This window comes from Centruroides vittatus, unplaced genomic scaffold, assembly GCF_030686945.1.
Source record: "Centruroides vittatus isolate TY-2023 unplaced genomic scaffold, ASM3068694v2 contig_1159, whole genome shotgun sequence".
NCBI classification, from domain to species: Eukaryota; Metazoa; Arthropoda; class Arachnida; order Scorpiones; family Buthidae; genus Centruroides; species Centruroides vittatus.
The window spans coordinates 477,812-581,569 of NW_027120745.1; the positions used below are offsets into that span (position 1 = coordinate 477,812).

Consider the following 103,758-nt stretch of genomic DNA (forward strand, 5'->3'; position numbering starts at 1 on the left):
ACAGTATGAACATATAATGATTGAAGAACTTGGATATGTTATTTGTCATAAAAAATTAGAAAAAGTGCAATTTTGAAGTTTTAAAACAAACATTATAATCAAATATCAAACACTAATTTTAACAATAGCTTTCTTTTCCTATTATGACCCAAACAAACAACCGTAACCATCCTCGTTAGTCGAACACGTGAAATGGGTCGAGAGGCAATTGTTACCTCGTGACAATAAAAACTTATTCATCATTTATTTCGGTTGATTCTTGCAAAGTGCAAGTCCTATTTTCTTCTTCCACACTCTCTTCGGTCACGTTTTGTTTTTTCTTTCCTTTATTTCCGCTGCTTTCTTTTTTCGATTTTTCTAATTGGTAAGTCTTCAGACAGTCTTTTAAAGGCTCGATAAATCTATCGAACTCCATGTCTTCCATCGCAGACAGAACATCGTTTCCCAGCAAGGTCTTCCTTTTAGCTTTCATTGCGAAGTTATTGGCACAAGATGTCGTATATAATACGAAAACGCTGGCAGCTTTCGATAAGGCCGCTCTAGCTTCCTTAGACACGTTTACTCCATCGGGTAAAGCTTCTTTTACTATCCTCGTGACCACGGCGTTCGGTAAATTAAAATCTTCCGGTCTTTCCGCCATTTCTTCCTTTAGAAAACCGTCGCTCGCAACGACGCACAGCGGATAAAAATTTTTATAAAAGCCCCAGCGTGTATTTGAGATAAATTGTCTTCAACGATATTCGTTTACTGTTTTAAATTTGTTAAATCTCGGATATTTATTAATATCGAGTAATTATTAAATTTACATGTTTTAAATAAATACTAGAACTTCGTCCCTAATTGAAACGCAGCGATGGCGTCAAACTCGCATTATATTATTCCTAGATTATATTATATTCTAGGACCTTGGGATTATTCGGAGTTGCCAAATTTGGCTACCCATTTTTAGATTGGCGTAAAAATATCATATCGCGCGTTGGCTACTTTTTGGGCTACATAAATTTGACTTGACTAAGACTTTGTAGATTTCTAACCTTTCAACTTGTTTCGGCCGAGACACTATTAGCGAGGTTGAGGCCGAAGTTTTAAACGCGAAAACGTGTACGTCGGACGTTCAGCACCGCTTTCCTAGAAGTTTGACAATGGCGTTTGGAAAGTCAGTGGAATCACGCTCGACATTCCAAACGCCATTGTCAAACTTCTAGGCTTACAGGAAAGCGGCGCTGAACGTCCGACGTACACGTTTTCGCGTTTAAAACTTTGGCCTCTACCTCGCTATTTTCTCTCGATGACGTCTTTTTCATTTCTAAGTAATGAGAAAATTCTACGGTTCTTCAAAAACCCTCCAACAATTTTCTCACTCCTTAGAATTCCGTGCTTAATACATCGGACTATCTCCTTATAGATATGGAACAGAGGGCCTTGTCATATGTGACTACCACACCGTGTGATAGAATTGCCCCGGCTGAAACATTCGGAAAGGATACATATCTATAAACTGTTCGGGATAAGGACGGCCATGAATATAGATAGTCATCTTATATGTTACCGTAGGCCTATAATCATACAATTTAGCAAAATCGCTGTAGAAAAAATTGCCGTAAACTTTGATGTTAGAAACAATAATGGAACGATATGATAACGTCATATCAAAGTATATTTTATACTGTCATCACTGAACGCCGTTTAGTAAAATCGCTATAAAAAGTTTTAATTGGCATATATTTGCACTTTTGTAATTTTGTATAACATTTTCAATAAAATTCATTTGTTTCCATGCAATTTTCTTCTAAGCATAAAATGAAGCCGTAAAACTAAATTAGCTCTATGGGAATCTCTCGTAAACTTTGACCTAGCGACCCGGAAGTTGCGCCAGCACCCCACGGATAATAACGTGAAAGGCTTAAGTTTGAAATTTGAGATTTCTGGACTCGGTAGTTTTTTCTCTACGAGTGTCTGCAGTATGGGATGTAGAAAAATGAAAAGTAAATTCCGCTTTTTTAGAAATTTTTGAACTTTTCAATTGCTTATTTTTCGGCAACCCGTTTATACAAAATCTTGAAATTTTGCATACTACCTGTGAAAACAAGTTTTTTTCTAACGAGACGAAATATTCGAAATTTCTATAATCTAATAATCTTAATCTTCGCTACAGTTACTTTCTGCCCGAGCAACACCGGGCTCATCTGCTAGTTGTCATATAAAACACGATCTTGTCAAATCAAACTGTATATTGATTGATTAATGTTTCATTTTATAGCATAAAATTATATGGTGAAATATCTGTGAAAGTTGGTCATCGAATGGTTTTATCTAGAATTCGGTCAAGCTCGGGTCATCTCGGCTACTCGGAAATAACGAGCTGAAGTGAGGTTTTGACAGGCGAGCTTTGAGGTGAATTTATGAATTTGAAGTCGGGCTAATAGCTGAGCTGAACTGGAGTGTTGCAGTAAAGTCCTTTATTGAAATTAAACTGCAACCGTAATAATAACGGATAGACATGTGTTGAATATGTTTCATTTATCTGTTATTAAAATGAAAGAATTCATATAAAAATCTACTTCAGCATTAAGCTGTTAAACTATAAGCAATTTTAAGAATATTTAATAAATATAAAAAATATAAATACGACGTTACAAAGTTGACACTTTGTCTTTTGTCTTTCCTTCCGCCGTTCACAACCATCGGCAATCCTTAAGGCTTCACAGTCCCTCGGAGACGATCTTTCTTTTGAGGCTACTGCCTCCGTAAAAGAATGCAAAGAATATTAAGAATATTATTAAAAGTAATAAAGGGTAACAATTTAAAGTGATACAAATAACGACAATCACTTCTAGCAAACATGTTCAGTACAGTACTGTCCCTATAATTCAAAGTGGACGGAATCGAGACTATCTGAGCTGAGCTGTGAACCAATCTGGGATTCAGGACTCCAGCCGCGAGCTGAGCTGACCGTCAAAATTCTGAGTTTATTTGGTAGAATTCTAATTGTAACCACAGAAAAAGTTACGAGCGGCATAGACACTCAAGGGAGAGCATGCTCCTTGAGTCCGCTCTCAATAATTTATATATTATATATCATGAAAGTAACACGAGAAACATTTTCTTTTCCTTCAGAAATACATTTTTGTATGTTTTTAAATTTATCTCAAAAGTTTTGCGCAAATCTATTCTCTAAGCCCTGGTACGAATCAAGATCCAGAAAAAATTCAACATAGAACGACTTACAAATATGTTTTACACTCTATTAAGTTAAAATACAACGAAAATGTTTACGTATTTTGTCAAAATAAACTTGAAAATATATTGGCATTTAAAAGATTTTCATAAGATCTTTCATTGAAAAGCAGTTTTTTTATTGTTTACGAGCGTTCAACAACTAGAAATAGAAGTCGGACGGAGGGGACGAGATTACATGACGTAATCTCGTCGCCAAGTGCGAGTTTTCGGTTGTGAAAAGCGGTATTCCATCGACATTCGAGATGTATCCCTCCCATTATTCTTCTGTAAAGGAATAATTCTTAACAACCGCACCATGAACAATTCTCGAGAGCTAAATTTTTTGCAGAAGTTGCATGTATTGCAAGTAGGTGCTATATTTTATTTCCTACCAATTGATAAGGATATTTTTGTTTGTGCATGGATGTTGGATCCAGTATATTTCTACTGTTTTGCCTTTGTACTGTACATAAAGTAAAGGCTTTTAGGATTTCTGCCAGACGAAGCATTTTCAATGGGATTGTAATCGTAAATTTCTTAAATGAATCTTGTTAAGTTGCGAATAACACTATTCATTAGTTATTTGCCTATCGAACCGTGTAGATGGTACGGTGCTTCACTCGCTCCCGTGTCACATTCACTCCCCTCTGTCAATGGCCCTGAACTTGAGAAAGTGCATTCTCTTTATACCGGTCCTAGTTTAATAATTTGCTACATAAACAATTATCTCATCTGGTAAACAGTATATTTAAAAGGAAGACGAGCTGGTCTTCCGTTTAAATATACTTGTCTTCGTCTTTTACGGAAGACAAGTGACATTGACGATTATTACAAGACATTGTATACAAAAATTCATTTCTTATTGCCATTTTACTTATGTAATATGATTGATATTTCAAAATAATTTGAAGAAGTTAAGTTTACTTATCAGAAATCCGTTCGGTAATAAATCAGAAGTAAGCATTATAGATAATCAATAAAGTATTCTAAGGCAATTTTTACAATTAACTTACGTAACAGGAGTTAGTATTATTTATGCCCTTTAAAACTTCGTAACGTGCTTCCTAGACCGGTTTTTGTAATATCTTGAAAACGATATATAAATAATAAACATTAATGAAATTTCTTGTGCTGATAGATTACTTACTTTTTTAACATTTAATGAAAGTCTTTTATTTGTTGAAATTTATTTCATTAAAATAAACATTTTAAATATACAAAACTGTCTAAATATCAAATATGTAAATATAAAAAGTAATATATTAATGAAACCGAAACGATCGGTTGAGCATTTTTTTTTTTTACTTTGGCTTTACTTATAAATGTAACGTTTATACTTAATCTAGATATTTCCGGTGCTATAGTTGCAAAATTAAAATTATTGAAAATAAATTGTTTGTTTGCAAGAGATGACTGCGTATTGTAGTAGTATTATAGTAATAACGTGTAAATAAATCGATTGCGTAATCTATTAATTAGAGCTGTTTGAAAAACTACATTGTGAAAATTGGCTTCTAGTTTGCAGTTTTATGGTAAAAGTTAGTATATTATATAGTTGATTTGTATTATAATTCATTTATTGTTGATATTATTCTCAAAAACACTACAGGAATCATCAGAAAATATATACTGTAGGAATGCTTATGTTGAAATTGATGAAGTTTGTGCTTTGGTTTTTAATTTGAAAGAAGCTGTCTTACAAGTAGGACATTAGGCAAATGTAATAGTACCTGGGCAAAGTGGAATTTCATGATGATTTTTTTTTTGTAAAAAATTATATTATTGATATTAAGTTACATATATATAAATTTGTAAGTATATATGTATGCATATATGTTATATATATATATAAATAATATAAAACATACATGTTAAATATACCAAAACCTTATATTTGTGTGCATGCATATTTTTATTATGTCGGGATATTTGTATTTGATGAAATTTCAATACTTTTGGAAGTGATATACTCGTAAAGCTAAATAAGGAACTAGATATACACCCAACATTGAATAATACCAGTGAAGATGTAACTGATGAGAATTCTGGTATAAAGTCAAGAGAAAACAATCTGCCAGAATCACAGCTCTTAGCTTCTGCTGATTTTTTTTACAATTTACACTTTCAAAAAGAAATTTTCAATGAGAATTTGCAGCCAGCTAAGAAAAAAATATAGTATATTTTTCAGCTTATATTATAAGTGGATATATGGAGCTTATGGTGGAAAAATAGATCTCTTAACTTTCCAAAGGAAAGTTGCATGTAATTTATTAGAAACTTTCAGTAAAGTGGGTTCTACAAAAGCTGGACATCCAGCAAAACTTGTGAAAATAGATTCACAATATGATTGAATAATGTAGATAATTTTGTTGCTTCTCAAGAAAAACCGCGTGTAGTCAATGTAATGCAAAATGTAATGCAAAACAGTGTGTAGTCAATGTAATGCAAAATGCACAAGATGTGTGAAATAGGACTTTCGATTATGTATAAAGTTCTTCGTTACGAACACGAAGCACACCGATTACTGGTTTGTAACGAAGTGATGATTTCTTCCCGGTGTTTGGAGGATGGTGAGCTTTATATTTAAAGTTTATTATTATTTATCATTAACACTTGTCAAAAGCATTAAGGCATTTTTCTTTTTTTTGATAGCAATGGTCCTAAAATTTTACTATTTATAGTAATACAATCAAAATAACTGTCTTGTAAAAAACAAAGCATAAAAAGGATTTTTTTTTAATTAAGGAAAATGACAAATTTTTTTTGATTTAAGTAGTAAATCTTGTATTATGTATGACCATTACATATGTATAGCTTTAATTAGTGCTAAACTAAACTGAAACAAAAACTTCTGGTTTACCAGAATAAGCTGAAACAAATTGCAAATTTTAGTTAGATTGCTTCTTATCATGCCTAAAAGCAGTCTATTTCCCCATGACCAATTATACAGATTTTTGATTGAAGGTTTGGTGGTTCAAAATTCAAAACTTTGATGTATATTGTTCTACTTGTGTATCATTTGAGAAGAAATCCATTGTGAAACAACATATTTCTTCTATAAAGCATATTTAAGCTAAAAGGGAAGGGAGAAAACAGCCTTTATAACAGCCTTAAATGCAAAAAGTGGTTGAGAAGAAAATAATAAGTAAATGACTTTTGACTGTGTATATTAAAATATTAGTTACACTTAGGTAACACAAAGTAGTATAAAATAAATGGGAAATCTTAGCTAAAGCATAGTGTGAAACAGGAATTCTATTTAATGCTTTAAATAATCCAGCATTACATAAATGGGTGAAGAAGTTTATGTAGTTGAAATATGGAGACACAATATCAAGTGAATCAACATTTCAGCACTACTTGTCAGATCTTGGCATTTCTGATTTATAAGAGACCATGAACTTGTTTAATGGTTGTGATGTATGTTTAATAATGGATGAATTATTTGATTTAAAAAATTTAAGGTTCTCAACATCTTGGTTGTAGAGTCATTATGCACAAGCATTTTGGAGAAATGCACTGCTGATGTCATTGTGGAAGAACTTTTAACCACATTGCAAATTCTCAAGCTGTCAAGAAAACTAGCTTTTCTCTTTTATAGTAAAAAAGTTGAAGGGTGTTTGTCCAAGATTACTATGCAACTTGTTGGATTTTCATCCTTCATTATATTGGACTAGTTCATTGCTAGTGTAAAAACAGCAACTGTGGAAATGCTGAGAAGAAAATACTTTACCATCTATCCTCGTTACAGCAAGATTGTGTACATATGGCTAAAAGCTGCACATTGTCATTTGCAAAATGTACAAGCTTTAATTTAAAGGATTGGATAGTTTAAGGAAGATTGCAGCATATGATGTGTATTTTTGGATTGTTAAAAAATGAATTTGAAATGCAGTTAAAAGTTATTGGGAAGATATCTCCAGATATTTGCAAACTAATTTATAAGCTTGAAGCATAAACCAGCTCATGGATTCTTACAAGCAATGTGGCATAATCTCAGATCTCTGCATACATTACTTGAAATAAAGAATTTTCCCAGCCAAAATTAGCTACTTATGAGTAGATTCCTTCTGTTACTTTTTGGAAAGAAGTTTAGCAATTGGATCCAGCCCACTTTAGCAAATTGATGTCAGAGCTCCAGTTGTTTTAAGAAGAAAATGTAGATGATGATGACTAACAGATGAAATTGCTTGTTATCAAAGATTAGTTTCTGATTCAGCAAAATAATCTCAGGATACAGTGAAGTTTTGGGAAAAGCACAAACATTATGATGCCAATATTTAGCAAACTTGCTTTGTATGCTTTGTTTTTTTTTATGCAGTTCAGTTGAAGTTGAACAAAGTTTTTCTATAGTTAATAAATTCTTAATGCCACACCAAAACCGATAGAAGAAAATTTAGATATTCATATGAAGTAAAGTATTCTTGACAAGCCTTACTTATAAAATAAAAATTTTATAAAATTACATTTTTTATCTTAATTGAACTTTGAATTGATAGTAATACATTCTTTCTTTACAATGAATAAAATTATAATTTTTTAAGATTTGTTGAAGTTTCATATGAGATCTCTATATATAATGTATTTTCCAAGTGTCATATATATATGATGCCCATTTTTAAAAATAAACTCTATTTTAAAACTTTTAATGCATTCATGGTGTACTTAACTGCGCAACACACCAGGATGTATATAAATGTGCGACTCACATCTATCAATTATCTGGTGTGAATACGAATAACATTTAAGTGACAAAGTGTTTCTGTCACTTAAATGTTCATGGTGTTTACAGATATATTATGAGCTATTATAACAAAATATTTTTTTTTTAATTTGAAAAAATTAATTCATGTAAATTTAATTAATTTACATATCATAATCATAACATATCATATAATCATGGGTTAATTTACATATGAAGAGTCAGTACAAGAGAGATATAAGACCACAAATTGCTGGTTTTGAGTTATCCGTGGTTTTTCCCTTTGTGCATGTGTCTCCCATATGTCCATATAATATAAATATATATCTTACTTAATTGTGGACTGTCACAAACATTTGAAGTTCACAAATATGGAATAAGGATATATGCCCAAATACATTTCTTAAATGCTTGTAGGAAAGTGGCAGATAAGAAGTTATAAGTTACAAGTTCTCAGGTATATACTATTCTGTTGCATATATGATACCATTGCAGATCTTCAAGTAGGAAAATCATTCTACTCAATGCACTCTTATTATCTTCCATTTTATCTTTTCTTTCTTTTTATTGCAATTTAACTGATAAAAAACTCCCTGGAAATACTTTCTAACTTATTACAGTTATCAAATAAATAACTAAGGGCACTAAAGATGGCTTATTTATGTTCAGTATATTATTATTGAGGTTTTCTTACAATTCTTTTCTATATAGTCTGAATTAAATAACTCATCATAATGTTTGTTTGATGCAAATGGCATAGTGTTGTGTTGGAAGCAATGTTAAACTGAAACTTGCAGATTTCATTGATTTGCTAGTTCTTTGGAAGAATAAATAACACATTTTGGGAAATAATAACTCAAATAAAAGTTTGTAATGCCAAATCAAAAGTGTATTAATATTGACTGAAACTCTTGCATGCAATATAAGAATACATGACCAGAGACTTTGCACAGTCATAACTGTCTTGTCATTTGACCTATTGGGTAGATTTTGACACAGAAATCCTCTACATGAGCTCTAATTGTGGGTCATCAGGAAAAATTCGATGTCAAATACTTTGGATGTAGCACAGTTTTTTGTATATATCAAAGCATGGGTCTATGGACTTAGTGGATTTTCTTTAATAACAGGTCAATTCAAGAAGAATCTAACAAGTTGCTTAACTTTCCCAGCAACATTTAAATTTTGGTGACACCATCTGTTATGATATTTTATTTAAAAAATTTTTTATATTTGTAATTATCATAAAATGGTAATAAACTTAATTTTGAGGGTAGGGATGGGTTTTGTAAAACATTGTAAATGCTAATAATGAGTAAAATCATCATTAAGTCTGACCCCACTTGAGATACGACACAAACCCCCTTTCTCTTCTCCATCAAGTTTTAACCACCAAACACCAAAATTTAATAGCATCAATTTCCCTAATACGCAAACCTCCCTGGAAAATTTCAGAAATTTTCAACAAAAGCACAGGAATTATTAAGCTTCAAAGAGGGTGCACAGAATCACATCGTGTGTGCGTGCACACACAAACATCCACACATCAAATATAGTTTATATTTATCAAATTTTCATTTACGTTAAATATCTTTCAATTTATTTAATGAGTTAAGCTTATTAAAATAAATGATGACAAAAATACTTTTATATAGTCACTCTTCCCTCACTATCAACTCTCTAGCATGGCGAATCCCCTTTCTCAGTTTGAGTCTTGAGAATTCCCTTTCATAGTCTTAGGCTCTTTTCTGCAATTGGTTAGTATTTACTACACAAAGTATTCTCATTAATCTCCAGGACTACATATTTTGTGTATAAATTTATACTTTATTGTGCATTCTATAGTACAAGATATCGGTGAAAATAAAGAGCATGACTTCACTTGGAAGAAGCACCAAGAGAGTTGGAAGCATAGCAGCACTTGGAAGAGGAAAGGGTGTGTTCTTAAAATTGAATGTGGCTATATTAGAACCAAAAAGTATTGATTGTAATGTTGAACTGTTCACAAAAGTGGAATGGCAATGAATGAACTTTTTTGATGCTTAATAGGTGGTTGTCTCTTTAATCCGAAAACATTCGGTAGACTAACTTACAGCTAAACAGGCTTAAAACTTTTTTATTGGTTCTTCATCAAATGCATTTCGGACCAGTTTTATGAGTCCTGGTCCCTCATCAGTGCTACAGGAAACCAAAGATTTTTTATTAACATGGGTGACGCGAGTGCGTACATAATAAGATTTACAAAAAATTCCTTAAAGAACATTTTTAACTAAATACATTTTTTATACCTTTTTAGTTCTTCGTATCCTCCTTATTAACTATACATTTCTCACTGGTATCTGTTTTCATATTCGTTTTTAATTCCTATTTTCCCGTGTACTTACAGTAGTACTATAATTATAAAGTTTTCTTATATAAAAAATTTTTTTACAAAGATCTGTGTAACTAATATAGAGTTTTCTAAAAGTAAATACGTTATCTTACTATTTTTTCCGGATGTATTACAAACATTTTACATCAAATTTTAGTTCTATAAATATATCTTTAAGGCTGTTCGGAAAGCATTGCGCTTTTTTCAATACTAGAACGTTCACAGTAGGGTGCCACGCATAAAGCTATTAGTCTGTTGCGCCCTCTATTACATAATACCACTGTTGGTCGATTTGCATGCCATTTGACAGATTTACTAAGTTACTATTATTGCTATGTTTTTTTATTTCTATGTGTTCTTTAAACTTACGTTTATATATATTTTTCTCGGAATGTAAAATTTTGGTGTTATTTTTTTCTATTTGGCAACTATTGTTTATTATGTGGTTAAACCAAGGGGAGGTGTTATGTTTCAACCTGATGGCAGCCATATGTTCATTGATCCGTGATTCCAATTTACGCCCAGTTTCACCTATGTAATATTGTGGGTGTTGACAATTGCAGCTGATTTTATAAACGACTCCTGTTTTTTCCCATATATTGTTATTATTTGGTTTTTTAACATTACAGATTTGCTGCGATATTTTGTTTGTTAACAAAGGGGCCAAAATAATATTGTCATTTTTTAGGGATTTGGAGCATTTTTCATAAATATGTTTAGATATATAAGGGAACGGTTTATGGTTGGTTTCCTTCTTGTTTTTTATATTAAACCTGTGTTTGTAATATTGTGTTTGCCAGATATTTAATAAGTGCTTGGGGTAGTTATTAAGTATATATTTATGATTTAAATTTTCAACCATAGTTTGACGTTCATTATGTTGGCTTGTCCTAGTGTATATTTTCTTTAAGTCCATAATATATGTATTCTTTTTTATGGTACTAGGGGTGTAGGAATGGTAATTGATTGTTTTGTACTTTAAGATGTTTAAAAATATTATATAACCTCTTAACAAGCATAATTCGTTCCAGAACCTTACTCGTAATGCAAAACACTTGTTAAGTGAAACAATTTTTCCCATAGAAATTAATGTAAAATATGATAATGCGTTCCATGCTGAAAAAAATACTCAAATACTGTATTTACTTGCATATAAGATGAGGTTTTTATTGATTTTTTACTGCTTAAAAAACCTAGGTCATTCTATACGTGCGAGTGAAGGATCTTTTGCAGTTTTTTGCAATAATTTTTGTGAACTCGCTATAATGGCAGCATGAACTATACAAAGTGCTAGCGAGGTCTAGGTGAATGTTGCTTTTAAAGAGAGGATTCGAAAATAGCTGGTCACTTAGCAATGATTATAAATGTAGTTATTTCATATTTGTTAAATTGGTATTTTTAATGAATATTTGTACATTCTGAATTATTAAAAATAAACTTTTTCCTGTCATGTGCATTATAATCTTTTGGTTTTACTACATGGGTATCAGGTGTGTGGAAAAGCAATCTTCAAAAGCTGATAGCCATCATTCAGGAAATACTACATTTTAAATTCACTCGATGGATTAGAGCACCATGCTTTGTAAAGTAAGAGTGAAAGAGAGAATTGTAACGAAGCCTTGGAGGGTGAGTCCGAGTAGACAAAAAGTTATAGCGTCAAGAAAACATGGTTGTTTGCCTTAGTACGTGCATTTGATGATAATTTATTTGTGATTAAACGAAATAAAATTATAATTGTATTAATAAATCTAATTTTCTATATTTTGATCTTTAAAGTCACACCTTGTCCTATATGCGAGATTGAATACGGTATTTTACGTATAACATTTATTCAAAGAAAATTATACAATATACTAGTACATTGTTAAGGAGTGGGAATCATCATCATCATTTCTTCTAGCATGGAATGAACCAACCTGGAATGTGAACTTGATTTGCAGAAAACAAAAAAATCACAGATAATAGCATGATGGAGCATGCGCACAATCCGGGACTTCCCTCTTTTTGTGACTCGTTATGCGAAATTTCGCTCGTTGGGCGAGTCATTTTTTAAAAATTTGATTTTCTTGTTATGTGAAACACTCACACTTACGTGAGTGTGCTCATTATGCGAGGTTCCACTATACTTATGTTTACTTATATTAATATCAGTTGCAAGAAATTTTACTAAATATATTAAAGGTATGTTTTGGATGTTCGTTGGACTGCAGTTTGATCTATAAATTCCCACTGTTGTCTGTCCTTAATCTCAAGAATGGAGTTAGATAGATGAAAGACGAAACCAGATATGGAAACCTTAGGAGCAGAAAGCCCCGATTAACTATATAAGAACTTCTGAAGCAAACTGGAAGTCAGGTTATTTGTTGTTGTAGTTTATTGTGTCATTGTACATGTACTGAAGAGGGGATAAAATCCATAATGCATATACAGTAGAGAGTCGTTAATCCGAACCCCGGTTATCCGAACAATTTTCAGTCGGACTGTGTCATGCTGAATCGAATGTTTTTGATACTAGATTTACTTCTAAAGTATAATTTTTATGTTTTTATATTCTTCAATATATTTATTTTGTTTTTACAAAATAAAGAAATGATTTTTAACGATACAATAGCCTTGATTATTATTATAAAAATTTTCGTTAGGCTTAAAATCAACGAAAATTCAACACAAAGCGACATGCAACGGAGAAAAATTTGAACATCGGACAGGTTAATATATTTTTTCGTACATAATTGGTTATCCGAACAAATCACTAATTTGAACAATCCCAGCCCCCAATTGATTCAGATTAACGACTCTCTACTGTACAATCAAAATTGTGATAAAATATATTTGATGATATCCTCATCTGATTAGTCTTTTTCATTTAGAAAAAATGTTGCTATTTACTTTGAGAATTGAAAAATACTTTATTCAGTTTTCTAAATTTGTAAAGTGTTTTTAGATTAATCAATATTATAACCTAATCCATAGTTTGTGAGAAGTTCGGTTTTTTTGGGGGGGGGAAATTTTCTTCTGTATTATTGCACAACAACACTTGTTGATAGGAAAGCTAGGACAAGGAAAAAAAATTGCACTATCAGTTTTCATTAAAGTAAACCTGACGAAAGGACAAAACAAATTGAAAATTTCAATATTATAAAATCCATGGGTAAATTTGAGACAAAACACGCTCTTACTCGAATAAAAAAAATATTGAATTAAGGAGTTTACACTTAAAAATTGTGAAATTTTCAATGGAAGATTTCCAAAACCATGTTAGAATAAAATTAGAAGTTGTATTGTATGGAGGAATATTCCCATTTTTTTAAACCATGTTAGAGCAAAACTGTGTTGTAGAAGTACTGTGTTGTACAAAGGATATCTGTATTTTTAAAAAAATTTTTCACCATATGTGGTATCTGTTTGTGAAAATGTGTAGAACATAAATATTTACCTTTAACTGCTTTGTTGTTGTATTTTTTAACATCAAACTGATGACATCTCCCAAATATTTTTGGGTACTATGTCCATCTTCAGGGAAATGTAACCTTTAGTCTATAAAAATTAATTCTAGAACATCTACTTTTCATTTCTTGCTTGATCCAAACCACATTCTAAGCTCCTCTAGAATCTTTGCTTTCTTCCATTCTATTTCCAAGTCTCATACATCACTTAAAATTTTGGTGACTTAGGCTTCTCAGTATCCTTCTATGTTCCCTGATCTTGGTCTCCAACAATGACCCTTTTTGTGGCCCCTACACATGTTTTAATTACATTACCTTCTCCTTTAATTAGTATGCTGTACACACTAGCTTTATCTACTTTTTTCTTTCTTGTTTGTCAACTGATTGAACATATTCTACTATTCTTCATAAGAACAGGTTTTTCCTTATTAAATCTCTCTACCATTTTATTATATATGTTGCCTTTCAAACAATGTATGAAGCCTGTTGGGAAAAGTTTGCAAACTTTTTAATTTGCACACCAACTGATAATTTAATCTGAATGCAGCTTGCACAACTCTCTACCAGCAACATTTTTGTACTATCTGCCAAAAGCAGTTTTGTTCTGTATTCATTTGTAATGTTCATTTGTGTCAGTGATTCTCAATCACTCTGCCATAGCACTTTAGTGTGTTGCAAAATTTTTGAAGTTTCCGTCATTGCGAATACTCATACATAAGTGACGTCAGACAAAGTAGTTCAATCGGTTCTACCTTCCTAGGACGCGTTTGGAAATTGTAAACCTGTGTTACTGGTAGCTGCCTGTAGTTACCAAGGCGTTTAGAAAATGTGACCTAAGTAACCAACTGCATTTGAAAATCACTGTAATGATGTCACTGGTTATCTTGCGGTACTTACCAAAGTAATTGTGTGTGCTGCCAAATTTTTAAATTTTTAAAAGTGCACCGTGATGAAAAGAAGATTGAGAATCACTGATTTGTGTAAACACATGTTGATTGTATTTTGTGATTTTCTTACTGTGAGTGCAATTGAGGGAAGAGTTCCGAGACAGGTTTGGTCAGATAAAAATTTCATGAAAAATGTCATCACTGGGGATGAGACATGGGTCTATGGGTATGACATGAAAACAAAATATCAGTTATCATGGTGGAAAAATTTTTACCGTGACCGAAAAAGGTGAGACAAGTTTGGTTGAATGTGAGCATGAAAACAAAATATCAGTTATCATGGTGGAAAAATTTTTACCGTGACCGAAAAAGGTGAGACAAGTTTGGTTGAATGTGGATGTCTTGCTTGCTGTTTTGTTCAATTCTGATGGTGTCATTCAACAGGAATTTCTTCCAGAAGGGAAGACCGTAAATAAGGAATACCATCTGAAGGTGATGGAATGTTTTTGTAAATGCATATTTACTAGCAGAGCTGCACATAATCCCAAAAGGAGCATTTCAAGAACCATTATTTTTATGGCAAATTTGGTACATAGGCTCGACTCACCTGCCAAGCGGTCTTTGTTCCCTGAACACTGGGAGTTCGGTCGTGGGTTTGTGCCTCACTTGGACAGGCTGGCCATGTGGAGTTTTCCGGGTTTTCTCTCTGTCTGTAACGCCTAAATACGGGCCAGATTTCCTTAAAAAGACTTCCCAGAAGGCATCCTCCCTAGGTAGATTGCCCAAGTGTTGCATTGCCATAACTTAACAAACAAAGTACATAGACTCAGGAGGAGACTACTTCTATGGTGACAAAACTGACTAGCTTCTAGATCAGCGGTTCCCAACCAGTGGTCCGCGGACCACCAGTGGTCCACAAGAGCTAAAATATGGTCCGCGAAAGATTTAAAACTTTTATTCATTTTAAATTATTATTCCCACATTGATACAAACTGAATTTAATTTTTACTAAAAATGTTATGTTTTCTATTATAATAGTACTGTTAAAGCAAGTTACTCGAGTTTAACGATTACTTATGTTAAAAGTTTTCATTAAAGTTTATTTTTAGATTGACACAGTTTATTTTTCTTAAACCTTGTGGTCCCTGCTAACAACAATGAAATCAAAGTGGTCCCTGGTCGAAAAAAGGTTGGGAACCACTGTTCTAGATAAATGCAAACAACTTCTGTCTGTAGTTTATAAACTTTCTGGACAGACCTTGGATATAGTGCATTGGAACCAGTTTCTCCCTAGGAATGTTTCTTCTGTCAGCTTTCTGCTTCTTTTTCTTTCGTCCATTCTTAATTCTTTACACTAACTCCTAAAACTTTTTCCAAACCCATGGTTAACCATCACTTTCTTTGTATATTCTTACTTGATTTGATTTGATGTTAAAGATAAGAAGGGCTATCCGTTATAACACAGACTTAACCCTGTAAGAAACGGAAAAAAGAAATTAGGAAAGTAAGAAGTTAGGTAGAAGAGGAAACACAGGGAGATAGGAAAGTGTGAAAAGAAGCTACCTATATATTCTTACTCCTTGTTTAAGGACTTAGTCTTTACAAAGTGCAAATCTGCAAATGTCTCTTTATTAATGAAACACTGCTTCTCTATACTGATACTGATCTCTGGAATCTTCTGGAATATATATATATATATATATATATTGATCTATATGAGTCTTTTCTGTAGATATTCAACTTGTATCATCCTCTATTTTCAGTCTAAAAAAGTGAACTCTACTCAATTCTTGCTATTTAACTAATTTAATCTATAATCACTATCTGAGAATTCTTTAGTTACTTTATTAATAATTTCTTTCTTTCAAATGATCCGAGTTTAATCATACTTTTGAACTGCTATATCACTTTTTTTCAACCTTTCTCACTATTAACTCAGGTTCTCCAATAGCTCCAATAGCTTTTTTAACTATCAGCCCCTTCTATTCTCCCTATAGAATTTTCCTCTAAACTGAAAATAAAAATCATGAAATATTACAATTCTGAGAGAGTCTTAAGTTTTTAACCTCAAAATTACTCGCTTTTGATCAAATATTCTGTAAAAATCAAAAATGCTGATTCTTGTCTTATGGACGAATACAATACCTTAAATCATATGTGGTTAGCCAATCTCCCTTACATACATTGTTCTTCCAGCATCAAATTTGACTCCTTCATTGAGCTTGAAGTGACATTTTCTGGCAGAAATTCAAATGCTTGCTTACTGGTAGGAAGTGTGCAAATGATCACTCCCTCGTTTTCTGTAAGCATGGTGTTGGTCTCTCTCATCAGCAAGGTGCAAATTATATCATTTTACAATTTTGAGTGGTCCAAATTGATGATTATTCAAGGAAAAAAACTGAAGTGTTTATTCTGTGTACCAATATAATTCAAAAGAATAGCAACAATGAATTTGATATTGTATGTAAAGGTTAATATATTTAGCAGCTTCTGTTCTCAAGATTTTTAATACATATTTGTGACATGATTGGTTGATGAATTCAGGCTCATCTGCAACCAGCAATAATCATTGCAGATCTGACTCTAAAGGTGCCATTCCACAGGATAACATATAACATGTCTATAATCAAATGTGTGCACATATGGCTGCCTGTATTCAATGTGGCACTTGACTACAGTGGGTATTGAGATAGATGACATTCAACTTTCATGATGTGGTGCATGTTCATTTTGTGAGTTATAGTCTCAAAATTCATATCAGTGTAATAAATCATGTAGATAAATATTCTGTGTAATTTTCATTCACCTAGTGTAACTCCTCGGTATTGGGATTTCCATTTCTGGAAGTGTTCTGGGGAAAAAATAAAACCAAAAAAATTATTGAATGATTGTTATATGAAAGAAATAAATGCAATGATTCTTAGAAATAAATTTATTATACATAATAATAATAATAATTAAATATTAGAATCAAAATGATTTCTGTTATATCCATAACACAAACAGTTATCTGCTTTCTTGGAGATCAAAATGTAATGTTCGGTTTTGAATTTCCAAGAAAGCAGAAAACTGTGTTAAATGTTAGAAATTTTAAAACATTTACAGGTGGCAAGTACACATTCAAGATGATAAAATTCATAAAATTTCATCATAGCAATATGTTATAATGCATTTGAAAGTCAAAAATATCAAATGCTTTAAAAATTCAGGTGATTACTCAGTATTAATATCAATAGTAAGAATAATTTGGTTTGTATCTCTGGAGCATCCTTTAGATTTTTTTTTCAAAGATCAGTCAATAATCTGTCTGTAATTTATATATCATAGACAATTTTCTCAAAAGAATTGGAGAGATTGAGGCACAAGTACAAACGTTAAACTTGTACAGCAAGCAGAAGTACACGTTTGATGTTTTAAATCCAAGTAAAAGACCTTGTTGTGCTTGTTCACAACATTACATGACTCAGTAAACGTTGCGCATTGACTCACGGGAAATTTGTTGAAAAAATGGCAGATACATTTAACATCAAGGGTTATCAGCAAAGGTAAATAAACAAACTAAACTGTTTAAAAGTATTTATAGGATGTTTAATAACACTAGATAATTATTTTTAATTCTCCTGCCATACTATAGGACTATCTCATACTTTTGTCAAGGGAAGTTGTGGCTTATGTAAATTTGAAAGCAGCTCAGGAAATTAATTTTTAGAAAATTTACAAAAGTATTATGCTGTTGATGGTAGAAGATGCCGTGGAAGAACAAACGTACCTTAAGATAAGCTATTATGAAGATAAATATATGTAAATTCTATAGGCACTTCAGATCACTTGCTAAAAAATTGTATAATTAAATAATTTCTGGATTAAAATCGTCTGTTTCTTTACAATATTATTCATAAATACTTAAATAATCATTATTTTAATAAAATACATCATAATTTTAACCACAAACACAAAAAAATGAAACAGTTTAAGCCGATCGTCTACTTGCCATTCTAGACGTAGCGAACGCCATTATCAACCATATAGAATTGCCAGATGGTGACACTCGTCATCCGCCATTCACATTTTGGGCTGAATACATGCACCTCAACCTCTCTATTATAATAGTAATATCCAATGGAAAGTTTATCTTATATTCATTTTTATGAAAAATAACATTTAAAATCTTTAAAAAATTTATATTAGTTTTGTAACTAACGAAGTTGAGGCCAAAGTTTTAAACACGAAAACGTGTACATTGGACATTCCACGCAGCTTTCCTGTAAGCCTAGAAGTTTGACAATGGTGTTTGGAAAGTCAGTGGAATCATGCTTGACGTTCCAAATGCCATTGTCAAACTTCTAGGCTTACAGGAAAGTGGCACTGGACATCCGACATACATGTTTTAGTGTTTTAAACTTCGGCCTCAACCTCACTACTATCTTCAGTTTAACTTTTATATAATAACTATTAAGACTTCAAAAATATTTACTGTATTTACTTGCTTATGCACTCCAGTGTTACCTGGAGAAATGTAAAGAAACTGTGACAATGGGATAAAATTTTATTATGATTAGGTAATGGTATGCAGTGTATAATTTGCCCAAGTTTATCTAGTAATAACACAGGAAATCCTATTGGATAGTTACAACATTATATGTAGTCTCTCAGAAATTTCAAAATGAACTCATTGGAATGGATGACTTTTTATATCATAAGTAGAACTAAAAGATGGAAGTAGATTAACTGATATTTTACTAATAGACACCCACAATTGCCATAAATATAATTTGGAAATAATAATTATGAATTACAAATAAATTTGGCACTAGAGGGAGGCATTAGGCACCATCTCGTATTAAATTTAATCATTATAATATTTATTAATGAATTTAGAATAAACTGGAAGAAAAGAATCGGCCCAAAGCAGGACTCAAACCTGCAACTCTCGCTTACTGTGCAGAGATCAGACCAAAGGTCCGATCTCCTCTTCCAGTATATGCACTCCAGTGTTTCTTAAATATTATAATTATTAAATTTAATACAAGATGATGCCTAATGCCGACTGGGTGTCATAAGTGGATGTTTCTGGCTGAGGGCGTGTCCCCAGTTGGCACCATATTAACCGTCGATGGTTATACATTAGGCTTATATATACTGGAAGAGGAGATCGGACCAAAGGTCCGGATAGCATATCTGGCAACATGTCTGTACAGTAAGCTGGAGTTGCAGGTTCGAGTTCTGCTTTGGGCCGATTCTTTTCTTCCAGTGTATTCTAAATTAATTAATTAAATATTATAATGATTAAATTTAATACGAGATGGTGCCTAATGCCTCCCTCTAGTGCCAAATTTATTTGTAATTCATAATTATTATATCCAAATTATAGCCCGATTATTTATGGCAATTGTGAGTGTCTATTTGCTAATCATTGGGCTTCGGTAGATGTTTATATTTGATTTTTTTAACTTTTGGCATAATACAAAAAATACATAATTTTGCTTAAGTTTTGTAAAAATAAATTCACTTGTTGATGAGTAAGGTTTTGTTTTACTTAAAAAGAATTTATATCAAGCTTTGCCTTGCTTGATATAAATTCTACCAATGCTTTCATCACATACACCAAGATGACAGTTGACAGTTGAACAAAATTTTCAAGTGTATGTAACTTGCTATGAACTATGTAACTTGTATGATTAATTTAAGTCTAATTTAGATTTTAAAAAAATATGTTTGATAAGTCCTTCACAAAGCTGAATTACTTATTTAAGTAGCTAGTATCTTGTAGCCAGCAGCAAAATAATCTATAAATGGGACCAACATTTACTTAGTGTGAAATGAGAAATCACACTGTTTTCTTCATTCTAATGCATCATTGAATCTATTGTGCCCTTGGTTTTAGAGATATCTAAATTTGAAAAAAGTTAATGAATATAATGCACTCCTTATATCGAAAACATGCCACAAAAAGTTAATGTATTTAAACAATAATAAATGCATTTTTTAAATAACCTCTAGCTAACCAAATCACAAATAAACACCCACAAAACCCTTTTAGTATAGGAAAATATAAAATACACACCCACAGCCGTTAAGGGTACAAAATATTCTAAATTATATTTATTTACTAGTTGGTGCAAGAGATTGCGCCACTTGTTTGTAGCCCTTTTTTAACGGCTGTGGGTGCGTATTTTATATGCTAACCAAATCTTGAATAAATATGATGATATTTAATTAAACACATTATTTTTGTTATGGCTAAGCTGCTTTTACATGTAGAATATTTTAATCGTAAATGACTTCTAAACTCTTATTTTTCCTGATGAATAATATTGTGCATTCTAATTTTACTTGTTTTGAAACAGAGTATAGTAAAATAAAAATCAGTACCAAATGCCAATGGTAGAGGTTGACTTAAATACATTAAATACTTTTTGCTAAAATGGAGGTTCCTTTTATAAGCTGCATAAATATATGGTAATTTTATTTCTGGTGTAACGACTTCTGGAAGCATGTGTAGTGAAGGGGCATAGAGTGGGCCAAACTGCAAGGCATCCATATGGTAATTTTAATTGTTACAGACAGCTTATAGAGAGGTTTCATGTCGACATCACGAGTGACGTCCTGAGCATGCGCAATTGTCCAGCGCCATCTTTGTGACTGTTTGTGACTTGTTTACGTTTTGTGTGTGTTCACGTGCGTTTTAACTGTGTTTTAACTGCGTTTTAACAGAGAGCCATGATTTGTTGACTTAAGAATGGGTTAACCCTTTTGAACATCTGTGAAAACATAAACCTGCATATATAATATAAATTCTGTATAAAACAAGACCCTACTATACATGTTACATTTTTACTTTTACAGATTTTCTGTTTTTTCTGTCTGAAAGAAATAATCTTGTTTCTTTTATTAGATCAGAGGGTGTTTGAAGAAACATAATTTTTCATCTAATGTTAAACTTTTTCATAAATTACCTCGTAGACTTGTCTTTCCTTTAAGAGAGTTGGTTGGAGAATCTATTCTTCATGCTGGGTAAGTTGTTATTTTTATATTTATAAATATATAACATACATAAATTATTATATAGTTATTGAAAACTTATAATATATTCTCAGTTTTCACTGTATTGTTGGATGAAAACTCTTAATTTGCAATTTTCATTTTATTTGTTAATAATTGATTTGAATAAATTTACAATAAAGTTGATGTTCATAAATGTTTTTGAATATATCCGAGAAAATAAATTCAATATATAATACTTTCTTTAAGAAAATAGTAATAATACATTTTTCTTGTATTAAGTATTGCAGAAACTGCAGAAATCTTTATTGCAATTTATGTACTTTTAGACGTTTCTGCACATTATGTTATTGTATCTCAGTATAGATGATGATGTTTATACCAGGGGTGTCAAACTGGCGGCCCACAGGCTACACGAGGCCCCAATGTGATTTTTCATGGCTCACGGCCACAATGCTTTGAAATTAAATAAAACAGCTTACAGACCAAGATTAACTGATAAACGTTTATCTGCCATAATGAAGATTGTTTGTTCTCAGTCTTTGAATCCACATATTGGAAAACTAGTAGGAGGAAGATAGTGCTGGCAAGTTTTCTGTAAAAACAATTAATTTTAGTATAATATGTACAGTACATTAAATAAAATAAATATTTAAATAAAAGCAATACTATAGCAATTATACATTGTTGAGCTGAATTCACTGAACTACATAATGTGTTTTAATTGCCCTAACTACATTCGTGCATTCTCACTCCAAATTATGATTTTAGGAAAATTTGTAAATGTGATGTGGCCCACGTGGAACTTTCCAGTTACAAAATGGTCTATTGTTTCAATGAATTTGACACACCTGGTTTATACCATCAGACAGAAAACAGAAATATATTTTTGGTTTATATTATAAAATAGTTTGAACTTGTTAACTTGAATCAACTTAATTTAAACCTTGAACTTGAAATGTTACTTTTAAGAAAAAATTATACATGTAAGCAAGCACAGTTGAATATTTTAATATATTTAGTTACTGTAAAAACAACATGCATGATACTGAAAACTTTCAAAAATCAAATTATTTAATGTATTGAAAGATATTTAGGTTTAATACACATCTTAATATAAAATGATAATAGTATTAAATATCTTATGTCAACTGCAGATTTCTAACATTTATTATTGTTAAGAAACATCTTTAAACAGGGCAAATTCTTTACTTGACTAACATTTTCAGTCAGTTTTAACAGAAAAAAATTTATACTTGGCACCATAATCAAAATTATTAGGGAAAAATGCTAAATTCAGGAACCAAGAGAAATTTTTATTCTGAAATGTTTTAGATCGTCAGCTAGAAAATTTTCCAAGTGCTTTAGAATGAATACATTGAATATAATGATTTAAACTTTTAAAAAAAACTTTTAAACATTTTTAAATTTAAAATTAACAAAAAATTATAAATATAAAAAAAATTGATAAAATAAAAGAACAAAAAGTATTAAATAAAATAAAACTGAAGTAAAATCTAAATTAATGAAATAAATAAAGTATTATTATTTAATACTTATTAATAATTCAATAAAGCAATATAGTATAAAACATAAGCTCCTGGCCATCCTACTCTGACCTGGAACCAAATATATTTCACTCTTGTGACTTCGTCACTTATAAAAAAAAAAGCTAGCTAGGGTCCTTTGAACAAAAGTGCTGTAATCTTGAGTGTCTTGAATGTCAGTCCATCTACTGTCCAACAAGGGTATGAATTACATTAACTTTGCATGCAAAAAAGATAAATGTGGTACTGTCTATTATAATATGCTTACCTACCCAGCTTTTTATGATAATAGTATTTCCAGAAAAGTTGTACTTCTTTAATAAGTGCCCATTGCTGTAACGTTTTGCTTATTATTTTGTGGAGATTCTTAATGTCCCATAAGGCATTGCCATAGTGTTCTATACCAGACTTACAAGATATTTATGCACATAAGAAAGAAAAATCTGAGATGACAATACAGTAGCAGTTAACAAAACCAGAAGTTAGTGCAAACTGAACAATATAGTCTGTGTTTATACTGACAAAGATTATATACTAGTGTTTGTTACTATTAAAACCTACAGAGAAAAGATGAGGGGATAACTTATGAATACGAACTCATCTTTGCTTAACAAGGATCCTAAAAATTCTCTGCTATAAAAAGTGAAGTTTCTAGACAAAAACAATAAGCTTTCAACCCTTGAAGTTTCCACCCTTGTAAAGAGATGTTGCACCTACAGTCAGTCTTAAAAGTTTAGAATAATTTCATCACATCACAAAAGGCCTCATGAAGTCTTAAATTACAATAACTAGGTAAAATATGAATAAAACATTTTAATCCCATGAAAACCCACTTTAATCCTGCATAAATCGATCGATCTGCATCACATTAAGTTGGCAGCCTTTAGGTCCTGGATAAGAACAGTTTATACAAACATAAAAAACATAGAATGTAATTTAGCTCTGTTACTAAGAATTGCAGAACAACAAAGATACTGAAGGAAAATCATAGAGAAACTAATTGCAACCTTCCAAACAACAAAATAAGAACATGCTAAGGTGGACCAAAAACACAGGATAGTTTTAAATTATATCTCATTTTTAAGGCAAATACATAAAAAGACGGCCAAGACTAATAATTTCCAAGTGGTATATTGACGCAATTCTACAGTTTTCAAGCTCTTAGGAAACGATAAGAAATGATATTACTGGAATTCAGCCACAGGAATCTACTCTATACCATTACACGACCAGCATTTTGATTTTGATCTTGTCTGTAGGCGGCACGATGTGCAACTTGCAGCAGCATCTACAGGAGCATAAATATACGATTAATAAGAACCGAAACAACACCATGCTGTTAGCTTACACAAGACAGCAAGACATTCAAGTCCATTGGGATCAAGCAGCAATAATTAGACCAACAACAAATTTACACACAATAAAACATCTTGAAAGGTTAGAGATCTTTAAAACACACAAGAGAACTGGTTGCATCAACCATAGGGATGCAGATACATTAGCTACCACATGGCAGTTCTTTTACAAAAATTAATGTTATTAAGAGACTTGTTTATTTTGGTTTTATTTTATAAAGTGACATTTTCAGCTTAATTTATATTATTTCTGTGTTTGTTTATTTTAACGACCACAATTACTTTTTCCGTTATTTAAATTTTTATCTCAGAACCTTATTTTCATATTTACGTTCTGTTTTGATATTCTATTTTATATTAACTGAAGAGGATCGTTAAAAATGGTTGAAAACGTTTTTATGTTGCTAATATTTATTTGCTGGATTATTAAAAGTGTGTTTTATTCATTTTATAGTTATTCAGTATGTGCATTATGTATAACTAGGTAAAATTAAAAAAAATTGTGAAAAAAATTAAATAAGATGATGTTTAGCCTGGTCTTTAGTTATATTTTCATCTTAAAAAAAATAATTTCTAAAGAAACTTTAGAATCATGATTCATAGTTGGCAGTAAAAAATTATCTTATAGTTGGCAATCAAACAACAGGTGCCATCTACGAGACAAGGACTTACAAAAATTTTTTGGGTCAATTTAATCCTTTTTTTTTTTTTTGTGGTCATTACTGTTTAATCATGTTAAATAATCCTGGGATGAATATATTTGTTTTCAGGCCTAGTTATACTGTAAACCCTTTTCATTCCATAACTGTGAACTGCAAATTCTTGTGACAGTGGTCGTTAACAATATAGACGAGTTATGTACACCACAATCTCATCTATATTGTGTAAGTAACAATTAAGTTCAATGTAGAATTATACCTTTGTGATCAAAAAGTATCAGAAATGGTTCAATAAACTGCAAGATTTGAGCTTATTCATCAAAACTTATTTTGTTCCCTTCAAAGTAATTACCTTCCACTCCAATGCACTTTTGCTATGTTTTTTCCAATTTGTGAAATATGCTTTAAAGTTATTTTCATGAAATCCCTTCAGGATTTGCAATGAATTTTGTTTTTTGACATTAGTTGACTCAAAACAGTAACTATGAAGTGGAAATTTTAGTCGAGGAAGCAGAAAAAAGTCACATTGTGCATATCAGATGACCATGGAGTTTGTGGAACTGTATTTGTAGAAATTTTGGCCAGAAATTCTTGAACAAAAGCATTGTGAGCAAGTGCATTATATTACTGTGCAAAAGCCATGAGTTTTCTTGCCATAAATCAAATTGTTTTCTGCAAATTGCTTCATGCAAATGACTCAAAATGCTCAAATAATGCTTTGTTGACAGTTTTGTTTTTATATCATTTGCTTGGACCTTGTTTATAAATTGGACTTATTATACTGGTATAGTTTCTGATTAGCAGAGAGAGAAAGTCTTAGTCAAAAGGTAAAACAAAATATCTTTATTTTCACATGTACACTCTGTGTGTGTGTTTCAGACCAGTAGTCCCTTCTTCAGCAGGTTTACAACATTCTATAACAATTGTATAAAAAGTTTTAAACAATGTTATTACACCTGACAATATTTGAGATAAGATAAAAAAATTACTTATATTTTCAATTTTCTGTAATGGTAGCTGTTTATTCGTTCGTTTGTACATAAGTCTCTTTAATTTGAAAACCACAAATTCCAGTAGACTATCTTACAGCCGTTAGGTCAGGAACATCCGTTATTGAAGATACAGGTTACATATGCATTTCAGGCTTATTTAATCTTTAAGCCCCTCTTCAGTGCTATACTAAGAAATTGAGAACTATCAGTAACATAACACAATATAACGCGCATAGAATATATCTTTTAATTAACATTATTTTAAAATTTTTATCATACCAAATAAGGTTACAAGGTTTTCTTACAATAATCTATCCTTCCTTACACCAATGACACTTTTGTATTTTTTATCAGGTAGCATTCCTTATTAAGTAAATATGACAATGAGAATACCTTAAAACTAAACAATAAAAGTTGGTGTAAACATAATTCTATACAACACAAATGAAATTACATTTTTTAATAACCATACCTTTAAAGTAGGTGTATATCTTGTTACATTAAAACATCCTAAAAATTCACAAAAAATTCCGAAGAAACATTTTTATCTCAACCGTAATAGGGTAATCAACTGTAATTATAGTAGTATTTAAATTGGTTTACTAAGTAAAACTATACAGAAATACATACCGACATTAATTATTGTTTCTCGACACACAATACACTATATGTTGCATTATAGTTTGACTCGGACGTTGTGGGGAATTTTTTTGATTGTAGCGCCCACTATTAGGCTGTACCATTGAGGATCTATTTGCATGCTGCTCAAAATGTTGACTATATTTTCACCCATATATTTCATAATTTCAATGTGTTCTTTAAATTTACATTTATAAGTGTTTTTTCGGAATGGAGGAATGGAGAATTTTAACATTATTTCTATCTATTTGGCAGTTACTATCTTTTATATGATTAAACCACAGAGAATTATTATCTTTTACCCTTACAGTGGCCTTGTTCCTTAATTCTTAACTCTAAAATTCGGCCTGTCTTACCTATATAATCTATTGGGTTTGACCATTACAGTTGATCTTACGTACGACACCCTTATTTTTTTTAAGTTTATCAATATTTTTATATTTTTTTCCCGTGGCATTATAAACATTATGTGAAATTTTGTTGGTCAAAGAAGGGGCCGAAATAATGTTGTCCTTTTTTAGGATTTTATTACAATTATTATAAATCTTTTTAATATATGGAAATGCTTTATACTTTTTATCTTTCTTATATTTTGTGTTAAATCTATTTTTATAATATTGTTCATGCCAAATTTTTAAATTCTTCCTGGGGTAATCATTCAGAATAAACTTAGATTCTAATTCTTTTAATTTAATTTCAAGTTCAATATTATTGGACGTTCTTGTATATATGTTTTTTAAAGCCATAATGTATGTATTCTTTTTTATAGTTTCTGGAATGTGTGAATGATAATTGATAGTTTTATTTACATTACATGGTTTTTTGTATGTTTTAAATGAAAATTTTAAGAGTTGATGTAACTAATCTTTATCTTATCTCAAATATTGTTGGGTATAGATACATAGCCAAATGAATGCCTTAAATACTCAGGCTCTAAATCTGCTAGTTTTAATAATTAATACTAAATAATTTGCTGCTAGAGGTAGACATTAGGTGCCATCTTTTATCTAAATTAATGATTATAATTTAAATAATTTATAATCATCTGGAAGAAAAGAACTGGCCCGGGTCAGTATTTAAGGTGATCGTTTGGCTACGTATCTATATATTATCAGGCTTTGAGTTTTTTTAATGTACTTATATTGTTGAGAGTAATATCATTTTTTAAAAGTTTTTATACAATTGTTATAGAATGTTGTAAATCTGCTAAAGAGGAACCTATAGGTCCAAAACATGCAAAAAGAGTGTACAGGTGAAAATAAAACTATTTTGTTTTCAATTTTGACTAAGACTTCCTCTCTTTGCTAACCAGAAACCACACCAGTATAATAAGTCCTATTAATAAACACAGTTTAAATAGACAATATAAAAACAAAAAAATAAAACATTAAAGACAAAGAGGTAAAAAGAATGAATATTCTTTATTGACAGTTTGGCCAGTCAGAAGAATTCATGATGGACATCACCATGACAGTTGAAGAAAATACCCTTGACCTTGATTTTGGACTGTGGTCTTTTTGATCTCGCTTCACATTTTGAGCACTGTTCACTCGACTATTGAGCTGTTTTGGTGTCAAAAGCAGAGATCCATGTTTCATCACTCATAATGATGTATTTTAAGAACAGTTTGCTTTGAGAAAGCATTTCTTTTAACCACTCGAACACATTTTTAGAGAAAAATTCAATGTTTTTCGGGATGGCTTGAAAAGCAGTATGTCGCAAGCCCAAATTATCTTTTAAAATTGCTTGACAATAGTGAGGTTGTGGTCGAAATTTTCATCTCCAAAATGTGAATATCGAATGTCAAGCGCCGCTATCTTGTAAGAGGCATTCGATGTTCACATGATATAACTTTGGCTGCAACCTCACTAATATCCAAATGATACTGGAACATATTTAATAATGCCTAATTGTTAAATGATGATCATTGAGCACTAAATCTCTGACTTGAGTGACATGTTGTTCATCAGTGGATGGTTACTCTGGTTCGTCTTCAACATGTTCTCTACTTATCTTGAACATCTTGTACTAGTCAAACTCTTGTTTTTGGTAGACTATCATTACCAAAGGCTTTTTGCATTCTAACATTTTTGTAGCAGTAATTCCATTGTGAAAACAAAATTTAATGCATGCTTTTTGCCCAATTATACTCAGCATTTTGAAAAATCACTGGTGCAAAAATTTTTTACACACAAAACAAGCATTTATTTGCAAATGAAAACAGATGATGACTTGATTGCTGTTAGATGTTAATGAAAGTCATACCTAACGACGACAAAAGAACAATGTCAGCACCCTCTTGCATGCATGCAGTTTAAATAAATCATTCTTGATACTTTTTGATTATAGTAGTAGGAATAAAATGCACTTTTTGGCAAAACCTCTTCTCTTTACTACATATGTTGTTATTACAAATTGCAACTGCAGCTTAAATATGCTACTTTGCACACCTGTTGAGTGTTTCATATATATCATAGTTGATGCAATTTCCATTGTCTTTACTGTAAATTAAGTTTTAATTTGCTGCTTTAATATGAGCACAAACATCAACACTAAAGATTTTGTATTTAACATAAAGTAAGCCATAGTATTTTATTCATAAATATCTAGATCTTGCATTAATAGATTTCTTCAATCACTTAAAAATGCATCTTATGGGGAAAAAATTAGTTGATGATCATCAAAGATGTGAAAGAATGGCTTTACTCTGTTAATGAAGATTTTATACTAAAGTCATATGAGAACTAGGGTAAATGTTTACATTTAATACATGGTGCGTTTTTTACCAGAACTATTTTTCAAGTAGCACATGGTTGATACTTCTGAAAATTAATGCAACATAAATCGTTTATTTTACAGAATATTAGTTTTATTTCTCTATATTAAAATTTAGTTAAGAAAATCTCTTATTATAGAACATTGATTCTTTTAATTGATTGCAAACATATGTTGTTACTCTTGAAAGAAGTGATTTAAATCAATCAGTTATATCAGTTGAGTTTTAATCTATGAAAACGTTTCTGTATTTGAGATGATTGACCTTATCAATGAATTTGTTAATTACTACTAACTGATATTTCAAATTAATATGCTAATTATTTTATTAAAACACTTGCTATTTTTTATTATTATTATTAAATAGGCATGTATTTCTTGGATTCACAAGGGATGGCCATTTTCTGTTGTCATATACTGTTCAAGTTGAGGTTGATGTGAATACATCAGCACCTTGTTATATATATCAACTACATTGGTGGCATTTTATGCCATATCGCCCTTTGAAGAAAGTATGTATGTATAAATTTGAGATTTCTTTTTAGTTTTAATATTTAAATTTAAATTATGATTTTTAAGATGTCAGAAGTACGCCTGTTTGGAGAAAATGAAATTAACCAGGATTTAAGAATTGTGGTTTGTCAGTGGCCTATGGATGAAGAAAATATATTGATATACGGTTGTTGGTGAGTATAATTTTTAAATTTAAATTAGAATAATTTGTTACTTGTTTTTAGGTTAATCTTCATAATTATAATTCCTCATACTTATTTAAAATTTATTACTTTTTAAAGCTTTTTAATCTGAAATATTTTAATCAATCCTAAATAAACATGACATGAGATATTGATTTTATCAACCTATCAGAAAAACTGGATGTAGGAAACTACTATCCAGTCTCAAAGAAGAGAAAATATTAGTGATTTAAATACCAAACTGATCAAAACTTTTCTTTAGGGTATGATTTTAAATGAGAGCTAATATCACTTTTCTCTGTAAGGATTAGATGATAAAGTAAAATGAATGGATAAAATAACATACATTGAAAGAAAGAGAATAAAAAAAAAACTTACTTTAGCAGTAATATGCCAGTCATTTTCCTTATGAGAAAAGGTCAGATTTAAGAAAAATTGTATAAGAAGTCTAAATAAGGTAACAAGAAACTTATTCTTGTTCATTTCTTTAGCACATCTAATAGCTGGTCAATTCTTTGAAACTAAGTTGAAAATGAATTGTAATTCATTTTTAGTTTTTCAGAGCTGAAGGATTCCAGATTTTGAGTTGTTTAAACTTTAGAATTAGTGCAGGTGACATAAATATTAATTTATATAACCCTGATGTTTTTATTTCTTCAATTGTAGCACTTCTTCTGTCCAAGATGCAGTTCAGTGTTACTTAACAATAACAGCACAGCCTTCTCTTCAGCAATGTAGTGATTGTATGACATTAAAAGATAAACAGAACAGAGATGGTAAGTATTTATTATTGATGATAAAAGCTGATGAATTATTTTACTGAAAAATTTCATTGAAATATTTTTGATTTATGCATAATCAACCATATTTATAATGGATTAATTGATCTTTGGACTCGGACGAGAATATTATGAAATGAATATAATCGTGTTAATTTCAAACATTATGAGCAGTAAATATGAAAACACAAAACTGAAAAAACATTGATTTAACAATCAGTTTTTGTGTTTGAAAACAAAAACCTTAATTGAAGCTAATGATGTAATGCTTATATTATAATGTTAGATATATTCATTAAAGCATTAATTCTTCAGTTTCTTTTATTTGAGAGTTAATATTTTAAAATGATTACAAATATATAAATAAAACATAAATATATATATATTTTTTATCTCTGTCAATAGATTATATAATAATTTCAATATAAATATGAAATAATACAGTAGAAGCTTGCAAATATGGAAAAGAGAAATATGTTGAAAAATAAGGTTTTGATAAAAATGTACAAATAAAATCATGGCTGAAAGAAACATTTCTGATCTATGTTTTCTTGGTGTATCTCTTGATACACCAAGATGAAAGTGGGAGTAATCATAGCTGCTGAATTTCTTCTTTGCAAATGATCTAGCATTTTATTTTTATATTCAAGGAACCAGGACTGTGAAGTTGGACTAGGACTCAAACTCCAATCTTCATATAAACTTGTATTTAAAATCTATTTTTAAGTCATGCAAAGAAAGAATCAAACTGGATAACAAAGCAAACCTATAAACATCCAGCAGAAATTTAATGGTAACTAACATTTTCAACTGCAATGATGATCATCAGATTCAAAGCTGAAAACATAGGAATAGAACATGCAAATTCATGCAAATTTTATTTTTATTCAACTTTTATAATTGGCATACCAAATGGCATACAAAATCTTCTGTATTAAAAGAAACAATTATACAAACAAATCATTAAACTTTAAATTTTTTTTCTAGCTGCTTTTTCAGCAAGGGATAAAATCAGAATGAAATACTAATTTCACTAAACATGTTCAAATAAGTTGTAAAATACAGCTAAATCTCAAAATTTACTTGAGGGATGCAGCAGCCTTAAGTGCAAATTCTAAGAAATTTTTAAAAGTTGATTTTCTGGAAAAAGAAATGTGAATGTTTTCCCTTAAAATTAATATTATTGATAAATGGAGATTTTTAAAAAAGAAAATTTATTGGATTATGTTAAATCAAAACAAATTGTGTAAAAAAACCGTATAAAAACAGAATTAAGTTTACAGTAAATCACCATTAATTCTGACTTTGCACAACTTGGACAAATTTTTTTGAAAATTTTACAATAATTTTATATTTCTCAATAAAAAAACAATTACAATTAATGAGTAATTAACAAGTGTTTTAATATCCAGTAGTCTTTGCAATACCATGCATTATATAGATAAGTTGGTAAGTTACTAAAGACTGTATATTGCTGTATACTGTGTTATCACGAAATTTTATGAGTTCATTTCCCTTAATAAATTTAGTGGTATAACTTAATAAAGCTCAGTAAAACTTCTGTATAGAACTGATGATGATAAATTACCGTACTGTAAATCTACTTTTTTTCTTTCCGTATCATCAGAGAAAACTTAGACTTTTGTAGTCCTTATTAGTCTGAGTTAGCAGGGATAAACCTTATAAATAGAATCAATTTTATTTATATAACATTGTTTGAAGTATTTTTGTGCTTGCTAGTTTACTTTTCACTTGTCAGATGGATTTAGAAAGTTTTGACTAAAGTAATATCTCAAATTGATAGAATGAAATTATTGAACACTCAGCATAGAATATCTTCTATAAATGTTTACAATTACGTATATATGTTATATAATTCTTTATAAGTGTAAATAATTATTTATATCACTTACATTTTTAATTGAAAAAATTTTTTAAAACCAAAAATAAGTTGAATAATAAATGATGCGATTGTGGGATACCTGGGGTGTCAAAAATTTGATTACTCAAGTTTAGGGTAGGGTCCTGCCACCAGGTGTGTTTTGTCGGACACACCTCCAATTGAGACCAAAAAAAAAAAAAACAAATAGTTAAGGCATGAGGGTAAGAGTCACTCCAAAGTCCAGGAATGAGCCTCTCAGGAGACAAATACAGAGTTTTTTAACAAGAACAAAGTTCTGAACAAAATTATAAAATCAGATTTAGGAAATTGACCTACTTTTATCTATAAAACAAGGGGGGTACCTAATGGGGAGTATTTGAACTGTGCGACTCACAACATATCAGGAAAAGAGTTGTCTTCTCTTTTTTCTTCACTTTCTCTCCTTGTTCTCTTCTTCCTTTTAGGTCTTTCCACTCATGTCCGGTCAATTCACCAGTCCATCCATGATCTACTGGGAATATGGTACTGAAAACCTCCTATGTCCGCTCCTGTCCCCGATGACAGGGTGTGACCCCCTTTTTATCATTTTTAGCGTGGGGAGAGTTATCATGTGATGCTCAATTTACTAGTTCATAGTTCAAGCGTTCATAGTCCAGGTACGGCTGATAAGGGATGTTACAAACTGGACAGTTTGGTCAGATTGTTGATACTTTCCCTCAGTGTTATGACTCTCCTTACCTCATAATTTTAATCAACTGACAGTTTTCCATCATTAATTTTTGACTATTTTGACCAAGTTTATGATATAAGTCTAAACATCATAACAATTGTTGACTTTTAGCAATATTTGATTGCTGTTCTCTATTGATCTAGAGGTCAACCTGGAGACTGGGTGGTGGGAAGGAAGAGGGTTTTTTTCCTTTGCACATTGTGAGATTTATAACATTTAATTGATAAATTTTTTTATTTTAATTTGTTTCTCTAAATTAAATTTTCGGTAATATCGATTTAAAATAAAAAAAGGGGTTCTTAAAATCAGAAAAATAAGCGAATTTCTTTTATACAGGGTTCCTACGCACCTGGAAAGTCAGGGAAAATCAGGGAAAGTCAGGGATTTTAATTAATTTCGGAAAAAGTCACGGAAAGTCAGGTAATTTGTCTCCTTAACTGCCTCGTCGATTTCGTTTGCTGAATATGGCTGAATAAGCGTAGCCATCTGCAGGCGGCAAGAAGTAATGCTGCAATCTTTAATAAGAAAATATACCAGAATCCGTTTTTAATCTGAAATGGCTCTTTTCACCATTCTGAAGCCATATAATTTTACACTTGTGGATTAATAACAGGATAAACTACTATTATGTAATAGTGTTTAATTTTTAATTTTAATAATTCAGCGATTATAAAAAGATGAATTTGTTAATTAGAATAAAAAATAACTAATTAAAAATTAGTTTACAAACTTTTAAAACTTGAAATCGTAATTTATTAGATTGTTCACTTCAAAATAGCTAAATAGATCAGTAAAAATCCGTGATTTAATTGTTTTTCACGTTTAAAACATTACTATACAACATAAAAAATTATAAATAGCTACCCGACATTTACAGTAAAATGCTGGCGCCGACTAGTAGTTTTTTATATTTGTTGTTACAACTTTCCTTGAAAAGAACTGTACTGCAAGCGTATTTCTCCCCTCTCCTGTTTATTCCCGCAACTTCAATACATAGTTTAATAATTAGTTTAACAGAAATGATGTTGGGTAACAAATATCCACTGATTTTGGCAAATTTAGGCATCATACTTGTAATAGATATACTGTAGTTATCGTTTTGAAAATCAACTAGGTAATCCGATAGTTTAACCAATGTTAACTTGCTTATAATTAATTATAAATTTAAAAAGCTGGTAAATTTTTAAAAAATTAATTAAATTACTAAAAAATTAAAATAAATTTGATTATCTTTTGTGCGAAACAACAACAAAACAATTTTTATAGTTATGTTGCAAAAGAAAAAGATTTGTAGTTAGATTCTATGCCTGAACTTCTATATTTTATTAACATATAATTGTAATTTCGTTTGATGTTTATTTCTGTACACTCAAACCTGTTTTTGTGCGGTATATGAAAATTTCAATCAAATTGGAACATAATTGACTTCTGTAAAATTTCTTAAAACTCTATTGGATGTTTTCTATGACATCAAGTTTTTTTCATTTTTTATTAAGTAAAATTTTTTTCTCTTACCTTTTTTTCGGTCCCCTCGTATTTTAATAGCATAAAAATCAGAAATATTGTGTTAAATGTAGACTGCAGGTGTGAAATTTCAGGCCTTGTTAAATGAAAGAATAACACTTCCTGCAGCTATATTTATCAAATAAAAGTATTTTTTAACGATTACTTTTAACTTTTTATATAGTTTTTCTGTAAAACCACTTTTTGGGAGGGTGTTTATTTCGCGGGAATTATTTCCCGGCAAATTTTTTAAATGTTAGATTCGTATTTAAGTGGAAATAATTAATATAAAAAATAAACTTCTTAGAGGATTTTTCCCCCATTAGAGATTGCAGAAAAAGGCCCAAGGAGTTAAAAAAGCAATTCCTAGTTATTTCGTACGATTTTGAGTTATTTTCCACGTGAGATTTTTTTTATGTGGTCCCCATTCACCGCATAAAAAAAATACTTTTTGTGTTGCGAAAACTATTTTTTATAGCCACTCGTGAAGTTTCCTGCGATTTTTTTTTTTTTTTTTTTTTTTTTTTTTTTTTTTTTTTGTGTGTGTGCCCTATTCACCGCACAAAAACAGGTTTGAGTGTATTTATTTTATTTTATTTAAATTCTATACATTTTAAGAATCCTAATTTTCGTAATACTATGACGTCATAGGAATACAAGTCTCACTAAAATAGAAAAACGTAAAAAAATTAAATTATTAGATGAAAAAAAAGGAATGAGTAAAAATTTTTTTATAGAAACTTGAGAAATAGTCAAGACAGTGCAGCTCTCAAGATCGATCATTTGGATTGGAGTTGAATTTTTCATTGTTTGAAAAGACAATTTTTAAGTACAGTACAGTACTATTTGTATATCAAAGAATACTGTTTGTTGATTTTATGCTATCTTGTATTTACTAGATTTACATACAAATAATAATGATAAATGATGATAAAATAAAAAGCTCATGTTTCATTTGTAAATTGCTTATTTTTCCATTACATTAAAGTTGTGGATTCTATCATACATTTTTCTACAGGATGTATGCATACTGTATTTTTTTAATGTGGCAGTCTTTGAAACATACAACTAGGCAAAAAGAGGGATAGATATACTCGATGTTCGCAGTAAATAAAATGCTGTTTTATTATGTTGATATTCCACACTGTAAGAAATGTGAGGGTCAGGGAATTTGGACAAAGTTGGTCAGGGAAAGTCAGGGAATTCAAAACAAAAATTTGAGTAGGAACCCTGTTTATAACATTGGTTGATAGGTAAACAATCTTGGTGTCACGTTTACATATGCATCTTGGAGATGTGGGTCCAAAGGTTGTCCTGTCTGATAGCTAAATGTTGTTCTTTATACAACCAGACAGAACAAGAAAAGGATATAAAATAAACATAGAGTTTAAAATACAATAAAATTTCTAACTGATTAATTAAAGCAAATACATTATTAGCAAAAGGATTAAAATAAAGTGATTAAAACTAAAATTATACAGGTAATTTAAATAACAATTCACAAATACACACACACACACACACACTAATATATATATATATATATATAATATATTAATAGTAGGAAATGGTGGGCTTCACATGATTAAAATATATTTTACCTATGATCACATGCAACAGTGGTAATTTTCCATAAACACTAGTTTTTCATGTTCATTTTTTACCAAATTGACTTACTTAGCTATGCTTCTGTGAGATCCTCATGCTACATGCTATCCGTCTGACTGTGTAAAAATTGCAGTAAAACATATATTTATTACAAGTTTTCAAAATTCTGCTGTAGAAAATCACTGCCTTATGTATGCAAGCACATACAATTTTTCTTTATTGTCACATAATCACATGAAAAAAGCAGAAATTTTCCATTCCGATGTCAATTTCAGTTACCTGACATCGTCAAAAATGATGTCATGGAGGTCTTTCATGATTGCTGCAATATGTAGTTATGACATCATTGATGTTTGTCAGCTAAACATGATGTAATGACATGCATGGTCTTCAAGTTTTTATGATCTTAAATGCTTCTCTATAAGAGTCTAGGGCACTATGAACGTCAATGATTTAAAGATTTTTGTGGTTTTGTGCTCAAAAATATAAAAAAAAGAAAAATTTTCTGGTCTTTCTGAGAAACACCTCAGCCTTTCTGTTATTTATTTCCAGCTGAATTCACTTTGCATTGGTGATATCACAAAGTTTGAAGGGCTTCCATAAGATGTTTTTCTGTAAACAAAACAATATTTCGTAAAGTAAACAATGTATGATCTTGAAATTTGGTAGGTATACAGAAATTACAGGATTTTTTTAGAATCATGAAATTTGACAAATGAAAATTATTTGTAGCTTAATTGTGTGTGAAAAATCAGCAGAAAATTACTGCCTTATGCATGCGGCTGTGTTAAAAAACCACATTTGATCATGGGTTAATGTTTTATATATATGCACACACATACATGTGTGTGTGTGTGTGTGTGTGTGTGTGTGTGTGTGTATATATATACATATACATACACAACCACACCCCAAGTTATGTGTAATACTTAATTTGTTGTAAGCTGGACCTTGCATAAATTTTTGTTATCCAATGCCAACTTAAAAAGTCTGGTAATGTATTTTGCATTCCTTAGGAAATAAATGGGATGTGTCTAAGACAGAAAAAGTGTGCAGAAATATATAAGATAAATGTCTTTAAAAAGTACATAGAACAGGTATTCTTGAAACCGTGTTTTCTTATATGTTGAGCATCAAACACAAGACCGTGTTATTTATTAAACACTTGGCACTTTTCCACTTCTATTAGTTGAGACGAGATTTTATTTCACTCGTTTTGGGCATTTCGCCCCTCTTCGAGGAACTAACGTTGACTCGAAGAGGGGCGAAATGCCCAAAACGAGTGAAATAAAATCTCGTCTCAACTAATAGAAGTGGAAAAGTGCCAAGTGTTTAATAAATAACACGGTCTTGTGTTTGATGCTCAACAGTACATAGAACATTCATTGTATAATTCAATTCATCTCTGTTTTAAATGAAATGCTGTAGATGTTTTATAAGATGCTTTTGTTCCCACATATTCATAGAATTTATCTGATTGTCTGCTTACAGCCAGCAGTTGACTAGTAGTTGATATCTCTTGGTTAGCACTGGTAATGGATTAGAATGCTTATTTTACTACTATTTAAACAGTTGAGACCTGTGGATTGTGCCCTCAGTGTTCTTTATAACTTTGTATCAATCATTGATGGTATTCTTTTTATTTCACAGTACATTTTGAAGCACACTTTTGTAATTTTTCTTACTTTAAACTCTTGAAACTCTTCTTACATATGAGAAAAAATTTGAATAAAGAAAATTTATTTACATGTTTAAAATTGGTAACTTCAACTTATTCAACTTACATAAAGTTATCGAAAAAATAATTCATACATAACTTAGGGAATGAATGGCTGTTCATATGTTTTTTAACTTGACTAATTCTTTTTTTTTCTTTTTACAGAATTTTTATGTAATGAAGGAAGCCATACCATTCGTTGTTTGAAACATTGTTTTACTATTCATACAAATTTCATACTTGTACCTCCATATCCTTCCTTCAGTCCCTCCATATGCATGAAAAAAGATAAGATGGTGCTTATTAATACTGGTGACAATATTGTGTCTTTGAGCATTAGTGTAGAGACTCAGATTTCTTCATCCGCTCAGTCTCATCATTCATGTGATCTCAATAAGCCTAATAATTCAACGTGCAATCTAGACAAGATTAGGAAAAATATTTCAAACAAAACTGAAACATTAATGTGTTCAGGAACACAGAAGGAAAAAAGAAATATGGAAGACAAACAATGTTCAGAAACTGATAACAGCAGTATTTCTAAAAACAAAAAAACTTCTTGTCAAAGCGAAAATTCATTACATTGTTGCCTAAGTGAAAATCATCTAGACTGCGCAAACAGTATTTCTCCATCCGACAGGAAGTCCGACCAACAGTTTAATGTAAAAAGTAATGACATAACATGTGATTTAAAACAGTTATCTGAAGATGGAATTTTCTTTAGCAATCATAAAAAAACCACAAATACTGATCATTCTATATTTCTTCATGAAAAATTTTCAGAAAGCATGTTTCAAAATGAAGATAATCAAATATATAAGCAGAACTGTAGACAGATGTACACAAAAGACAATAACATTCATAAAACCAATAATCAGAACTCTGATCAAGATAGTTCGTCGATGTTACCTGTTTCGTCAAATTGTGGAAAATTTCAAAATATGCCTTCTTTATCATCAAATGAAAAAACGAAACGTACAGTATCAGAAGACTGTGAAAAAACATCAATTGATAAAAGAAGAAAATCTTCTGATGTTAAATATTCAAATGATTTAAATGTTAATCATCCTTTATACTGTGGAGAATCAGATTTGATGAAGACTGATCATCGATGTAATGATAAATCAGAATTTTTAAAAGTAAATCATTCGTTTCCATTAAAAAATGTTGATGAAGCAATTAAAGAAAATATTTCACCTGATCCAAATAAAAACTGTGCTTGTTGTGAATTATATAAATTTTCATTAGAAAATTCAAGTGAAGTTTCAGCAAAAAATAGAACTGATTTTGCATTTTGCACATCACATAACTGTAGTGTCACAAATAACATTAAATTGAATCAGATGTTGTTCACAAAAAAGTGTGTTTCAGAAGCCATTCACCATTTTATGCAAGATGACGATTTCAATAGAAGTAATATAAGAGACGATGCAGGTAATTAAATTTAAGTTAATCAAATGTAGTTTATTTTTTATTTATTTTTTAAACATGAATTTGGCAAATAACTTGAATCCTAGGTTAACAAAATGTCTAATACATTTATAGTACCTAATAATACCTTATGTTAATTTTCAAATATTAATGATTTTCAAATTCATTATTTTAACTGTCATGTATTTCAATTGAAATTATCTATTAAGATATTTAATTTAATATAAAATTTTACTTTTGTTTTGATCTAAGTTTTTGATATCTAATAAAATGATATATTTATGAGGAAATGACTTGTAAAAATTTTTATGAGTATATTTACAAGTCATTTCTTTACAAATATTTCATTTTATTAGATATCAAAAACTTGATTCTGAACAGTACCATTTTATAAATTAATCAACCTTATACTAAATTACTGTAGTACCTCTGTTTTCGTTGACTTCAGTTATTGTCGGTTTTGGTTTTCGTCGATTTTTTTCCACGGAAAATTTGTCTCGGTTTTTGTCGATTGCCTCGGATTTCATTGGCATGCTCGAGTGATGTCGGTGCTAATTTTGCAAAAACAAAGGGTGTGACCCACGTTTTCCGGTGCAGTGTGGTGTTAATTTTCATTGTGTGAACATTACCCCCTGGCGGTCCAACATTGGCCAACAGTTCCATTCCCTGAACACTGGGAGTTTGTTGTGGGTTTGCGCTTCACCAGGGCGAGCTGGCCATGTGAAGTCTTCCAGGTTTTCTCCACGTCTGTAATGCCTGAATAGGGGCCAGTTACCCTTAAATGGATTTTCTGGAAGGCATTATTCCCCTTGATACAACCATAAATACATACAACTACTATTACATGACAATTACATCACACTTTACCACATGGCAATATAGGCTAGAAGCTCATGTCCAGCTAGTGTCTACGAGACAAGACATTACCCCACATGTCTAGCTGAACAATTCCATTGCTTTCATCTTAATGCTAATTATCTTATCTTTAATCTTAATGCTTGTATCTTTATGCTAATTAGTCTTATGTTAATTTCTTTTGCTTTTAGTATTTAACGCTATATTAATTCTGTATAAGATGTGTTTTTGGTATGTATTCTGGAGTGTCTAGAACAAATTAATTGGATTTACATTGATTCATATAGAAATAATTGCTTTGGTTTTTGTCAGTTTTGGATTTCGTTGAATGTTTTTGAACGGATTATTGACGAAAACTGAGGAATTACTGTATCTATCTTAATAGATAATTTACATACAGAAACAGATGATAATGCATAACATTGTGAGTACAGCTATTATACCTGCTTTTAATTTTTAAATTATCACTTAATTATTAAAATAGGATAGGATAAAATATTTCAAGAAAAGATGTACTGTACTCTGTTAACCTATCCGATGTCGAATATTTTCTCCGTCATGTGTTTCTCCATGTCGAAATTTTTTCAATGTTAAGCCTAACGTGATCACATGTTTTAGAAAAAATAATAATTGTGGCTATTGTATTGTTCTAAATTGTTTTATATTTTGCACACAGAAAATAGACATATAATAAATGTAAAAACAAAAAACTTCATTTTAGAAATTAATTCTAGTGTGGTAAATTTCGAAGCAAGATGCAACACATAGTGGAACAGAACATCTTATCTGTTGCTGGTATGTGACTTGGAAAATGCCATTCCGATATGTGAAACGTTTCCATCACTTCTCTAATAACAGACATCTGAAAATTAAGAAATATCATCTGATTTTTCGTATGTTGGCGATACAAAACACAAGCATTATATAGTGCAATATCCAGCATGTGAAAAAATACTTTTTTGTATTATTTCACCATTTTTCTCATGCACGGACAATTGTGTGTTACTCCATCACACAGATCAATTCCACTCATATTTCGATTATATTCTAAAACACAATTTGGCTGATAATTCAGACTCATCCAAACCTAAATTAAATAAATATTCAATCATTTCTGACTTATTCAGAGTGCTATTTCTCCCAGCCGTTGCCATGTCAAAACAGAGTCTAACTAATGGTCTACTCTTCTTTGTGATTTCTTTTAAACAACTATTCCTAGAATTGTAATATTCTACTGTGCAAAAACAAGATAAAATAACTATTCTTTTGATATGAGTCACTAATTTCAGATTTCTGTATGAGTAGTGACATCTGATGTTAAAAAAGTTCCTAAACAGAAATGATATATATCAGGTTTGACCCCATGGGTCAGAGGTCACGACCCCAATATATGTCGGGAATGACACACAACAGGTTAAGAGATTTTGCATAATAAATATTGGTTAATGTTACCCTAGGTTCCGAGATGGCGGCGGGGGAAATTTTTCCCTACGTTGGAGACTGCGACGGGAAAAAAATTTTTCCCTCGATTCAAGATGGCTGCATTTCCGGCCGCCATCTTGAATTTCTCTGCGGACGTTAACCGAAATATCCGAAAAAAAGAAAAAAAAAAAAAGATTTTTTTACTCACTTTTTGATGGTGGTTGCCTACTTTTTCCTACTTTTTTTCCCTTTCCGATCCATTCTTTTTCTGGTTTTGCCAGCTTGGATACTTTCCTTTTCTCTTGGTGCGGCTCTTTTCTTCCCTGTTCTTTTCGATTCGGCTGCTCTTTTATTGGTCGATTGGCGTTTCCCTGTGTTCGATTTATTACTACTTGGCCATATAAACGACAGAATGCAACCCCAAGAAATGTGACCTAATTTACTTTTAAACGTTCCTTCAAAGGCAGAAGTCTTCGTTCCGCACTTACTACATCGCAAGAAACAGCTTTCTCTGTTACTCTGATGATATAATTTGCATTTACAATCGCACGGAATGCAAACGGACTCGGTCGGCTGTATGCCTACTTTTACAGGAAATTTCGGAAATTTTAATGCGTTATCGATACGGGGAGGCAAACGTAGCTCCAAAAAGTTGTCTTCCATTGACTTGTAGAAATCACGGGTGGTACAACTCGACCGAAATTCGTCGTTGAAACTCAAATCGGCAAAACTACTCATTATCAAATAGTAGGCAATAAACTAAACGCGGGGAGGTGGTGAGGAAAAAAAATGAAATAACGTAACCAGAAAAAAAACCACAGCAATTATTCCAATACGCAATTCGTCGCAACACTGCAGTAACCGATTCCAACTGGAAACTAGTCGATTTGCATAAAATTGCATTGAAATGAACAGATATCACGTCACAGATCGAGCATTTGCATATTCGTTCGTAACACCACTACGAATTTCCCGCCGATATTACTCTCGCACAACGTCACGACAAGGCTCCCTCTACCGTCGCAAATTTACACACGACCGTCGCCGTTTCGAGGTTAGAGGATACTCGGCAACGTCGTACTCGGGGTTGAAACCAAACGGGGAAAAATTCTCAACGGCGTCGACGTCACGACTGTAGGGAAAAAGTTTTTCCCCGCCGCAGTGGCCAAGATAGGGAAAAATTCCCACCGCCGCCATCTCGGAACCTAAGGCAACATTAACCTAAATATTTGTCATAAATGATGGAATAAATTATTCTAACTTAATAATTTAAATTTATTAGTAGGTTGTAAAAACAAACTCAAGAAATGCAGATACAATATGTGCCACTTAGTGTAATTGCAAATATTGTCATTTAATATTATCAGAATCAACATGCCACTAACATAAATTAAGTAACATTACAAAACTTTTGCTTGTAGTAATCAGAATTTTAATTACCATTATGTTACTAATAAGTTCTTAACTTTGTTAATTACAGCCAGCTGATAAAACTGATAATGGTTATAAGCCATGTTGTTCCAATAAAAACATTAACACAGTGGTTAGAATCAATTTAATTTAATCTAATTATATAAGATGTTTACTTTTAATACATAAAACATTTGTTTTAATCTTGCACTTAATACTGTATACAGTACAAAATTTAAACTACTTTAGGCAGTATTTTAAATTTTGAATTCTGAACGTGTTACTACGTTTGTAGGCTAGCTGTTCAATGTTGTTGAAGATTGATTTTCATTAGCTTACTGTTTAGTTAAATTACAGTATTCTACTGTACATCTTAGCATAATAGAATAAGGGAAAATAAGAAATTTGAGTTAACTTTGAATTTTCAGTTTAATGTCATTTATGAAATAAATGCAGCTGTTAATGAGTCACTAATGCATCATGAAATAGAAGAATTAACTAAAAATATGGGAAAGGTTTTTTTGCAACTAATGGGTGGTTCAGTTTGTGGAGAAAACAAAAGATCATTGAGTACAGATGCATTCATGGCAGTGATGGATTTCTGCACAGGTGCATGAGGCACATTCCTGGGGCCTCATAAAACAAGGGGCCCCAAAATTCGGCTCTCAAAATAAAAAAAAATTATTTTATTATTTTATTTAATTATTATTATTTTCATAATAAAAATAATTAATAATTTAGCAGTATTCCCTAAATTAAATTGACAACTGAATAACACATCAGTAGTAAATTTAAAAATAAATAAATTTTCTATATCCATGGATTACTAATTTTTTTTTTTGTTTTTAACACTTTTACCTATTGAAACTTAATAATTCTTGTATCAATAAGTTTCAATCTTCATAATTAATACAATCTGAACGTCATTAACCTTTTAAATATTGCCAGGCAGTTCTAATTTTATATTGGTTAATTTTCACTGTTATTTCTGTTATTTATGTCTCACTTTTTTGGACCACTGGTATAGTGCCTATCAGAGTAAAAAATGTGTGTATAGAATGCACACTGTAGAGATTAGGGGTAGTGAAAATATTTAAAGGGGGCCTCAAAATTGAATTGTGCCTGGGGCCTCTCAAGTGCTAAATCTGCATTTGATTCATGGTGAGTAGAAAAGATGATTTCGCATGAGCTGAAATGGGGATAAAGTCAGAATAACCAAAAATTATTATTGAATATTCACAGAGAAATATGTACAATGCAGACATAACAACACTATATTTCTAATTATTAACAACAGTTTTTTTTGTGCAATACTTGATTATCATTTTTATGTTTAAACATAAGAGTATAAAAAATTTAAATCACTGAAAAAAGCATATTATTGTACTTACTTGCAAAAACCAAAAACAGATTATTAGCCATTGGAAAAAGATATTTTAAAGATGTGAAACAGTTAGGGATTGCAATCCAGCAGTGTTTTCAATCCAGCTGGATTTTTGCTAAACCAAAATCATTCCAGCTGGATCCAGCATGGATGTATTTTTCGTGCAATAAATTGTTTATCTGTCTATCTATCTATCCAGAAATTTATGGTTTTTTAAAGAAATAAAACATTTATTTTAAAATACTTAAGAAGCTTTTATTATTTAAACTGGTCACTATAAATCTTAAACATTTAGGTAGTAAACTTAATTTTGGTTTTGTTTAACACTTGAGATACAGATAATTAACTTTAAATGTGTAGTTAGATTATAATTATAATGCAATTTTTAAGTTAAATAATAGCAAAGTTAATTGTACTAATTAATTTATATTAATATATTATATTATTATAATGTAAGGACGGATAATCAGTGGCTAAGTGGCTATCAGTTTTACCAGTTTTCATATATAGGCTCTACATATTAGTCTGTAGTTATTTATAAGTATATAAAAATTATGTACTGGAGGTAGAATAAGTTAAATAAACTACACCTTTATCAATCCAGCAAAATTTAATAAAATAATAACGTTTTCAATCGCTTTTAACGATCTTCCTCGGTTACAAAAAAATAGATAAATATAGAACATAAAATGTGTTCGGAATAAATATAAAAATTAATGGAAATGCCCAAGCGGACAAAATATAGATAAATAAAGAAAATAAATAGCGAAAAGGGGAAAAAAATATATAAGATGTAACAACGAAACCAGCATTGTCCGTTAATAACATTAATTAATGTAAAAGGATCTCCACGCGGTAGACAGTGAGTCCGTATCTCTATGGTTTATACAACCAGTTGCCATGTGCGCCTTGCAGATTTCCAATCTCTTGAGATGTTTGACCGTTTGCCTATTCATTGTCATTTTTATAATTGCCACTTGATCCCACTGGACGTTAACATCCTTCTGTCTTGTGTATGATGCCAACTCAGTGTTGTCAAGGTTCTTACTGATTGTATATTTGTGCTCCTTGAGCCTTTGTTTTAATCTGCGCATCATTGCACCCACATAAACAAGCTTGGAATTGAAACGTTGGTCGTGTAAAGACACCGAATATATACCCGTTGTTGAATTCCGATCCTCTTTCTTTTTATCGTTTCTTAAAAGTTTGAAAACAGTGGAATTACGTCAGTATACAATGCAAAAATTATTAGACCTGGCAGTACATCTATGTATCTTGTTTAAAAATGGGATGTAATTAAGCACTATTCTTTTTATATTTATTCCGAACACGTTTTATGTGCTATAGTTAATGTTGTATTTTTTTGTAACTGAGGAAGATCGTTAAATGCGATTGAATACGTTATTTTATTAAATTTTGCTGGATTGATAAAGGTGTAGTTTATTTATAAGTACTGTAATTTAATTATTAGTGTTAGTAAAGTAGTGAGTAAGTAATTAGGAGCAGTCTAGTAGTTAGCAAAGCAGCAACGCCGACAACGTAGACTTTTGCGCCATTATTTAGGAAGTTAATTGAGTATTTGCGGATTCGCAGCGCTGGATTCGGCACCAGGTGCCGAATCCAGCAGGCCGAAGAGTTCGCTGGATCCAGCTAGATTGCTGGATGAGGGATCCAGCAATTGCAATCCCTAGAAACAGTATATCAAATGCAACTGCTTGGATGACAGCTGACTTTTTTAACAACTAGTTATGTTAGTCTGATTACTAAATTGAGATATAAACTTAAAATAAAAGAAACTTCATTAGTAGAAAATTGTACAAGAACATTCATGTATTAATAATGTGTCATTAAAAACAATAAAATTATATTACTCTCTGTGAATACAATATTATTTATTCAGTTTATATGACCATGTCCAGCATGCCAAAAATTCCTACTTGAGGTAAGCCAAATTTATGCTGTTCATTTTTGCAGTTGCTGGGAGGGAAGTGCAAGGGAAAGGTAGTAATACTTTTTATAGGTATGTAGCAATGGAAATGAAATAAAATATTACAAAAAATTTATTATGTACAATTATTTATTACAGACAGAAAACAGAATGAAAACTATTCCAACATAAACACAAGTATGTAATAAATAAAAGTTTTAAATAATACATTAAAAAAAACTAAATCTTGTGTAAATCGACTTCTGTGTACCATCTCTCTGCCAAATTTATCTATAATAATAATTTTTGTTTTGTTTTGGTTACTGTGCCTTACCTCTGGTCTGGCATAGACAACAATTGGTGTAAACAAAGTATAACACACTAAACTAAACATAGCTAGTTCTAATATAATATAGCTATTTCTGTCAATCTTTCCTGTGCGATTGTAATGTAAATGATTTTTAAACAATTTTAATTTTAAGAATGATCATTCTCCATTACAATGGATAATAGGAAGGTTAAAGGAATTCTCAATGATATAAAAACATTTGGAAAATTTTTAATTAAATTATTTTTGTCAATATAAATTCTAAAAGCAACAAAGATTTTTAAAATATTTCTATTGATTATTGAATGACTCTACATCAGAATTATTATTAACTATCAATCCTGTAAGTCCTAACAATTTAAAAAAAAAATAACTTCAGAATGTTTATCAGCTAACAATGGAATATCATATTAAAATTCAAATAATTTATTGTGATTCTCCAATTGGGTAAATCTATCCTTTATGGAATTTATACAAATATTCACTAAATATTGAAATTTAATTAAGACTATTTACAAAAATTATAACATTTTTGAGTTTTTTTTCCCTTCTTTTTACGTAGTTACTGCAAAGCTATAAAAGGTTAGTATGATGTATCTTCTAACTCTTAACTCTTGATCTTCAGTTGTGAATATGTCCATTAGTCAGAATTTAAAAAAATTTATTTGAATAACTTTTTGTAAAGCACTATCAATTTCATGGATTAAATGTGTTACTACTTATTATTAAGTTATCTGGAAAGATTGGCTCAAATATATGTACGTAATTTTATTTTATCAACAATACATTAAATTACAATTAAACAAAAAAATACTAGATTTTAATTAATGATAAATTTTAAATTTATATATTTTTATTTACACGGCATATGTAAAGAATAAATAAATTTTATTTATCCAATAAAAAGTTTTTAATTCAGTATGATTATAAAATTGCAGTATATTATAGAATTCGGTGTATTCTTAATTGTTGTGTTGTAATTATAATTTTTTTATTTGTATGTTAATAAAGTGAAAGTTCAATGGGAAGCTTATTATATATACTAAAATTGTATTTTTTTTTAATTATTTTTATGTTTTTATTTTCATTATTCTATAAAAATTGCAGTTTATTTTCTACATCTGAATTAATAGATTAGTCTCTTATTCTGTAAGAGTAAATTTTACAAAATATAAGAGTCTAAATCAAGGCAATTTCTTTTTATTAAATGAAAGAAAAATGTGCAAAAAATTTTAAATTGTTTTTCACTTTGGTTCTCTTATTTAAAAAAATATTTTTCAAACATGTTTCAAAGTTTTATAAGCTTTCATCTAAAATTAACATTTTAGGTTGTTTGATAAAACAATAAATTAGAAAACTTAATTAATGACTTGAAACAGTGTCGCGCTTGATTCTTGTTGACTATGAACACAATATAGTGCTTACGACGATCACTTGGCTTCGAGCCAAGTGATTGTCTTAAGCACTATATTGTGTTCATAGTCAACAAATTAGGAAACTATTTTAGTTGTTTTATCAAACAACCTACTGTAAAATAGTTTCCTAATTAATTCCTAATGTCACTTTAGGTGATGTTGAGAATGTTTTCCACTGATTTGCACAACTAGATTGAATATAGCCAAATAAGAAGAAAAAAAAAACATAATTTGATTTATATAAGAACATAATACAGATTTTGAAATTACTGTGTTTACTTGAATAATCTGTACAATCCATTTTTTAATGTATTGGTTTTAAAAAAAAAGAAAGCTCTTCACCAATTAAAATAGTAAAATTTGTAATAATTAATGGTTATTATACACTAGCAGCCTTCCTACTCACTGTTTTGTAGTATTCAATAAGGTGGTGGTCAGTTTACAAGTCACATGTAAAAATACTGAGGAATAAAATAATTTATATTTATCAAATATACAAATAATTGCAGTTTATAGTAATGTATTTTATAATGAATTAACCTACTAATTAAATGACTTCTACATTATTTGACTTGAATCAAAAGAGGAAAACTGTTAATAGGTAAATATGTATAAAGAAGATAATCTTTATTTTTAATCTTAGTTTATGTTCAACTTACTTTATTTAACCTCATTAATCCAAATTAGTTGGACAAAAATATTTAATAATAATGCTTGTAACTATCAACATTAGATGGATGTTACATTAAGCAAAGTCATTCAGTTGATAAGCAAAATAAAATAGTAGCAAAGTAAACAAAATGTTTAGTGACTGGAAACTCTTCTGACTTCATGGGTTGCATCACTAAATTGTTTTAAATAAACCATGTACTTCAACTTTTTATTATGAGTTTTTGAAAAAGTATATGGATTATTTGAGTAAATATTTTCTCTCAGTGGTTTGTTAATTACATACAAAAGTTACCCTTACTTTTTGATGATCTTTTATATATTCACAGATTTTCTAAAAAGTATTAATATAATATATAGCCTGAATTTTAAAAAAATTATAAAAAGTTTAAAAATTGTAGTATTTTAAATAAAAAGTTATTTTTTAATGATTTTGGATTGTTATATTAAAATTTTTTGTATTATATAAATTTAATAGATGATGTTTGGAATAATGAATATCCTACCATTTTATCTTTGGAAGTTCATGGTACTGCATATAAACCATTGAAAATGATTAGTAAAACAAATTTACAAGGATGGGTAAGTTTATTTGTAAAATGTTTAAATGTATTTGTTAAATTTTGCATTTATAAAAACTTCAGATCAAATATTTTTTAAAATACATAATTTTAAAATGTTCTATCCTTTTTATTAAATTTATAAGTTATGATGTTATATGTGTGTTCTGGATTAAGTGATTAATACAAACATTATTTATATGTCTGGCGATTATGAATAATGTAGTTTGGTATGCTATTCGCACCAAGTAATGTTAGTAATAAGAAGTAGAACTTGCCGTGTACGGCATTACAAAATATTTTTTTTCCGAAGAAAAATATTTTGTAACACCGTACACGGCGAGTTCTACTTCTTATTACTATTATGAATAATGACAAACAAAATCAAGCATTGTAATAAATTTCATGTTCTATCATAATTTATCACATTGATGGGTCAGTATGAATGCAGCTGTTGTGTGGTTGGGTAAAGTGATGATAAAGAAACCTTGTGATGATTTAATTTTTTGTTTACTGTATACCAGAAAAGTGGCATTTTAGAAGTTTCTTTTAAGTTGATTTTTATAATTGAATTATATAAGTTTGTTAATAATAATTTTTATTAATACTGTTAATAATACTTTTGCCAAAGTAAACTTAATAATGATTCTAATTATTATATCTTTAAATGTTTAAAATACTTTAAGAATTATTTTTCTGATTTATTTTAAAGTAAATATGGAGTTATTTTTAGAAAATCAAATTACCCAAAGGGATTGCAGCTTAATAATGTCTGTCAGTTTAATAAATTAATCAATAGTTATCAGGCTGCTATTTTGTCATTATTCATAATACGCTGTTCAATGTAATATAATTCAATATAAACGGCACAGCTGTTTTGGTCATTTCATAATGACTTATGTTTAGTTAACTTTATTCCTTTTTCAACAAATTGTATATTTTATTTAAAATATATCAGGGTTTTCCAAAATAAATGCTACCATTTTAATTACTGTAATTATGTTATCAGAGAAGTATATGATGTACACCAGTCAATAGAGTAACTGTCCAAGTTTCATTTTCTTTCTGTATTCAAGCATCTTGTTGTCTACTTCCTCTAGGAAGTGCCATAAACAAAAATGATGATTACATAACACAGAAGGCATTTTGTGTTCTGCAGTTTGCAAGTCGGAATCACTCATCATTGTGGAACATGAGTTTCACAATTTCAAAGTGATCCATCATACAAGATATTCTTTGGTGATAGTGACAGTTCCAGGAATGCACAAAACAATTCAGTTTTCAAATTTCAGAACACACAATACTTTCTCTGTTGTGAATTTGTCATTTTTGTTTACTGCACTTCTTAGGGTGCATTTACTTCTGAGCTAATTTTACTGTCAGCACGCTCAGCCTGTATACTTTCGTCCGAGCACCACGCTCATTGGCGTATACTTTAGAGCTATGTGACGTCATGTTTAGCGAAATTGGTAAGCTCGGAGTGCTAGCTAGTTCATTGTCGAGCTTGGCGTTGATTCAACATGGCTGCTCCCATGAAAAAAGTGTCTTTCTCATACAAACAAATGAAATTACAACTATTAATGGAAAAAGAAACGGCAGAAAATATTTCTAAAGGTAAATTTTAATTATTTGTTATATGAAAGGTTTAAAATGATCTTTACACTTTTTTCTTTTTTTTTTTTATAAGGTTCAATAGCGGTAGATGTCTTCTTCCAGAAATTGATACATGAATATGGTATGAAGGAACAACTCTGATTACCAGAAGATATCAATTTAAATAAAATTAAGTTTGATTCAATTGTTTCTTCAGAAAGTCTAGATACAATTGAAATGAACAAAGAAAAAGAAAACTTATCTGTTACAGTAAATCCAGATATTATATGTATATATATGTATTAAGAGAATAATTTAAATGTTTAATATGACAATTTCAAATCATTGACATATATATATATATATATATATTTTTTAATAATAGACGATTATGACCGTAACACGTTTCAATGGCCTCATTGGGCGATATTGAATTTAATATCTTTAGTGAAGGAACTCAAAGAAAAATTTGATTCACCATGTTATACTCAGAAACAAGTAAATACTATTTTTTTACTAAATTTTTCTAAAAAGTTATATAAAACATCTTCCATAGTTTCTTTAAATCTGGCAGGACAACTATTAATATTACAGATTAATTATTTCTTAGGAAAATTGTCATTATCTACTCATACTTCATTTAACTGTGTACAAAAGAAAAGCAATTGTGTATTAATTTTGTAACTGTTTAATTTGCTATTATTTTATTTAGTAAGATGTGTTTTGTGTTTGCTTGAAATAAATTGCATAATCACTATATGCAGTTAGTTATATTTTCAACTATTGTTAAAGATGTTCTTTTGCAAAAAATGAAAAAAAAAACCTAAATACAATGTGACTAAGAGACTGTCAGCTAGTTTATTGAGAATGTTTCTAAACTTTTTTTATATGGAATAACAGCTAAAAATTTCCATTTACAGGTATGGGCAATGATTTGTGATCAATTAAGTTTGACAGGTAAGATAGTAGTGACAATTCAACAAGTGGATAGCAAATGGAGAGGATTAAAAAAAACATTTAAAAAAATTAATGATCACAATAATAAAATGGGAAACAACAGGAAGTATTGGGAATACTTCAGCATTATGGAGGATGCAATTGGGAGAAGACCAGATATAACTCCACTTGCCACATACGATAGCAGTCGAGGATTGATGTCATCGTCATCATCTAATCTGACACCATCAAATGACTCATCGTCGTCTTCTAATGTAATACAGGTACCATCAAATGACTTATTATCATCATCTGCAATAACTGCAGAGCCTTCATCAAATAGAAAAAATAGAAGAAAACGGAAAGAAAGTGTGCCTGAATGGGTTAAAATTTTAAGTAACAAGATGGATGAGAGAGAAAAGGAAAGAGCAGAAGAGAGAAAAAAACTTTATGAAATTTTAGAAAAATTAGTTGATAAGCTATAATCTTCCTGTAAACTATAAGTGTATAAAAAAAGCACATTGTTAAGTTTTTAATAAAAGTTTTGGCAGTTTTTAATAAAATTTTCATTTTACTTATTTTACTTCAATTGTGTTTTGAAATATTTGCCTTAAGTATTGAATTAAACAAACTACTATTATTTCATACTATTTAAAAGTCAATTCATTCTAAACAAGTATATTACCACTAATTTAATCATGATATCAAAACTAGAATTTTCATATCCATTAGTCTTATTGCATTAGAATGACAATCTTGGATTTCAGAAAGTTGTCTTTTTACTTGATGGATCTAAAGCAACTAATTGTTTATGGTTAAAAGTGGGATTTACCTTATGTACATTTGGAATCTTCTAAACTGTTGTGTTCTGGACATTATATAAATTGTAAAGAAAAAAACTACATTAATAATCCAAAATTACATAAGTTGTGTACTTGAATGAATTTTCACCCATATGTGATAAATGACTTCTCAAGAAATTGTATCATTTCAATAAACACATTTGTTTCATCTATTTGCATTTTAAGAATTTCTAAAATTATAGTACTGTTTTCATAACATTATGTAAATACATCATAAAAATGTAAAAAAGTTTATTATAAGTTATGCAATTTTATTAAGTACGGATGATATATATATTTATGTACAACATAGTGTAATAATAATTGAACAAAATCATGTAAAGAATCTTTTATAAGTTATAAACACAGTATAAAGAAAAAGAAAGAATTATATAACAACATAGATATTGAAACAAATATTCTGAATTGTAAAAACTAGATTGTATTTGGTCAGTAAAATATTTAGAAGAGTGAACACTTATCTAAATATTCTCAACTTTTTAAAATCTTACAACAAAACAGATGAAGGGTCCAAAAATTTTCCAAATGTAATTTTGAATTCCACTTGAATTCTTCCTCAGTTTTTAAGATCTTACAAACATTCCATTTGCAATGTCATCACACTTTGTTGTAGCTTTTCGTACAGGTGGATGCATTGCAGTTTCTTCACTTTCTTGGTCATCAAAATCATCATCTACTTCTATTACATCGCAAGTTTGTATACAAATATTGTGAAGAATGCATGCACCAATAATTGTTTTTACAATCAGGTCCATTTGACACATGTTTAAAAATATTAATTGCCTGAACCGTCCAACAAGATATGCAAAAGCATGCTCAATTATGTTTCTACACTTTGCTAATTTATTATTATACAGCTTTTGCACACTGTTGAGATTTCCGTTATCTCGGTATGGTGTAAGCAAATGTTCAGATAATGGATAGGCACTATCACCCAAAATATGGCCACAGCTGAAAAATCCATCTCCGGTGTCTATTCTTTCATGCAATGCTGAGCGTCGGAAAACACAGGCATCGTGTACTGACCCTGCTTCACCTACATAGCAGTCCAAAAATGCCATTTTTTCATTACAAACTGCTTATAGAATGACAGAGTAATATTTATTTCTATTGAAATAAGCTGCTGCTTCTTCAGTTGGTGCTTTAATGGCCATATGCTTTCCATCATTACAGCCTATAATTCCTGGGAAACCAGACTGGATATAAAAAATTCCATTGATTTTTCAGCATCCTGCTTCGATGGCCAAAAGATTATTTTTTCATTTTCATTTAATATTAAAAGAGAATCAATAACCTTATTTAAAATGTTCCATGCTGTACGTCGAGACACATTAAACCGATCACCAATGCCTCTAGAAAAAAGGAAAAAATATATATTGTATTTAATATCAATTTTTTTTTTTATTTTAAACTAAGTTATACCATTGTACTTATATGTCTTATGACTTACGTCGTCTTATATCAGGTAGTTAATAAATTTAAGTGCTATTCATTTAGAAATTACAGTATTGTATCAATATAGAGAAATCGGTTTGGAAGAGAATGTGAACAGATGCAAAATGTGAACAAAATATTCATTTGTAGCGCTCCGCGTCACAAAGCGCTACAAACGAATATTTTGTTTATGGAGTTCAATCAACCCATTTTTAAGACGGTTAGGTCTTAAAATCAGTAGACTAAACCTACCTGCGTAAAGCCCGTCTTATTTTTTATCATCAGTATTGTTACTCGTGAGTACAGTTGATGCTGCTTGATCGCGTTGCTCTAACAACGCAATCAAGTGGCCTTGGTCAGCGCGCGCTGCACTGCGTCATGGAACACCGTTGCATCTGTTCGCTGGGTAAATCAATCATTGTATATATAATGTGATAATCTCTTATATACTATATTTGATGTCATATATTATAAACCAACCTGAATGATTCTTGATTTGCCAATGTCCATAAGCAGCATAAAAGCTTCTTTTGAGGAGACACAGGTTGTCTTCCAGGGTCAGTAATTCCCTTTGTGTCCAAAATTGGACTTATTTTTCTAAGGAGACCTTCAAAACATTCTTTTGTAAGTCTAAAATGTTGTTTAAAATCAATTGGGTTATAAAAAGGGACCATCTCTTCAACAAAGGTTTCTTTTTTATGGATGTTGCTTTTCTTTTGTCTTCTTTTATTTTTTCCATAATGATATTCATAAGAAGACCGTCGTCGTCCAATTCAGAATCAAGTAATTCTAACTGTAATGTAATGTTTAAAATAGCAGTTTTGACAATATTATCGATGCTGGAAACCGCCATATTTCTTGTTAGTGTATGCATATACTTTCAAACTGGATAAGCAAGCACAAATACACGTGCTAATTACGTCACTTCCGGTGTTCAGAATTAGCACTGCTAACTCAGAAGTAAATGCACCCTTAGAGATAGTAGACAACGGGACATTTGAATGCATACGAGAGACGAAACTGAGACAGTTATGCTATCGATTGGTGTACTGGTACATTGCATATTTATCAGGTAATAATTAACATAATTACATCAATTTAAAATGATAGCATTCATTTTGGAAGACACAGTATTAAAGGTTTTGATTTGTTGTTATTCTATGTCATAAATTTTATTTAATAGACAAAGTAAGTATATTTGTTTTAAAAGAACTTTCCATATATTTTTTTTTTTTGAAGTAACCAATAAATTTGTGCGTACTGAAATATACTCAAATCAAATTGTAATATGATGGGTGTTGACATTGGCGAGCTGCAGTGAAGAATTGACAACTAATTGATTATAAGAATTTAAAAGTATTTTTGTAGTGTATTAATGTTACAAACCTATGAAAATTATAGTTTTTAGATTAATTATGAAAACTGTAATTGAATTCTTTTATTCATAACAAATCAATATGCTGAAAAATATTACATTATAGAGAAATGAAATAAAATTATTAAGTTTAATATTTAACAATTAGAAATATTCAATAAATAGTATGCAGTAGTAAGCATACATACATACATACATACAAGAAAGACATCAGTCATACACGAGGTTTTAGCCAGCAGAAAAGCAGGTAAGGGAAAGGGGGGAAGGAGGGAGAGGAGATAGACAGTAGAGAAAGGTAGGATCCCTCTGAGTGGCATACATATGGCTACAGTACCGTCTGTTTTTTGTTGGCATGCAGTTTTTAGGCCGCAAGGCCACAGTCCCCCGAAGGGTCTAAAAGAAAACCCGAGCATAGCGAACACCAATAATTGAGTGCCACAGTAGTAAGCACCATTATAATGGTTCATAATTTTTAAAATAATGTATGTATATTAATATAAAAGATACAATTGATTTTCAGTAGAAGAAAGTTGGTACAGGATAATTTAATTAAGAACTTTTTTATTTTAAAGTGATGCAAAATAAACTAGATTAAATCTAAATAATTAAAATTTAAAATAATCTAACTTTATTTGCTGCTTTGGTTGTATTAAGATCATAAATATTAAAATTCATATTTTTGTTGCATGTATACAGTATGAATAACAAAAAAATCCAGCAATGAGTTGCATAACTTTCCTGGCTGTTATGAGGTTTTATTTTAAAAATATCAATAACTTGTATATTATTAATTGCAATAAATAAAATTGTATGTGGCAACATCTGTTAGGAGATTTTGTTATAAAAAGCTTTTTATATTATTAATAATTATAATATGACAAAACTTAATTTTGAGGGTAGAGATGAGTTTTTTTTTTTAATTTGTGTGTTAATAACAAGCAAAATCTTTAAGTCTGACCCCTCTTAAAATATGACACATGACCCCTTCTATCTCCCCATCTCCCCACCTCTTCCTCAACCTTTAACTATCAAAATTTAATAGGATCAATGTCTTTCATCAAGAGTCATAGCAGCGACACTCTGACAAGTAAAAAGTGACTACTATGTATATATTATCATATACACAGATCAAGTTCTTAGATAGTGTGCAAAATTTCAAGATTTTCTATAAAGTTGTTGCCAAAATATAAGCAATTGAAAAGTACAAAAATTGCCAAAACAAGCTGTATTTTCCTTTTCTTTATCTGGTTCTGTAGATGCTTGTAAAGAAAAACTATTGGGTCTAGAAAGCTCACATTTTAAACTTAAGCTTTTCTTGTTATCAGTGAGGTGCTTGCAAAACTTCTGGGTCAACAGTTCAAAGTTTCACAGGGGTGCTATTTTACTTTTATTGCATAATTTTATGCTTATAAGGATAAAATTCATCAAAACAAAATGAATTTTATTCAAAATGTTATTCCGAATAACAAAAGCTCAAATTTATGCCCATTAAAACTTTCTATAAAAGTTTTTCTAAATGGCATATCAAAAGTGTTGCTCAGTGACATGTTTGGTCAGCACCAACCAAAATGAATATTGAAATCATTCAGTTAGCAGTATGTTGGTGATTCATTCCGTGGGTTGTTGCCGAGCACTGACCGAATTGTACGTCGTCGTCTTATGTTTTGGTGTAATCATACAATTATTAAACAAAAAACAATTGATATCCAAACAAAACATCCTAGATGTAAAAAAAATTGTACCAAGTAAAAACTTACAACAATTTAGAGGACAGTAAAATTTTTCTTGGAAGTTTTTCTTTGGTAAAGATAAGCTTGGTGCTTCAAAGTGTTTACCTGTATTATTATTTTCTACATTTCACTTCAAATGCCAAACTTATCTTTACCAAAGAAAAACTCCTAAGAAAAATTTTGACTGTTGTTTAAATTGTCATAAGTTTTTACTCGGTACAGTTTTCTTCTTACATCTTGGGTGTTTTTGTTTGGATATACAAATTACCATATCAAATCTTGTTTCTTGATCTGTACTCTTGTCATGTATATATAACAGCTAGTAAAGTAAAAGCATTGAAATCAACAATGTATTTGTAAAGGATTAATATTTATAACTTTAATACAAAATTAGATTTAAATAGCTAAGAAAATAAATTCTATAATAAAATTTGACAAATTGTGAACAAAGATCTAATATGGAAAAAAACTTTAAAAAAAAAATAAATAATAAATTGTGACAACAAAACAGTGTTTAATTTTAAACAAATTATTAATTTCTAAAGAATTTATGTGAAAAGTTAATGTAATTATTATTTAGGTATTACTACTAATTTTAACTTATTAATTTATTATTATTTTACCTGTTTGTTTTTGACAAGTCAGTTCTTTATTATTTTTTCAATTAAATCATTGTTGTAAGCATTCCTTATCACTAAGGTCGGATAATTATGTTCTTAAAAATCAAAAATGTGCGCTTATAATATTCCCTAAAAATATGAAAATATTCTCAAAAAATTCAGTAATGAGTTGCGTAACATTGCCAGTAAAAATTTCAACATTGTGTGTGGCACCATCTATTATATTTTATTAAAAAAACTTTTTATATTACTAATTATTATGAAATGGTCAAAAACTTAATTTGGAGGGTAGAGGTGAGTTTTATAAAAAAATTTAAAAAAGATTGTAAATGCTAATAACAAGTAAAATCTTCATTAAGTCTGATCCCACTCAAGATGTGATACATGATCATCTCTCTCCCCATCTCCTTAACCTTTAACATCCAAATTTAATAGCATCAGTGCTCCCTAATACACAAACCTCCCTGCAAAATTTCAGAAATTTTCAACAAAATACACAGGAGTTATTAAGCTTCAAAGTGGGTGAAGAAAATTATGCCATAAATACAAACACATCTAACATCCATACATTGCATACAGAAGAGGAAAAAAAAACAAATTTTTTTTGCATTTCATGACATTTAAATGCTCAAAGTTCAAAAATATAAAAATCTGAGGGTTTATTTTTTTGACTGATTGCCATACTTTCACTCTTGTTATATATAACAGCTGGGAAAGTAAAAACAGGAGAAGTTCTTTCGATATGTTTGTGTTGTCATTTACTCCATTCTGAGATATTAAATAAAATAAAGATTAAGAAATTAAATTTAGTTGGTAACTTGTATATGAAGGGCATTGATGCTATTAAATTTTGGTAGTTAAAGATTCACGGGCAGGGAAATAGAGGTCATTGTAGGATCAGTAGGGTCAGACTTAATGAATATTTTACTTTTTATTGGCATTTACAACTTTTTAAAAAACTCATCTGTACCTTCAAAATTAAGCCTTTTGCCTTTTTAAATAATTGACAAGACTATGCCGTTTCTCTAAAATTACGCTGCTGTCAACAGTTGCACGTTTAGAGGTATGAAGGAGTATCTGTCAGGAGTTGCAATTTGGCACAGAGTATTTGATGGCCAAATCGTGCACACACAAAGTAAACCAGACTTGTAGGTAGTCAGGGGATCGAGAACCGAGTCAAAATAAAATACAAAATGCTGAGACTGTTTCTACAAACAGACATGAGTGTGAGGTTTGCACATGCGTTACTTGCGCTCTCTGAGACAGTCTCTTCCCAAGAATGGTTTTGCCACTTTACTTGTTTATAATATAAAAGTTATTTTTTTAATAAAATCTCATAAAAATGATGCCACAGACAATTTTAAATTTGTGCTAATGTGTCTGAGTGTTTCTTAAACAAATATTTTTCACCAGAAAAGAATGGTTTATTCATTTCATTGCTGGATTTTTTATAACTGATAGTAAATAAATAAATTTGTTGAAAAAAGATTAATATATTTTCAGAATAATTTTTTCAAAACTTTGATTTAAAAAAAATATTCACATATTTCAAGAATTTTATAAATTCAGTAAACCCCAGCTCAGGACATGTGTGTTAAATTAATGTCCATCCTAATGTACAGTACATTATAATGCACATTTCAGCTTTACTGCATTTTAAACAGAAGTGACCACGTGACATTTTTATATATGTTGTAATGCATGCACTGCTGAGTGCCAATGTGGTCAAGCTAAGTGCACATCAAGACTTTTCAGTATTTGTTGTAGATTACCTAGAGCATAAGAGATGTTTATATGACTATTGCTTTAACAGCTGCAATTTGTATTGGTATCTGTTTGAATTATGATGGATTCTGAATTGCATTTCTCATATTAGTATCTTCATTTATTATGTGGTCCTTTATTGGTGATACTTGTAACAACAGACACAGAAACAATTTCTAGCGTGTATAATACAAAAAACGAACACTGCACAAATGTTTTCCGACTCCTCTTGAGTTGTTCTTCAGGTGTGACAGAACAGTTATCTGATGGAACATTATCAGAACAAACATCTAATTGTAGAAAATTTTTTAAAACAATAATTCAAACAACCTTTTGAAACTACAAATATAAATTCAATGCTACAGGGTGTTGTCATGCACATAACGATCATTCAATTAATGACTATAATGTTGTGTAGAACAGGGCTTACCAGGCCATCAACAACACTATTTTCTCCTTAACAATTTATGCACAATGACTCAAAATTAGCTTTAAAAATTTCTATGACCTTCATCCATCTGAGATGCTCTGTGTGTGATGTTGTGAGGAGTTTGGCCCATGTGAAGTCTATGACTATTTCTGGGTCTTCTGTATTCGTAGAGAGGGCTGTGGATGTTCTGGCATGTTGCACATCTGATATATGCTCTTGTATTAGTGTATCCCCCTTCTCATAGAACATCTAATGGATCCGATGTACAGAGGTCTCTCCGCATCTTGTGTGTCTGATTGAGACACTGTAGAGAAATCTGCTAGGGTTGGGAGTGTCCTTTCCATTTTGAAGGTACGGTGAAAATAGATGGGAACAACTATAATTTTGCACACAACAATGCTTTTGTAGTATAGAATTTATATTTGTAGTTTGAAAGGTCATTCAAATTATGTTGTTTTAAAAAAAATTTTTTTACAAATAGACATTTGTTCTGATAACATTCCATTGAGTAACTGTTCTATTGCACATGAAAAAGAACTCGGGAGTTGAAAAACAATTGTGCAGTGTTCACTTTTTGTATTATATGCATTGGAAATTGGTTCTGTCTGTTGTTACATATATCCCAGTGTGGAGTGGTGTATATGATACTTACAACAATTCATCAAGAAAATAATTAAAAATTTGTCATTGTTTGTTCTGATACATGCATATAATGTATAAAAATGGCAATTTAAATAGTGTTTGCTATTTATTGAATGCACCCATCACTTTTTTTAAATTATTCCATCACCAATTAAGAAAATATGGTAACTTTGAAAACATCCATCTTGAACAAGACTAATGCACATTGTCCAAATATTTTTGATGTTTGTGTGGCCACTACAGCAACAAATATTGTAAATGATGTCCATTACAACAGACATTAATTTAATGCTTGTGTGTCCCATGCTTAAGTTGGACTAATAGGGGTGAATGTTGTCTGAATTTATGAAAGTTGAAGTTAGTGGGATGCTTTCTCTGAAAATATAGAAAAACAAGATTGATATACAGTACAGTAATTTATTATGATGGTTATTATTCAGAAGTTTTACTGATGTTTAATACGTTATATTGCTGAATTTATTGTTAGAAGAAATAAACTCAAAAAATTTCATGACAACATATAGTAAGTACTAAGAGTGTTCTGTAGTAACTAAGTACAGTAATATAATGCATGGTATTACAAAGACTTCTGCATTGTGAAAACACCCAATTATAATATTTCTATTGTCAAGAAATTTTGAGTTAGTGGGGGTTTTACTGTATATCATCTCATCATTTGACAAAAAGTTGCATATATAACAATAAAAATGACCAAAATTTAATTTTTCTTTCTTTCCAGAATGTTTGTTTTTTAATGAATGAAAGCTTCTGTGTCATGAATTTATTAATATATTACTAATTTTTTTAGCAAGGTCAATCAGTTATCATTCATCAACTCATATTTGATATTGAACTGTACATACATGAAATGGGACAAAAGATATGCACTGCAGCTGGAGTAAAGTATTTAGCATTTAGTGACTATGATGTTCAAATCATAGATGTAAGTTTTGTAAATAAATTTAACAAATTGTGTTAGAGCCATACTTTTGCTAAATATAGCTGTAATATTATAGTTTGGTTTTTATTATTTAGCTTTGTCCAGTTTCATCAATAGCTGTGATACTGGTTTTGATGCTTGTTCAAGCTAAAGTTGAAAAAAAAGATGGAGAAGATGCACTGTAAGTTTTCAAAATAGTTATAATTAGAATATTTCATTATAATAATAATTTCATTTTAGACTGAATAAATAGATGTTTCCTTAATTTTCATGAATTATAATATAATGGCTAATAAAACTTATAAATGTTTCTAAAGTTTTATTGCAATTCAAATAACAATTATTATGTTTGACATAACTATTCATTATTCTAATCAATCATATTGTAAACTTAAAAATATATGGAATTGGCCAAGAATTACTGTATCTATATGTAGGGTACAGTACATTTGTACATTACTGATTTTAATACAGCACAATCAAACAATATGTTTTGCACTTTATACTATACTAGAATTTACCAATTAATGGATATTAATTCTTTGTTTCAAATATGTTGAGATATTGAAAGTGATCCATTGAATTATTTCCAGTAATCAGTTGCTAAAGCAGAAACTTTATCAACTGAATATAAATACAGTCAAACCTGTTTTTATGCGGGGGATAGGGACCGCATTAAAAAAAACGCATTAAAAAAAATCTCACGAAACTTCACGAATGGCTGTAAATAATAGTTTTCGCAACACAATTAAAAAAATAATTTTTTTATGCGGTCAGCAGGGACCGCATAAAAAAAGTCTCACATAGAAAATAACTCAAAACCGTACGAAATAGAATTTATTGACAACAGATGTCAGCACTTGACTGCATCGTCTGGTCTATCGTCTGTTTTACATATTTTTGTCCAGGTGGTGTTTTGTTGACTTAAAAAGTAAATTATTTCATTTTTCGCATATTCATGCAATAATATTACTATAATAAGTGCATTTATGCTATAATAAGTTTATTTAGCTATAATAAGTCAACGTGAGACATGACGAATCGCACGAGACTAGTCGCCAACTATACCGCACAAATTAAAAATTCGCATTAAAAAAATCGCACAAATAAAAATCGCACATAAAAAGAGCGCATAAAAACAGGTTTGACTGTATATATAAATTGTAATTTTAGCATTAGTATTTCAATGACAGACATTTACAGTAATGACTAAAAAGTTAAGTATTTTGTAGGTATTGTTGTATCTGCTTAGAATTGAAACTGATATTAGAAACCAACCAAGTATCAAACTCAGTTTTTAAACACACAATGAACTATCAAACACCTTCTGTTGCTAAGATATGTTTATTAAATGAAACACTAACATTTTCAACCTAAAGGAATGGGCCATCTTCAGGTGTAACTGAATTCGAACGTATTTTTAAAAATTAACATTTAAACGACGGAACATTCGAACATTTTACATTTAAATTTAAGATGAAAATATTAGATAAATTAACAAATAAATAATAAATAAAATTTATTAAATAAACAAAAACAATAACTACTCAAACATCTTACTACACCCGATGCACGTAAAGCCAACACCAACCAGAGCCGAAAATAATCGAGCGAGAAATGGCTATAATACTAATAATTTAATAGACAATTTGGCATTAGAGGTAGACGTTAGGCGCCATCTCTTTACTAAATTTAATAATTACAATTAATTAAATTATTATTATTTAAATTATTTAATTAATTGTAATTATTAAATTTAGTAAAGAGATGGTGCCTAACGTCTACCTCTAATGCCAAATTGTCTATTAAATTATTAGTATTATAGCCATTTCTCGCCCGATTATATTCAGCTTTGGTTGATGTTGGAATTTTATATATGACCACTTTTTCTTCTTTCTTAAGCATGTCTTTATCATTTCTCAGAATACTATATAATTAAGAGCTCTCTTGAAAACTATTTTGGAGTGATTTTTGTCTGATACCTGTTTCATGATGATGATGATTTTATTATGAGTGAACTTGGCAATTTTAAATTGATTCGTTTGGGTTCTTAATTTTTCCTTCTTCGTACCTTCTAATTAAAACTTAAACTAGAACAAAAAAGTCATAAACAGATACATTTTTTAGATATAGACATCCAATTAAAAGGATATTGTATAGCAGTGGGTATCTACACAAAACCAATAATTCCGGCTAACTTCAACGATTTGTACGGATACAAACTATTTGCTTTTCGTGCACTCATTAGAAGAGTGTATTCATATTGCTCTAATGTACTAGACAGGATTAAGGAAATTAATAAAATCTAAGAAACGGCTTCAAACTTGGGACATAAATAGAGAAACACTAAATAAAAGATATGAAGGAGACAGAAATTATATTCAGCATATTTGTATTATGGTAAGTGATATACAGTGGGTGATCGGTTAATGAACAAATCAGATAACAAACACTTTCGCGAAAGATTTTTATGTTCGGACAACGAACACCTCACAGAACATACAGAAAAAGAAGCAACTTAAAATAATGAATATCAATTGGTCTTCCCTTGTCTTCAGGCAACAATTTGAAACTTTCCAGAGTGTGGGAGACGTCAACATCGACGCTCAACCCAGTATATACTGATTGGTTACTATTCCCCCAAACTTTGAAACTTTCCCTTGTAATTTCAATTTTTTTATTTTTCTGACAGAAACAATTCTTTTATAATATTTGCGAGACTGTCGGGTGGGCACTCGTTAAGTTTTGCGTGGGTTTTTATTTTCGAAAGGTGAGAGTATAATAGCAAAGGTAGAGTGGGCAGAAGATGTCTGATGTTTCTGGGCAGTCTGGCTTGAACAGGTCTACAGTAGGCTGCAGTTCAATCTTATCTAAGAAAGATACAATATAATCAAGAAGACTCAAGCAGCTAAAGGAGTAACAAAAATCACATCTGAGAAATAAAGAACATTGAAGAGCTCCTAATGGAACCTGAAATGGATCTGGCGACAGAAGAACACCAAGAACTCTCGAATGAAGAACACCAAGAAACTCGACGAGATAGGTTTTCTTCTGAAAAAGAGGATTAGTGCCGATATCTGCTATTAAAGATCTTTTGAAGAAGTGGGAGGATATCGGATCAATGCTTTTAGAATGTCATCCAAACCAGGTTGAGGTTAATAGGCTTAGGGATCTATACAATTACAATGTTGTTAATTACTTCTGAAAAAACCTGAAGAAGAGAGAAACGCAATTGACATTAGACAGATTCTTTAACCCCACAAATGGAAAAAATGCGAGTAATAAAAATGCAAGATTGTGTATATATGTATTGAAATTATTACATATAAATAAATGTAGTAAGAAAGTATATATTTTTTTTATTTTTGGGGGGTTTCCAGAACGAATTAATCAAATTGCTATAAAAACCTATGGTAAATCAATAATCGATTAACAAACAATTTGGATAGCGAACAAAGTCTTGGAATGGATTATGTTCGTTAATCGATCGCCCACTGTATATTGAATATAAATAAATCTGCAAAATTACAATTACCAATTGCTTGAGTAGCTTTGATTAGAAAAGTCTGAATACTAAAGATAAACAAATTGCTTACCATAAGTAAACATTGTCATTTATTGATTACTTAATGTTTTTATAATTTAAATTTGAAATTAGAAAGATCTGGAATTCTATTATAAATTTTTCTAGGAATGACTTGACATAGGATTGAATCCTAATTTTATCTGAATATGTGAAATATATTAATTTCAATCAAATATTTAATATGTATAAAACAAATTTCTCAGTATTTGGTCAAATTGTATGTCAATTTAGAAATGTGAAATTTAATCAGATTTTTATTGGGTTCCATCCAGGGCTAGATTTAGATTTGTTGTGGCCCTAAGCTGTAATATATGAGACTCTTTCCTTCTATCAAACAATGATACACATAAAAATGTGAGGCCCTAAGCTTATAGACTCCTAATGCATGGCCAAAGCTGCAGCTTGTTTATCTTATGTGCAAATTTGGCTCTGGCAAAACAACCAAAAAATATGCTTGCATCTTCAACATTTTGATGTGTAATTTGATATAAACCTAAAAACTTTTTAATGACACCATCATTTAGAAAGGTCATGTTGATTGTGTTTTGGGACAGTAAGGGTTTTATTGAGACCAGTTGGAGAATAGTCTGAAATTAGATATAAATGCTTCAAATTGCTGTCTCAAAGAATCAGCTGCAAATATGATGACAATAAATTTCTCCATTCCTCATATCAAATGGTATCCATGATCACAAAATTTAAGATAGAAGTCCTAAAGATTTATCCTATATCTAAATGATTACCATCTTTTCAGGCCATTGAAAGAAGCCACTTTTCGAAATGATGAGCTCATGAAAAAGGCAACACAAAAATAACTCTTCAACCAACCTCTAAACTCTTCTACTAGATAGTATCCTGTTATTAGTGACATTCTAGATAAAGTCTGTTGAGAGAGATTTTCTTGAAAAATAAAACAAATGTTATTGTGTAACATGCAGTAAATGTAATTTATAACAAAATTGTTTCCATTTGAATTATTCTCGTATACATAATAATTATGTATTCAATAAATGGAAATATATTTTGTCTTATAGTAAATTTCTTTAATTATTAATGAATGTAATTAAATAAAATTTCTAATAAAAATTTTTAAATATGGTAATTTGGCAAATATTATATTTAATATTCTTAAATGAAATTTTTATTTTAATACAATGTTGTGATGATGACTAACGAAATTATAAATCTATATAATGTATTTTGACAAATTTCTCTGTATATTAATTTTAATCATGATTTTCAGAAATTTGGGAAGACACATGTATCAAACTGGTTTTAAATTTGAATGGAATATTTCAAGTGGTAATTTTAATCAAGCTTGTATTTTCTAAAATTGGTCAAAAATCTTTGGCTTTTTCTTATGTGTTTTGTATTTTATATAGGTATTTATTCTGTGATGGATACAGATGAATTAAAAGAAATAGATCCTCATCCTAAAACACAAAAAAGGTAAATAAAGATTAATAGAAATTATTAATCCCTGGCCACCATTTAAACAAGGATTGCAGGAAATACTTGACAAGAAGTAATTTAAACTTTTTAAAATTTGAGAAAATCTTTATTAAATACTGCTGAAATTGCAAAATTAGAAAACATAGTGCAATTTATCCAAAATTTTTAAAATATTACAAGAAAACTTTGCAGAGAAAAGGATACTTATTTGAAGTTTAGCATATATAGTAACTATATATATATATATATATATATATATATATAAAAGCATTCAGTAAATGTACAAAGTAGCATAATTAAGCTGTGATTACAATTTGTACTAGCATACATAGAATAGAGAAGAAACCAAGATAATGCCAAAAAAAACTGCAATTTATTACACACTACATTGCTTACTTAATGCTATATTGAATTTAATTGTTATTTCACAACACAAACTTACCTATAGTGTTAGTGGGCACTGCTACAAGAATCTGCTATTTAGTTATGAAAACAAAAAAAATAAACAGTTATTTTTCATTGAATTGAATTCTAGTACTTTTTGGACCATCTCAAGCCTTAATAACAACTTTGTAGTGCTTTAACGTGGAATGGATGAATTTATTCAAGTATTCTGTCCCACACTTGTGATACTCTATAATACAGGCATGGCCAGCCCGCAGGCTTCGTGTGGCCCGTCACGTTAAATTGTGTGGCTCGCTAAGCGATATTATATATCTATTTCAACTTTCGTTTCCCGTTATGTGTATACCAAAACAATTAAATACCGTATTTTACGGACTATAAGACGCTACAGACTATAAGACGCACCTGAATTTAGGAGGCAATTTTTCGAAGAAAAAAGTGCGTCTTATAGTCCGTAAAATACGGTAAATGAAAATTTACGTGTGTTGTTGTTATAATGCGCAAGTGCGAGTACAAACTCTTGGTATAACAATAAATTCTTATTCATTTTGTATTTGTTTTACTTTTTTAAAAGCATGTTTGCATAAATTGTGGCTTGCTGTAATGTTATGCATGATCAAAGTGGCCCGCGAAACAATTTGGGTTGGCCAGGCCTGCTATAATACACTATTGCAGTTACTGCTAATTCTTAAATCTCTAAAATTTTGTAACTATAAAAAGCCAGCAGTTCTCAATAGTGATCAGGACTCATTTGGCCAGTTCAGGCATCTGATCTGGGTCTGTTTAGGTCAGGAGTGTCCAACCCACAGTGGGCCGCATGCAGCCCAAGGCACGTTCCAGTGCGGCCCAATAAATGTGTAAACAAAACCGACAAATTATTTTTTTTTATTTATTTATTCAACAGCATAAAACTCAAAAAAGAAGTTTCACAAAGCCATAAACCTTTATACATATTTTATTTTTGAGCGGAAAGGAAATATTTTCAAATACTTGGAAATGTGTGAATGAGGAAGGAATACTAAATAAAGCTGGAGTTGGGACTCAAAGGATTATAGACTCAAATTCGGGAAAGGGGAGAGAGGCCAAAAGATAAAAAGTAGCGAGGAAGGTTAAACAGACCTTCTGTTATGCAAATATTTACCCTTAATTTTCCAACCTTCCTCACTAGTTTTTATCTTTTGGCCTTTCTCTCCTTTCCTAAATTTGGGTCTATAATCCTTTGAGTCCCAACTCCAGCTTTATTTAGTATTCCTTCCAGAATTGCAAGATGTAGATTTGGTGCAAGATTTGCACCAAATTTGGCTACCCTTTTTTAGTTTGGTGTAAAAAATATCATTTGGTGCATTGGCTACTTTTTGGGCTACATATTATTTATAAATATATTAGTCAAATAAAAATGCACTTTAAAATGGTATTTCATCACTTTTTATTAATTAGAGACCCAAAGAAAACAAATATTTGTGTTTTTCAAATAAATTTTTATTTGTTTCCTTTATAATAAATGAATTTATCTATTTCTAAGTAAAAATTGAGTGTCTGTAGAAGTAATATTTTAAAATATTCTTTTTTTGTAATAAACTTTTAATACTTATTACTATAATCTAGACATGTTAATCCTTAAATATACTTGTATATTTAAGGATTGGTCCACAATTATATAGCCTATAATATATTTGTGGCCCAATGAAGTCATGGAGTTTTGGGCACAAGCATATATAATATACTTGTGGCCCAAAACTCCATGACTTCTTCCAATTTGGCCCAGAAGAAGAAACAGGTAGGACATCCCTGGTTTAAGTAAAAAGATTTACTATATCGGAGGTTTTATGTAAACTACAGTTTGTGTCAGTTTAAATGACAACAATGTTAACAAATGAGAAAGGACCTACTCAGGGCAAAGGCTTCTCTACTTTAAAAGAATGTTGTATAAGATACTTTTATCTTTATAATTTAGGGTCTTTGATAAGCAATTTATAAAATTGAAGTTTTAACTTTATAAACTAGATCAAGAGTTCCTAACTTTTTTGGCCACAGACCCCCTTTACCAAAAACTTTTAAAACTGTTGATCCCCCCCTAGTCATTTACTTTACTTACTCAAATTAATAAATTTGTACAGTACTCAATATTAAACATTTCACTAGATATCAAACTTTTCATTTCAATTACTTGTAATTAATGATTGAAAAAGATAAATGCCATATTCCATAGTCCTTTTATCTTGTGCAACATTTAATATCAAAACTTACACTAACGAAAATTAAAGCAAAAAATACAAGCAGAGTTTTAATTTTTGACATTTATGAAATAAATATGCAAATTCAAAATAAGTACAAATATTGAAATCACTTTATTAAACATAAAAATGAAAAGAAAAAATTAACATATTCAGAAAGAATTAACTAACAACAAAAGATTTTAATCAGAATTATAAAAATAAAAATACCAAATAAATTAGCTTGGAAAACTGAATTAAATGAAATGGGTGCACCTGGTGATCTGTCAACAGTTTATCTATTGTATGGTTTTAAATTAGTGAGTTGCATTCCACTCCACGATCAGTGATATGCAATCAATGTCTGTTCTGAAGCAGGTTTTAAACTGTACTGAAGCCTCTCTCTACAGATACAACAATGGAAATGCTAGCAAATACTTTTGTACAACAGTTCATAGAGCCAGGTACAGAAGTGGAATATCTTGTTGCAGCCAAAACTTTTGATAACCCTGTTTGAATTGTATCTTGAGATTCTCATTTGTGCTGCAGAAATGCAGACAAGTAGTACTATCTGCTTTTATTTTTTGGTTCAGTCATATTATCATCTGAAGAAAAAACTTTTATTAACAAGCAATTTCGACAGCCCCTGTGATAAAAAAAAAAATAATAAAGTATGTACTTATTGAAGCAGAAGTTTTTTGTAGTACTGCTGCTCAATAAATAATTATATTCAAAGTTCAAATCACAAATAAGTACATGTCATATCAAACGAACCAATTTATAGTGTTTTACGAAAGCACGGCCGTACAAAACTGACAGATTCTGCTAATATCAAATATCGTCTCATCCCACCGTGAGCAAGCGTGATCACGGAATGGTTTTTTCACGTCTGTGCTTGCTTTGATATGTTTGATATGCAATGCACAGACATGTTTGTGCTACATGTATTTTCATGCAATCTTATGTGTTGAACTCTTTTAATTACATACTTTACCTTTTTGTTTGCAAGTTTGGTATATAATGTGTTTTTTGAATTATTTAACTACTAAATTAGGTACCTATTGGAATCATAGATATTTTGAAATAACAAATAGACCCCCTTACTACTGCTATTTTTGCTGTCATCAATCCCCAAATTTTTATTGAAACTATTGACCCCTAGAAAGTTCAAATGGACCACTTTGGGAACCCTTGAACTAGATGATTTTTTATGACGAGAGAATATAATTTTGAATCGATATTGAAAATAAACTGATTATTATAAACAAAAAGTATTTGCTTGAACATTCACATAATCGATTCCATTATTAATTACCATTTGTAAAATTTACTACTTAAGTTTTTGAATGAAAGATTTTATGATTGTATTTGTACAAACTTTTTTTTTAAACCAGTAAATGTTAAGTTCCCATTTCCTTTATTTTAATTGATTTTGTATTCAAATGTTAAATGTTAAAAATTTAATTACATGAGATCATTAGTATATTTTCATTTATAAACTAATATTAAGAATAAATAAATTTATAGGTGGAATGAAATTTGGAATCCAGCACAACAAGCAGTTAAACGTTTGCAAAAGACGTGGCTACTTTCTCCATCAACTTTACATTCAGTAAATATACTAACAAATGAAGCTGTATTTCAAGGTATGGATGATACTTGAATATACATGTAATAAGTTTAAGAGAAAACTATCAGAGTCGTAAGTAGACTCATTTGACAAAGTTTTGCATTAAATAATTCTTATTTGATAATTGCTTCTGTTAGGTAAATCATTAAAGGTGCTCTGGCCAGCAACTCATCACGTTGCAGTTGTTTTATGAAATCTCAGCATTTGGATAGACAATGGATTTTAACTATCTCACTAAAAAATGTATTAATTCCATATTTCTGTTGTATAATTTATTAAATAAATTGTTTTTAATGTAATACTTTGAATTACATTGTCATATGAAAATATTTTCAAAGAACAGAAAAGTTTAATGTAGATTTTTTAATATTAAAATATTTAAAAAGATATTTTTACGTAACAGTATATTTGAAAGTGGTGATACATGAAATGGAAAATAACATTGAAGTAAAATCTAAAAATCACTCGACTACCGTTTTAAAAATTCTTTTCAATACAATCAAGCAATAATATTAAAGATCTGCCAATAAGCGAAGTGACTGATTATTTATAATGTAATTAAATATCGTGATACGGTGATAGGTGTTTCTACAACAGCTAATGTTTTCAACCCCTTCGGGGGTTGAAAACGTGGAAAACGTTTTTGTGGAGGAAAGAATTATAATTCATCCAGTATATAGTAAGAAGTATATTTGTTATATCGTGATACAAAAATTCATATTGTAAATAAATAAATGTACTATATTAAAATGGTTAATACAGTGTTTCCCGATGTGGGGCAATTCGAAATATGGACTCGTCCAGAGTTTAAGTTAATTTTCTTTGTTCTTTGTTTCCCTTTTCTTCTAGAACTTCCCTTTATAATGTTTTTCCCTTGGGGTGGGATTAACAATTCTGGGAACCACTGAGAACAAAAAGACGAACAAGGCCCTGAGGCCGGTGAAAGAGGAGAAAGGACATTCTTTGCCCAGACTTCCAGGTGGGTAGACGTGAGTTGTGGTGTTCCAGGTCGCGTTTGGCAATGACTGGAAAGTGCAAAAGACTTTGTTGAAAGGATTGGGTTTTATCGTGGTTACAATAAAACAGTGTGGCAATTAAGTGCAAGAAAAACTTCAACGAACACGACAATGACAGACCTTCCAAAAGAATTCAACGTATATGTTGAAGGCATGAGAATTTTAGAAAGGCTTAGGTGGGGCATAGCACAAAAAAGGTTGGGAAACACACGGTTAATGTAACCCTTGGTGCCAAGATGGCGGCGCTTCCGGTAATCTCCAATCTGGGTGTCATGAGGTAATACCGATAGAGGAAGATAATCATGTAATTTACTGACGTTTAACGTGATGTAAAGAATGTGAAAGATTATGCAAATTTGTAAAATATGACATGGTAGATGGTAGTTTTTGTGGAAATATGCAAATTAACAAGTAGGTAGACGATACCGACAGTGTTGCATTGTATCTATAGTGGAATATTTGATTTTTATTTTTTCAATAGTTTTTTAAAAGAAAGTTAAAAACGTAAATAGATTGTTCTTAAACAATAGTATTTGTGAATTTGATACAAATAACAACTAAAAATGTTAATTTTTCAATTTTTTTGATAATTTTGTGTTTAGTAGTTATGCAGAAATTAGGTCCGGTGAATTTTTGTTAGGTCAAACTCTGTAAATTTTAATAGATAGATGAAAATGAATATTTGAAATTAGCGTGGCAATATTAATAATGGCTTTAAATTTGTTTTAAAATTAGGACTACAACAAACTCATGCAAGGTGCAACTCGTGTGCTTAAAACATGTAAATTATACTATAGAAGCAACTTAAAATCATGTTTTCTAAGATTTGTAAAAGTGGTAATAAGTATTCAGCATACGAAGGAAACATTCAAAAGCATATTTGGCGATGTCCATTTTGGTCGTATTTTGTCTTTCGTTCGCCCTCAAATTGTTTGAAATGTACGGCAAAATGGAATTACGGCTTTCGGCACTGTCCGAAGCATATGTCTGATCGAATAAGTATAAAGAAAACCAGGAGAGAGTTTCCAATTTTTCGCAAAACAATTGGTTGCGATGTGTCCAGAGACTGGAAAAACTCCGAAATGGTTTGATCTACAATATGTTCCGTCTGCACTACTTCCGAACTTTAATAAGAAGCAAATACTGAAAATAGAGAAGGAATAGGAAAAGGCAACAGCAAATGCGAATAAAAAGGCAGCCGAACACTCCTCTAAGGTTGTAGCAGAAACGACAACATTAGGGAAGAAAGGACATGCAAATATTGAAATTGGAATCTACCAAGCTAGGGAAAAAAAGTAGGATCGAATATAAAAAAAGTAATCGTTAACGTGAGTATGTTTGTTTTTTATGATCAATATTTTATCTTAGGGTGCGTTTGGAAATTGTAACCGGTAACACTGGTAACTGCCGGTAGTTACCAAGGCGTTTAGAAAATGTGACCTAAATAACTAACCGCATTTAGAAATCACTGTTATGATGTCACCAGTTGTCCTGCGGTACTTACCAAAGTTACCCAGGTGTCAGAGCGGTTCTATTAAATTATAAAATGGCAGACAGTGTATCGTTGTGGAGATTGCAGCCGAGATTTTATAACTTTGAATGAAATAAAACAGCACTTTGTTTCGGAACATGTATCTGCCCCACAAAGCGATCAACAAAATGTTCAAAAAACAATTTTGTCACAAAATTCAGCCTTAATGGATGGGGCAGACGGACAGCATGGTCGTTGGTCAACAAATGCTGTAAAGTTACTGATTTCACTGTATAAAGATCACGCTCGCTATCGCTCGCGGTCGGCTGGTACTACGCGCCGCTTTCGCGGCTTGTCCGACAAACCTAACCTACCCTACCCTCCGGGGCTGATTGTGGCGCGTAGAAGGCCGAAAAAAACAGATTGTACGCTCACCTTCGAAACCGTCTCCTCTGGCTTCTCCCGCCACCCCCTCATTCGGAGGGTAAATCTTACCCATTAATTTATTAAAAAAATAATTTAAAATATATCTCAAGAAGAAAATTTTTAAATTTCATTATATTTTAATTTAATATTTGAAAATATATATTTATAACCGATGAAATTATTAGAAAGTATGCTTAAAATTGAACACACAAAATATTTTATAATATATATTTTATTATGTAATAATAATAATAATAAATAAAATTATATAATTATTGTTGGTTTTTTGGCGAAGACTAAAACTGTGAATTAAAATTGCGTATCGGTAAGGAATTCACTCTCGAAACGGTTTATTTGTTAATATTTAATATTATATTGTTACAAAACAATCGTTTTTACTCGTTTAGAATATAAGATTCGTTTTCATCGAAGAAAAAGAGAGAAAAGAAGAAAAAAAAACAAAATGTCGACTAGACTCAAAAGGCATACGGCACACAACGCTAAACCGTACGAGCGATCCAAGAGGTTTTTTCAGAAAATAGCGTCAACGCTGCGAGATATGTTTGTGCCGTCATGGATATTACGTGAATTTTCAAACAAATCAGATTTAAATGTGACTCAGACTCCCACGAGTCGGAATTTGGAAGATAATACAGAGTCACAGCAAACTTTGCATCAGATAAAGAAAGAAGAATTTAAAAACAAAGGAGTGAAAAGGCACATATCTGTCGAGGCCGAGTCTCTTACTCGTGGAACAGATTCAAATTTTAATCGGAGTGAACTGCATTCGTGGTGTAAGAAAAAAATTGTGCGCCCAAATAAGAGAGCCAGACCACAGCCAACATTTACTGGTAGAAAACCATCATTTAACTTATCGAGTTTTGGAGCTCCATCATTGGGTGAAGTATCTCATTCGGGAGGAAACTGTCGTCATTCCCCATTTTATGAGGGTAAAACAACATTTGGCGGAGCATCTGCTAGGAACAGATCACGTATATTATCTTCGATATCGTGTCCTGACACAAACGCCTCAAATACTAAATTGAAAGTGAATGATGCTTCGTCAAAAAACGATTTTGACTACACGAATACAATGGCTAAACGAATTTTATTATGTTTAGAAAAGATGTCCACTCCTTTAGCGGATGCGAAAAAGATTCCAACGGAAACCGTTGTTGAATCACATTTGAGGCGAAAAATGAATTCTTCGTGCAACAATTTTGCAATTAACAAACCAAAATCTCAGCTACCATTACGTAAGCCTCCGACCTGTGGTATAATCATTCCTTCATCGCCTATGATCCGCAAAAATTTTGATTCTAGAATATCGTCAGATCGGGTATCAAATAAGATAATCTTTAATCCTGTCACTATATCGTCTGATATAAGTATAACTTCGTCGGCAAGAGTGCCAATCGAGGCCACGGGATAGATTAAAGCGAGGACAAATACAGCCCTTCGTTGTTCGAAGAAAGCAAATACGAATGAGGTTGTAGAAGAGAATAATGAGATTCGGTTTAAAGTTTCATCGTCCATTCGACATAATGCTCCTTCTCCACCTCGGCTTTCTAATTTGAAGGAAATGTGCTTCGCTTTCAGTTCACCAGTCATTAAAGAAAATGATTCTTTGAGTAACTCCTCTCGAAATGAAAAATCAAAACAGGACGATTCGTCTAATGAAAAAGTTGCTTGTACCGAGGAACAGGTTTCATCCGCTTCGAAAGAACCAGATACTTCTACGGAACAGAAACAAATTAAACCTCTTGGTTTTGGTGACGAGTTCAAACCTGCTCCCGGAAGGTGGGAATGTTCCGCCTACTTTGTAAGGAATTCGAAAGACGACACGAAATGTATCTCCCGTGAGACCCCAAAAACTGATGTCTCAGTTTCTACACAAGAAAAGACTGGATTTTCAGATAAAAAATTAGAATCTAATATCACTTCGAAGACGATTGATAAATCTTCTAAACAAGAAGAAAAAGCTGAGAACGAGAACTCATTTTCTATACCTTCTACTAAAGCCACTACTAGTTCTTGGCAAGAATTTGGAGATAAATTTAAACCATTATCGGGAAGTTGGTCATGTCCCGTCTGTACGATCTTTAATGAAGAGACAGATTCAAAATGTTTGGCGTGTGGAACGCCGAACCCCCGTCAGAAATCACCCGTTGCAGAGCAGGCGCCAGCGACTAAATTTGACACTAAATTTAAATCGACACCCGACTCTTGGGACTGCGACGTCTGTTTTGCTCAGAATCCTAGCGGCGCATTAAGATGTTTTGCTTGCGAAACTTTGAGATGTGTTACATCTAAACCTTCGGATTCAACACAGCTGTTCTCTGATATTTGGAAGCAACAAAAAACAGAATTCTTCCCTTTCTCTGGAAAATACGGCATTCGACAACAACAATTCGGGATTTAAATTTGGAACGACTCCTTCCAGTGGCCTTAGCACTAGCAAGCAGTCGCGGGAATTCACCTTTGGGAGCGAGGCAATCGATTCAAAACCAGTCGAAGGTGTTAAATTCAACGCTTCAAATTTTTCCACGTCATCCGGTGTCTTTACGTTTGGTGGAAAATTCCTTCGGGTCAATAACGAATGCAATAATTTAAAGACTCTGTTAATCGTCTATAAATGGACAAAGCAACTTATATAGTACGGACATTTACACTGTATTTAAACCGGTGTTCGACTGTCGTTGTAGTCAGTATACGTCCGAGCCAGAATTATAATTACTCCAACAATTAAATTTGTAAATCGAATTTTCTGAAGTGCATATAAACTTTCATATTTAATAAATTTTGGTATGAAATTTAATTTTTAAGATTGGCTATTTATCAAAATTTTTTGACTTCAAGTTGCATGATGGTTCCTGGTCGGAATAAAGGGAAGAAAATAAAGAAATAAGGACTCGAACTTATGTTTGTATAACCTTTGTATATCAATTTGAATTATCAAAATAAATTTTAAAACTGCACACTTTTAGATTCATGAAAACGTTTCTATTAATACATTTATCAATATTTATTTCCATCCCTGTCATCGTTTAGGTTTACAATAACGTGAATATTTTTAGCATAGAAACGGACGATAAAGTAACTAAAATGAGTACGATGAATTGGAAAATATAGTAGCTGTTCGGGGGTTTACCAACAAAACTGCTCTCCCGCTTTTACAGCGTCGAATTTCGAAGCAAAAGGGCCGTCTGCAGTATCGCAGTCACACAGCGCCAAGTGGAAAATTCGCTGATACAGGAATCAAAATTGCCGATTTCTCCGTTTTTTAAACGCCTGTAGTAAATTTGAATTACTCGTTCGAAAGATACTTGTTATCTTAGGTAGCGTGCAAAATTTCAGGATTTTCTGTAAAGGGATTGCCGAAATATAAGCAGTTGAAAAGTGCAAAGATCATAAAAGCTGTGACTTTTCTCTTTCTTATTCATTCGGCGGTGCAGATGCTCTTAGAGAATGAACACCGCCGGGTCTAGAGAGCTCAAATTTTAAACTTAAGCCTTTCTCGTTATCAGTGAGGTGCTGGCGAAACTTGCGGGTGGATAAATCAAACTTGGCGGGGTCCTATGATCCCTTGCTTTTATACTTCTTAGGATAAAATTGATCCGAACGAATGTCGTTGTTCAGTATAACAAAAGCTTAAATTTATGCAAATTAAACTTTTTCGTAACCATTACACTAACAGCATATTGAAAGCATTCGGTGGGTGGCCGTCGTGTTGCCCAGCGCCTACGAGATTGTTGGTCGTAGGTGCCTCGGGTTTGAATTCACAAACTGTAGGGATTTCGGAAATTCTTAGTTTAATAAAACCCGAGGCAGGCTTATAAAGTAAACCGTAAACGTTTGTAAATTAAACGATTTCGAGTTCGTACATACCTGGTACATAGTCGGGGTCTCCTGCTGCCCTAAATTTTTATATTTGGTCTCGTCTTTCATCTGTTTAACTCCGTTCTCGAGATAAGGAAAAAACAGGCGGAATTTTTTTATTGCCGCCAAATAAGCGTCTTGTTTTCTTTCTTGTCCTATTATAATTACGTAGCTTGAGGGGTCTTAAGGGGATTTTTCGACGGGTCGAAAAATCCCCACGAATTTTTCGGACGACTGAAACCCCAAAATTTTCAAAGAAGTTTTTCAGCCACAGTCGTGAATTTTTACCAGGTAAAACCCTTACGTGACTCGGTGAGTTGGCTTACGCCGTTTAATGAACACAACTATTTTTGTTAACGTCAGGCGTTCATTTGGTCTTTCATTTCTATTTTCTACGTGAACGTCTCCCTATTTTATTGTAGCTTAGTACAGAAAAAATAAAAATGGATACAAAGAGCCGAACAACAATAGTGAGTAGCTGAGGCATACCAGTGTTCCCACCAAAACGGAAATCGTTTAAGGCGCCCTAACTAAATTACAAAGGTAGGTAAAATTTATTTTATTGGTGTACGGCAACGCAACACGTGGACGATGTACCAAGGAAAATCTGCCTCCCGTCAGGTCTTTTAGGTGAACTATCCATATTCAGGTGTTACAAACGTGAAGAAAACCCAGAAAACTTCACCTGGCCAGCCCGTTCGTGAGGCGCCAACTCGAGATCAGCCACCAGTGTTCAGCAGTTTTATCCATTCGGTCACCATAAGATGTTGGGTGTACAATTAGTATATAACCAATGAAACCACTATAATTTATATAGGATTTAGATATTAAATATAATTGATGTTTGATTTATGTTTTAATAAAACAATGGCTCGCCTCACGCCCGCCACGTTGCGGGCCTGACCAAACCCATAATACGCTTGATTAAAAAAAAGACCATCTTAGTATCCAAAAAGCAAAAAGAATTGAAATAATAATAATAATAATAACAATATTGGAATTCAATTAATTTTAAGTATGTTAATTAATTCAAATTAATATAAATTATTTCTATTCTTAATATTATTAAATTTTAAAAATTGAATAAACATTCGGTACAGGCATTCGGTATTTAAACTTAAAATATTTACTATATTTTATTTGGATGGTTGTTTATTAATACAGTTGAAAAGCTTGAAAATATTTAATATAATTTATTTTATTGTTAAGTTAAGAAAAATTTAATCAACTGAAATAAACTTGTGATCGAGTTCAAATGTTGACTCTTTCGATCACGAATCCCGAAATTCAAAAATAATAATCGATTGAAATTAGAATTTAGACGTTCTGTTTTTTCGAAAAGCCAAAATGACTAGAAAAATGAAGGAAGTAAATAAGAAGCTTACGAGAAGTAGACGTATTAAATCTATTAGGCCGATTTGCCGGCCCATTCACAAAATATTCGTAATTTGTTTCGTACCATTGATTTTAACAACCATTATAATTGTAGGGAATAATTCATTGGTATGTAATTTTATCTTATTCAAACATTCCTTTCATATAAGTTAATATTAAATTTTTACTCGTGATATTTTTATTTAAACATCTTCAGGAATCGAGAGGATTATACATTTTCTTTGTAATGGAAATTTTTTGGATATTGGAATTGCTTCCTCTGGCTATAACTTCATTTTTTCCAATTGTATTATTCCCGTTGCTCGGGATTTCGAACTCCGATAAGATATCTCACAAATATATGTCGGTAAGTGTAGTATGTCCCGACAGTTCTAAATTATGTCGGAGAAATTAATTTTGTGATTTTTTTTGCTAGACAACCGGTGTCTTGCATCTTGTATCCTCTCTGTTTGCTGCTGGAATTGATCATTGTAATTTATACAAACGAATTGCATTGACTATGTTATTTTATATAAATAGAGATGTATCATGGTAATATTTATGACATAAAATTTTATAGTTTTATTTATTTCATATTATTTATTTTTTATACACAGGATAATGCTAGGACTTATGACGGCGACAATGTTTGTTTCGATGTGGATTAATAATACCGTTGCTGCAACCGTAATTTTACCGATTGTCCATGCTATTATTGTAGAACTTGCTACAGCTAAAATGTTATGTGATGGTAAGAAAATGAATTATGCTGCTGAGAAGAAATTGATTAAAAAGGATATAGTGGAAGACAGAAAGAAAAATGTAGAGATTATAGGTAAGAAAATTCTTTGGGATGCCAATACAGTCAAACCTGTTTTTATGCGCTCTTTTTATGTGCGATTTTTATTTGTGCGATTTTTTTAATGCGAATTTTTAATTTATGCGGTTTTTTTGTGCGATTTTTTTATTTGTGCGGTATAGTTGGCGACTAGTCTCGTGCGATTCGTCATGTCTCACGTTGACTTATTATAGCTAAATAAACTTATTATAGCATAAATGCACTTATTATAGTAATATTATTGCATGAATATGCGAAAAATGAAATAATTTACTTTTTAAGTCAACAAAACACCACCTGGACAAAAATATGTAAAACAGACGATAAACCAGACGATGCAGTCAAGTGCTGACATCTGTTGTCAATAAATTCTATTTCGTACGGTTTTGAGTTATTTTCTATGCGAGACTTTTTTTATGCGGTCCCCGTTGACCGCATAAAAAAATATATTTTTAATTGTGTTGCGAAAACTATTTTTTACAGCCATTCGTGAAGTTTCGTGAGATTTTTTTATGCGTTTTTTTAATGCGGTCCCTATCCCCCGCATAAAAACAGGTTTGACTGTATTTTAAAATTATAATGATGAAGTCAAAATTATCTTCGATTTTTCTGTTCTTAAACGTTTAATATAACTTTCAAATATTCAAGATGTCAGAAATTGATTGTAGGAAAACTCGTGTCCTCGTACAATCAATTTCTGATACAAAGAAATTCTATTTTTATATTGTCGTTATAGAGAATATAGAATTAATTATCAGATTTAAATCGCGTTATAACGCGTTTCCGGTGGAATATCTAATGATTTATTAAATTAAACAATCAAAATAACAATGCAACACTAATAAATACTGTATAAAGAAACCTATAATGTAGAAAAAATTATACTGGTAATAAAATATAATGTATTTGGTTTTATACTTTTCGATATGATAAGATTCACATACACTGGAACTAAGTGGGCGATATTTTTAATTAAAATGGCGATAAAAGCCAGTGGCGTGCCGTGACATTTGATGATAGGGAAGCCGTGTTTCTGTAAGAAGCCGACTTACAGGGGCAATTAATTAATTACGCGTCAGGGCCCTTTCTTATTCGTTCGTTCGATAAGCCAGTAAAAACCGTACACTTCTTTAAATGTATTTTTAATAGATTATCCGACGTACTGTACTTAATAAATAAGAAAGTTCAATATAATTACCTCCGTTATTAGATTCAATAAATTCCCTATGGCCCCTAAATGCCAATTCTCGCTTCGAGAAAAAACATATAACATCTATTAATTTAGATATACCTATTAATCGTAATTATCTCGTTATAATTTTTAATATTTATTTTATATTGTCTACCAATGTTAAATTCTATTCCGCTTTGATTTCCAAATTGCTTCGATTTTACGAAAGAATCGTCATTCGTCATAAATTTTATCGTCAAAATGTCGAAATTTTTTTGTCGACGTATTTATATTTAATTTAGGCATTGGTCTTTCTCTTTTAATAATGTTTTCTTTTTCATTATACGGTCTCGAGCCAAAACTTTTTTGAAATAAATTTTTGAATCACTAGCCACGATATAAGGGCTAAAATTAAAATTATCAGAAAAACTTACTTAGTAAAAATGTGTGATGAATATACATACCTAGTACAAAAAATTCTTCAATTGTACGAATATACTTTTAAAGAAACTTATAATTAAATATAACTTTGTGAAGAAACGTACATAAAATAACAAAAATTCTTCAATTGTACGAATATACTTTTAAAGAAACTTATAATTAAATATAACTTTGTGAAGAAACGTACATAAAAATAACAAAAAATTCTTCAATTGTACGAATATACTTTTAAAGAAACTTATAATTAAATATAACTTTGTGAAGAAACGTACATAAAAATAACAAAAAATTCTTCAATTGTACGAATATACTTTTAAAGAAACTTATAATTAAATATAACTTTGTGAAGAAACGTACATAAAAATAACAAAAAATTCTTCAATTGTACGAATATACTTTTAAAGAAACTTATAATTAAATATAACTTTGTGAAGAAACGTACATAAAAATAACAAAAATTCTTCAATTGTACGAATATACTTTTAAAGAAACTTATAATTAAATATAACTTTGTGAAGAAACGTACATAAAAATAACAAAAAATTCTTCAATTGTACGAATATACTTTTAAAGAAACTTATAATTAAATATAACTTTGTGAAGAAACGTACATAAAAATAACAAAAAATTCTTCAATTGTACGAATATACTTTTAAAGAAACTTATAATTAAATATAACTTTGTGAAGAAACGTACATAAAAATAACAAAAAATTCTTCAATTGTACGAATATACTTTTAAAGAAACTTATAATTAAATATAACTTTGTGAAGAAACGTACATAAAAATAACAAAAAATTCTTCAATTGTACGAATATACTTTTAAAGAAACTTATAATTAAATATAACTTTGTGAAGAAACGTACATAAAAATAACAAAAAATTCTTCAATTGTACGAATATACTTTTAAAGAAACTTATAATTAAATATAACTTTGTGAAGAAACGTACATAAAAATAACAAAAAATTCTTCAATTGTACGAATATACTTTTAAAGAAACTTATAATTAAATATAACTTTGTGAAGAAACGTACATAAAAATAACAAAAAATTCTTCAATTGTACGAATATACTTTTAAAGAAACTTATAATTAAATATAACTTTGTGAAGAAACGTACATAAAAATAACAAAAAATTCTTCAATTGTACGAATATACTTTTAAAGAAACTTATAATTAAATATAACTTTGTGAAGAAACGTACATAAAAATAACAAAAAATTCTTCAATTGTACGAATATACTTTTAAAGAAACTTATAATTAAATATAACTTTGTGAAGAAACGTACATAAAAATAACAAAAAATTCTTCAATTGTACGAATATACTTTTAAAGAAACTTATAATTAAATATAACTTTGTGAAGAAACGTACATAAAAATAACAAAAAATTCTTCAATTGTACGAATATACTTTTAAAGAAACTTATAATTAAATATAACTTTGTGAAGAAACGTACATAAAAATAACAAAAAATTCTTCAATTGTACGAATATACTTTTAAAGAAACTTATAATTAAATATAACTTTGTGAAGAAACGTACATAAAAATAACAAAAAATTCTTCAATTGTACGAATATACTTTTAAAGAAACTTATAATTAAATATAACTTTGTGAAGAAACGTACATAAAAATAACAAAAAATTCTTCAATTGTACGAATATACTTTTAAAGAAACTTATAATTAAATATAACTTTGTGAAGAAACGTACATAAAAATAACAAAAAATTCTTCAATTGTACGAATATACTTTTAAAGAAACTTATAATTAAATATAACTTTGTGAAGAAACGTACATAAAAATAACAAAAAATTCTTCAATTGTACGAATATACTTTTAAAGAAACTTATAATTAAATATAACTTTGTGAAGAAACGTACATAAAAATAACAAAAAATTCTTCAATTGTACGAATATACTTTTAAAGAAACTTATAATTAAATATAACTTTGTGAAGAAACGTACATAAAAATAACAAAATATTCTTCAATTGTACGAATATACTTTTAAAGAAACTTATAATTAAATATAACTTTGTGAAGAAACGTACATAAAAATAACAAAAAATTCTTCAATTGTACGAATATACTTTTAAAGAAACTTATAATTAAATATAACTTTGTGAAGAAACGTACATAAAAATAACAAAAAATTCTTCAATTGTACGAATATACTTTTAAAGAAACTTATAATTAAATATAACTTTGTGAAGAAACGTACATAAAAATAACAAAAAATTCTTCAATTGTACGAATATACTTTTAAAGAAACTTATAATTAAATATAACTTTGTGAAGAAACGTACATAAAAATAACAAAAAATTCTTCAATTGTACGAATATACTTTTAAAGAAACTTATAATTAAATATAACTTTGTGAAGAAACGTACATAAAAATAACAAAAAATTCTTCAATTGTACGAATATACTTTTAAAGAAACTTATAATTAAATATAACTTTGTGAAGAAACGTACATAAAAATAACAAAAAATTCTTCAATTGTACGAATATACTTTTAAAGAAACTTATAATTAAATATAACTTTGTGAAGAAACGTACATAAAAATAACAAAAAATTCTTCAATTGTACGAATATACTTTTAAAGAAACTTATAATTAAATATAACTTTGTGAAGAAACGTACATAAAAATAACAAAAAATTCTTCAATTGTACGAATATACTTTTAAAGAAACTTATAATTAAATATAACTTTGTGAAGAAACGTACATAAAAATAACAAAAAATTCTTCAATTGTACGAATATACTTTTAAAGAAACTTATAATTAAATATAACTTTGTGAAGAAACGTACATAAAAATAACAAAAAATTCTTCAATTGTACGAATATACTTTTAAAGAAACTTATAATTAAATATAACTTTGTGAAGAAACGTACATAAAAATAACAAAAAATTCTTCAATTGTACGAATATACTTTTAAAGAAACTTATAATTAAATATAACTTTGTGAAGAAACGTACATAAAAATAACAAAAAATTCTTCAATTGTACGAATATACTTTTAAAGAAACTTATAATTAAATATAACTTTGTGAAGAAACGTACATAAAAATAACAAAAAATTCTTCAATTGTACGAATATACTTTTAAAGAAACTTATAATTAAATATAACTTTGTGAAGAAACGTACATAAAAATAACAAAAAATTCTTCAATTGTACGAATATACTTTTAAAGAAACTTATAATTAAATATAACTTTGTGAAGAAACGTACATAAAAATAACAAAATATTCTTTACTTTTTAAATCTTAAAACAATCCACTTAGTGAAATAGCTCCCTACGAGTGGCTAATGAATGGAACCAAAGACTGTCCGGGTAGGTGTGTGCGTGCCAAATCCCGAAGGTGCCGATACCGGTCGATGTCAAATGCCTCTTTTGTCGCATTACTAGTATATCTCAAAGGTCGCGACGGGGTTGTTGTAGATTTTAAACGTTTCTCACCATAGCTGTAAAAATCTAAATATGTTAAACTTAACAGATTGTCCGTCGTTCGTTTTCTAACTAATTCGTTTTAGGACCGAATGTTCACGGAAATCTCCAAAATTTACAACTTTTCGGTCACTCTCGAACTGGAAAAATTTCTGTCTTTATTACATCTAATATTACGAAGAGATCAGACCCCACTGTACTCGGCAAGAGATTGGTTCGGTTAAGCTTCAGTTTAAGTAAAATTTCGGCTCTTTCATCGGGGTTTTATATATGTTTCTAATTCCCTAATTTTTTAATTATTTAATTACTTCTTAAGTAGAAATAAGTCGAAACCGGTTACTTTGTACCTGAATATCTGTAGTCTTGGGAAAACAGTGGAAAGACAAATTTTTATGACAACGGATATATAAATCGTAAATTTAAAGAAAATAAATTCTAGAGCTTTTTTTTGTACCATTGTACGTTTCGTTCGTTAAATTTGGTTGTAAATGATGCTGCCAAAGTAACAGTTAATTTTTAACACTGTACTAGAATTGTACACGTTTTTTCTGCATCCCCTTACAGATGCGACATACTAAATCGTAATATCACCGGTTTAACATTGAAATCCGTAAGTAATATAAGATGGGAGAGAGAATAAACGCAGAATAAATATATCAAATATTTTAATGGATTTTTTTTAAAACCCCTGTCAACTATACAGAACTATCGTAAAAACATGCCAGTAAACTTCTATCGGTTGGGTTAAGTTATAAATATAGTCTAGGGTGGGCAACCTTTTTTATAACGTGGGCCAGAATAAATTTTACGTTATTTCCGCGGGCCGTAGTAGTTAATTGACGCCTTCTTGTGACTCGTAATTTTTTTAGTCTGCAAATACGAAATAAATAAATAAAAAGTTAATTACTACATTTATTTCTCTTATCGTTTTCGAAAATTACAAAGAATTGGAAAAATAACTATTAATTAGTTATTTTTCCAATTTAATAATCTATTAAAGATCTCGCGGGCCGGATAGAAACTTTTCGCCAGCCGTAGCTGGCCCGCGGGCCGGGGGTTGCCCGCCGTTGATCTAGTCTACTCGTGATTCGCATAATCGGGCGAGGGGGGCCGAATATCTAGCAGGCAGGCGGCTAACGGCCCACAACCGGTCCGGGATATAAAATTAGAAGCTTTATGTGTGAAGCATCCACCAGCTAAACCGGGTGACGTTGGTGCTCTGTAAAGCGCATGCGCCAATGCCTATAATCTGGCTGCTTGGAAGTTGACGGGTTGAGGCTAACAGCTCAGAACCGGTCCGGGATATAAAGTTAGATGCTTTATGTGTGAAGCATCCACCAGCTAAACCGGGTGAGGTTGGTGCTCTGTAAACCGCATGTGCCAATGCCTATATAATCTGGCTGATTGGAAACACCTGGTTTCGACATTCCTTCCGCCACTAAATTATTCGAATATACAATAGCAACCTTATCGTATTTTTCACACGTAGTATAGAAATTTGTAAAAGATACATAATGCAGTTATAATAAAATATTAATTTTAATTAATGCAAAGTCACGTTAAAATATGAAAATTTATATTTTATAAAATACAAGGGAAGGTCATTGGAAGGTGGAATCGGCGCTTCCCTCGCTTCCAATGACGGCACGCCACTGATAAAAACTCTAGTCCGCTTGTTTCGACATTCAGCGTGAAATTGAACCACAAATCACACTTCGGAAAAAATAGAAGATCTCGCGCTTCCGTACAATGGGAATCCCGCGGACAACATACCTAGCTATTTCAAGACGTCACGTATCGAGTTCCGGCAGAAAATTAGGAAGTCACGTCGAGAACCGAAGGCAGTTTTGTGCAATGCCTCCCAGCATTTGCAGAGTGGAAATATTTTTATCGACTAACAGAAATTTTGGGGAATTTTTTGGGGTGACGTTTTTCATTTTGATTTTTTTTCAGTAGATTAAAACAAACTGTTTAAACATTGTTATCAAATGTGTTATTTCGAATTATTCATTACATAACAACACCTTATCTCACCGAGAATTATTTATTATAACAAAAGTTTACAACTTGTTCTACAGGCCTTCTTCAGATTTTTAAAAATCATGAAATATTGACCAACGTACCAACATTAGCAATGAATTTGGAAAAAGTGGAAATTTATAGAAGCAACCTTTTGGGCAGATGTATAAACTATAAGGATGCCACAGTATTACCCAGTGTGGAAATATGCAGTTGAAAAGAACTTATTAGAGAATAATGCATAATGTCCATATAATCAAAAACTGATATTGTAAATTTAATTATTTATTTATTTATTTTATTTTGTTTTTTCCTTTTTCTTTTTTGTCTATTTTATTGTTTCGTTATTTTAAGTTGTACATATATATTACTGTAATTTATTTTCTGAATCAAATAACTCAATATTCCAAACAAAATCTGTATTTTAAATGTGTTCTTAATATTGCTTGATTTTTAAAAACTTGACGATGGCCTGTAGAACAGGTTGAAAACGTTCTACAGTTTATTTATTAGAATATTCTGCCATTCTATACCATTAGGTTGATTGCAGATGAATGGACAATAAAGCTTAATGATATCAATAAAATGGTATTTCACCCAAATATCCATTTTAAATGTTTGACTAATTTAATAAATAGGCTATAAATTTAAAACAATGAGTTATTTCTATAAATTATTTTAAATGCACAGAGAAAGCAATAAACTGTAAAGTTGCAAATCATATTTTTTTTTAGATTTAACCGCACAAGTGGAGATAAATGGAATAGATGGTAAAAATAAATCAGAAATTGAGAATATAAGCGAATTTAATAGCGAAGATGAAATCGAATACGACGATAATATTAAGGAATCGAATAATAAAGCTATTAATGAAGATAATGTTAATTTCAATAATGAAGGAATTTTAAAACAACGAGATGAAGATGAACACGAAGAAATCAAAGAGATTAAACAAGAAAGTGAAAATCTGCAAAAAGAATTAAGCGAAAAATCGTTCGCTAATGAAATGTAAAAAGACACTTCAATATTTTATAAAGCTTATTTAAATAATCCAAACAATTTAGCCATTTTAATTACTATTTCAGTGAAGAATTGGACGAAGATCTGAGGAGAATACGAAAAATACTCATGTTAAGTATATGTATCTCAGCAAATTGCGGAGGAATAGGTACTTTAAGTGGTTCTTCAACAAATACAGTTCTCGTTCAATATTTAAAATAGTAAGTTAATCAGATTCGCGTATAACATAATGCTGTGTAAATACGTTTGAATTTTAATTTTGTTTCGTTTTCAGCGAATTTCCACATTCAAAAGAAGTTAATTTTGGTTCATGGATGTGTTATAACGTTCCGGTTGTTTTCCTACTCGTTTTACTTATATACCTATATCTATCGAAATATGTCTTGAAATATAAGTAATCATTATTCCTTTTTCTATTTCGTATTTTCTTAAATTTAGAAATAAATAATCTGAAATTCTTGCAGACGAATTTCTAAAAATGAAAACATAATTATAAGAAAAGCGATAACTGCCGAATATAGAGAACTGGATCCAATATCGTGAGAAATTTTGAACTCTTTCAAAAAGTATTGATACTAATTGGTTAAAAATAAATATTGAAATAGGTTTCATGAAGTTGCCATTTTGTCGTTATCCGTTTGTCTCGTTATAAGTTGTGTTACGAAAAGTCCAATGTTTTCTCCCGGTTGGCAAGATCTGTTGAATAACCTTTATAGTAAAGAAAGAAAGTTGTAAGTGATCTATTTTTTACGTCTCTTTTATAAGACGCACATTTTATTCATTATTATTATTATTATTGAATATTTGGTATGTGTTTGTAACAAAATTAAATTTTCCCCTTTCCTCTTCTGTTCTCACGTCTAACGGTTAGTATTATTTTTTAAATAACACAATTAATTGGCCTAAATAAAAAATTAAAACATGAAAAAATAAAATACGTAAATACTATGTAGTAAAATGAAAATTGCAATTATTGATTGCACAACGTCAGCTTCGACATCTTCAATATGGCCGCCAGATACGCCGCACGTGTACTGCTTTCGTACTTCGCGATAAGTTCCTTTTTCTCCTCAATCGTCGATATTATAATACTCCTCTTAGGTTGCCTTGGTTCCACACATTTCTTGGATGACAAGGTTCATTTAATAAGTAAAGATTACGTTGGATTTAACGTTTTTGCGTATGTTTTCATTGTGCGTGCAGTTCGAACTCCGAAGCAAATTTCTGTCGAATTTAACTCGAACTCTGAAACGTACGAAGTACCTCTACATTTGAAGGTCTGAAAATAACTAATCAGTATTAACTTAATGTACAAAATTATGCATTTAAAATGCTAGTATTTACGTCTATATTTACATAAGATGTAATCTACGAATTCATAAAATTCAAAAAAGAACTTTCGAACTTGAATATAACATACAGTAAACCCCGTAACTTCGCATAACTCGGATAAGTTTTTAGAAACAGTAATTTAAAATTTCTAGACAGTAGAAATATTATAATTGAGTGTTTTCGATAGGAAAGTCTTTGCGGAGCCGTGCATTATATTACTGTAGTCAGGGCCGAATTTACATAAGGGCATTTGGGGCCTGTGCCCAGGGCCCCCACAAAATAGGGGCCCCCACAAAACTAAAAAAAATTATGTTTAAACATAATTTTTCTTTCTATTACCACGACAGCCTAGTGTGGTTTAATCATGAGGGCAACACGCAGAGAAAACCAAACCCGGGAAAAAACCTATGAAACATCGGAAAATTTCGGGAAAAAATTTCACATAGGTATTTTTTAGTTAAATTAAAATAATTAGTTTTACACAATAAAATATATCTATGTTTACAATAACCTTATTTTTAAATGAAATTTACAACTTCCTAGTTCAAATCTAATTGAAAGTACAGTATTTTGTGTAAACTTTCTAAATCATCAAATTTGCCTACTCTCAAAGGGGGGACCCCCACCGAATTTGTGCCCAGGGTCCCTGGATTGGTAAATCCGGCCCTGACTGTAGTAGGTGAGTTGCTGAGGACTGTACAATATATTGCTGTATACTGTACTGTCATAAATTTTTGAACTGATTTCATATAACAAAGCGGGGTTTACTATACAGTATTAATAAACCAATTGCATTTTAAGAGAAATTCATAACCAGAATTTTTTGAATTTCTTAATACAACAAACAATTATTTTAAAAATTAAAAAAAGATTCAAATATAATTTCATATTAGTTATGTAATTGAATAATTTGTTTTAAAATATTTTTCAGTGATATAAAAAATATTACTACTGCAATCTTCCTTTGTCTGTTTCTTTTTTTGATTCCCGCTAAACCGAAACTGAAGAAGAGTCCTCCTTTACTTACCTGGAAAAAAGCACAAAAACACATGAACTGGGACGTTTTGTTTATATTTGGAGGCTCTTTTACTCTCGCCGAAGGCTTGAAGGTTTGTGGTTTGTTAACTGTTTGAAGGAAATTATTTTCGAAATCGGGAATATTGTAGTATCTTTTGAAAAATTTGCAATGTTTAGACGACAAAAATTGCAAAATATAATTATAGGATTCGGGAGTTATTAAACTTTTGGGCGATCAACTTAAGATTCTGTCTAACTTTCCAGCTGAATTGGTCATGATAATCGTCTGTTTACTAGCGATAATATTCACCCAACTGATTACAAATGCGGCAGTGAATACACTTTTTTTGCCAGTTATTAAGAGTATAGTATGTAATAATTTATGTCATCCACAGTTTTAATATTTTATTATAATTTTTATAGAATGTATAATACATTTTATAGGCAATAGCTCTTAAGGTGAATCCGCTATATCTCATGATTCCGTTTACCGTATCGTGTTCATTTTCTTTTTTGTTGCCTCTGAGTACTCCGTCCAATGCTATTGTTTACAATGCATCAGGAATGAAAACCATCGAAATGGTATGTTATAATATATACGTGGTACGTTCGAAAGGTTCGCGGAAAAGATTTTTATGGCCTTTTTTGGTGACTCTACATTAACTCTGCAGAACGAGAATTATAGCTCGGAGTACATAAAAAATGACCGAAAAATCATACGCTACGACCCATAGTTTTCGAAAAAATTGCGAAAGAAAAAGTATGACGTGACATCCAGGTACATGAAAAATAAGCTTTATTGAACATTGGTACTTGTATACGACATTACACTTACATAGGAAAATGCTCAAAGTGATCACTGCGCATCGATCGATCTCAACTTGTACAGAAGATATTTAAGTAAGCATTTCATCAAGTCTTTGTACCTGCCCCGTAGTCATCAGACCTTTGTTCCATATAATTTCCAGCTTTTTCCCTGCATAATAACACATGCATATATCAGCTACTCTCGATGACTAGTTCCAGGACGTTTTCAAAAACTGTACGACCGTTGGATGAAGTGTGTTCCTGCAGAAGGTGAATAACACCTTCTGCACCATTTCAACATTTAAGGATAATGTTGTCTAAATATATATATATATATATATAAAGAGAGAGAGAATCAATAAAAAAAGGCAATAAAAATCTTTTCCGCAAACATTTGAACGTGCCATGTAGAATTTATGTATCAATCATTCAAAGTTAATGTTACAGATAACTTGTTTTTATTTAGGCAAAGCCAGGAATTATTGTGACAATAATATGCTTGGTGATAGAATTGATAATGGTTGTAAGTTGGGGAAAATTCATATTCAATTATACAATCTTCCCAGATTGGGCTGTTAATACGGATTATTAGAGACTATTATTGCTTGAATTAAAAGTTACATTGTTGTAAGAAATTCTGTTAATTTGTATCATTATTCATCAAAATAGACGTTCGTCAACTAAATCAAAAAAGAATTTTTATGTTCGTATTACTACTTAATAAGTAATTGAAACCAATTACGTCAAAATGTTTTATGCTATTAACAAATTGCATATATTTTTGTTAGATTTCTGAATACTTATAAAGTTGTTTGAAATTAATAAATTAACTCTTCGATTTTGTACTAAAATTTTCTTCGTGTTTTTAGTTAAATTAATACGAAATAATATGAAACACGTAAAAATGACCATTTTGAATGCTTATCGTAAAATATTATCGAGAAATCGTGGATTTACAGTTTATACTTATCAATTGGATACAAATTATTGTGTTAAATGAATAAAGTTTAAAATTTTTAAACGTCTGATTTCTAACGTTTCGTTCTCTTTATTTTTATTACAATATAAAGAAGAGAAATTTTGATTTTGTTTCCCGGACATCAGTTGAGTTGATTATAAATCAAATATAAATAATAATCATAAAAGAGTTACGATATAAGCTTATATAATAGTACTACTATATATATATATACTGTATATAATATATATATGGACAGTGAAACTTAATATATATATATGGACAGTGAAACATCTCCAGATGAGCACTTCTTTAAGCCAACCACCGTTTATTCGACCAATGATCACTTGGACTACAGTCAAACCTGTTTTTATGCGGGGGATAGGGACCGCATAAAAGAAAATGCATAAAAAAAATCGCGCGAAACTTCACGAGTGGCTATAAAAAATAGTTTTCTCAACACAATTAAAAAAATATTTTTTTATGCGGTGAATAGGGACCGCATAAAAAAAGTCTCGCGTAGAAAATAACTCGAAACCGTACGAAATAATTAGGAATTGCTTTTTTAACCCCTTGGGCCTTTTTCTGCAACACCTAATGGGGAAAAAAATCCTCTAAGAATTTTAATTTTTATATTAATTAATTATTTCCACTTAAATACGAATGTAACATTAAAAAGTTAAAAATAATCGTTAAATAATGATTTTATTTGATAAATATAGCTGCAGGAAGTGTTATTTCATTTAACAAGGCGTGAAATTTCACACCGGCAGTCTAAAGCCGGAGGGGAGCTAACTTACCGCATCTGTTCAAATATAACATAATATTTATGGTTTTTATGCTATTAAAATAAGAGGGGGCCGAAATAAGCGTATGAGAAAAAAATTTTACTGAATAAAAAATGAAAAAACCTGCTGATGTCATAGAAAACAACAAATAGAGTTTTTAAAAATTTTACAGGAGTCAATTATGTTCCAATTTGATTGAAATTTCATATACCGCACAAATAAAAATCGCACATAAAAAGAGCGCATAAAAACAGGTTTGACTGTATATAATCTTTTTGTGTGAAATACTCTCTCTGAGACAATCAGTTTCATCATTCCGGATGGGATGATAAAATCAAATCTGTAGGCATATACAATGTACAACATTGGACGTGTTGCATCCAACGCCACCGCTAAGTTAACTGTGTTTTGCGCTCCTTACGAATTAGTGCAAATAGCCTATACCGGGAGTTCTATTTTTTGATTACTTTCGAAACTCTTTGAGTTAAGTGTGGGTGATATGAACATCTGGAAACTTTTTATATATAAATTCGTACAAGTTTATTTCTCTCTGGACGAAAAACTCACTACCAGGACAAGAGTGTCGCCAGCCAATGGGCCAGGGGGGGCAAGATGATGTAAATTGATAAAGGATAAGAATTGTATGTAGGTAAAATAAAAATGATTCATAAAGTTTTAATCATTTATTACGTACCGGAAAAGAAATATCTTAATTAAAACATTTTTTTTAAAACTTACAAGAAGCCTAAGAAGATTATTTTAATTAAAATTTAAAATTTAAATATTTTTTCGAATTTCTAGGGGGACAGCTTCCCCCCTTGGCGACGCCCTTGCACCAGGACCAATGATCCTGGTGGTGAGTTTTTCGTGACACGCTTGATCATAAAATATATGTGTTGCACGATTATATAAATAATGCACTTAGATCGTTAGAACTCGCAATTTTGCTTTTTAATATAATGTTTTGTTCTCTGTTTTATTATTTCATAATTTAAAGCAAGCATTTAATTAGGAATGTCTTGGAGCTACTTTGACGATGGCTCTCTCGGGCGGTCACACCCTACACTCCCTCTTGTGGCGCGGTTGCAGTGTAAAATTGTCACACACTTTTTCCCTGACTTCAATGTCTATTATTCATCCATTAATCTAATTATTTAACCAAAATACTGGCTGTAAACCTTATGGTTGCTGTGATCATTCTTTTGTGATTTTGTAATTTTTTTATCGTTATTACTTTTTTGTTACAACTAATAATTTTTATTTTGTTTATCAATTTTTGAAATACAGTATTTTTTTGTTTTCGATATTAAATTTATTTACAATAACAAAAATTTTTAATATACCTACTTTAATATTTTATAACAATTTAAAAATTTTGTTTAAATTCAATTCCTCAACCATCATCAACATGGAGGTGTTAGGCCCTGAGCTTTGGAGGCCCTTTACCATATTTCGCGTAAGGAACTAAACTTTCTAGTTACGTCACTGATTCCAACGTTATTCCTTTATTCGAGCTGTTTCTGGGACTTATTATATTCCGACTTTTTTTAAAACAAATGTATAAAAACAATCTGCATAATTATTAATTATGTTTTTGTGTCATTGTGCTTTTTATTTATTGTTCTTGCGCTATCCTAACATTTTTATCTCGGAATTTTTATTGTGGAAAAAGGTATTTTTTGATCCTTCGTCGACTGTGTCTATCAAATTCTTGTGAAATAAATAACCATTTTTATCTTTAAATTACATTTCTGTAATACTGTTTTTCAAAACAATTCTTTATAACTTTTAAATGTCATTTAAAATAATGTATATACGTTACGAACTGTTTTCTACTCCGTGTTTATAATGTACAGTAAAAGTTCGATATAATGGACCACCACGGAACCGAAGAAATTGGTCTGTTATAACGAAAGTCCGTTTTTATCGTGATTACTCGTTATTACGGTATGGTCCGTTATATCGAAAAGTCCATTACTAAGCAGTAGAATTAGGTTAGAACGGATCTCGATAGCGTACATGGAGAAAATAGCTGCAGTTCGCGGATGTTCCTTCGCGTCCAGATCAGTGGCGTGGGGCCGGATGGCCGGCAAAGGGGGCGCCCGCCCGAGCGGCACTTTACTAGGGGTTATCGTTAAATTAATATTAAGGCGACTAGAGGAGATCCAACGGGTGTACTATAGATTACTCCCTATGGAATTTCAGGACTTTGATTATATATTTGAACTCGGGACCGAGACAAGTTCAACGATACCCTACTTTTAGACCGGAGACGAAAAATGAAAAAAGTTATCATACTTTTTCACTTACCATACTTTTTTAATGCTCTCATGAAGACGGCACCATAGTTGCTAGTACTGCCATCTTGCGGTAAAGTCTGCAAACCGTGACGTCGGACTACGGTCATCTTCCGGAGCGTTAAACACACGATACGAGAGCAGAGAGAGCGACGCGACTTCCGATCATCGCGCGATCACCATTTCGGTTAATGTTACTTATGGCAGCGAACATGGCGGCTCGACTGACCTCTCGTATGGGAGCCACCACACGCCGCCATGTGCTAAACTAGTGATCGATTCACGGTAGTTCTTGAACAAAGTAAAAAAAGGGGAAAACGTCTACTAAAGGCAATTTTAACGGCAAGCGACGGGACTCCCGATCGCGATAGCGAGGCCGACTTAGCGGAGAGCGACGCGACTCCCTATCATCGCGCGATCGCCGAAAAAAGTATGATAACTTTTTTATTTTTCGTCTCCGGTCCAAAAGTAGAGTATCGTTGAACTCGTCTCGGTCCCCTGAGTTCAGATATATACCCAAACACACGAAATTCCATAGGGAGTAATCTATAGTATACCCGATCCAACCCCGCAAAAACAGTGAAGCTGAAAACGTTGTAACAATACTTTGCACAGTAGCTACCTACTGCGCAAAGTATTGTTGCAATTCACTACTCTCCATAAACTCGTCTTTTAACAACACGTGCACAGCTGCTTGCATATCTAAAAACAGTTTGGATTTGCAAATTTCGTTCTTTGTCAGAGTATATTGCCTTAGATGGCAAATCAGCAAGTGTCAACTCTCCAAACAGAATATAGACAAATATTTGTTTGTAAAAACCTTGCTTACCTAAAGTAAGAAGAGACAAGACACACATACTGTGACACAAGTACAGGTATGTATTAGTATGTGTTTTTTTAATAACTTAAATTGGTTACACGACAGCTGATCTGACGACAATTTATCTTCGTCTATTGATACTGGTGACAATTGATCATTGTGTTAATTGAAAATCTACAATAAATTTTCGATGTGATCATTCATTCATTGATTTATTTAATAAATCGAATGAAATAAGTAATTAATCGAAATTAACAGATAAATAACTGAAAATATCAGGTATCATTTATGAAGTCAATTGTCTTGGGATGGATTGTTTTGAATTAAATATCGGCCTATTTAAAGTTGTGTACACGGTATAGCACTGTCACTAGTCATATAGAGGAAGGTGGGGCAGAATGAGGACGTTAAGATTTGAAAAGTCATAAGATGGCAACCACTTTAATGAGAACGATAACTTTTTTATTCTCAGTAACTACAATATTTGGTAATATATGATACAACATTTAATTTTTGGAAAAAGTTTTTAAAAACAAGAAAATTTAATATTTTAAAATTATATGTAAATGCACCATCTTGCCCCACCCACGGGGTAAGATGGAGATATTATTTTTCTATACAAGAGGGACAAATTGAAATGGTTAAACTGTCGTTATCTTCAATACTGGCACAAGAACAGTGCGCCCATTTATCACAACGGCTACATTTATTATTATTTTCCGAATAAATAAATATAAAAGTTTGAACTTACTCGTATTTACTTTACCAAACGATACCGTCACTTCGCGCATGCTCAGTTTCGTTATTTTGTAAGCAGACGATATTTTTTTTCGTGGAAAAAAATTTTTGTTTCGATCGTTATCTCACATTTTATTTCTTGTTAAGATAGTATTTACATTAAAAAAGCGTTTTCATAAATAAAATAAAACGTAAAAACATAAATAATAAAGTAATACAGTATACAGGGCCTACTGTATAAATTTATTACAGTTAGATGTGATTTAAACGTGGAATATTTCATTTTCTATAAAAAGATCACTTTTAAAATTATTATTTTGTATATTCGAAAAAGTGATATACAATTATCAATGACAACGAATTTAAAAGTATATTAAATTATAGTTCACTGCACTATATCGCAGTGCCTCTAGCCAGCGCCAGAATTCGCGACCAACCTTGGGCAAGATGGTAGGGGCACTTTTCATACTGACTGCAAACACGGGTCAACTTTATTTCAAAATTAAACAATTTCAGTCTTAAAGGTTACTTTGAATACCATAATATCTTCATCTAAAAGGTAATGTAAGAGTTCACAATGCTACTTATTTTGTAGAAACTTTGTAGCGGGCGTAAAATTAGACGAAGTATTGCCGAAACGTGGAAAACTGTCTTACTTCCAAACAAAGAGAGCGATTCGGACGTTCTCTCGTCCCGTCGTCTCTTTTGAGGTTGACATTTAGTTCCTCAAATAACAGCTAGATGAAAGCGCGTTAACCACGAATAAACGGACGTCCCCGTCTTACCCCATGGCCATGGCCCCATCTGCACCACCTTCTCCTACTGTAGTGTTCTTTTATCCGACGTTTAACAAGATTTTTTCTTCGTACAAAATTTTTATATTATTTTTGTCTATTTTACAATTAAAATTACTGCAGTGTTGATACCGTGGAGATTCGCCGTATTTTAACCGTATGGCCGCTTCGTGTTCTTTAAGTCTCTTTCTAATTTTCCTTTTGTTTTTCTTATACAGTCAAACCTGTTTTTATGCGGTGGATAGGGACTGCATAAAAAAAGTCTCACATAGAAAATAACTCGTTTTAAAATCGTAGTCTTAGTTTCTAAGGAAATTACCTTCCTCTTCGCTCTGTTTTTGCCCTTATTCATTTTCAGGGATTATGTCTAAACATAAAATAAAAATCCTAAAATTTTATATCTAAATAGAAAAAATAATACAGTACATTTACCTTCGATTTACGCTTTGAAACGAATCTTATCTTAATGGTCCAGGAATGCGAAAGCCCTTTGAAGGTTTAATTAACGTAATTAAAACACACGTAGAATTTATTGACAACAGATGTCAGCACTTGACTGCACCGTCTCGTCTATCGTCTGTTTTACATATTTTTGTCCAGGTGGTGTTTTGTTGACTTAAAAAATAAATTATTTCATTTTTCGCATATTCGTGCAATAATATTACTATAATAAGTTTATTTAGCTATAATAAGTCAACGTGAGACATGACAAAACGCATGAGACTAGTTGCCAACTATACCGCACAAATAAAAAATCGCACAAAAAAAGACCGCGTTAAAACAGGTTTGACTGTATAGCATTTTGGTTGACAACACATACTGTATGTAGCATTTTCCATACGACTCCTGCCACGTCCAGTTCAACTTTTTCTTTATTAATAAAATCTAATATGTTAGATAATCTATTTGTTTGGTCGGCTACAATACGAACAGAAATAGCGTTCAATTGGCTTTTATATTTTTCATATAAGCAATTTATGCATGGAAATAGAACATAACGTTAATTTATTTTTTCACTTTTAAGTTTGTATCTATTATACATATAATTATTATACCACTTAATTAAAACTTTCCTCGGATATCCATTCGATAAATATTTTATAAATAATTGTTTTTCTTCTAATATGATATCTTCTGACAACGAGGTACTTGTTGATATTTTTCTGTTCCATTAGGAAGGCATTTCTTTTTATGTCTATTGGGCAATATGATTTATAATGAATTCGTTTTTAACATTGCAAGGTTTTTCATACTTACGCAATTGTCACTTTGTTAAAAATCATACAGAAAGACATAGCATTAAAAATGATTCCGGATACCCGATGGAGCGTATCTACAGCCGAAGCAGTAGATATGACATGGAACCATTATAAAGTTATTTTGACAACTGTAGAAAAAACTGACAGAGGCAGACGAAAGCTGAAACACACTGCTAGTCGTAATGCAATTATTTTCTTTTCTGTTTTTTTGGGCCTCCGAAAACCTGTGCTGCGTGAGGCGATTGATGCCCAAAATTATTTGTGAGATCCGCAGTTTAAGGAGTTTAATTTTTATGAGATTGATTATTCAAAACAAAATATTCCAGAATTTAATAGAAAAAAAAACCGTTTAAAAATTTAATATAATAATTCGTAATTTTTATGAAAGTTTCACATCAAAGTGAACAAGGAACAAAATGTTTCCTTTGTCGACGGTTAGTTCCTGAGAGAGATCTTTATCTCCCGTGACTAAAAGGCTGGCTAAAATCCAAAAGACTCATCACGACACCCAGACAGATGATCCTTAAGCTCGATCTCCATTGGAGGAGATCTGGAGAAAATAAAAGGTATAAAAAGAGACGATTTTCCCGTCATCGCCATCATACAAGGAAGAAAAGATAGCCTTTCCGACGAAGCTACCATATACGAAGGCACCTCCACAGATCTCCGTAAGAAGACAGCCATACAAAATGTTGCATAATTCCCAAGGAAGAAAAGAAGTAGATCAAACCTCAAGTGAAGGTAGTATAATTATTATAGACTGATGTAAACTCTCTCTCACGCGCTAGATTCTCTCTGCGAGATAGGTTTTAGTATATAAGATAGATAGTTCAGTATCTCCACGAGAATAGGCCTAGAATATATCATTTTAATTCCGTTTATTTGAATCCTAAATTTGAATGTATTATTATTGTATTTATCCATTTAATCTGCTCGTATTAAATTTATTTGTCATTTGTTTTAAAATGATCTCATTCATTATCGATGCACTCTCACTCGCCAAATCTTAACTCCTCCTATGATATAATAATACGGATGTTGCCACTTGGACGTCACAGATATCTCTAAATAACTAAACGCGTGTTAATCCGCGGGAAATTGATTAACTGGGGTCGGGAATCCTGACTTAGATCTGATCACGCGATCTTGATCTATTATCACTCATAAAGCCATCCGTTTAGACAAACAGAGGGCCTGTTCCTCCAACAGGCTGCCGATTAAGTGGTATACGAATCATAACTGTATTCTATACCCCCGGCCAGCCCCTCGCATTTACAAACAGAGGGACTCCACGTGCATCGGTGTGCTCAAAAAACAAGTGCTTTGCAGACGCTACTAACAGAGAAACGAGAGGAATTGTAGAGGGCGTTTTCAGTTACGCTAAAAATGTGTGTGAAGACCTTGGCATTTTAATGGAGCTCCCCAGACGAATAACGACGAAGCAAATTTTTGGCGTAACTCAAAGCACCCGCTACAATTCCTCTCGTTTCTCTGTTAGTAGCGTCTGCAAAGCACTTGTTTTTTGAGCACACCGATGCACGTGGAGTCCCTCTGTTTGTAAATAATTTTGGGCATCATTCACCTCATGCAGCACAGGTTTTCAGAGGCCCAAAAAACAGAAAAGAAAATGATTGCATTGCGACTAGCAAAGTTTATTAGGCTAATATTAGACTTCAAAACATGTTTTCGCAATTTTGTAATAATTTTATATTTTGGAGAGAAAAAAATCTCTTATGCAGCTTAATATTTTCCTCGCTCTACAAAATTTTGTCTTTATAATAATATCATATTTTGTAGGGGGAGATTTGGCATCTGCCCGGGCGGCAGAAACCTACGCTACGCCACTGGTTCAGATGTCAAATCGATATATTTTTCCCTCGTTTAAATGGATCTATTGCCACGAATCCGGCTAGTATTTTTATAATTCCGACCATCTCAGTTATTTAATTTTTGTTCGAAAATTATGGAAATTATTTTATTTAAACCCGCATTGACAAATACCGTAGAGGAAGTTCGCAAGATGTTCCCACCGATAACACTTCTTTCGTAAATGATACATATTCCGATAAAAACCACTCACAGAAGGAAGTCTCATAAAAATCGGGAATCGGACTAACCGCCAGCTCCCTGCACCACTTACCAAGTTTTGGCATCACAATAGCAGGGAGAAGACCCCGAATAAAAAGAAAGGGGAAATGTCACCCCTTCACACTTTAAACTCTCGCCTGCCCGTTTTTGAAGCGTGTACTTACCCCCACCGTGCTCTACCCGACGATCTTCTCCAGCTTCCCGCCATTTCCATCGGGCCTTAGCCGCTCCGAACTAACCGGCATTCGATTGGAACCCGTGAAGGATATTACTATTACGGACTTTTGGATTCGAGCCTTCTCTTTACCTCGTCCAAGCTGACAGAGGGTGTCGACCGTGACAGATCCAGGTACTTATCGACTGGCGTACGTGGTTGTAAACCTCTCGTATAGGCGCGAATAAAGACTCTCTCCCTATTTCTATTTTCTTTGTAAATTTTTATTTACTGGAAAAATAAATGTTTGTTGTTTTATGGTTAAATGCGTTTGTGAGACCCGTATTAGGCCGGTCCAATGTTAAATTTTAATTATTTCGAAGCCCTCTCGGGAGATAACGATCAAGTTTCGAAGGATGTACAATCTTCCGCCGTCAAACTCACTTCCCTCCTTCTCAGGATCCGACCTGAGTCACGGAATTCAAGTCATCATCCTCTATCGCGATTGGTGATCGTGGCGGAAGGGACTTAGAGTATAAATAGGGGGGATCTTTAAGAACGGGGAGCTGACGTCCGAAGTAGACGAACTGCCCGGAGACACCGTATCCGACTCGAAGGCCAAGTCGAGACGCCGAAGCCTCCGCCGACAAGCCAATCCTGCCGCCCACCTGTCGCTCCGCCAGGAAAGACGTCCGAGTCGAAGTATATTCTCGATCAAAATCGATAACCGAGAGGTATGAATCCCCTAACAATTGTGAGCTCTCTCTCTCCCGCGATTAGGGACGGGATGTGTAGCGTTTCTGTAGTAGTTCCTATGTTCCAATAAACCATTATCTGTGTTGTCCTGTTATCCGGATATTGCCTTTCTTTATCGACGACCCCACACACACTCCTCCACTCGACCTGACAAGTAACTGACCGATCCCGACAAGTCGGGATATCGCGCAAAATTAGCCATCCTTGACAGTGGGGCGGGTCTTGCCGACCTATTCGCCAAGAACAAGGAGGTCCGACTTCCGTCCTACCTCCCGGCATTTCCCTCACGTTACTTATCCGGAAGGTTCCCGTGTGTCTGAAGGCACGAGTGGTGTCGATCGTAACTCGGGCACCTCCGGCGTAAGGAGATTCTATTGTATATAGTAATATCGATATTGTGAACAAAAGTCAATTATGTAGTGGACAATTAATTGGAATAAAATATATAAATAAGGATTTTAAGGCTAAACACAGCGCCACCTTCATTAAACACGTTGCAATGGACTCTAGACACTTTCAAATCAAATCAAATCGAAATATTTTATTACTAAGCGTTAGTTAAGTAAATACAAAACAATTCGTTACAAAGATTAAATTGTTAGTAATAGAGCAATCGCCACAAAGAAGAAACAATCGCAATGACGAATTTTAAATTTAAATGCTGTTGTTTATTATAAAGGATTTAGATATTTTAAATTTATAATATAGGCCTACTCCCTTCTGAAAATGTTTAAATCCAGCTCGACTTTTAATTTCGTTAACAGATTAGTACAAACTTTGTAACGTTAATACCGAAATTAAAAAATCGAGCTGAATTTGGGTGTACTATAGATTACTCCCTATGGAATTTCAGGACTTTGATTATATATTAAAACTCAGGGGACCGAGACGAGTTCAACGGTATCCTATCTTCGGACCGGAGACGAAAAATAAAAAAGTTATCACACTTTTTAAGTTACCATACTTTTTTAATGCTCTCACGCAGACGGCACCGTAGTTGCTAGTATTGCCATCTTGCGGTAAAGTCTGCAAACCATGACGTCGGACTACGGTCATCTTCCGGAGGGTAACACGCGATACGAGAGCGGAGAGAGCGACGCGACTTCTGATCATCGCGCGATCGCAAACATGGCGGCCGTTCCCACTGTTCGTGCTCCCGACTGACCTCTCGTATGGGAGCCACCACACGCCGCCATGTGCTAAACTAGTGATCGATTCACGGTAGTTCTTGAACAAAGTAAAAATAGGGGGGAAACGTCTACTAAAGGCAATTTTAACGGCAAGCACGCGACTCCCGATCGCGATAGCGA

General features: G+C 31.1%; 4 protein-coding genes and 1 long non-coding RNA gene across 5 annotated transcripts; 4 read left to right on the plus strand and 1 right to left on the minus strand.

Moving 5' to 3' along the window:
• Positions 1–232: 232 nt before the first annotated feature.
• LOC136980084 (DNA polymerase epsilon subunit 3-like) lies at positions 233–640 on the minus strand. The gene has a single exon (XM_067276126.1). The coding sequence runs from the start codon at positions 638–640 to the stop codon at positions 233–235; it is 408 nt and encodes a 135-aa protein (XP_067132227.1).
• Positions 641–3,423: 2,783 nt separating this feature from the next.
• Positions 3,424–71,821, plus strand: LOC136980224 (uncharacterized). The gene is made up of 13 exons (XM_067276317.1): positions 3,424–3,586; positions 21,521–21,639; positions 29,962–30,106; positions 30,174–30,280; positions 30,956–31,065; positions 38,674–39,942; positions 49,828–49,931; positions 62,105–62,239; positions 62,332–62,417; positions 67,066–67,124; positions 67,205–67,271; positions 71,420–71,538; positions 71,660–71,821. The coding sequence occupies exons 1-13, from the start codon at positions 3,536–3,538 to the stop codon at positions 71,713–71,715; spliced, it is 2,427 nt and encodes an 808-aa protein (XP_067132418.1). The 5' UTR covers positions 3,424–3,535; the 3' UTR covers positions 71,716–71,821.
• A 4,118-nt stretch (positions 71,822–75,939) lies between these two features.
• On the plus strand, positions 75,940–77,036 carry LOC136979907 (nuclear pore complex protein Nup153-like). The gene has a single exon (XM_067275940.1). The coding sequence runs from the start codon at positions 76,018–76,020 to the stop codon at positions 76,855–76,857; it is 840 nt and encodes a 279-aa protein (XP_067132041.1). The 5' UTR covers positions 75,940–76,017; the 3' UTR covers positions 76,858–77,036.
• Positions 77,037–79,732: 2,696 nt separating this feature from the next.
• On the plus strand, positions 79,733–80,237 carry LOC136980337 (uncharacterized). Its single transcript, XR_010881544.1, has 3 exons — positions 79,733–79,817; positions 79,906–80,055; positions 80,125–80,237. It is a non-coding gene; the product is annotated as an uncharacterized lncRNA (long non-coding RNA).
• Positions 80,238–80,321: 84 nt separating this feature from the next.
• Positions 80,322–102,224, plus strand: LOC136980094 (solute carrier family 13 member 1-like). Its single transcript, XM_067276135.1, has 11 exons — positions 80,322–80,523; positions 88,355–88,628; positions 88,706–88,840; positions 88,915–89,034; positions 89,105–89,179; positions 89,246–89,371; positions 90,904–91,081; positions 91,196–91,357; positions 91,434–91,571; positions 94,344–94,398; positions 102,076–102,224. The coding sequence occupies exons 1-11, from the start codon at positions 80,322–80,324 to the stop codon at positions 102,222–102,224; spliced, it is 1,614 nt and encodes a 537-aa protein (XP_067132236.1).
• Positions 102,225–103,758: the final 1,534 nt, after the last annotated feature.

What these genes read in the sequence shown, in the direction of transcription:
- LOC136980084 (XM_067276126.1), bottom strand. Translation starts at nt 640, where the DNA reads ATGGCGGAAAGACCGGAAGATTTTAATTTACCGAACGCCGTGGTCACG.
- LOC136980224 (XM_067276317.1), top strand. Translation starts at nt 3,536, where the DNA reads ATGAACAATTCTCGAGAGCTAAATTTTTTGCAGAAGTTGCATGTATTG. An exon ending in AGATAAACAGAACAGAGATG is followed by an intron (nt 31,066 to 38,673) that starts GTAAGTATTTAT and finishes TTCTTTTTACAG; the next exon opens with AATTTTTATGTAATGAAGGA. An exon ending in ATGATGTTCAAATCATAGAT is followed by an intron (nt 62,240 to 62,331) that starts GTAAGTTTTGTA and finishes TTTATTATTTAG; the next exon opens with CTTTGTCCAGTTTCATCAAT.
- LOC136979907 (XM_067275940.1), top strand. Translation starts at nt 76,018, where the DNA reads ATGTGCTTCGCTTTCAGTTCACCAGTCATTAAAGAAAATGATTCTTTG.
- LOC136980094 (XM_067276135.1), top strand. Translation starts at nt 80,322, where the DNA reads ATGACGGCGACAATGTTTGTTTCGATGTGGATTAATAATACCGTTGCT. An exon ending in CTCGTTCAATATTTAAAATA is followed by an intron (nt 88,841 to 88,914) that starts GTAAGTTAATCA and finishes TTTCGTTTTCAG; the next exon opens with CGAATTTCCACATTCAAAAG. An exon ending in TATAGTAAAGAAAGAAAGTT is followed by an intron (nt 89,372 to 90,903) that starts GTAAGTGATCTA and finishes AATATTTTTCAG; the next exon opens with TGATATAAAAAATATTACTA.